Below are 144179 nucleotides of genomic sequence, written 5' to 3' on the forward strand. Positions count from 1 at the left end.
GGGATGGTTTGTATGTGTGTGCGTGTGTATGCTGCTGACCCTGAGGAGAGTTACAGGGCCAGTGTCCAGTGTGCTCTGCTCTGCCATGTGACACCCAGTGTCACCTTGGATGGGACTCTGTAGAAGGTCTCTGTCAGTAAGGGACACATAACCACTGGTCCTCGAATGCCTCAGATTTCAGACCTGAAAGCCAAATAACCCTGTATTTGTGATAGTCAGTCTATGATAATTAGGCATGGGCAATTGAAGGAAGACAGTAAAGCACGTTTTGTTCTTGCTGTGGACATGAGGTGGCTTATAAACTGGCTTAGCATTTGAAGTCCATATCTTCTTCCCCTGTGTGCCATTGTGGGTGGACACTATCCCACAGATGAGTGTCTGAAGGTGACAGAGGAAGCACCATTGTCTTCTTGAGCAAGGCTCACCATATCCTGGTTTGGGAAGGAGACTCGGCAGCAGCACTTGTATCCCTCTGCTTCTCAGGCCTGCAGATTATACCATCGGCTCCCTGCTCCTGCAGCCTCTGGCCTTTATATGAACTGAATTGTACCACAGGTTCCGCAGGTCTCTAATGCCCCAGCAAGACACGGTGGCACTTCTCCATGTCCATAACCTCATGACCTAGTTCTTGAATTGCTGTTTTTATGGACATTAGTTGGTTGCTTCTCTGGAATAATCACATATGCTCTACATTTCACAGTAAGTAGACAGATAACTTTTTATTTCTCTCCACCTAGCTAAATATATTGGATCAGTTAAGGATTTTTTGTTTGTTTTTTGAAACAGTTTCTCTGTCTAACAGACCTGACTGTCCTGGAACTCCCTTTGTAGACCAGGCTGGCCTTGAACTCACTGAGATCTGCCTGCTTCTGCTTCCCAAGTTCTGGGATTAAAGTCGTGCACCATCACCACCTGGCTCAGTTATGTTTTTTTAGAGAACCCTAATAAGGTAGTTTTGTGGGTTTCCAGGAGTTTAAAGATCTCTATGGAAAAGAAAGGATCAGAATATATTTTGTGAGTAATAAACATAATAAATTACTTACTATTATACTGAAGTTTAAAAAAGATTTTTATCTTTTGTGTTTTGCATGCATATATATATATATATATATATATATATATATATATATATGTACCATATGTGTGCATTTCCTCCAGAGACCAGAAGAACATGTGGGAACCTCTGGAGCTAGAGTGAGCCACCATGTAGATGTCAGGAACTGAGCCTGGGTCCTCTGTGTGAGGCAAGAACTCCTAACCAATGAACCATCTCTGTATACTGAGCTAAAGGTTTTTGAAGGTAGGATCTATTTATCTGTTCCTACATCCTTTAGTATTTTTAAGCTAAAGTGCCCATGTTTTACACACACAGTTTCGACTTGATATTATGGTAACTTTAGGCATTCATCATTCCTGCTATGTAGCCCAAGCCAACTGTCGTTTTTCACTAAGTTGTCTTTGCATCACATGCTCAGAGGGTCCAAGGTGTAGCCCTGTGGTAGGTGGCCCTCATGTGAGGCTGCTGCTGCTGCTGGACTATGGCCTACAGTAAGGAGACTGCAAGATCATTTTATCCAAGACTCAGACCATTCACTTCCTGTTTGGAATTGAGATAAGCATTTGGCCTTGTTCATATATTCATCCACTGGGTATTTGGGGGAAGGGAGAAATATATGAAGTGGCATTAAAAATAACTTGAAAATTTTCTTGTTCATCCAAAGCTCTGTAAATAAGAGGTTACTCATGGGTGGCCATCAGTCAGAACTTCAGCTTAAAAAAAGGACAGTCCATCAGAGCCAAAGGTCTTGTCAATATTTTATTGAAAGGTCTTTTCCCTTAAATAATGGACATTTTTTTTTTTTACATTCAAACTGTATACAATCAAAATCTCAAAATAATAAAATCACACTAAGGAATTTTTATTAAGTAGCTACTTAATTTTATTGTTGGTAAAAATATTGCAAGACACTTGTAGCTAATGTTGCTGCTTTAAAATAAGCAAACTAAACATCACAAGAGACAGTGGATACAATACACACTATACATTTGTAGATAACCAGCTAAAATGAGAATTTAATGGTAATCAACCATTTTTTTTATAAGAAACAATTGCACTTGAAACATATTTTAAAGTAAACCAAAAAACTCTACTTTCTTATGTAAATCTATGAACAGAGGTTAATCACCTATATAGCCTTGCCAGAAGAAATGTGTTTAAATTTAAAAAAAAAGAGCTTGAATATTTAATATAGCAGTCATTCATTAAAAAAAAAAAAAGTCTTGAACTTTCTGTTTCCATAGAACTTCCCCATAGTCCGTTGCTCAGAAAAGTGCAACACAACTCAAGCAGAGTAACACTTCATTGGTATTTAGTGCAGGTTTGGGCTGACTTTTAATGAAATGCTAGATGTATACTCTTTAGCAAGTATGGTGACTGCCCCTTCCTCAGTAGCTTCTCCTTTTAAAGGTATCAGTGGGGCATCTTTAACTAAGCTGTGTCTTGTATTGTGTGTGGGCTCGTGGTGTTGAGTCAGTATGAACCTATCTACTACTCTTTTTGTTTTGAGACAGGGCCGCCACTGTGTAGCCTTGGCTAGAACTCACGCTGTATAGGCCAGGCTGGCCTTGAACACACAGATCCACCTGCCTCTGCCTCCCAAATGCTAGAGTAAAAGGCGTGCACCACCATGCTCAGCCCTATTCTTCCTTAGCCATCTTATTTCTGTACCTGTTTGCTGCCATGAGAGGATGGAAGAAGTCAGTTTGCAAGGATCACTGTGGCACTATAATTCTAGGGCTTTGGGTGGAAAGATTCCCATTCTGTAATTCTAGGGCTTTGGATGTGATGATTCCCATTCAAAAGTGTTATACCAGTGAGGAAATCATTGAACTAACAATTGTCTACACATAAGATTTAGAAATGAATACCAGTGTGGGATACGTGCAGTGGAATATTAGTTGCTTACAATAGTAGTAACAAGAACAACATAAGTTACATTAATTCTTAACAGCCTGAAGGTCCAGGATATATACTAAATCCGACTTGCAGTAGTACAGCTATCCACTTGACCACACATGCCAGCTGCTTCATGAAGCTGTGCCACTGTTTCTAGAGAGAAAATGGATTCTGTATGGTAAACGGCATCCCTGTCATCCTGTAGGGTTGACAGAATAACAGCACATTGCATATTGAGTAAGCACAGAGGAAGTTGTGATAGATGCTATAAAATGTGTTAGTGTGGGAGAAAGGGGGATGCAGATCCCCCTGCACTGGACAAAGAATCTGCACCTATAAAAGGAAAATATGCCAACACCAGGAAATACAAAGTGAGTGCCAGCAGTGTGTAGGCATTTGCTGGTATGTCTAGTGTCATGTAAAGCAAATCTAGAGAAATAAACATACATGTGGCTTTGAAACTGCCAGGTCCCTTCTTTGTGTGCACATGTGTATGATACAAGGCCACGTAAAACTCTTGAGATGCATCTTTTTTTAAAGGTATCAAGGTGAATGCTCTAAATTGTAAATGCTTTGGAACATTCGACTCTGAATTAATTATTCAAGTACAACAAAGGAAAAGAAATTCTCCGCAGCAAGTCCTTCGTAGAAATAGGTTACACATCTTGGCTTGTTAATTTTCCCCAAAGACGGAGGGGAAATTTCAGAGGCATGTAATAATGCCAGCAACCTAAACTATCATACATAAATGTCTGGTTTGGGTGATGGTTTTATTGTCTTGTCTCACTTTTTGCTTCTTTGGGTGGACAGGCCTTCTCTTCCTGGTGTGAAAAGCTAGATTTTATCAGAGTTGTCATGCCCCAAGGTTCTTAAAACTTGGGTTATACCAGAATTCATCTGGAGAGTTTCCCAGGATCTGGGCTGCTGGAGAGCACAACACTACATGGGATTCTCAGACAACTCTGGTACAGCATCTCCTTTTCTTCACCAGACTAAGACAAATGTTCCTTAGGAGCCAGCAAGGCCAAATAGTCCATGTGTCTTTCAAAAGGGTACTGATATGACAGGGCACACCATGTGTGTGAATGGATTTGCTATGTTGTGGTTTTTAGGGTGGGGAAAAATTCATGAAAACCAGACACAGGCACAGAGTTGGAAGCCAGCTTTTCTTATTCTCCAGTCACTGCATTCAGGAGAGTGAGACCATGTTTTATGTACATGTGAACTTGTCACTGTTATGTATGCAAACACACAGTAGGGTAAATGCTCTGAACGGAAAATTAGAGAATCAAAAAGGGAGAAAAACCTTACAAAGATTGGCAAACGGGTATGTTCTGAAATGGTGCATGGGCGTGCATGTGTACGTGAAGGCCATGGGTGGGCATGGCAGGCTCTCCTGAGCTCTCGTTTTGCTTCATGTGGTCCTTCAGACAAAACTGTCTCCTGAGAACTAGGGGGAGCTCAAGGCACCAGGACCCAGGATTGTGCAAATACACTCTTTACAATGAACACCACCAGTTCAGTTTCTAAAACATTATTTTAGAGCCTATAAAACATGCTTTTCCCTAGCTTGGTTTCTTTACCTCATATAAAAAAATAAATAAATAAAAAGGGCAAGAGAAAAGCCAGCAAATGGCCACAGAAATGGGTGAGAGTCACTGTTTACTTAATGATTTGTGGGCAGTCGCTCCAGGCCTTTGCTTTTCTTTTGGCCAAAGCCAGCCAGGCAGGTTCTGTGGACACTGGGGCAGCATCCGGGGTGGAGAACCTCTTGGGGGCCTCTTTTACCAGCGGTGCTGCGGGCGCAGAGTCTGAGATCTCCACTGCATTGGTTTCCAAGGAAAAGAGAAGTAAGTAACCACATAAAAACAATTTTAATTAATAGAATTATATATACTTACTGTACATGAAATGCTGCTCACACACACACACACCAGCTAAATCTAGCTCATTGTTCACAAAATTATGAACATTTAAAATCCACTTTAAGAATTCAGTAGACTGTTAGCTCTGGTCACTGCCAGATTTCTTTCCTTTTTTTGGGGGGGGGGCTTTTTGAGACAGGGTTTCTCTGTGTAGCCCTGACTGTTCTAGAACTCTGTAGACCAGGCTGGCCTTGTACTCAATAGAGATTTGCCTGATTCTACCTCCCGAATGCTGGGATTAAAGGTGTATATACCACAGAACTTCTCTGAATTGTACCCATTAGCAAACATTCCCACGTGGTCCCCTCCCCAGAACAAGATGTTGACATATTTGAGGGGGGGAAGGGGAAATTGGGGAAAAGGGAAGAGATAATAGAAATGAATGATAGTTAGGTACTGGTGATGACTCACCTTGACCTGTTAAATGAGCAGAAACCAGGTTAGCCCATATGTGTCACATTAGCAGCTTCTAATAAATTAGCCACAGTTGACATATTTACATCAGGGAAGTTAGTAAAGGCTATAACGCCCCTAGGGAGATGACTGTAAAGGCATTTTACTGTCTTCACTGAGAGCTGGGGAATTCCTGCAGCCTGCATCAGAGTTTAACAGTTGGGTCTTGAGAACCTGTGTTCTGTGATGTCTAAGATGCTAAGTCACCCCAAGGTGGGACTAAAGACCTCTCAGGGAAAATGGTAACTCCAGGCAGACTGGGCCAGACCAGCTCTTACCCGTCACGGATGTGGGAAGAGTGTTGGCCTTTTTCAGCTGTTCTCTGCGCTGGAGCCTGGACACTGCAGTTTCGGGCTTCTTCTCTTCTGGGGTGGCAGACTTGTGCAGGGAACCAGCTCTGCTTCCTCGACTGCTTCCAGGGTGTGGGCTGACACTGGCCTGTGTTGGGAATGACAGGGAAAGGTGTTCTCAGTGTATGGCCTCTCAATGCTCCATCAAGGGAGCCTGTGAGCAGTGCGTTCAAGACGCCTCCAGTGAGGGCTCAGTGTCACATTCCAAGGATGGAAAGTCACTTACCAGGAAGAGCCCCATCAAGATGACCCTAAAGTTAGGTCATAGAACAAGGCCCCTGATACACAAAACTCACTTCCATGTCTCCCACACACACCAATTTCCCTTTTCTAAGACTGATGTGGTCTAAGATCCTCATGGGACGTCTAAAACCAGAGACAGAGCTAAAACTGACTTCATTCCATCTCATTCTTAGATTTCAATCGCTTCAGTTTGTGGTTGTTTTTCTGTCCTTACTAAGTTAAGACCTTTCACCTCAGGAAGCACTTCACAGCTCCTTATCCTTTGTTAATCTTCAGGATCATGACATCGCTAACAGCCAAGATGGCCATCAGGTGATTGACTGCTGGTTGGCATATACTGTGTACAACCACTGGACAAAGCGCATTCATGCCTCATGAAGTAGAACAAGAGGTTTCATCACACAGAATGGCACTTTAAATCCATGATTTGCTATTCCTTCAACTTTCCACTTAAATTATTTCTAGATCGTGACTGTCCTCAAGCCATTCAAGCCATGGAACGTGTAACCTCAGATATGTGCGCAAGGGCACTACTGTAACCATTGTGAGTGAGATGCTGTTGTAAATATAGACATCTTAGATTCTGCCAAGTAAGGTTCCCCTAAAAGCATAGTAAAACCAAATTAAATTTTCATGCTGGAAAATGCTTCCCTGGTTCAAAGGCGGTTACTTTATTTACTTCCCTGCCCTTTATAAACAGCACCTCCACTTAGCATCTTACAAACTATATCCCATGTCTTAGAAGAGAGTTAAGCTCAGGGTAGCAACCCCGAGAACAGAGCGAGCGACTCACAGTTTCTTTGGAGAGCTTCTCTGCTTGTTTGGCCTCCCGGGCTTGTTTCCTCTCCTCTCGAGTTGCCTGCTGCTCACGGAACCCCTTTTGTTTCTGCAGCGCCAACGTTATCCACAGTGGCTGAGCAGTTTCAACTTTCTCTGTTAATTTGGAGCCATCTAAAGAATGCCTGCTCTGCAACATGGGCTTCTCTGTGGATGAAAAAAAAAAAAAAGATGGTGTTTGCCGTAGTTAGCAGTTGACTTAGCTTCTCATCCTGTAAGGGTGTGACATAATTACTGATAGGCTTATGACATCTATGCTGATGCTCAAGAGGTTGATTCCATTGGGTAGAAAGGTAACAGCTTTTGCTAACAGGAAAATGGGGATTTTTCTTCCTTAGAAGTGAAACAAGAAAGTAAAATTTCCAATGTAATTAAAAAAAAAAAAATACATGTTTGCAGGAGACCGAGGTAGTACATGGTTCACTGTCTCAGTGAGATTTGTTTGTAGCAATGGAGGCATTCTTCTCAAACAGTATCCTACATAGAACCCTAGTGTTTGAAGAACAGAACAGCAGTGGTGCTCTATACTTGAGGCAGCTGCTGAGGGCAGGGCTTCCAGGAGTATAGTGAGAATCCCATGACTGTGAACCAATACCTATATTTGAATGTTGGTCGACAATAAATATCATGCCAACAAACATGAGTTCAAGGCCAGCCTGGGCTATAAGGCAAAACCTTGTCTCAACAAACAAAATTTTAAATTCAGAGGGATCCTGTATTTAGAATATTTAGAATAGTACTTGGCCTACACTAAACATTTAGAGAAAACTACAATTATTTTTGCCTATGAGGCAAAGCCCCCATTTCTCTAAGATCACTTAAGTTATCAGAGTTAAGAGAACTGTCTTGAATTATTATCTCAAAAGAGCTTGCTATATAGCCCTGCTCCTCAGAAATCTAATAGAAGTTTACACTTTGATAGAATCTTAGCACCGGGGCACCCAGTCAGATGGACTTTATATTACACTCCAGGATAAAGAGAAAGCCCAAAAAGGAGAAAACAACTTGAAAGCAAGAATTTAAACTGAAATGGGGCGCATTCTTTTTCTTTTGCAGCGATGGAGAACTGTAGATACCAGCATGTCAAACACAGTCAAAGTAACACAGTAAAGAGAAGATTGGGCTGGTGACAAAACTAAGGTGACGAATGTTCATTGACCAGGCTTTGGCACTACTGGAATACAGTAAAGGGGGAGGCAAATTGGGAGAGAGTTTCTCTTAGAAGCAGGATACAGGGGTCCACTCCCAGGAGAGGCCAGTGTCTGAAACATACCATGTCTTTAGAATCACTTTAGGTACATTGCCATCATAAAATTAATGGACAGAGTCCTGCCATTTCTATGCAAGGTATCTAAGATGGCAAAGCCACCCATGCCAAAGACCTGACCAGTGTTCATACTCTATGCTGGGGAAATCAAACTCCACAATGTGTCTTGTCTTTTATTTCCTCAGAACTGCAGTCTGCATAGCATAGTTAGGGTAACAGATCCTGTTTTTTAAGACTGATGTACTACCCACTGCACTAATGAGGTGCCTTGGACCAGATTCTAAAAGACTAAGTTTAAAGGCTTATTAGGTCTGGCTCACAGGACCATAAACAGGACATTAAAATTGGATTCCCATTTGAGCCTCAGCCAAGGGTTTTCCCAAAGCATGTGACAAAATAATCATTGTCAGAGAGTCGAATATTCCAAATTATAGGATGGCTGATGAAACTGCCAAACAGCCACCACCAGGTAGTGGAAAAACTGCCCTGAAGACTACAGTTTCTTTTGGATATCCCTCTGTCCTTGCATAGCCTCTAGAAGACAGACTCCTTTGTTAGACAGTAGTATTCAAAATTGGTTGAATGTCCTAGAGAATGTAAGACATTTCATAGGGTTGAAGAAACTATGAAAATTTCAATTAGTCACTTTTAAAGATTTATTTTGAAGTGTGTTTTGAAGTGTGTATTCATGTGCATGCCCACAGAGGCCAGAGGCACTGGATCCCCCTGGAGCCAGAATTGTAAATAGTTGTGAACTGCCCAACATAGGTGCTTACAACCAACCACTCTGATCCTTAGGAGCAGTATCAGCTGAGCCATTTGTCCAGCCCCTATTTATCTACTCTAAAATCTAAGGATAATGATGATACAGATACCTTCTCTCAGTTGTGTATAACTCACAATATCAGTTAAAAATATTTGTTAGTTTTTGTTTTTGTTTTTTTTTTTTTGAGACAGAGTCTCATTATATAGCTCTGGCTGTCCTGAAACTCACTATGTAGACACAGTTGGCCTTGAACTAACAGGGATTCACCTGCTTCTACCTCCTGAGTGCCAGTATTCAAGGCATATACCTCTAAACCTACCTTGGGTTAAGAATCTTGAGGGAGACTGGAAAGATTATGCACAGGAGGATCCTATGGAAGGCTGGAAGGAATGGTGGTTTTATTCTCTTTTAACATATTAAAAAGTCTACAATCAGGTAAGTATTTGGCATAGCCTGTTTCCTTTAAACTACATGATTCTTTACACAACAGGTAGGTAAATGGTGTAAAAAGACTTTAGCAACATCCATGCCTGCCACTTTATAAAGAAGTCAGATCTGAGAAGTGGACCAAAGAAAATAAAGTGTGGCACCTTGACACTGTGATTTGCAAAGCTGATGTACACCACCTACGTGGACCTTGCTTGTGATGAGGATGATATCCTGAAAGCTTTAGCTGATGATGGTTCTATCTGTACACAACAAATAAATAAAGTGGAAGTCTATATGCTTAATTGTTTTATCTGATAAGGTGTTCAAATAAATTTGGTCAGCCCTGGCCTGGGGTAGATGCCTTATTTTATTCTTTTTGTTTGTTTGAGCCAGGGTCTCCATAGCTGGGTGCTAGTAGCTAAACTCTGATCCTTGTAACAGTGGTATGAAATCTTAATCACTGAGCCTGGAACTGACTATGTAGTTCAAGCTAGTCTCTAACTCACAGAGATGTCTTTGCCTCCAGTTCCCCAGTCCTGGGATCAAAAGCGTGTGCCACCAAGCCCAGCCTGTATAATATGAAGTCTGACGATTTGGGGAAGAAACAGGTGGTAATAGTTTTAGAGAGAAAATGACAATAATCAGAAGTCTAAGAGAAATGAGATTTTCTTCCTGGGGGGAGGAGGGATGCGGATGGAGCAACAAGGCTGAAAGGGACAGCAGATACCACAGAAGCTAATGACACAAAAGCTAAAGCCAAAATGAGAAACCAGCTCACCCATCAAAGAGCAGTCATTACAGGAGAGAATCTGTGGGTTGCTTGTGAGATTTCAGGCATCTATACTGGCCTGTCCTTGGCGTTCTGACAGGATACACCCTCCCTCAGCTGTAGTCACTAAGAGCACCACCTGTGCACATTCACTGTTTCCTTTTAAAAGGCCCTGCCCACCTCCCATCTTCTCTTTGTGCCCCCTCCACCCCTCTTTCCTCTCTCCTGCTGCTCCTGTCCCCAAAGACTGGTCTCCTCCCACCCTTTCCCCTTCTTATGATCCCTTTCCCCTAATAAAAACCCTTCTGCTTGACTCCTGTTGCATGGAGCATTTCTCTCATGCACTGCTTGCCTTAAATTACAACACTACTACTCTCAATCCTGCCCATCTAGGAAAACTTGTCTTTTGGGGCTGAACCACCATCTTCCAGTAATTCACCAAATTGGCAAACAAGGGTGAAGACAAGAAGCACCCTATATATATTCTCTGGGCCTTTTAGAAAACAGAGTTGTTTCTTTGGCCACATCTATAAAGCTGGGTGATACAGTAGACAAGGAATGCACTATTAGTCTGCATGCTGTTGGCGATGTTGTAAACAAGAAAATTAAGGGTAAGATTATTGTTTTCACCTAGAAACAGAGTTTTTGGTTTTTTTTTTTTTTTGTAGACTTGGCTGTCTTGGAACTTGTTCTATATACCAGGCTGGCCTTGAACTCACAGAGATCGGCCTGCCTCTGCCTCCCGAGTGCTGGGATTAAAGGTGTGTGTCATCACTGCCTGGCAAGATTCTTATCGGGATAACTAACCTGCATATTGAGTATGTTATTAAGCATTGTAACCTGCATATTAAGCATTGTAAGACTAGAGATGGTTTCCTGAAATGGGCTAGAGAAAACAATGTGAAGAAGAAAAGTGCTAGAGAGAAAGGTACTGGATTCACCTGGAGTGCCAGCCTGCCCCAGCCAGAGAGGAGAAATCCATTCTGTTGGAACTAAAGGACATGACCTTGAGGCTGCTCTATCTAGCCCATCCTTATGAATGCATGGCTGAACAGATGACAGCAACAACAAACCTCTAAAGTTGCTTGTCCATGTGGCAGACTGATACACTTATTCCTAAAAGAAGAAAGAACCACCTGGTAACTTACGCAGTTGGGCTGACTAGTCTTATGTCAGTTCCACACACAAGCTAGTTACCTGAACGGAGGAACCTCAATGGAGAAAATGCCTCCATAAGATCCAGCTGTAGGGCATTTTCTTAATTAGTGATTGATGGGGTAGTACCATCCCTGGGCAGGTGGTCCTGGGTTCTATAAGAGAGCAGCCTGAGCAAGCCATGAGGAGGCCTGTAAGCAGCATCTCTCCATGGCCTCTGCATCAGCTCCTGCCTCCAGGATCTTGCCCTGCTTGAGTTCCTGTCCTGACTTCCTTCAGTGGTGAACAGCAATGCTGAAGTGTGAGCCAAATAAATGCTTTCCTCCCCCAACTTGCTGTTTGGTCATGGTGTTTCCTCACAGCAATAGAAACACTAAGACAGAAGCAGACTGGGGACATAAGTGCACATAGGCATATTACAATTATTTCCCAGAGACTAAGCCTGAGGATTTAAACACACATCTAGGAAGGGTGCAGCCCACTCACCTGTACGTCACTTCCAGCTGTTTCTGCAGCTGGACTCAACCCTAAGGCCTGAGGCCAGGTTCAACACCCAAATCCTGCTTCCCTAGCAACATGGCCCTGTGACTTCAGTGACCAATGGTCCACCGCCCCTCTCCCCCCCCTCCCCCCCGTGTGTGTGTATGTGTGTGTGTATGTGTGTGTGTGTGTGTGTGCGCGCGCGCCCGCAAGACTTCAGTTTATGTGTACGGGTGTTTTGCCTGCACATATGCAAGTGCACTACATTCCTGCATGGTGCCCGGTAAGGACAGAGGAGGGTGCTGGATCCCCTGGAACTGGAGTTATGGAGAAGTGTGAAGTGTCATTCTGGGACCCAAACCATGGTCCTCTGTAAGAGCAACAGTGCTCTTAACTGCTGAGTCATCCTCCAGTCCCTCCTACTGGGTTTATTATTGTTTCCCTCTCTGGTTACTAAGTGGTGGTGTAGCTCTATCAGCTCCCTGCCTCCAATAAGGCCTCTTTGGATTTCTTGAACCTTGAACTTTGCAGGCATTCCATAACATGCTTGTGGGCATGAGCACATTTGTATTTACTGTATGAGGTGTGGTATGTGATATGAGATTTAATATTAGTAACTAACATTGGACTAAGAGAACTTGGTTTGCCAATGGCCAAGGAAAATAGAGACTACTTGGCAAATGGCTAACAATAAAACTATTATTGTGAATTTACTGTTATTTGATCAATTCTGACATTGGGGAAATACATAACCATGTCCATCTATGGTTTCTTGGCATGTCACACTCACAGTTGTACTCTAGGGGCTTCCATAAAGGAAGACAAGTAACCAAACCAATGCTTCTCAAGGAAGCAAAACCCACCCCAAATCTGAACACTTAAAAAGAGAACCTTCCTAGCCATGACTCAGACGTTGTCTCTAGGAAGATTAGGTGAACATATGAAGTACAAAAGCCACTTCAGCTCTGCATCCAGCCACCTCAGATGTTTAATATGAAGAGGCAGTCAGAGCCAAGGGTTACTCTGACCTTCCTTCTCCCTTTCCCTTCCCTTTCCTACCTCTGTTCTCCTTTCCTTATTTTCAAGACAGGGTTTCTCTGTGTAGCCCTGGCTGTCCTGCAACTCAGGCTATAGACCAGGCTGGCCTAGAACTCATAACCTCGGCACCACCATGGGAAGTCTGCAGAACTGGGAGGATGTTAAGCACATTTTACACAACACAGCTAAGCTCCACAGTTCCAAGGATAATGCTGGGATCTTCCTCTGTCCTGCAGCTGCCACCCAGAGGGAAGGCAGTTTCTAGTCTAGAAAACTCTACTTTTGATCACCTCTACAGACTTGCTCAAAATGGTTAAGGATATCTTTCAATACATTTCAATCCAATGGTTGTTAAAAAGTGTAAGAACTGATTTGGGGCAAACTGTTTCTAATTAAGGTATCCCCTGAGCCAGTTCCCCTGGCTCCCTCAGTTCCCTCTCCACCGAATGAAGCTGGGTACCCATTTCGATCTGCAGCCACACACCTTTTCTACCTGTTTCAGGAGTTAGGGAAGGTCTCTCTTGCTGGCTGGCTGACAGAGGCGGGGAAGCAGGTTTCTTTTCTGGCACCTCTTCCTCATTCTTCTTCGGCCCCTTTGGCTCCTGTGGCAGTGATGGTGAGGGCAGCTGGTTATCACTGCTTTCTTTGCGAGTCTCGCCCAGCTCGGAATCCACCTTCCCAGCCCGCCTAGCGAGCAGCTCCACTAAATGGGGTTTGCTCAGTTTGGAGAGTGGGGATGACGGTGGAGTCTGGCTCGTAGGCTTGGGAGCCAGGGCTGGCTTCTGCATTGGTGGTGTTTTGCTTGCTGCCTTGTCCTGCTCTGGAACTGGGGTCTGGCTACCGGCTGGTGGTAGCCCCGGCTGGGCTACAGCAACAGAGTCCCCGCTAGGAGGGCGTTCGGCAGAGTCCCTCCGAGGGGCTAGGACGGGCTTTTTCTCCTGGGGAAGGGATGTGCCAGGCTTGAGGGCCACCACTTCCGGCTCTTTCTCTGCAGGGCCACTCCCGGCTGCGGGAGTGCCACCATCCACGGTGTCTCCGGTGCTGCTGTGCCTCTTTTTCTTCTTCTGCTCTGCCTGCTGGTCACAGTGGAAGCGCAAGGAGTAGTTGGTCCTTCTCAGTTTTATTCCGAAGGGCGAGGCCTTTTCCTCACTTCCTGGCACCACGAGGTCTGACTTTCCTATGTCACTCGTGCTCTCGCTGTCCAAAGAGGCCGTGGATCCTGTGCGGGGGGCAGCTTTCTGCGGAGAAGGCAGGCCCGGGACGAGGAAAGATGGAAGGTCTTTGGCAAATTTGCATCCGTCGGTGGTGTCTGGTGGCTCCGGAGCCGCTGCAGGTGAAGGCTGGGGTGCTGTCTCTTCACCCGGTGCTGGCCCAGGCCTTTTCCTCCCGCTCTCACCGTCCAGGCTCTGTCTGAAGGTCTCCACGCCGCCGCCGTCTGAGAATTTCTGCCAGGCCGGCATGATGGAGAACTTGGCGTTGGCTGGCGGCGTCCTGCGCACGTTGCCTCGGGAATCGCACCGCGCTCGGGGTGCGGGCTCATCCCCGACTCTGGCCGGCTCTCTGTCACCACGCTGGTCACCCTCTGCGTTCTTCAGGATCCTGGATCGAATGCAAGCCCACTCGGCTAGCGCGGCGGCATTGCTCGGAGACTCCGGCGGAGGTCTGACCTTGCTGCCGCTGGACCTGGCCTCCACCGCGGGGACGTCCGCCGGCCGCTTTTCTTCTGACAGGCCCAGCAGGGACTTGCACGCCGTGTCCTTGATCTGGCTCAGGTTCACCGCCGGGCCGCAGAGCTGCGCTCCGGTGACCAGAATGGCTGTGTGTGGGATGCTCAGCGCTGAGGGCAGGGCGTGTGGGGCCGCACCGCGGGGCACCGGCGGTTCCTGGGCCACCGGGGCCAGGCTCGAGTCCTTGGCGGGTGTCACTGGACTCAGGTTGACTTTGGGGAAGAGAATCTGCTTACCCCCAGAGGTCACCTGGAACGTGTAGGGCCGGGGCATGGTCTGCCGCTCGTCCACCTCCTGCCACCGGAGCTCCTCCACCTTTCGGTCGTTATCTGCAGCGACAGCTTCGTTCTTGTCCTCCGAGGCCGGCTTTCCGCCCGTCTGCTCCTCTTGCGGCAGGAGGATGTCCATCTGAGTGGCTTCTCTCCCTTCCACATCTACACCACCGCACTCTGTGCTCAAGTCTCCCCTCTGCTCTGCCGGCTCGCTGGGCGTCCTGGCTTCTTCCTTCTGCTCTGGGGCCATCTCCTTCTGTCCCGCGGACTCCAGGTTTTCTTGTTCCTCTGGATTCTCAAGGTCCCGTTGCAGTGGGCCTTGATCAGTGTGGTCGGATAGCCGAGGCTGGCTCTCTTCTTCTGGACCCTGGGGGTCTTCGTCCACCTGCGGCCCCGGTGCCTGCATTGCCCGCCATTTCATCTCTTCTCCGAGCTTGACCTCCTCCTCTTCCTCCTGCCTCAGCTCCTGCAGCATCCTCCTGGTCTCCTCCTCCTCTTCCTGAGCATGCTGCCTCTCCGCCTCGAGCTGCCTCAGTCTCTCCTCCTGCTTCTGGGCCTCCAGCTTCCTCAGTTCTTCTTCCTGCCTCTCCGCCTCGAGCTGCCTCAGTTTCTCCTCCTGTTTCTGGGCCTCAAGCTGCCTTAGCTCCTCTTCCCGCCTCTCGGCCTCGAGCTGCCTCAGTTTCTCCTCCTGCTTCTGGGCCTCAAGCTGCCTCAGCTCCTCTTCCTGACTCTCGACCTCCAGCTGCCTCAGTTTCTCCTCCTGCTTCTGGGCCTCAAGCTGCTTCAGTTCCTCTTCCTGCCTTAATTTCTCCACCTGCCTTTCGGCCTCGCGTTGCATCAGTTCCTCTTCCTGCCTCTGGGCATCCCGATGCCTCAGTTTCTCCTCCTTTGTCTCGGCCTCTTCCTGCTCACACCTACTCTCTTCTGACTCCAGGCTTGCTGGGGCGTCAGCTTCCCGCAGCTCTTGCTCTGCACATCCCTGCTTCTCCGGGCCCGATCGCAGCCTTGGAGGTGCCTTCCCCGCCTCTAGCTGGAGGTCCTCCTCCTCGCCTTCCTCCTCCTCCAGCAGCTTCTGTCGGAGGTTCTCCTCCCAAAGCCTCCTCTCCAGCGCCTGCCGCTTCTGCTCTTCCAGGCGCCTCTTCTCAGCTGCTTCGGCTTTTTGCCGCTTGCACTTGGCTTCCAGTTCCTGCCAGTACTCTTCCTGGAGTCTTTTGTCTTCGTGGGAATCCAGAGGTTCTGGTTCCTCTTCATGACAAATGTGCTTGTCTTCTCCGGGTTGTCCGTTCAGGTCCAGGGAGGACTGACTCTCGAAACTGCCTGGCACATTCTGACGATCCTGGAGGAAAGGAACGCAGAATTATTAGCCTTTTCCCACACAGGGCCAACTCCTCCCAGCCACAGTGCAGGTGGTCCTCTTTAATCACAGGTGTCCTGAGTACAGACTTAGTGGCCCCTACAGCTGCCCATGATGGTTAGGCCTCCTTTGTAGGAATTAAGATCTTGGCTAAGAATGCCTGTAATCTCAGGAAAAGAAAAACAGGCTTACTGAAGGAAGGTGTGCCTTTGTTCTCTGCAACCTTGGGTCTGGCCCCCTGCAAGAGCCCTAACCGGTCCTTGGAACCTGAGATGACTAACTGCTCCCCTCCCCCATCCTGTGCTGCGGTATATAAGCTAGCCCCCCTGGAGTAAAATAAAAAATAAGAGCCTTCTTAACATCAAGCAAGAGTCCTATGTAATTAATCTCGACACCCTCCGCAGTAGCTCTGCCCCCTGCTACTCCTTCTCAACCTAACTGGATTTAAGAGTTACCCTGGAAACATACTTTTGGGTGTTTCCAGAACTGCCTGAGTTGGGAAGGCCCAGCCTGCATGTGGTGATGGTAGGGGGTGGGCACCATTCAGAGGGCTGAGGTCTTGGTAGGTATAAGATGGAGAAAGAGGAGGAATCGAGCAGATCGCTAATGTTTATCTATGCTTTCTGTGTTTGCAAAGTGACTGCGACTGCCATAGTTTATGGGGCATGAGCGACTATACTCAAACTTTCAGGCCAGGTATGTAGACCTCTTGACCCTGTACACTGCTGGACATTCAAGGTCCTGACAGGGAGAGACCTACAATTTACTGGACAGCCGGCAAGCAGGGGCACCTGCCTCACCAGCTTGGGCAGACTCTACACACCTGGGTAAGCCACCTGTGCTTCCGTGACACCCTCTGGTTTTTTGGCTTAACCGAGAGTTTGTGCTTGGCAGCACTGTTGTCCAGACGAGCAATGGCCAGGGGGATGGCGTCGAGGTTGACACTTTCAATGGTACCAGAAGAGAATTGCCTTTTTGGCCGAGAGGGTTTAACTGGAGCAACCTGGAGCATAGATTAAAATAGAAAGGTCAGCATGGATCAGAACACACCATTCAGAGAGTTCTATCATGGCAGTGTTCACTGGGGTTCTATTTGTGCAGCTAAGCCCAAGGAATGTTGTTTTAACAAGAATCAAAGTCAGTGCACAACACAAAATTCTCAAAATCACAGCCATTTCCCACCTAGCTTCTGAAGTGGGGAGAAGTCAGGGAATGAAGCAAGGAAGTGAGGCATAGGGGCAGGCCAGAGGAAACAGGAGAGGGGAACCATCTGAGTGTGTGTGTGTGTGTGTGTGTGTGTGTGTGTGTGTGTGTGAGAGAGAGAGAGAGAGAGAGAGAGAGAGAGAGAGAGAGAGTGCTGTTAGCCTCTCCTCTGTCCTGCAGCTGCTTGATATCCTGCAAGTGTCCTTCATGTCCACAGCTGGTCCGTTCTGTACCTAGTCTGGGCTCTAAGCCATCAGACAGCAGTGCATCAATTTCTCCTTCTCTAGCTTCTTCATGCAGATGCCTGCTGTCTCCTCTGAACTACCACAGGACCTTGCCCCTTAGGATGCGACTGCCAGGATGGTTCCAATGAGAATGTCCCCCATAGGGTCAGGGGTTTGAATAGTTAGTCCTGAGATGGTGGAGGTGCTTAGATAGGGTTGGGAGGCGGGGCCTCGCTGGGAGAAGTGTGTTTCAAAGCCTCAGGGCCATCCCCAGCAATGCTCTGTTTCTGTACTTGTGCTTCAAGATGTGAGCCCTCAGCTTCCTGCCCTAGACACTGCTTCCTCTCCTGCATCACAGAACCCGGAATCTTCGGCTTTGGTCATGGTGTTTTATCACACAGTGAAATAATATCAGCTCATAAATGGACATCTCGGCCACTTCTTCCTTGATCAGAGTCTCCAGGACGAGGAAGCAAAGCATACAGGCACCAGGTGCAGGAGGGCCAGCTGGGCATGCCGGAGGAAGCCAATGCTTCTTCAGCCGGCAATGGTGCCGAGGATGCTGTGGGGGCGCAGGTACACCAGGCCCTGAGTGTCAAGTCCCAGCTTGACAGTCTCTGGGCAGAGAGGCTGGTAAGTCCCCTCCCTAAGGTGGAACTAACTGTTCTTTCCACCTGCCAGCTCCATGATGGAGGAGGGATGGCTGTGGCCCATAAGCTTAGGGGTCTAGCTCTGGATGCCCTCATAGGCAGGTATACTGTGAAGGGGAGCATTCTCTGGAACTACCCTAACCACAGTAATTTTCTAGAGAAGCTGACTGAATATGTGCAGGTTCAGTGGTGGGTAGTCCTTGGTATTGTGGAAACATAGCCTTTACCACCTGTTTCTGGGTGACCCCAGTAGTCAAGAGTTTGTTTCTTCATTTGTAAAAGTGTCAACAGCACCCTTCTCATAGGGCTGTGGTAGGGGGGTAAGAGAGGCAGCTCTGAAAAGGCCCTCAGCGTGGTGCCTGGAACACCAGCACCTACCATGTAAGGTAGTAAGGCCCTAGTTCATTATGGACTCAAGGGGGTTGCTGGAAGGTAAGAGATGGAGCATTGGAGGAAAGGCAAGAGGGAGTGGAGTCTCTAAGGTTCCCCTTGTGAGGAACCCTGTGGTGGAAACCATTCTCAGCACTTCCAGACATCATAATAAGGAAGCCCAGGGAGGCCGTGAAGGCTGCGGTGGGCCACAGAACGCAGCAGCTTCCTTTAGATTCTAGAGTGAGCAGATTGCTGCTTGTGCCTCCACTACTGTTTTCTCCTGTAGTTATAACATCCTGACCCCCTATAAAGGTACCTGTTGAACTGATCCACTGTACCCAACCAGCTATTGCCTGCCTGCACAATGGCTCATGGAGAAGTAAATGCACACACACACTCGAGCACGAGCACATCTATGCTTAGCCCAAGTGCATCCCTTCCAAGGCTCACTTATGTCTTCCTGTACCAGAGGAGCCCATCTTTTAAAGAATACACGTATCCATGCTGATTCCCTGGTTGACATTTTTAATGTCTTCTGCTGCCTTCCGCAGGACTCACACACAGAGCACACTCTTTTCCTTCAGCTATGACGGCCATCATGGGACCTACGGTGGTAGGGGACGTTAAACCAGGACACACCATACTGCACCTCTGTACAAAAATTTGATAGGTGGTTTCTTTATCAACTCACTGGTGTGGTTGGATAAAAGGGTAATGATGAAGTAATCTTAATTTTGAATAAAAGGCCCCTTTGTCTGTCTAAAAAAAATTAGATATTATCCATTTGCTGTAAGGATTTCCTCAGGTTCATGGCAGAATCTTTCTTAGGTATGATATTAGGACATGTAATTTTGTAATTATAAAAAAAAACGTTTTGGGATGGGCACAGTGGGACTCGTCTGTATTCCTGGGAGACAGGCTAGGAGACTGTGAGTTTGAGGTCATCTTGAACTATAGAGAGAGCTCGAGGTCATCCCAGAGTATGAGGTGAAATCCCGTCTCTCATATGTGGATCGTAGCTTTGAATCTTTACATTTGTGTGTTTGACTTGGAACAAGTGCAGAGGTCAGAGGCCCTGACGATGGGGAGGGTAGTCAAACACGTGACATTAAGGTGGAGGGGAGCGTACTGGGTTAGAGGTTTAATAGGTTTAATTAGAATGGGGGCAGGGTATGGGGGAGAGGAAGGAGGAAGGGAGTGGGTTCACCCAAAGGAAGGTTGTATGAAAAGTAAAACCTCATTATTTTGTAAGATAATTAAAAATTCAGATTTAAAAGAAAAGAAGTTTGAGTTTTCTGCTCCCAGAAAACATGGATTATTAAACAAATAAACAAAAATCTCAGTGCTAGGCATAGGCTATCTCCTTATAAGTTATTGGCCAAATGGAAGCCCTGGAGGTCCCTAAATCAACACAGCCTATTTATTTCATGGCTCTTGGTTGCACCCACCATAACTAGATGTCGAGACCCTATTGCTGAAGTGAATTTGGAACTTTCTGGGAAACTGCCTTCCTGCCAGTTAGCTTTCATAGTTACAGAAGATGCTGCTCAGGCCACTGGGGAGAAAGGACATCAGTGCTGGATTTACACACCTGACCTGCCAGGCAAGGCATGCCCACCGTAACATGGCTGTTATGGGAGTAGCCAAATGCTCTCCCTCTGGATTTGAGGCCTGCTCCTCAGGGAAGAATTCATGACTAGGACCATAAGCCTGGTCAAAAGCCCATGGCTAGGGAGGCCAAAGGTCATAGGGGAAACCCACTATAATTGTGACTACTTTGCCAAATTTCCTGTAACATTTATGTTTATACCCATAGATTAGTGCCACTATCAACCTCGGTCACAGGCAAATTCTTTTTGTAGCAGGCAGTGGTTCCTGCAGAGACTCATAACTGGGCAAAGAGTTGAGAATAAGTGGCTGTTGCACCCTAGCTCTAGACAGGACCTGTGTCTTCTCTCCTTTGTAAGGGTCAAGAGCCACTGTAGAAGAGCGGAAAGAAGGAAGAGCTGCAGGGGAAGGAGGAGGACTGAAAAATGTCTTCTTGACATAACATCCATCTTTCACTCATGAACTCATAGCATCTGTGGTTGCCTGGGCAAGATCAAGCCAGTCAGTATGGCTGGAGACAGGCCTAAAGCTCCGGAGGTGGGTGTGGTCCCTGGTAGACTGTCCATGCACTTGTGGATGGCACCACACCCATGAACATGCAGGTGGTTCTAGTAAGACTCAGTGAGTTGTTTTTAAACGAGGGCATAAAGTAGAAGGGGGTGTGATGAGAGAGGGCCTGGGAGGAGAGAAGGAAAGAGAGGGGATGGATGTAATCAAAATATGCAATCAAGTATGTCATTGTCAAAGAATACAAATAAAATATTGTTAAAATTTTTTAAACATTTTGACACGATCACTCAAAAATCATAGAATGCTTAGTACATTGAAAAGCTACCAAAGTGCTCTGGTAAAAAAAATAAATAGCCAGGTGGCATAAGTGTCCTTCCCCAAAGGAAACTGGAATAGGCTGTAGCTCTGGAATAAAGACACATTCACTAAGAGACCACCTCCCACCCCAGCATGGGACACACACTTGTAATCTTAGTACTTGGGGGCTAGAGACAGGAGAAACAGGAAGATCATCCTTGGCCACACAGTGCATTTGAGGCTTCCCTGGACTACATGAGACTCTTGTCTCAAAAAGTAATTTAAGAGGCTAGAGAGGTGGCTCATCAGTAAAGAACAGGTGTTGCTCATACACAGGATCCGGGTTTACTTCCCGGCACCCACATGGTGGCTCAAAACTATCTATAATCCAGTTCCAGGGGATCCGGTAGTCTCTCTTGACCTCCACGGGCACCAGGCATACTTGTGGTGTGAATACATACATGCAGGCAAAACACTCATAAACAAAAATAAAAAATAAAAAAATAAATCTTTTTTTTTAAAAGACCAAAACTTTAGACAAATTGCACACGTTCAGAGAAGCCTCTGTCAGAGGACACACTGAATGATGGTGGGAAGCCACCTGTGACTTAGAGAGTTTAGACAGCAAAGTGCACCCATGCCAATGTGCAGCAGGGGGCGCTCACAACCCACTCAGTGTCAAGGTTGCATTGTGCACAAAGGCCGGCGCTGGACGGCGCTGGACAGGGCTGGACTTCTGGACTGTTTGCACTGTGCCTGTAAAGTCTGTGGGGCTTGCACGCAAAGGGCTTGCATTTTTGCAATTACCTTCCATATTTATCCACAAAAGATAAAAGACCAAAGCAGTACACAATTATAATCAACAAAAACTACTTAGTACACATGAATGTGTGAATTAAGAAGTAGAGAACAAATATTTCCAGCCTTTGGCCTTGTAGCTTTTAATTGCTTATGGTCATTCTTATAACAGATATAGAATTATGAGGAGAATTAAGCATTTATTTCCATTCCCTAAGATACCTGGGGGAATAACAGAGCCCATGTGATGAACTGAAGACAGGGAGGGGGAGGGGCACTCAAAGCTCAGATTTCAGCCCCAGGCTTTGTTTGTAGCTATCCCCACCCAGCCTCATTTCTGTCTGGATAGTGGTACTGTCCAGAGCCACCCCTCACGGGTACAAGCTGGTCACTGTCACATCCTTCAGTTTCTTCAGAGAAGGCCTGCCCCATGTAGAGACGAGAATTCTCATCAGAGAAACTTAGTCCCTACAGGACACATACATACTTGAGGCAAAGGATCTAGACTCTTTATTGAAGGTAAAATCCCAGGGGCATGGGGGATGAAAATGATTTGTAAGTAAGGGCAAGCATGAAGCTCTGAGTTCAGGTCCCACCCACCATATAAAAGGCAGAGCATGACCATTCATGTACCCGTTACCCCAACACTGTGGAGGGCAGAGACAGAAAGATTCCTGTTTCAGTGAGAAGACCCTACTGCCTCCAGAGAACACCAACAGCGATGGAATAGGACTCTGAGAGACAGAGAGAGAGAGAGAGAGAGAGAGAGAGAGAGAGAGAGAGAGAGAGAGTAAAAGTACAGAAAGTAAGATTGGGCTTGGGTTTGTCCCTTACATTTGTACCTCATAGTCTTGAGAGCCTGCAGACATTCCAGAATGTCTTTCTCAACAGATGAACAATGCCTTGAAGTGCACGATCCATTTGTATTTAGGGAAGCTATCACTGTCTAAAACTCCCTAGGCATTATGGGAGCATGGCTATTCTTCAGAGCAGGGCTCGAGTCTAGCGGTTGTGTTGCCATGGAAATGGATGCTTTAACCTCTACCCCTGGTTGCTCTGGTTTATGAACAGATGAAGCAGCGGTTTGTAACAAAAAAGGAAAGAGGCCAAATGAAAAGATCCCTATTACCTTCTCTTCCATCTCACTCCCGGCTTCAGGTAGATTCAGAGGGCTGGAGGAACTTGGCGTATCACTGGACTGGGACAGAAAAGAGAGCATTTGGGTTAAACGTGGGGACAGGAAGCGCAAGCAAATAACCAGCACCGTCTATGCCTGATCAGGGTGGCCCCTTGCTCCAGAGGGGGGCATCTGCTCTCCTGTAACCACGAAGGTTCACCTGCACACACATGCACACATGGATAAATTTAAAAGAACACAAGTCAGCTCCAGACCCTTCCTTACTCACTATTACTCAGAATTCAAAACTGGAGTTTCCCTTTCATGGTTTCCAGCATCTGGCCTTGGCATCTGCCTCCCCCAGTGCCCATCCGGCCACACCTGACCAGCTTCCTCCCGGGGCTTCTTTTAAAGATCAGCATGCTCTCTTTGATCTTTGTTCTGGCTCATTCCTGTGCCTAGAACATTCTTCCATCTTATCACCCCTTGGTCTGTTCCCAAGCCCACCTCTGAGGATGCAGCCTCTCTCCCACAGTTATTTACTGTCTTATTCTTGGCAGGCAGCATTTTGCCTGATGGGAATCGGTTATCTTTACCTGCGTGCTGACTTGTGTGCTCGGTGACACCCTCTCATTAGGATATAAACTACCAGAGGCCCTCCCGTGATAAATCTTGCTCATCTCTGTAACACCCACAGCTAAGACAAGGTCTGCTGAACAAAGAGCCTCCCTCTTCCCTGAGGCCACAGCACTTCTGCGCCAAAAAATTATCAGGGCCATCCCTCAGGCCTCATGAATTCCCTGTGTTAGAGCGATGGCTGCTGCCTGATACTGGACAGATGGGGGAGAGCATTTTAAAATCCAAGAGCAAGGACCACTGTTTCCTGCTTCATCCACCATCCATGTGTCAACATGTGGGTGCCAGAAGTCATAATGGCCAGGCCCCAGCGGAGGTGACAGCAAGATGGACTGTCCCTTTTCACTGCTACCAGCTTGCCTTGATGTCCACTCTTCTGACATAATTAGCCGATAACAGCTATGCCCGTTTGAATAGCAAACACCCAGATTCTGGAATTGTGGTAGGCAAAGTGTGGAAAAAGCTCTAAGAAAGATTCAACATCCACTTGTCACTAGGGAACCCCAGACTATTCAGAGGGCTTTTGAGCCTTTTCCCCTATACAAAGGCTTCTGCTGTGCTGCTGGAAGACCTCAGAATTCTGGATCTATTCAAGTGTTTCCTGGAAAGTGTCAATACGCCACATTTGGAGAGTCAGCTGCTGGATGGAATGTGACTTTCTTTCCAGCTGAGGGGCATTAAGCTGGCCTATGTGAGGCACTCTCACTGGACACCCCACCCCCACCCCTGCTTTCTCTGCCATCTCTCTTAAATGAGTCCAATTTGACAAATAATTAGCCAGTGCTACTCAGCTGGCAGCCTCCAAGTCCCGAGGAGACAAGAGATGTGTAAGACGCAGTTTCAGCTTTAAGAAAGCTAACATTTAGAGATGGGGAGGAAACAACTTTATGCAAACAGATGCAGATGGGGGATATGAACTTGAAATTACGGAGGAGACAATGCAGCTTTGGGGTGGGGCCAGGCAAGATCTCCCAGAGTCACCTTGGCCACCCAAGCCTGGAAGGATGTGCACAAGGTGTTGGGCAAGGGCATCTACAGAGGGCCTGTGCCTTTCTCCTCTCCATCTTTCCCACTGGTCCTCGGTACCCTCGGGTCATAGGTTAAACACAAGAAAAGCTTCTCCTCAACTTAACCCCCACACACACTCCCCCACTATAGGCCACTGTCCCCTGGTCCTCACCCTGATCTCTGGCTTATCAGAATCCAGTTGCCCCCTGGAGGAGACTTACTTTGTTCTCTGTGTCTGAGAGGACAATGTCCTGCTGAGTCACAATTTCCATGGGACTGGTCAGGAAGAAGTCCTCATCGGAGCTAGCGTCAACACTGCCTGCCTTCTTCATGGGAATGGCATTAGACGGCCGCTGCCCAAACTTGATATTCTTGCCCAACTGTCGCTGGGGAGAAACAAGGGGAAGACATTCTGAAACAGCCAAGCAGTCTCCACAGCTGTGACCAGGTTCCCCGGGGAGAGTCATGCCCAGCCGCCTTCCAGAGACCCTGTCATGCCAAGGGACCTTGATGCAACCCTTCAGCAAGTCCACTTTATTAGCATCTTCTGAGCCATAAGCCTTTAAAACTCCAGCCACCTCTTGGATGGAAATGATGACAGCTTTGGGTAGGTTCAGGGACCGTGTTTCTGAATCAAGGTTGAAGATACGTGTTTTTAATTTTTTTGATCCATCTATGTAAGGTTTTTAACGCATGAAGAAATTATACAGAAATGTAGGAACCATGGGGAGAAATGAAGACTCTTGGGGTGGGTGCAACATTGAACTCACTAGTCCCTTCTGACTTATGTTCTCTGTGAATCTTTATATATCTTCGCCTAGCTTGTGATTCCCCATGTCAAAACCACCTGCTCTGGACACAGTGGGTCACAGGTGAAGAAGGTGTGAAGAGGTGAAGAAGGTCCCAGGGTCAGCAAGACTTTCCTTGATGAATGTTGAAATCAAACCAGGGATGGGAATGATCCAACTTTCTTTCTTTGCTACAATTACTTTTCATGAAAGAGGGGCCACAAGGAGCCTGGGGTGGGGGCAGGGAGGAGAAAGGGTTAAACAAGGACCGATGACTGGCAGGTGGCAGCTAGAAGGGCACCTGAAGGAAGGGGAGAAGTGGGCTGTAAACAATAATTAGCAGGAAAGATTGGGTAAGGATCCAGATTACAAAAGGGAAACTGACTACAGATGTTGCCCAGTTACTCCTGGGGGTAATCTGCCCCCAGCTGAGAACTGCTGTTCTAGAGCTATATGGTTTCAACATAGTACAGTTTGATATTTATCTACCTTGAATCTGGTAATAGTTAATCCAATGGAGCTTCCAATAAGAGGTTTAGCAATCAACTGCTCCAGCCCTGTGCTGAACTTGACATAAACTAGAGGCACCAGGAAGAGAGAACTTCAACTGAAAAACTCTCTCCATCAGAAGGGCCCGTGGACCTATCTGTGGAGCGTTTTTTCTTAATTGTTAATGGATGGAGGAGTGTCCGGGCCACTGTGGGTGGAGCCACCCCTGGGCAGGTGGTTCTGGGTTGTATGGGAAGGGTAGGTGAATGTGAGCCACTAATCTGCCTTCCTCCATGGTCTCCAGTTTCTGCTTTGCGTTGCTACCGGGGGCTTCCTTCAATGATGGACTGTATCCTGTTTTGATGGAACAAACCCTTTTCTCCCAAGTTGCCTTTGGTCAGGGCTTTAATTACAGGAACAGGAAACCAAACTAAGACAAACCCAGTCACTCTGCAAAACAAAGTCCAGGCTCCTGTGGGGAGAGGTGACTGGCCCAAGCTCATGGGAAGGCTGAGTGGCCCCAAAGGAATCTGAGCCAGGGTCTTTTAAAATGACATCCAGAGTTATGATCATTGTACTTTACACCAGTGCTCATAAATTTGATGGTATACTCCCTTCTCGCAGGGACAGTTACATAAAGAGATTTACTATTTCTCTAAAGATCCTCGGCAAAAGAATCCCTTGAGGGAACTGTCTCCTCTTCCCTTAGAACTCAATGGGACCAAGTCCACCCACCTTCACCCAGCTTGTTCCCCACCCCAGCCTTGCCCAGAAGCAGTAAGGCTGCAGATGCATGACAGAGATGAGCCCCCAAGTCTCCCCTCTTTGTGCAGCGCACCCCACCCTCAGCCACCCAGCATGCCAAGTCGGGTGCAAGGGCTTTGCGCTTGGTCTGCTGTGATTTCAGCCTGCATGGGGCTCTTGGCCTCACAGGAAGAATGCACACCCAAAGCCCCCGTTCAGCCAGGGAAGGAGACCTTCAGCAGCCCGAGAGGTTTGCAGGTTGCTGGAAAAGGGTGTCCTCTGAAAACAAGTCGAGCAGGAAGCGGCAGTTAGTATGTACTCTAAGCAGGTCAAGAAGCAACACACTGACAACAGCCAATGGAGTTAGACAGGAGGACACCAAGTCACAGCCACAGGCCTGGGAGCAGAGGGTGGGGATCTGGGTAGAGGGGGTGGGGTGCTTCCCGTGGCCTCCCACTCCAACGTTCCTTAGGAGTGTTGGCCATGAGCTGAGACTGCCTTAAATCTCAGTGGACTGGGGAGACTCCCACTGGCAGGGTTTTTTGTTGCCTGTGCTCTGGGATGGGAGGCAGGTAAGGGGAATCTTCCTTTCCCTTCTGAGACAGCATCTTGCTACATAGCTGGCCTCGGACTCTCGATCCTCCTGCCTGCATCCCCCCCCCCCAGAATGGAAATTATGGGCATTTGCCACGTCAATTGATGAATAGTAGCTGTCCATATTTGTGGATTATTGTGAGGTTTTGATAGATGTGTATCATACATAATAATCATCCCAGGGTGATCGGCATATCCATCACCTCACACATTTTTCACTTCTTTGTGTTCGGAATGTTCAAAGTTCTCTACTCTAGCCTGAAATGTACTATAAATTATTAACCATAGCTACCCTACTGTGCTATAGAACACTGTAGTCCTCCTAACTGTAATGTGTCCATTGACCAATGGAGATGAAAGCCATTTCTTATACCTGCAAGGCAAAGGACACCCATAATTGCACTTCCTGGCACAACACTGTGTTGCCACTTAATTACGAGTTTTGCCACCATCACAAAAGGCACAAGCAGGGTCACTTTATTTGACCAGAGTACTGTTGTTGGCTCATCCTGATACTTAAGGGACAAGAAAGACTGCGGCCAACATCACAGCCGAGACGGAAAGAAACGAAGTCCATCGATGGGATGATTGTTGTGTCTACAGACGGAAAGGAAGGGGAACGCAAAGGAAGCGGTTGATGGCTAAGGACAGGGTCAGTGTGTAGAATCAATTTGGGAAAGGGGCAGAGGAGCACTGAGACATGAAGTGGGAAGCGAGGGACAGGGAGGAAAGAAGGGGGAGAAAGGCCCAGGACAGTGGATGCACCAGCTGGGGACCTGCAGGACACAGCAGGGGAAGAGGGCAGAGGGAGGGGGAGTGTGTGATCATGCCAAAGGGTTGATTTATGTCACAGACATGTGCATCCTGACAACACAAACAATGCAGTTGCTACTGACAACAAAAGAGTGCTCATTAGGATATAAGCCAATTTGAAATGCCCTAGAGAAAACTAGCTAGTGGCTGGGGAGCTGAGGGGGAGGAACTTAGGGGCAGAAGGGGAATATTGAGACTGGGAATAGGGCTGGTCTCTGTGTCCAGATAAAGGAGTGTCCTGTGGCTTTCAGACAAGAGCCTGTGGGCCAAAGCTGTGGCAGGACTTGAAGCCCAATGCTCTACGTGGTCGAGCCACTGGTGTTTAAGGACCCATCTTCTCACACCCTGACTCACTCCCTTCTCCACAGGTCCCTTCTCCAAACCTTTATGTGACTCAAAGGAGACTGGACTGCTGTGACATTTTGTTAGATGTACTGACAACTAAAAGATTACTGCTAAAAATCTGTCTGGCGATGTGAGGTGTGGCCTGAGCTCTATGTGAATAAATTCTTTTTATTATTGATTTCATTTGCTCACTGGTCAGGCATTGTCGTGAGAGGACCCACAATAGAAGCGAGCAATTACTGAAAATTAGGCTGTTATAAGCTGGCCCCAAAGTCTGCCTCCCCCACAAGCTCTGCCTTTGCACGCGTCAGTTATAACTGGAGAGGAACGTGGAAATCAGTCCATATACCGATGGCGTGTGTTGCTGGCAGCTATGAATGGAGCTACTGTTGTGGCTGGAATGTGAGCTAAGAGGAACTATATTTTACTCATCCAGTTTGGGCCATTTTGTTGTAATATGGGATGCTTGGGAAGGATGTGACAGGAATTCACATCCATATTTATGAGGCTGGATGCTGTGCTATGGAAATGCCAAGCACACTGTATTCTGCAGCTTTTTGCACTGCCTGTATCTAGAATTCCTAGATTTTTTTTCCTCCAGCCATTTTTTTTTTCAAACCATGTCTGTAAGAGCAAACTGCAGAGACAGGAAAAGGTGCTGTCTTCTTTAGCAAACTGCAGATACTCCCATCACAAAAAGTGAATTTGAAAAAAAAAATAAAGCATAGGGATTTAGACACCTGCTCTAGGAAGAGCTGGTTAAGAGCAGGTACTTCTCTTTCTGCCCTCAGTGGCTGTCAAAATCCTCAAATGTAGGATTTTGGAATTCTCAAGTGAAGACCAGCTCAGTAGGAGATATTAGCGACTATGGGTCGAGGCTGGCACCTACACCTATGGCCAAATAATCTGTGGCACAAATAACCTTGACATTTCCTAACAAAAGGGTGGTACAATTATAGAAATCACCTGCAGGTATAGATGGGCTCCTTCCTAGTTTTGTCAGCAGTGGGTACATACTTCACAGCTGCATCTGACCTTAAGTAGAGAGGTGCTCTCCTGATCTGAGCTTCCAGGGTAAGCTATGGGTAATGTCAAGGTCATTTTAGCACAAATATAACCAAGTGCAAAGTTTTTACAGCCACCATGTGCAGCAATGAACAGTGTCTTCATACAGACTCCGGACTTTAAGCCCTGGAGGACCCTTCAGGCTGGCCCAGCACTGTGGCCCCTTATTGTTCAGATGGGGGAAGTGAGAGTCACAGAGATTAAATAACTACTCGGCCAAGGCCACACGAACATATGGTGGCATTCATTGCTCTGTGTTCTGTCACTCAAGTGGTATTCATCCTACTGGCTTATGTACGGAGCCTTCAAAAGGGACACTATTGTTTTAATCTCTAGAACTGTTTATTAAAATTTGCTGTCGCAGTGCACATTTTTATAGTCGGAAAGAATGTGTTCTTGTTCTTTTAAAAAGCTCACTAGTTTGCTACGGAGATTTTGCCATGATATAATGACATTATTTAAGACAGGGAAGGGCAACTGTGCTGTGTTCCTGTGTTAAGTCCTGTGGGTGCACCATGGCAGTTCTAGGTGCTATGACACAAGTGGCCACTAGGGGACAACCTTTCCAAATACAAACACCTTTCCACCCGTGTTCATGAGCTTTAAGTAAATGCTGGATGGCTTCTTAAACCATTTTCTTTTTCTCTCTTGGTTAAATGATAGTCCAGAGAAATTTCATTACAAAGGAATATTTAAATAATTGTGGCTAATCGTCTATCCAGGACATTCACTGTCAAATAGGTGTTATCCATTCCCTTTCTCAAAACCAAAACAAACAAACAAACAAATAAAAGAACATAGACGTGTACGCAATGACAATTCAAGACATAAAAACACACATGCCTCGGACACAGCTGAACCCTCTCATTCCATGCTGGAGTCTACGCGGAGGCGGGCGGTCTTGTTTGCTTCTTACTGAGAATGAGCAGCCACACAACGTTGTGGTGGGAAAATGCAAAGCACCCATGCAAGTGTATGAAGTCACTAGATTTGGGGGACTTACCAGGAACATACTGCTTAGTCGACTGAAAAATAAAGCATAGTCTTTTGGGAGTGATTCAGTTAAACCTTTGGTCACTTAAAAATAAAAATCCCCTTTGCTCTGGCCATGGTCCCCATTTTCCACCTTGAAGAGCAAAGCCTCTGAAAGCCCCAAAGTAATCACTATAGGGATCAAAGGAAGATTCCAAGTCCAATAGCAGGAGCACAATTCAGCAGACAGAAGGAGACCGCTCACACTCAATATTCATTTTGCTCTGCCCCCCTCTCCCGCTGCATAAATCATACTGTCACTTCAGGGAAGTGGACGGTTTCACGTTTTATTATTACATCAGATTAAGTTTTTATTTTTTCTCATTACTGCACAATTACATGCACTCTTAAGCCCGCTTTTAAGGTGAGAGTGGTGTGCTTCGAATGTGGCAGAACAGATACTGTTGAAGGCCGCAGGCCATTACCTGCCTTTCAAAGAATCTCTATGCTCCTGTAAAATGCAGCTGTTTCATGGAGTGATTTCTGCATACCATTCCTTTTAGAAAAAGAGATATGCTAAGCCAGGGGCTCAGAATTGGCAGAGGGAAGTAGGTTGAAGTACTCCCTGGCTATTCCTGTGCTCCCTCTTCAACTTGTGAAAAGTGACAGCTTGCTTCTTCAGGGTCTACAAATGTAAGAGCACAGCCTGCAGGAACAGAGAGGAGGAGTCTGGCTAGGAAGTGCTGGGATTTGCAAGTCAGGCTGGGCAGGCTGTCTGGGAGGAATGTGGCCTTAGCCAGTGGTGGCTGTAGGCATCAGGATCTAGGCAAGCATGGGTGTGGTTCCAGGGTATTGATTACTTCCTGGTTTATCCTATATCACTTTCCATTGCCTGTATGAACACAGGTCATAAAATATACAGCCTGTGCTCAGTAGAAACAAGACCGTGTGAAAAGAGTAGGAAAGTTACCTTAGAGTATAAGGCTTCTTTGTACCAATCATTTCTCAGGTCACAATTGCTTTTTTCCTTGCTTTTTTCTTCTTGGTTTTTGAGACAGGTTTTTCTGTGTTGCCCTGGTTGTCCTGAAACTAGCTCCTTAGACCAGGCTAGCCTTGAACCACAGAGTTCTTTGGGATCAAAGGCGTGCACCACCACGCCCAGCTCTGGTCGCTCATTTTCTTATCATCCATTCACTGTTGTAGATTTACAGTCAGATGGGACTCAGCAGCTCGGAGCCCTCTGTTCAAAGTCTACAAAGTCCCCAAACACTCCCATCTCAGAGAAATGCTTGCCTTGGCATTGCTTCCTGGTGAGGGAAATGCTTCCAGGCAAAGGGACAACCCTATATAATGAGACTCCTTAGTCATTGTTCCTTTTACTTTTCCTGGGCCCACTGCTTTAACCACATTTAATACAGTACTTACTGTTTTACTACATTTTCATTGTTAGGGAGCTGAGTCAACATTTGGTAAGAAAACTGCCCCCACAGCAGGTTGAAAGGGAGTTGGCAAGGTTCTTCCTAAGACAGGGTGACTGGAAGCTTCATTTATAGGCACAATAGTCTTGAGACTCACACGATAGAAGGTGCACATTGACGGCAGCTCGGGTAACTTAATGGTTAGGAGCTCTTTCCCCCACTTGCGAGCCCAATAGCTTGTCTTAGGAACTTGTTCTCATGTTCAGTCACACAGGAAATCAACAACTGGAGCGGGGAGGTGAGAAGGCAAGCAGGGTGGGTGGGCATAGCAGTGTTGAGTGTGCCTCTCACAGGAAACTGAGTGATCCCAGGACTCAAGCTTCTCCCCTGCACCCCGCACCCCACGGACCAACCCTCCCGAGGGTGGGGTGGGGCTCCTCTGGCACTGAGCTTCCAGTTGTCTCAAGCTGTCTTACCTGAAGAGTTTTGACTTTGCCCAGGATGTTGTCCTGTGACATTGCTTGAACTGTCTGCTCATTTTCTGCTCCCCCATCAGGGATAAAAATACTGTCATGGGAGAACGCCCGCACTCCCATAGAAAAGTTGAAGGACCTGGAATGCAAACCACGGGCTTCATTTTATTAGGATGATAGATGTCTTCTCCAGATTCAGTTTTCTGTTTTTCCTGACTCAAAGGATTTCTGCCCACATCTCTTATCTTATTCAGAAAGTCCTTCAACATCATGCCTTCCTGCAGAGGGTCAGACAGGGAGCAGAGGAGATGACAGGGAATGTGGCTCTCTCACAATCTCTCTCAGAACTTTGAGGGAGGTATTTATTTGTAGAGCCAATGGCCCTGCCCAGTTATTAACAGGAGGACCTGCGTGGGTGGATGAATTGTCCCTATCAAGTTTGTTCTGGAAAATCTTGCCAACCAGTATTGATGAAGTGACACACAGCTCTACAAGAGGTAAGGGTTTCTTTCCCATCCAATCAGACTGCAGTGCTGACGCAGAGCAAGGCTATGGAAGAAGGGACTATCAATACTTGAGGAATACAACCAAGGGCAATATGTTGAGAAATCCATGTTGGAGCCATTTTGATGCATTTTGAGAATACGGAACATGATATAGATTCATAGTTCATAGGAAACTGCTATGGTTTAATTGTGGCTTGAATTCAAGGCTCCAAGTGTTGGAAGCTTGGTCCTCAGTAGTAATGTTAGGGAGTAATAAAACCTTCAAGGGGGGGTGGTCACTGTAGGCACTGTCCTCAGAAGGAATTGTTGCAATTCTCATTAGACCACAGTTCTCCTGAATGAGTAAGAAGAGTAGACCCAGCCATTCTCCGTACCCTGGTGACTCTGCCCAGGTGACATATAATGTAAGAAGCAGCCTCTTTATCTATCCTGCTGTGATGCTATCCACATTGACATAATGTAACCAGGAGACCATGACCAGAGCCTGTACCATGCTGTTTGGATTTTCAGCCTCCCCAACTGAGCCAAACAAACTTTTCTGTATGTACTCAGGTATTTTGTTACAGTAATGGACCACGGGGCCGGATGTAGTTCAGTCAGTAGAGGCTCAAGTAGAGTCAGCACGAAGCCCATGCTTACTCTTTAGCATCAAAAAATCAGAAAGTAGACACCGTGCAGCTGTAGGGCTGCACCTGAAAGATGTCTGAGCATCTACCTGATGAGAGGAACAAACAGTGGGAAACTCAGGAGAAGGAAGCCCCAGTAGATAGCCATTCCTTACTCGGCCTGATATAGCAGCTTGCCCTTCCTATGGCAAGGTGACACAAGCAGGTCTCAAGGCCAAGGGAGCATCACTGTTCCTCCCTCCCAAGAGGAGAGCCTTGATGGGAGGCTTCCCCGAGGCCAAGCACAGAAAAGCACAGGGCAAAGGCACCCTCTACTGGCTCCTCCACATTGCACCCCAGCTGGACTGTCTAGATGGAGTTGGGAAGACTGATTCAATTATGGCATTTACGTACAAAACTGCAATTAGTATGTTAAGGAAGACCTGAGGTTTGGGGACAAAAGACTTGGGTGAGAGCCTGCGTGACCTTAGGTGTGAACAAGCAGCTGTGCAACCTCTAGTGTAATGAAGCCTGACCAGAGAGTGTTAATTTCATCATCTTGTTTAGTCCTTGATACTCTCATCTTATTAGATGGGGCAGGGGCGGTGAGGGGGCAGATAAGTACCACATCTAAAGTCATCCAAGTTGAAGCAGTAGAGTAACTGATTGAATGCAACCCTATGCCAGCCAGTTGACATATCTTAGAGGCAGTTTTAGCGTATGGTCACCCAAGAAAGACAGAGAGTGTGGAAGAGGAAGAAAGAAGGCACATGCCAGGAAGGCTGGTGTGTCAAAAGGCTGAAGATACAAAGTAGCTGCAATAACAGTTCTGAGTTTGGGAGAATTACAGGCCTCTGTAGGGCAGCATCTTGATTTGTGAATGAGGATGCATTCTTGTTTTTGCAAGCATGAAGGGAAATGAAGTCTATCACCATCTCCAATCCTAAGAAATACTGATGCTATTCACACAGGTTAAAAAATAAACTTCTAGTCTCATCCAATGACATCATGAAAAATGTTTTCATACCATGGGGTTTAACCTTTCCATGTTTCTGTCTTAAATTCATACTTCTAGCTACAATTCAGATACAAGAACACTAATTCGTTTCTATATAGCCTACAAAAATCTTTGTTTAAATCACTCTTTAGTGTGCATTTGTGCAGGCGCATGAGTGTACACATGCATGCAGAGGGTGGAAATCAGCCTTCATTGTTCCCCAGAAGTCATTTACCTTGTTTTTAGGGACAGGGTCTCTCACTGGGACCCACAGCTTGTCCATTAGGTGAGGCTGGTTGGATAACACACTTAGGGATCCCCCTGTCTCCCCACTGATGTCATCACAAGTGTTTACCTCTAAGCATGGCTTTGCACATGACTGCTGAGTCCCAAACGCAAGTCTTCATGCACGCATGGCAGGCACTTTACTGACTGAGCCATCTCCCTAGCCTGTCTACATGGTGCTTTTGCAAACAGTTGCGTATTTACACAGGCTCTCAAATATTCAACAGATATGTATGTGCCCACACACAATTCCATGTTTGATGCTTAGTAAATGTTAACTAATTTCTTACAGTTGTATGTGCAGAGCATAACAAGGCCAAGCTAAATTCCATTCCGTATGCCATGTTCATCTTAACCAAGTCATAAGTACTTAGCATGTGTGTTCATGTTATTTTGGGTGTGTAGGTTAAGAACTGGCACTTGCTTGCCCTACCGTGTTGGCCCCAGGTTTGATGTCCAAACATCCCTGCCTTTAGATGATTATATTAAACAGATAAAAAGAATAAAAATACTAGTTGTAAAAATTATAACAATTATAAGAAGTACAGTGTTATTAGTGATTCTAGCTAAATACATTAAGACACGTGTGTGTGCGCGTGCGTGCACATGTGTAGCTAAATACAGTAAGACACAATGTGTGTATATGTGTTTGTGTGTGTGTATGTGAGTACATGCGTGCACCTCTTTACTATAACATCTAAATCCTCCTGCTGTAATATTTAAAATTTATGTGTAGGAACTGGTATAATGCCGGCTTTTCAGATGGGAAACTGGGTATGATGGCACATGTCGGTAAGCCCAGAACTAAGAAGACAGGGGCAGAAGGACTGCCATAGTTATGAGTTGGGGCTACACACTGCAACTCTGCCTCAAAAACACAGCAACAAGAAACATAAAACTCCACAACAATTAAACAAAACCACAAAACAGAAATAAGCCCATGCCTATTCTGGCTTATGATTTTTAAGTTTTAATATCTAATTTGTTTTTCAGCTGTTTTTCCCCCAAGATGGCTTTTCTTTGCGTTTCTACATAAATTCAATCCTATCCTCCCATATTCTCTTCCTCCCCCTTCTCTCATCTCTGTCTGTCTGCTATGTTCCTGCAATTACTTTCACAATTTGGTTAGATCTACAGACATGTCTAGGGCTGATGTCTTTATAATACTTTATCTGCTAATCTAGAACATGTTAAGATAATCTTTTGCTTGTTTTAGTACTTTTTTGAGTGTAGGTCCTGAACATATTCTGATAGATTTATTTCTAAATATCTGGTGGGTTTGACTTTTTCATAAAAAATCTTTATTTACTGTTTTCTCACTGGTGGGATATAAGATAAGATTGTTTTTTAAAATACTGGCCTTATAAACAGAGACTTCATTTTGGTTGTTTAATAACTATAATAATATGATCCCTGAGTCGCAGAATTTCCTATCCAAAATGCAATTAGGTTCTCTACCACAAAACATCATTTTTACCTCAAACTTTTCTTCTATACTTGATTTTCCCTTTCCATACTGAGTTGGCTAAATTCTATCGTTGACTAAAGTCGGTCAACTAAAGTCAGTGGTGATGGTGGGTGTTGTGATGCTCCAAACCCAAGGAGAAAACACTATTTTAAAAGGTCTGCTATTGACCAGAATTTTGATGATATGCTTATATGGCTGTTTCTTTGAAAACAAAAATCACCTGATTTTTCCTTTCAGAAGATTAAAATATTGCATGTCATTTTCTTTTTTGGCAGTTTTACTTTGGCAGGGGCAGGTATGAACTTTCTCGGGTTTGGAGGATCGACTGAAGTGCTTCATGTCTTTCATGGGCTCAGCCCCTATTTTTTCACATTGTCTCCAGACATTTGCCCTCTCATATCTCTTCAAAGGGCCAGCATGAGCCACTTGGCTTTTGTTCTCTTTTCTGTATCTATCATCTTTTCATACTAAGCTATGTCTGCTGGGACTTGACCCAGACCTTCCTGATGAGCTCAATTAGAGCCCACTTTCCCTGACATTGTCTAATGTGCTAGTAAAGCAGTTTGTTGAAGTTCTTAACTTTGGGATTATTTTTAATCTCAAATCACTTATTTTTAATAGATCCCAATTTCCCAACAAGATTCTCTGCCATGTCAACTATTTTCTTGAATGGGCCAACGGCAGCAATTTAAACACATCTGAGACTCCAGGATCTTAGCCCCTTCGGCTCTCCTGCTTTCTTGTTTCCCCTGTAGTCTGTTTCTGAGATGCCTGGGAACATTTATTGAATTCTTCACACTACGAATGGAAACGTTAATAGTATGAGTTCCCTCCTTCTAGAAAGGACTCAGTGGTTCCCCTGCAGGCAGCAAACAGCAAGTGAGGAGGATTCCTCAAGCCAACCACACAGTGGTCCATGCTGACCGGCAACCTCTACAAGGCTCGGACTTACTCATCTTCGATTTGTCCTCACTACAAGTTATAGTCTCTGGGAAGGGTTATCAATAATACTTCAAAAGGAAACCCGGTGCTTAGACTCGGCTTCATTCTTCTGAGTTTCTTTTCTCTTACAGATCTTTTTCTTTCTTTCTGTTGTAACTTCTACATTCTTCTAAAAAATCGGTTTATTTAAAATTTTCATGTTTTGATAATAATCTTTCTCTCCCGAGTCATCCCAGATCTTCCCCACTGGACCAACTCCGTCTGTCTTCTCCACCCACTGTCAACCACAACTGCCCACCCAGGAAAACAAAACCAAAAGTAACAAAACAAAAACCCCTAAGACAAAAATTATGAAACCGTACCACAGGAAACATGGAATCCATTTTGTGTTAGCCAACTGCTCCTGAGCATGAGGCCTTCCATAGAGTATGGTAGACAGATTCAGTGGCACTCCATTGGAGAAAATGCATTTCCCCTCTCACAGCAGGCACCAATTGCAAATAGCGTATTGGGGGGGGGGGGATTGTGTCTACTTCCCTGTCTCCATGCAGGGATTTTGTCTGTCTGAGTTCATGTGCACATCCGGCCTGTTGGGTTTGGAAGACAGTGTCTACTTGGAGTTATCTACCAGCATGAGGTTCTTACTGTCCTCGTCTATCCTCTTCTTCATAGATTCCCATCTTTGAGAGAAGGTGTTTGATACAGATTCCCATTTAGAGGTCTTAATTCCAAAGTTAGAGGTCTTAATCTCTCAAATTCTGGCTACGATCCCAGCCTCAAACTCCAATTTTTGTGTTTCCAGCCCCGGGACTTTTCCAAGAGCTCTGCTGATTTCTGTCAGCCACCTGCATTTTTTGGCCTCTTGCCCTAAACCAAAAGGCCACTAATGACCACAGGACAGAAAAATTATGTACAGAAGATTGGGCTCAGCTCTGGGTTTCTTTCTATCTAGAAGATAAGTGCTCAAGACTGTCTCTCTGTAAGGAGATTCTTTAAGCAGATCTGATTTCATTACCCTATCTGTATTTCTAGGTGTTCCTCCCAAAGGCACCAATGGTGATATCACAATATACTTTATCACAGAAGTAAATGAAGGAAAAAAAATATATATATATATATATATATGTATACACACACACACACATATATAATATATATATAGTCTTGCATCAGAACTTTGTGTTGATATAGCCATTGCTCTGTAGTCCTGGCCCTTGGAAAGATCAGGAGTTCGAGGTCATCCTTGGCTATAGAGCAAGTTCAAGCACAGCCTGTTATATATGGCCATTACCCTTAAGGAGATCAAACACATTTATGCCCCTTTTCTTGTTAAATTTAGTTTTTGTTTTGTTTTTAGAACCCTGAGATGAAATAGTAGAGGAGGATGGTGATTGATTGATTGGTTTCATGAATGAATACTCTCTTGTAAGTCACTTCCTCTAAATACTCAGCTGTTTGCATAATAATATTCAGTCTTTACTAATATCAAGTCAACTTGGGCTCCAAACACCTCTGCCAGGTAGATGGCTTCCTTTTCTCTAAAGATGAGGCTGAGACAAAGGCTACAAAAATATTACCCAAAGTTTCAGCATTTGAGGCAGGCTGGAGTGGTAACCAAAGAGCCTGCACAGGGGAAGAGCTCAGCTTGAATTGTGTTCTAGGACAGAGAGCTTGGTGGAGCCATTGTCCTTAACCAGCTGGAGACTTCAAATTACATGATTAGGAGTGGAGGGGAAATTTGCCACAAATTGTACCTTAGCAGAGTTCATCTGGACCTCTTTATTCTTGACATTTAAAGGTCTTTCACGATTGATTGCGAAGTAGGCCAGCTTGTTTCTTCTGTTTTCTTTGCTGTGGAGGAGGGAGGCAGGAGGGCTTCTGTGGCTTTGCTACAGCTTTCTTTTAGATGCCCCCTGTTTTGGAGGGCCACACCTCTGCTCAGACAGGAGGAAGAGCTTGGTGTGTGAAGCCTTTTTACTGATGCTGGAGAACCAGAGCATCGTCTGAACAACAAGAGATGTATAATAAACCACACCCATGCCCTGCAGCACTGTGCATAAAATCACTGCCATTTTAATTTCAACAAGATCTGAAGTTGAGTCCAAGCACATGTGGGAAAAGCAAAAAGTTCTCGAAAGAGAAGAGGGACCACTTGGGAAGCTCAGACATTCTTGGTCTGTGAGGGAGTTTTCATTAAGACCAGTGAGAATCATGGCCATGGCTTTTAAAGGCCAAAGAGATGGCTACTTTAAGCCTAGTAGGACCATGCAACAGGAGTTTCTGGGGTTCTAGCTAGCAGTCAGCACTCTAAAATGACAAAAGGAGGGTGTCCAGGACATCAGAATATCATGTCTCTATTTCTGTCCTGGCTGTATGTTGTTGTTGTTGTTACTATTACCGGCAGAGAGGCTGAACCTCCAAACGTTGTGGCTTCCTAAGCACCAGGACCAGCTTTTGGTCTTAGCTTCCACCTTTTGCTGACCCCATACTTACCTTCTCAAAAGCACTGACAGCAAGAACACGAGGCTCCCCTGGCTCTACACATTGCCTTTCTTTCCCTCTTATGTAACTGTTATCCAATAACTTTGCCATAAAGAAAAGAAACATCTTTAATAACTGTCTAACCCTCTCTTCAAGCCATGCAATGGATCCAGCTATTTGCTTATCTCTGCAAACTCAGTAGTAATGAAGTCAAGCTTGACGTTTTTATAAAACTCTGTTCTCCCCACTTTTTCCGGGACCGGCACTGTTTTTTTCCAAGGGAGGTCAGATCCAGGCTAAGATTGTCATGACTGACATGTCCAAAGACCCCTCAAAAGTCACTACAGAGCTCAAGAGTATGACTGGAAATCTAGAGTTCCCAGGCCTATTCCAAGCCTCCCACATTTCTCTACAGAGACAATGCAGAAAGGGAGGTTGATAACCCAGGCCCCTGATCAGCTCTAACAAGTTACTGACCTCATAGAACCACCAGACAATATCACAGTCCCATTCTTCTTCCATTATTGGTTCACTATATATCATTTATATTTTTTTTAGCTATTCACCCATCCATGGAGATTTGGGCTGCTTCTACTTGTTGGCTGTTTTGAATAATACTGCATTGAAAAGCAATATTCTAAGGATCAGTGTAGACAGGTGAGGTGGTACACATCGTTGAGCCCAGTATTTGGAAAGCAGAAGCAGGTGGATCTCTGAGAGTTCAAGGCCAGCCTGGTCTACAAAGTGAGCTCCAGGCCAACCAGAATTGTACAGTGAGATCCTGTCTCAAACAAAACAAAACAAAACAAATGTAGCATCATGACTCAAACTATGGGCAGACCCAAAACAGGAACATGTAGACCAAAAGCTCCTTCTTCACCCTAAAGACTTGATGTCACCTCCATGTACACTCCTAAATCAAAGTCACCATCTGGAAGGTTAGAAGTTCTATGGAGGAGGGAGAGGAGGAGAAAGTGGGTGAAGAGGGAGGAAGAAACTGAAGAGAAGATGGCCTTAACATTGGCCTAACATCATTTAAGATTTGGAGCAGATCTGCTCCAAGGGTTCCAGCTCTGTCATCCCATCTGGGAGGTTCAAACCCTATGAGAGCACCCCAGGACCCATTAACTACCAGCCAGCAGCTTTGGATGGGCAGAGTCAATTCTGAGGTAAGGTGTATTGTATTGGCAGAGTTAATTCTGGAGTGGGGTTGGGGGTCCTATTTCTCTACATCCTAGAACATTGAAACCTCTGGCCTGTGATGGTTATGGATTTGTAAGGACAGGAGGAAGGAGACACTGGCATTTCTCCTCTCACACTTCATGTGCTCATTTGAAGGAATTAACTCCAGGAGGAGGCTACTTCAGAGCAAATTATCAGTTTGGCCCCCTTCTGTCAGAACACAGAACAAAGTACACAGCTGCTCTGACAGTCTCACCTCTGTGCTCAGAGATCTCAGGCAGCATGGCTGATGCCTGGCTCAATTGCTGTACTCTGCTCTAATGCATAGATTAGATTATTACGCTAAGAATCTCATAATCAACTGTATAAGGATCAAACATTTTAACCTCTGTCCAGGTGAAGGGTGTGCTGTCACTGTTACAGTTGATTTTGAAGCCATTTCCAATTACTTCCCTGGACCGCTTCAGAGGATGGTGCTGGCATGATGCTATGTTGCTGCTGCCAGGGTAGCCAGTGGGGTCACAGAGTACGTGTTCTTGGTCACAGGAGAAGATATGTAGATGTGGGGCTCACAAAATGAAAAGGAGGAATCATTGAAGGCGGCTGTTGGGCTAAGAGGTGTATGATGTCCCTGTGCCTGGGTTTTACCTCCAATCTATTGTGATGTGATTGACATCTGTAAAGACCTTCAACCCAAGCCAACTGTGCTTTCTTCTAAACTCTGCATTAATTGTGAACAGTCTATTTGCCAGCTCAGAAAACAGCAGTGCTTCCCTTTTGCCAAAATTCTACTGAACAAAGATGCATGTTTCCCCAGCATGCCAGGATGGGATGGGGCAATTACTCTAGCTCTGGAAAGTAGAACATAGTAGCGTAGGACTCAGTGCTTTGGACCAGTGTGCTGTATGCATGTCTGTGCAATACACGAATGCATTGTGCCCAAGGAGGCCACAAGAGGGTGTTGGATACCTTGGAGTTATGGATGCCTGTGGATGCTAGGAACTGAATCTGGGTCCTCTGGAAGAGCAACCAATCCTCCTAACTGCTGGGTGGTCATCTTTAGCCTCTGTCTAGACCTCAAGGACATTGCTGAACTCACCATGTCTTCCATACTTTCCATGACATCTCGTGATATACATTTAGTGACAGCTGACACTGTAGCTATGCCTTCTTAGAACTAAAATCACCCTACCTGACAGCTTTCCAGCTATTGCTCGAAACACTGGGGACATTCCAAGACCCACTGACAACACCCTGGAGTTGCTGTTTACAGAGGGAAATTCTCCCATCTGAAAAATGACGGTTCTCTGCAGCTGCACAATGAGTGATGCTCCAGGCCAGCACACTTCCCACCCCCTGCTTCTTATCCTTTGTCCTTTTCTTTCTTCTTTTTATTTTTATTTTTTGTTTTGGACAAGCATCATGTAATTTGGGACCATAGATATTGGGTAATTACTATAGCAATGACTTCAGGCATAAGGAAATATAATTACAGTCCAATTTCAGCTTGTTTCCATGACAACAGGGCAATTGCAATTGATCAGCAGTTTTCTTTCTAAACAGATCCATGACTCTCATTTAAATGAAATGCTAATGAGCAATTAAATATCCTCATCAAACAAACTACTACAGTTGTTGGAAAAGACTGGAACCAGACTCTATAAGGTATGGATGGCATCTTTGACATGCATCCTGGATTCTGAGATCCTGTAAAAATATATGGTGCTCAACAGACCATAGAGGACCAATTGCCTGTCAGTTACAACAGAGACAGGGAATGTCACACATATTCCAGGGAACAGAAGACATCCTGAAATCTTAAAACAAACAGTCTAAAGGTGGGAGCTAGAGGGTTGTCTAACTGTCCCTGTAACACACAAGGAATCCTCCAGCATGCCTCTCAAGCTCTGGACTCCTCAGGCATCCCCGCTGCCTATCTTACTTCTTAGTTGCCCCAGTGGAAATCCCTTTTTCCCTATCATGTGAATCAATTTCCTCTGGGTTTGTGCTCTGGAAATACAACACCAGTCATCAGCACCATCATCTCTATCTCTTGTGGCATTACTGTGTGTTTATAAAGCGCCTTACAATAGATAGTGCCGTATCGTGTGTGCATTTGACCTTATGGTAATACTGGGAGACAACATGTTACTTTAGCAGATCCAGGTCACCCAGCTCAGGAGTGACAACCCCTGCACTCACAAGACGACCCCACCTCCTCACCTTCCCTCAGAACTCTACACTGATTCACCAACACACTTTTCCCTAGACTTATGCAACCCAGGTCAACTTCTAGCCAGTTTTGAATTTCCATTCAATGGGTTTCTTGTTTTGTTTTTTAAACTTCTCTATTCCCTGATTGATTTAGCCACAAATCCCTATGGGTAGAGGATAAATGGTCAAGTATAATTGATCTTCCTTCCTTCCTTCCTTCCTTCCAAGAAGTATCCTAATTCTTCACCTATTTTTTTTTAAAAGCTTTTTTGACCTTTTACCGAATTATAAAAGATCTTTGCCTGCCTCCAATAGGAGGATCTTATCAGAGCTATTGTTTGCATGTGTTTTCCTTCATTCTGTGAAATTTTTGCATTTCTTGAATGGATACACAGAAGCCCTAACCCTGTGTCTTATAACATGGATCAACTTTTCTCACAAGTCTAATAGATTTTAATGAGTATTAGGACTTTTTTTTTTTTTTTTTGGATAGGATCTTTCTTTGTGGCTCAGGTTGGCCTGCTTCAATCTTTTAAACAAGCAAGATATTTAAGATATTTGTCTGTGGTTTTGTTGGCTTGCTTGTGACATCTTTACCTGTTTGTGGTGTAAAGTTATTTTTTCCCCTTTTTGCCATCTTTCTGATAGAATCTCACTGTGTAACCTAAGCTGCTCTTGCTCTCACAGTCCTCTCCCCCAGGTCCCTTGGATGCTGGGATTTTAGGTGTGCCCCACCATACCCAGCTTGCCACATTCATTCTGGCATCAAAGTTTCTGCTTCTGCAGCTACCTTGGCTGGTTCACACCCCTCAGCCATTCCAAGTCCTGCCTGGTGTTAGGGGTCATCTCAGGCCTCTCATTCCTGGACTCTTTCTTGACCATTCAGATTCTGACCTGAGTTCACTGTGTCTGGAGAACCTTTAGATTATAACTGACACTTAGGAGTGCTGCAGTTGGCTATGTTAGCACAGGCATCAATGATCCAGGAAGAAATACCTGTAGCAGAGCAAGTGGAGAGGCAGAGTCTCCTTCAGCAGCAGGAAGCAGGCTGACAACTGAGCCCAGAGACCCAAGACCAGCAGGACACCATGGCCCTGTAATACTGCAGTCTCCTGAAAGGTGGGGTAGTGGGCATTTAAGAATTCACTGCCTACTGCTTGCAGTTGCTCCAGAATTTACCAGTGCTGTGACCGTGGGAATACCACTCAAGCCTTAGCTTTTTCACCTGTAAACTGCAGATGATAATAAGAATCTTAGGGAGTTGTGTGACATGAGTTCATCTGTGCAAAACACATGAATGCTATTGTTGAGTAGTCACTTTAATTAATGCCACTGGATATTCTCTATGAGAAAAGAGTCTGTGACCAAAGGAAATCCTGCTACATGGCATTCCCTTTTCTTAGAAACTCACTTGGTGCATAACACATTAAAAACCCTATAAAGTCCTAAGTAAAATTCTAAATATATGTGTATACCAAACACATTCATCAGGATGGTTCTTCCCCTCTTTTTACCTGTAACACTCATCCCTTCCACTTTTGGAGACAGGGTATTACTCTGTAGCCCTGGTTGGTCTGGTACTCACAAAGTAGCTTAGGCTAGCCTTGAATTCACAGCATTCCCGCTGCCTCAGCCTTTCAAATGCTGATGTGGAAGATTTATTTAACCGACTTTGGGAAATGTATTATCAGTTGTATTTAATTAACAAAGAAAATGCTATTAAATTGTTAAAAAAAAAAAAAATCACAGTTTCACTTTCCCAGAGGCATGTATAATGTAAAAACCCCAGCCAAGGAGCCATGAAACCCTGAGCTACAGAAACTGCAGAGTGTCCTGAAAGCCCCAAGGAACGGTCGACTTCAGGTGGAGGTGAAGATCAATGAGCTAGTCTTAGCCACTGAGACATTTCTAGAAGTACAGATTCTTGGGAGTCTCATTTGTTAAAAATTTGACAATTTTAGTGACTAAATTCCACCCTCCTGGGCAATGCCTGGGGACACAGATTCAGCCTTCCAGGATTTTAGGGTAAGGCTAGTATTAAGGAAACTCCCTCAACACTGGACTGATTTCACTGGACTGAACTTAGCCCCTTTAAACCTATAACCAGATCATGTCCACTGAAGTGTGTCTGTGAGGACTTTCTATTAACTATTTCTGAAGTTTTTTTTTTTTTTTTTTTTTTTTTTCTTTTCTATCCTATTCTTTTCCCAAGGCATAGCCTTGGCTGTCCTGGACTGGCTGTGTAGGAATAGGCTGGCCTTGAACACACAGAGATTCACCTGCCTCTGTCTCCTGAGTGGTGGGATTAAAGGTGTTCACTACCACGCCCAGCTTCATTTCTAACTCTTCTTTCTCTTGTCTTTCATTTCTTTGTTTTATTTTTTTGTTTTTGTTTTTTGAGATAGGGTTTTTCTATGTAACAACCCTAGCTGTCCTGGAACTAGCTCTGTAGCCCAGGCTGGCCCCAAACTCACAGAGATCCACCTGCCTCTGCCTCCTGAGTGCTGGAATTAAAGGTGTGCACCACCACCACCCAGTTCATTTCTAAATCTTTATGAAGGGTGCAGCAGTAAACTGAAAACAATTTTAGGAAGCCATCTTTTTCAATTTTTTCCCCATTTGTAAATAGGGCAAAGGAGCAGAACTTGAACTACACTGCAAGGCTTTCATGTAATATATCCAGGAAGAAAAGGGAAATTTTTTGTTGTTTTGAGACAGGTCTCACTGTGAGTGCTCTGTTTGCATGTACACCTTTATGCCAGAAGAGGGCATCCGGTCCCACTACAGATGGTTGTGAGCCATCATGTGGTTGCTGGGAATTGAACTCAGGACCTCTGGAGGAGCAGCCAGCGCTCTTAACTCCTGAGCCATCTACACAGCTCCCTTATATTACAATTTTAAAGACAGACACTAAAAATCCTTAGTCCAAACATACTTTTAGCTTCTTTAATTAAAAGGCAAGTATTTTTTATTTACATAAACAAACATGTAATTAAAATATGTCCCATACTGTTGGATGGTGGTGGCTCACTCTTTTAATCCCAGCATTGGGAGGCAGAGGCAGGCAGATCTCTGTGAGTTTGAAGCCAGCCTGGTCTACAGAGTGAATTCTAGGACAGCCAGGGCTACACAGAGAAACCTTGTCTTGAAAAACAAAACAAAACTAAACAAAAAAATATGATGATGGGGGATGTCATTCTGTATATATGTTTATCTTATTGGTTGTTGAATAAAACACTGTGGCCAATAGAGGCAGGGAGAAAGGAGGAACTAGGAGACAAGGAGAATTCTGGGAAAGGCATGTAGAGAAAGCCCTCCAGAAAGAGTCGACTGTAGACCACAAAGGAGTAGCAGGTCTGGACCCTTCTCCAGTAAGATAAGACCACGCGGAAATACACAGATTTATAGAAATGGGTTAATAATTAAGACAGAGCTAGCCAATAAGAAGCCCTAGTCATCGGCCAACAGTTTTATAATTAATGTAGCATCTGTGTGTTCATTTGGGGCTGAGAAGAGTGGCGGGACCTGGAGGGACAAAAAGAGAACCTCCAGCAACAAAAGAGTGGGGGGGCCTCTGAACAAAAGTCAAAAATAAGAACGGATGACATTACCTAAACAGTAATGGAGCTCATTTGCCTAATGTACAATTTCCCAAGATTTCTTAAAGCCTTCAGGGAAACCCTCAAGAGGTAAATGGAATACAGAGGTTAAATAATCAGAAGAGAACATGTGAGAGTCCAGAGCAATCCAACAGGACATAGGGGACCAGCAAAGCCACAACCTACTGCAAACATTATGTGTGTTTTCAGAGGACCCTCTGTCTGAATAGGGAGTCTGTGGACCTCAGTGAGTCTTGGTCCCACTTCAGTAGTTTTGTGCTTCATTCTGCTGTGAGGTGAAAAAGATCCACATTCATGTCTCACATGAGAAACTGAAGTGAAATCAGGATTGACCCCCACCGGACAACAGTTAACTTTATGGCAGTGCCCACAGGACACTTACTGCTACTTACTGCTTTCTATCTATGCTTGCCTTCTAGCTAAGGCCTTCCCTTCCTCAGAGTTTTGTTACTCTCAAGAGCTACAATTAGAGTTGACCATTTTCTTATGTGGTTAAAAACAGTGCAAAACATAGGCTTGTCGAGGCAGAGTCAGTACTGGTTAGAACTGCCTTATCATCACACACTCGAGAGAGCATTTTCGTCTTTGGCACGTGTTAGGTAAGTTGGGTGCCAGCACTCAATAGGAGGCTGAAGAAAACCTGGTGTCTGAGTTCATGAGCCAGCCGGTCGTAAGAAACAAGCAAACCCACCATTTCCACAGAAAGTAGTGGGTCCTCTGTAGAGTCAGGCTAGAGATGGTAAAGAGAGCACAGCGAGGCTGAAGAAATCAGACTGCACGGTTGGGGTGGCTTCTCAAAGGGATGATTTCCAAGAGTAGTCCCAGAGTTTAGTCATCTCTAACTCCCGCCTCTAACTCCCAGCACTCAGGTGACAAAGGCGCCACCCCCAACCCTCCATGCTCTGATTTTGAGGTCCTTGATCAGATTTAGTGCCTAGAAGGGGGAGGATGAAGTGGGGAGAAAGGGAGGGAGGAGGATGGGGGGGCTGAGAGAAAAGAGATTCAGGAGGGAGAAAGGGAGGAGAGGAAAAGTAAAGAGTTTTGTGAAGAATACATTCCCAAAGCAGCTAGTGGTTTCCTGGGGGTACATCCACCAAGGGTGGCCTCCCTGAGCCTGGGGACTCTATCCTTGCCTCATGTGTAAGGTCTTTGCCAAATAATGGTTCCTAGGCACTTGGTCTTTAGGCTGAGGGCCTTTGTCGAGCCAAGTCAGTGAAGTGCTGCCTTCCACCACCCATGAGGGCAGAGATGAGGGCAGACGGGTGCAGGCTCAATTCCTGTCACGGTGACTTCTCCGCCCAGCACACCAGGTGCCACCCTCATGCCCAGGTGGGACACCTTTATGATGCTGCCCCTGCTCTCCAAATCCCAAACCCACACCGACCCTCCAGGGAGCTCTTTCCTCACCCCGGGACTCTGCCAGAGACAAACAAGGAAAGGGCAAGTTATTACCTCAGACTGTTCTCCAGGGTCTCCTCATCCGAAGACAAGGTCCCATCACTAGCACTCCAGGGAGCGTGACTCTGCCTCTGCCTCCCAGCTGACTCCTCAGACAGCAGGGTGTTCTTCTTTTTCTTTTTGCCAAACAACTTCTTAAAAGGCTGGAATTTGCCTCCCTTCTTCTTGTCTGTGAATTACAAGATAAACACACAGCTGCAGTTTGATAGGGCTGTGCCTCTGAACCGAGGAACAAATTACCACTCAGCCACCTCTGGCCAAGAGAGCCAGGGCAAAGGGCAGTCATAGACAAAGCCTGTTGCTGAGAACATCAGGGCCGCCCAGGCGCCAAGCTGCACAGTGAGGCAGGGCATAAGCCGCAGGCATGATGTACCTTTTGACCCTCAGATCAAGAAGAGGCTCCGTGCTACAAGGCCATTGGGGCATCCCATGCATATGCCACCTGAGGGTGGTGCCTCCTTTCTTTAACAAAGCTGATGGTCGGGGTCATTCCCCCGGGAGAAGATGAGAAGAACATCCAAACCATACAGGGATTTTAAAAGCATATAAAGCCTCAATCATTGTTTTAGCCTTGTCACAAACAGAGGATAATGGTTAACTCTGGGCACAAACTTTGCCCCAATGCCACCCATGATCATATAGTCCCAGTTTAATCCCTCATGCCTCCTTTAAAATTCTATGACGAGACTACAAGCAGTGCTATAAACCTCGCCCCACATATACTACATCTGCTAGGGACTGAGGCTTGCTGCCAAACTTTGCTGAAGATATTTTCCGCAGTACCTTCCACTCTGTTCCTTTGGACACAAGCTCCTTCGCCTCACTCCAGTTCTGCCACGGAACAGAAAAGCCCCGCGTATTTAATCTTTCCTTCAGAACCTTAGAGTCATTCACGGGGTAGTCTGGTGAACCCACCCCTCCCACCCCCACCCCACCCCACCTTCTCAGTCACTGCTTTGAGGACCTGCTAGAAAGGTCCGTCTCCACAATGGCTCTGTGACATTACTGGACATTATTAGTGTCCCTGTCTGTATATGGGCGAACAGAAAAGCAGATATGAGCTAACGTGCTTGTGATCCAGGGAATATGTGCTTGAAGTGAGAGTGGGGTGGGTGGTTCTTAGGAGAAGGGACCATAGGAGATCACGATGTGGACTGAAAATACCCACGGGAAACAGAGTGCCCGGCGCACTGTGGCCACAGCCCCCTACAGGGGGGTCTGGGTATGACAGGCAGGTCAGTGATGTAACCAGCCGGCCCTGCTTCAGTAAGCCTCAGCCTTACTGGGACATCATAAAAGCGGTGCAGCTGCTGAGTGTTCCTCGGAGTTCAAGATTAGCCTGGACTGTGTAGTGAGTTCCTAGATTGCCTGGGGGAAAAAATGAAACTGAAGTGATACGCCATGATTTGAAGCATTTCACTCCAAACTGTGGGGCCAAGGAAACCAACGGAAATGCTGTTAGAGGCACAAACAGCCCTCAACTTAGGTGGGACCTGAATGAGACCACACTTTAAAGGTCTCGGTCCATAGTATACAGTGTGCTAGGCATTTTGTCCTTAAAAAGGGGTATACATGCCGGGCAGTGGTGGCTCACGCCTTTAATCCCAGGACTTGGGAGGCAGAGGCCAGCAGATCTTTGTGAGTTCGAGGCCAGCCTGGTCTACCGAGCTAGTTCCAGGACAACTAGGGCTACACTGAGAAATCCTGTCTTGAAAAAAACAAAAGAAAAGAAAAGGCTATATGTGATTTGTAAGATGAAGGAAATGTACAACACAGATAAGATCATATTTTAAAATGGTAAAAACAGTAGGTGTGACTGCACATTCCTTTACTCTCTGCATTTTGGAAGCAGCTGGAGGAAGGTTTGTGTGAATTTGAAGCCAGACTGATGATGTACAGTGAGCTCCAGAGCAGCCAGGGATTCACAGTAAGACTCTGCCTCAAAACAAAACAAAACAAAAAAACCCACAAGATTAAGAAGAAGTTATGGGGATCTGACTTCAGGCTTTTATGTACGTTTTAGATGTATACAGGAGTGGATATGATAGTGATAATATTGACACCTACTTTAAAATCCCCACCCCTACCTCCTCCTACCCAGAATTTAAAGCTTCAGATAGAATAGAATCTGACGACGCTACTGGATGACAAGGCTAAGACAGGTAAGTGACAGCTGGTTTCTAGGTTGGGCAGCATAACAGTAAATGATCAATAACTTACAGTATATTCCATTTACCCTCAAGGCATAATTCTTCCCTTTTCCTTTTATAAAACTACCTGCGTCTTGCTAACACACACACACAATCTCTAAGCTCAGATTTTTCTGAGATATATTTCTTTTGTTTATATTTTACATTCCAATCACAGTTCTCCCTCCCGCCCCTCCTCCCAGGCCCCCTCACTTCCCCCCCTAGCCCACCCCCATTCCACTCCTCCTCATGGGTTAGGGCTCCCATGAGGAGTCAACATAGTCCTATCTGATAATTCTATCAGACATACTCTTAAGAGATAACATCTCAAATTAAAAGTGCCAGTTAGGACATCCTGTCCTCAGCGGTCTAGTTCTCCGAGTAGAGCAGAGAAGTGTAGATTATGCTTAGAATTTATAAATAAGAAACAACATGTCACAATGTAGTGTTAAGGTGGGATCTGGTAATGTTCAGGGGAGCTAAAACCAAGGGAGTTAGTTCATTACAATGAGAAGCTAGCCAAAACACAGTCTTTAGACACACGACTCAAATATGAAACCAACAGGTTAACTTAATCTGTGTGTCAGCCAGAGGTCCTCGACATCATCTTATTGTTCTGAAAGCCACCAGGGAAAGTATTTGCCGTGCTGGTCACACTGTTGAAGAAGTGATCAGAGCACAGAACACAAATGCAAAGCCTGGAGAGGACACTGGGACACAGGAATGGTGACCTGGAGCCCCGTGTGGGCTTCCTGTGGGAAGTTCCTGCAGGAGAGCCTGCTGAGGCAGAGCTGTGAGGCAGGTGCTATGTGGCCCTGTGCTCCACCTTAAAGGACAAACCACAATTTACCAAGAGTACACATGCAGATGTCATGGCGGAAGACCTGTCAAAGTCCAAGCATCAGTCAGAGCACTTCTTGAGGGCCCTGCAATGCTGTTTGCTGTTTTAGCAATGACTTGGGTAGTTGTCACGGAGGGAAAGGAATAGTAAAATGTAGCCCCATTCTCCACTGGGCTGATTGTTAGTCCTTCTGGGAAGGAGAAAGAAATCCTAATAACACCAACTTCTCTTTAGAGGATGAAGAACACGCAAGCTCCTGCCTGATCCTCGTCTAAGGACATCTCAGTTGGGAAAAGTAATGCCCTATCCTCATTTCCAAAATTTACGCTATGCTTCCTATCAGAAATCTCTTCATATATTAAGCTTGGGAGTTCATTTTATGGTTATTTCACTATTAAATTTGTTGATCTAAGATTAATTTTTGAAAAGATTCAGTAATAGTACTTAGGTCACACCTACATTTAGGCTGTAAAACAAAGTGACATTAATAGAGTATGAATTCTTTTTAAAATTATTTCTTTTACTTTTGAGATTAAAATATAATTTGCATCATGTTCCCTTATTCTTTCCTCCCTACAAGCCCTCCCATATATCCATCCCTCCCTGCTCTCTTTCAAATTCAGTCTCTTTTTCATTAATTCTTGTTAGATACATATAGGTATATACATATGTGAATACATAAGTATAACATGTTTAGTCTGTATAATAATGTTAATGGCATGTATATTTTCAGGGTGAACCATCTAGTATTGGATAACTCTTTCCTGGGGAAGACTATTTCTCCCACTCAGCTTTCTTTAGTTGCCTATAGTTTTCTGTGTAGAGTCAAGGCCTTGTGCTTTCTCTAACTACATCACCATGCCTATTGTTGTCTACTGTAAATGTCTATTGCTGTTTTCCTTGTTCAGCTAATGTTTAGGCAGTTATGATGGTGACACTTTATGAAATCTGGACATATGTCTATAAACATCCACTAAATAAACCTAGTACTTCAGAGGAACATTAGAAGCTGACTCCATAGTCTCAACTGATTTCAGGGCACAGCCTCTGGCAGCCACTGTTTTCTTGGCAAACAGCAATTGCTATTGTTAATATTTTTCATGGTACAGATGGGACATGAAAGAACGGAGTAGTTAAACCGATGCAGCAGAACACAGCACATCCCTGCAAAGCTAACACGAAACATCCCTAGTACTCACTCTGCCACCAGAGCAGAGCTCAGCAGCCATTCTCCAATGCCAGTGATTGAGATGACATCTGAGGATTTTACAACACAAACCTTACCATTCTTGGGTAGATGGACAACTGGGGCAAGGGGAAGGAGAACTGCAAATACTAGTAACTTTGTATTCACTGGATACAGACACAGCTAGGCATTAATGTGTGGCCCCAAAGACCAGAGTATTTGGCCCAATTCTCAGTCCCATATTTTACTAGCATCTACTTCGAGCCTCTCTGTATCTCACCATCTTTAGCTTTAAGGTTGAATTCATGGGCGAACAATGGGGTGCCACATTTTCTTAATATACCTGCAATTTTCTATAATTGTCTGCACGAAAGAACCTATAGATGCAGAATGCTGATTTAGGATCATAGTGGTTTTCTTTCGCCAGGTACTGAGTTAAATTAATTCATTTTCATTGTTCAATAATTACTTTAGGGTTTTTTCATTTAAAGAAGTACTCATTATTCATTATTTCATGGACATAATCATAAACCATCAGAGGCCTGCATCTCATAAGCACTAGTTTGCATAGACAATCCTAAGGAATAAAAATCACCAGGAAAGTCAAGCAAATAAGAATCTGTCTCATATGGATAAAATTCTTATATGTTCATTTCTAACCCTAAAATTATTTCAAGCATCTAACTCTTTTGCACTGAGTTCTAGGGTATGCCTCCAAATGAGAAATGGATGCCATAATTCAATTTAAGCATCGTCATAAATGTGTCAATCTCAGGTTCTCAGAAGTCGACACTGGGTTTGTAAGGACAGACATCTGAGAGTCCAGGTAAAAAGAGATGAAGCTCAAGTCTCTGTGAAGTGAATGTACAGAAGCCAATTGTGCTATCCCCATAATTCTCCCAGAGCTGAGACTATAGTGCTTACTAGGAAGCTTGTCTTGAAGTCTGGTTTGGTTAAAGAAACTTGACTCTCTCTCCTCCTGCTCCTCCTCTTCCTTCTCGTCCTCCTGCTCCTCGTCCTCATACTCTCTCATTTTTCCAACAGAGTTTTATTGTGTAACCCAGGCTGGCCTCAAACTTTTGATGATCCTACTGCCTCTGCCTCCCCAGAGCTAGGATTACAGGCACTGCTTCCAGTGGGTTTCTCTGAACTCACTTTGATAGAGTCTTCATTAATCTTCCTTTCTTCCCTCCTCTCCTTTTCCTACTTCTACCTCCCATATTCCTCTCTCAACCATCTCCAGCCACTGAGCCATGTGTAGACTTCATTATGTCTTTTTAGTTTCTTTAAATACTCTTATATTACACACACACCCCCACAGACACCATGTACACACACACACACACACCACATACTTATACTCTTCTTTCTTCTAAATCCCAATGCACACTCCTTTGTAAACATGAGAGTTAATGGAGATATTTTGGACTCCCCTGGTTAAATAAACTTAATGTTTTATGTAAGCTCCTGGACATATTCACATGCAAATAGATACCTTAGGATTTAGTACACAAGCTGGGCACTGGTGGCACACACCTTTAATCCTAGCACTTGGGAGGTGGAGGCAGGAGGATCTCTGTGAGTTCAAGGCCAGACTGGTCTACCGAGTTAGTTCCAGGGCTCCAAAGCAATACGGAGAAACCCTGTCTTGAAAAACAAAACAAAAACAAAAAAAATTATAGTACACAGCAACTGTCTGAAACCTATGATTCAACTTTTTGAGGGGATTTTTCCTACCCTGGGGCCATTTGAACACTTTTTTAAGATGGAACTTGCAAGTTTAAAAAGATAACTGAACACACCCTGTGATGCACAGGCACTCCATGACCATCACATTTGTACCAGACCTCACAGTCTTGAGATATTTTAGGCACAACTAAGGAGCTGGTAGCATGTCTCCTGGACTGTGCATCACAGGGGCCATGAAATGGCAAAGCAGGGATTGAGTTCTACTCCCAGAGAGTGGTAGGCTTGTTAGGTCATCACAAGAAGAAAGACAGGCATCTTCTCTTTTTCTAGGGGAAGCAGGGAAGGAAGAAGATACTTGCTGCCATGTTAAGAAGATGAAAGGACAGTATCGGGACCCTTCAGGACAAGGCAAGGGTCCCCAGAACAAACAAAAGACCAGGGATAACAGGGAATGTTGCTGCTTCTCTCTGCATCCTCAGAATTCAGCAGAGTGCCCGCTCCTCAGTAATATGGCTCATCTGTTCCCATCCCTTTAGGACCATGTGTTTAGAGGTCAGAGTCTCCTCCAGTTATGCAGGGGTATATTTAGATGCTTGCGGGGCTCGAGATAGCACTGTATAACCGAACACAATAGTTTTGGAAGACATCCATATTCACAAACTTGCACCAGCCTTACAAAAGCCTCTGGCACGCTGGAAGCTTGGATAAAGAATAGGGGTTCCTCAATGCTGTTAAGTAGCCCTGCAATTTCACTTGCTTCGAATGTAAATTTGTTTCACCTTCATTGATGGATGTAATCTCACCCACAAGACACACTACGTGAATGCAGAAAACTCTACCCAGCTCAACTTAGGTGTGGAGGAATAAGACAAAACTCACAAAAGAATAAGAAACTCACACCCCAAACATCCAGTCACTCCAGGTCACTGCTTTTGTAGGGAGATACATATGAGTTGTTGCAGGTTTCCATCTAATTTCCTTCCACTACCTCGTTGAAGCCTTCCCAAAGCCCTAGGCCTCAAGCAAATGTCAGTATTTTCATCAATACAAATGTTACATGTTTAAATGTATGCATGTATGTATGTATGTATGTATGTATGTATGTATGTATGTATGTATGACTCTAGAGGGTCTTACTATGTAGCCCTGGCTGTCCTGGAACTCATTAGTTATATAGACCATGCTGGCCTTGAACTCACAAAGATCTGCCTGCCTCTGATCCTCAAGTGCCAAGATCAAAGGTTTGTGCCACCACACGTGGCTTTGTATTTAGATATTTCTTAATCATTTTTTTTACTTCTATACAATTGTGCTACACTTTCAAATTAGGTTCCTATTAAAATTAACTCTTAGCACTGAGTCTGGGGTAGTATTTTATAACTTGACACAATATTTTGGGAAAACACCAGATTTCACTTACACAGAACCAGGAAGTTGTCATTGCCATTGATCAGTGTGTGTGTGTGTGTGTGTGTGTGTGTGTGTGTGTGTGTGTGTGTTGTGGAATATTTGTGTACACTGTAAAGATGTGTCTCCGCCTAAGGTGTCTTCTGATTGGTTTAATAAAGATCTGAATAGCCAACAGTTAGGCAGCAGAAGATACGAGGGATTTCTGGAGAGAGAGAGGAGGAGGAAGCTGGGTTCATGGATTTCACTAGAGATTTCTGAAGAAGTCAGACATACAGTGCAGAACAGAGGCAACTGTGCCACATGGCAGAATGTAGATTAAAAGAAACAGGCTAAATTTAAGTTATAAGAGCTAATTGAAAAATAAAACCCACTAAGCTTATTAAGTCTCCCTGCCATTTGGGGAGCTGGGAGTCCCACAAAAGATAGTTTGGAAAGAAAGTTTGCTATGCGTGTGCGAGTTATTTTCAAGATAGGGCCTCATACTGTAACTTCCTTCTGCCTCATGAGCGCTGAGACGAGAGGTGCAAACCCTGGGATTCAGGGGCCGGCTTTTGCTTACTACCTTGAGTTTGTTTTAGCAACACATATTGCCACAGTCACATGAAATGACTTGTGTTTACCCAGGCCTAGGAAAGAGCCTCCTGACCTAGTAACGGCGGCTGTTTCTGTTTTTTTGCCTTGCTCATCGCTCAAAACTGCATCAAGTTTTAGTATTTCTAGTGTTTTTTGTTGGTTTCTCAGAATGCCCTTTTACATATGTTTTGCTATTCCCAAGGGAAATCAAATATTTAGAAATAGTAACAGAGGCAGAAATGGTTTCTAATATGAAGCCTCGGTGTTTGGATACATCTCTCCCACACGGTAGAAGGTGTGTGGGTGGTGGTTTTCTCGCTGCCAGTTTCTGCTATTTGAGTTTTGGAGGGTGTTGTGAGTCAGCGATCAACTGTGAACTGAGATTAATGGCTGAGTAGCTGACTGCCATCTATGTACCGAGGGCAGCACATGAAAGCCATGGCAGCTCTAAACACTTATAGGATATGCCATGGGCTCAGAGGGCCAAATTGATGGATAAGACAAATCTGCAAAGAGGGGCTTCAGAGAATAAAACCGATAGGAAGATAGAGAGGCCCATGCATATCTCTGGATATGGTGTGTTAAGAGAACTGGCTCAACCTTGACTAAGCAGGTCTGAAATCACCAGAGAGGACAAGGTGCAATTCACAGACACAGGCTGAAGCTGCTGTTCACAGCTCAGTTAAGCAACATTAAATAACTAGGGACAAAAGATTGGCCTAGTTGACACATCAAAATGATCATCAGGCTCCATCCCATTTCAATTTGACATCCATATTCATGTCCTAAAATAAAGGCAATATATGCCTTTACCTACCCACATCTGAAAACATTTTATGCCCCCACCCCGCCCCCAGGATGCCAAACTCTTGGGTGCTTCTAATGCCTTCTTTGATAACCTTGTAACTTAAATTCCAACTTCATCATCATCATCATCATTATCAACAACATCATCTTCAAGGATGAGACAAGGCCAACTGGTGAAGACCTGAAATACAAGCTATTCAGGGGACAAGGCAAAAGTGTCACAAGTTTAAGGCCAGTCTGAGCAATTTAGTAAGACCTTGTCTCCAGGTGAAAAGTTAAAAGGCTAGGAATGGGTCAACAAGATGGCTCCATAGGTAAAGGTTCTGTCACCGAGACCTGAGTTTGATCCATGGGACCCATGTGTTGAAAGGAGAGAACTGAATCCTGTAAATTGTCCTCTGATCTCCACAAGCATGCACCCACCCTAATGAAAAAAAGGTTTTTTGCTTTTTTTGGTTTTGTTTTGTTTTTTGTTTTTTAAGGGCTGTATCTAAGTGGTAGAACATTTTCCTAACATGCATAAGGCTCAAAGTCCACAGTACTGCAAAAAAGGAGAGAGAGGCTGGGGGAATGACTCAGTTGCTAAAGTGCTTGCTGTACAAGCACGATGATCTGAGTTCAATTCCTGGCACTTACAGAAGATGCTGGGTATTAGTGGCCCAAGCTTGTAATCAATCCCAGAGCTTGGTAGGTGGAGACAGGAAGATCCATAAAGCTCAATAGCCAGCCAAACCTAGCTTAATTAACAAGGCTCAGACCCCGGTGAGAGATCTGGTGGACGGTTCCTAAGTGAAAACATCTGGGGTTAACGTGGAGTTGACATCTGGCTTCCGCATGCATGCATACACAGGAACACACTCCCTGTAGTGGTATGAATAGGAATGGCCCCCATAGACTCATATATTTGCATGCTTAGTCACCAAGGAGTGGCATTTTTAGGAGGTATAGGCTTGTTAGAGAAAGAGTGTTACTGGAGGAGCTCTTTGAGGTTTAAAATGCTCAAGCCAGGTCCAGTGTCTCTCACTTCCTGCAGCCTTCTGATCCAGATGTAGAACCCTTGGCTCCTTCTCCAGCACCGAGTCTTCCTGCCTTCTACCATGTCCTGCCATGATGATAATGGACTAAACCCCTGAAACTGTAAGCCAGCCCCAATTTTCCTTTATAAGAGCTGCCTTGGTCATGGTGTCTCTTCTAGCAATAGAAGTCCTAACTAAGACATTCCTCAGCAGCCATATACTCACTCTCACATTCTTCTTCTTGTACACTCCCTTTGCCTTTGGCTGGGACCTCAGCTGGTTTTGGTCCATACCTGTATTCCTGACAAATCACTGGTTACCTTGACCTGGATTGTCTTGGTCTACTGCCTTTCATCACAAGACTGGGAGAATGAATGAGGTTGTCCTAAAGGAGCCTCTGTCCTAGATGAAGTCTTCCTCCTCCCACCATTTAGGGGCATCTCAGCATCATCATTATAGCAACCTCTTCTCCACCGAGAGGCATGAGGAGCCCAAAGTGGCTGGATGACAGTCTCAACTTCAGTAGAGGAATTCTATGTTCCAAGTTCCTAGTGGAGGCATTTATCCCTTCAGAACTGAGACCTCTAGGAAAGCCGGTTCTAAAGACTGGGAATGAGACTCTCTATCAGACAGTAGTAACCTATCATAACAGCCTTTCTGGTAAAAGATTTTCTCTAGCACTGACTTGCCCTGAGGACATAAAGAACATCTCAGCATGGATTGTTCTGTAGACTTTTTCAATTGATCTGAGCATCAGAAACTGCTGGAGTCTGAGATTTGGGAGGTTGATGACCTTCATTTCCATCCATTTCCTACATGGAAAGAGACTTCACTGAGTAGTAACCACTGGTGCACATGAGGCAAAGGAGGAAAACCCCAGGCTGCCCATTGTCCTGTTGGGAATCACTTCTGAAATGGCATCTTGATCTATGCTGACTGCGATTTTACACTACCCAAGACCCCATGGAGGGAGGACCACAGGAATTCCAAATGGACACCAATGGCCCTCACTAAGGTCTCTCCTGGGCTTCATATGTTCCAATATTTGTTACCTAAATCTGGCTAGGAATTTGGGGTTAGTTTTGTGCTTTCTGTTATATTTGGTGTTCACATCACTAAGTCCAAGAGTAAAGCATAAACTACATTTTGTTTGCTTTTTCTTAACAACAACAAGAAGTTTTTATTTCTCAATTCTAGGACCTATTTCTTTCTTTTTTAAAAAAATATTTATTTTATGTGCATTGGTGTTTTGCCTGCATGTATGTATGTCTGTGTGAGGGAGTTGGATCTCCTGGAACTGGAGTTACAGACAGTTCTGAGTTGTCATGTGGGTGCTGGGAATTGAACCCCAATCCTCTGACAGAACAGACCATGTTCTTAATCACTGAGCCATCTCTCCAGCCTCTAGGATCTGTTTCTTTAGAAAACTAAGCAAGTTTAGATTATGTTTGTCTCTGCTATCGCAACTTGTAACTTCATACAATATCTATTATATTCAATATGTGTTCTCCACCCTGGGTTAGTCTCTAGATGATGTTGGCTTTGTAACCAATCTGCTTCTTCAGCAAAATAAGTGACCGTTGGCACCAAGGAAAGGCAATAACATAATCTGCAAACTGGCAAAGAGGCTATGTCATATAATATCACTTCTTCCTGTCAGGACCCAGGTCCTTGTTCTAGAAAAGAAAATGCTGATTTTCAAGAAGAGAGTCATAGTCTTAGAACTCAAATGTTTGTCCTCTGTCATCTCATCCTTACACTTGGGCCTGATGCAGTGAGGCTAACGGTAGCTAATACTTGACCCTTAAAACCTGGGCAAACATGTGGCCCCGCTGTGATGGTTAATCGTCAATGTCAACTTGACTGGATTTAGAGTTGCCTAGGAAGCACACCTCTGGGTGCACCTAGGGGAGTATTACTCAAAGTGCTGGAAGGAGACCCATCCTGAATGTGGGCACCCCCCCCCCCACACACACAGGGAGGGGTTCTATACTAAGAATAAGAAAACAAAGTGAGCTAGTACTAGTATTCATTTCTGTCTGCTGCCTGCCTGGAGATGCAGTGTGAGCAGCCATGATGGTCTGTACCCTCTGACAAGAACACAAACGAAACCTTTTGTCAACTGCGATGGTAAAAGAGACCTTCTACCTTTAAACATCCACTAAGACAGCAAAGTTTGTAGTAACCACCCAGAGCTCCCTTTAGCCTTTAGGGGCAAAGTCTGATGGGTCATAATCACACTTGGGCTGTGAGCCAGTGACACAGAGGCAGCTTTAGTCACCCACTGCCATCCCAACTCTGCTTCAGGCAATATAAGCTGGGAAAGCCCCACCTTTGCTCATAAGCTTTGCTTGCTGTCTTGCATATTCAGGAATATGCACTCTGCCTGGGCTTCTGCTCTACCTCCGAATCCTATAATCTCCAGCCTTGTACAGAGCCCACCGATGGGAGCACACTGGTCAGAACTACTCCCGCAAGAGCCCAATGTCCAGCTTATGCAAGGTGCATCTGTATGAGGGCCTGTTCGTGTATATTGCATGAAGGTTACTGCACTAACCCCTGAGCCAGCAGTAGCACACCCCAGGGATTCCAGAACTCCAGATGCCAGCTAGCACTCCACACCTTAGGAGTCTACTACACTTGCTTTTCACAAGTCACAAAGCACTCATTATTCTGGTCTTTCATGAGATGTTTCATGGACCTTGTTGGGGCAGGGGGTAAATTCCCACCAGCAGCTGATGAGCTTGTCTCTACTCAGTCTAGAGTTTGGTGGCAGTGATGATGATCAAGGTGGTGGTATTGTATGTGGGTTACAGTGAGCTGAGAGCATGGGAGGCCCAGGGAGGAGAGATGGGTTTTTAGACTAAGGAGAACTGAGTGGACTTGGCAATCTGTCTAATGGGTTTTGACAAATGTTCTCCTTAAAAGAAGCCAAAGAGATTAAAGTGGAATACAAAGCAGGGAGAGAATTATTTCACGGTGTTTTGGTTTCCAGTTTATGTCTCTCTGTTTGTGTGTGTGTGTGTGTGCACGCACACGCATGCACATGTGTGTACAAAGCATCACACACACATACATGTTGATAGAGATGTATTTCCTGCTAGGATAAAGCAGAACATATTTCAAAAACATTAAGAAAAATGGCCACACATCTCATTAATATACAAAAATTAGAAACTATCCACACAAATCCTTGTCTATGTGACAGCTGCTCTTGCTAAATAAAGATGCGAACAAAAATGGGCCAAGAGCCACCAAAGTGATTAAATGGGGTTTCTGGCGCCACCGAAATCAGAGCTGATGTTCCACCCAGGCTTAGAGCATCTTGTTTAATTAAGGACCAACATTTCCCATTTCTTAATTACAGAAAGAAGGAAGTTTTATTAAACTTGGATCTTAGTATATGCTTAGGTTGGTTGGGGCTTTACTCTAAAACTTTCAATTAGGAGTATTTAGGAAAGTATTATATTTACACTTTTGGTACCTGTTTTACTGTCGATATAAACTTCCTGCCTGGGTTAGAAGAAATCCAGTTTGTTTGTTTGCTTGTGAAATGATGGCTGTGGAGCCTAGAGCCTCATACATACAGGGCAAGCACTGGACCCCTGAGCTGTATTCGTAGCCCTCCTGGAATTTTTTGCACTTCTCAAATGATGATGTCAGCGAAGCTGGTAGTAATTTCTACTCTATATTTGAGGAAAGATGCCAGGTGGAAGAACGCAGATTTCCTTGTCCTATGCCTTAGATCCAGCCACCTGGTCACACAGACAACTCATCCTGGAAGACTCAGACTACACAGGCATCCTCTACTTCCCTCCATCAGCTCTTCAGAAGCCTTTTCTCTAGACCAATATTCAAAGTATTTATGTAGCATTCTGGTATTAGGAGGGAGATAGAAGGAGACCATTCTAGACCTGTCCAATAGGAAGCCTGTTTTATGTTCCTGCACACACCAAGTGGGACTCTTTAGGACTTGTTGCTGATCTCCAGCTGTTAGTATTCAGGCATTTGTACTGGTCTGCCCTTGGGATCCTGACAGGATACGTCCTCAGCTGCAACCACTAAGAGCACTTCCTGTCTACATTCACTATGTTCCTTTTAAAAAGGGGCCTATCTCATCTCTCTCTGCCTGTTTCTCTCTCTATCTCTCTCTCTCTGCCTGTCTCTCTGCCTCTCCCCACCCCTTTGTCTTTTCTTTTCTGCTGCTCCTGTCCCCAGAGACCAGTTTCATCTCTCTCCTTCCCCCCTTTACTATCCACTTTCCAGAATAAGAAAAACCCTCCACCCAAGCTCTGTCACATGGCATCTTTGTCTCCAGTGCTGTGCTTTTAAGTTACAACACCAGCTACATGGCATGAAACAAGAATGGTAAATTCTCAAGGGTTGTTCAAAATATGTCTGCATGAAATCGAGATGGTTGTAGAGATGGTGAGTGCTATTTTCTTCTTAAATAACACCACCAGTAAACTACCAACTGCTGTCTACATGCTATGTTTAAAGGTTTACACTATCCCTGCTTACAGAGTTCAGGGGGATTTTTCATGTCACAAGCTGGAAACACAGGCTAAGGGGGTGAGCTGGTTTGTTTGGCATTGCAGTTAGTGGCAAGACAGGATTCAAACCAGGCTTCTTCCTTATTTCCAGAAACTATGTTCCACAAGCCTTCTGCATGGCCATAGGTGTGTCTCAGACAGGCCATCAGCTTCAAAGCTCCATCTACCAAACACAGATGAGCCCCAGGGTTCGAAACTACACTGGAGTCTCAGGTCTCTCGCTTACCAGCTATAAGACTTTGGACGAGTTCCATAATATCTCTAGTTTCTGTCTTCTAAAAAAAAAAAAGGAATATTCACACTAATGTCATTTAAGGATTAGGTTAGACGGCATGTTTCAATTACTTATCATAATGCCTAATCTAAAGAAAGTCTTTCCAAACTATCTACCATTTAAGTGTTAGCTAGGACTAAGACACAATTAATTGGTTTTGTCTTGCCCTGGGCATGACATTTCTTAATTATTATAAAGAGAGAGAATTAAGATGAGGAAGCAGAGATGAAGTGGGCAAAATATATGGGAGTGATGTGGAGACAGAATAAGGAGGGAAACATTAGGAAGTACATAGTTCAGACAGATGTTAGGAAGCTTCAAGCTTTTTTTTTTTTTAAAGAGCAATGCAGACATAAATTGTTTTCTCTTTAAAGATTTATTATTTATTATGTATACAGTGTTCTGCCTGCATGTATTCCTGCATACCAGAAGAGGGTACCAGATTACATTACAGATGGTTGTGAGCAACCATGTGGTTGCTGGGACTTGAACTCAGGACCTCTGGAAGAATTGCCAGTGCTCTTAACCTCTTAGCCATCTCTACAGCCCATAAATTGTTTTCTTAATCCCCTTTTATTTTTTTAAACCACAGTTCTAGGACATATCAGAATATCAGATCTCACTGGCATGTGAAAGTGTTCTGGGTTAAGAAGAATAATGTTCACTCTTCTAGACATTGCTGTCTACAATTCTGGACAAGCACACAACAAAGTGACACTTGTAGCTCATCATATGCAGAGGTGACAATAATTTGCACAGAATAAAAGAAGGGTTTCAGGAACTGCAAGATAAGAAATTTCCATTTTCTCCCAGATATCTAGGGACCTACTCTACCCTAGTAGACACTGAATTCAGAAGTTGTGCTACAAGGCTCTAGAGTGAAGGACAGATATATGTTCAGAAGTATTCTCCTGCCTCTACTGATTCAGGAGGCCTCTGTGAGGATCAGGAACCACCAGCTCTAGAAGGTAACAGCCAATGTTAGGTTCCTTGTTTTAGAGAAGTTTAACTTGTCTTATGTTTCACAACTTGATTGCATTGTGCATTTAAAAAGACTCATTTCTTTTTATTTTATGTGTATGGGAATTTTACCTGCATCATATATCTGTGTATTATGTGCACATAGTACCCCCAGAGGCCAGAAGATGACATCAGACCCCTTGAACTGGACTTATAGAGGGCTGCTAATTGCCATGTGAGTGCTAAGAACCAAACCTGGGTCCTTTCCAAGAGCAACAAGTGCTCTTAAACACAGAGCCATCTTTCCAGTCTGTATCTTAAAATTAAATGACAGGCCAGCCAGAGCTACACAGAGAAACCATATCTGAAAAACAAACAAACACACAAACAGAAAACCAAACCAAAACAGAAGTAAATTATGAAATAATGGCTAGGGTAACATGCTCTCCTTTGTCTCTCTGTACCCATCATATACCCTACCAAAGTGTGATGTGAGTCAGATAGGCAGTTAGCTACTTCTGGCTGAATTGTAGCTCTACCTCACCAGAGTAAACAGCTTTGAGACTATTGCCTATTAACTTGAAAAAGAAAATTCTCTGAAAACAAATTGCACTGGCTGTCTTCAAGGCTCCTAACTGTTCAGTTGGCAGCAGATACTGCTCTTGCTTGTGTGCAAGAAGAGCCTGTGTCGGGCTGATAAGACAAGGGTTCTCCAGTGTGATCCCATAGCCCCATCACTGGAAAGATTAAAGGCACACTCTGGTGCTGCTGTGATGTTTCATCCATTTCCTTGAGTGTACTACACAAGATCCTCAACCACACTTAACCTGTCAGGGAAAACACCCTGATCAGATTCCTCAGCCTCCCAGGATACAGTCTGACCCAGATAAACAATGGGACATTTGGGGTATGGCCTGTTCTCCTGGTTAAGAGACAGATTCCAACCATAGGTTGTAACTCTGAAAGCCCCAAATGGCTTTTCTTTAGCAGTTGCTCAACAACTGCCCAATCACAGAAAGCAGCTAAACAAAGACTCTGAACATAGTTGAAAAAGCCAGAATGAGAACTATTGGGAGAGAAGGACCTCATCACACAGGACTGATCCAACAAGACTTAGGAGCTTTAAAAGAGACTATCTACCATACTGAAATCAAGCTGGAACTGACCCAAAAATGCCTGCTGGCTAGCTTTCATAGTTCCAGAAGGTGCTACACAAAGTGCTGGAGAAAAGCCATCAATGATGTCACACAGTATCAAGCCTGACCTGCCTGGGAAGAAGAACCCATTGGTACAATAGTGGCATGAAGGTTTTGGGGTTACCAACTGCTTCTGAATTGGATTTGGGGCCCCCTACACAGGAGGAAACTCATGCCTAGTACTACAAACCTTGTCAAAAGCTCATGGTGGGGAAGTCACAGGGGGAATCTATTACCATTCTCTTGTTAAATTGACACATGCTTAAACTGTCTTCTATATACTTATGTTTGAGTCATACCTTTAATCCCAGCACTCAGGAGGCAGAGGCAGGTGGATATCTGTGAGTTCATGACTAGTCCAGTCTGCATAGTAAGTTCCAGGTCACATAATAAGAGCCTGTCTTGGGGGCTGGAGAGATGGCTCAGTGGCTAAGAGAACTGGCTCCTCTTCCAGAAGACCCGAGTTCAATTCCCAACACTCACATGGCAGCTCACAATTGTCTGTAACTCCAGTTCCAGGGGATCCAGCATCCTCACACAGACATGCATGCAGGCAAAACACCAATGCACATAAAATAAAAATAAATTATTAAAAAAATAAGACCCTGTCTCAAAATATATACTTATGTTTATACACATAGATTATTTCTGCCCTCAATCAGAGAAACTTCTCTCTGCAGTGGTGAGCAGTTAAGGCAGAAATTCCTAACTGGACAAAGTGCTATACTGAATCCTCAGCTTCCCCCCAACCCCAGGGTTGAGGAAACCCTGAGGAAGAAGAGACAAAAGGCATGTAAGAAGGAGGGAGGAATGTTGATAGATGAGGCCATGACGCTCACCAACTCACTACAGGTATGGTTACCCACGGAAGATCAAGTCAACAAGATCAGCTAACATTCCAGCCGGCAGCACTAACTGAACTCAGTGAGTTATTAAAAAAAAAAAAAAAAAGGGAGAAGGAGGATACGAGGAAGGAGGAAGATGTTTTGAGGATGCCTGGGAAAGTGGGAGGGAAGGTGTGGGGGTCAAGATACATTGCTTATGTGAAACTGTCAAAGAATAAATAGAAGATAGTTTACAAAAAAATACTGTCCACATCTGACTGTTAACTTACAAGACAGAGAGCAGGCCCTGAGCAGAAAGGTCTTGGGCCATACAGCTTGTACAACTCCCATGGAGGACAATGGCTACATAGCACAAAGCCTGGATTTTATGAATGCCCGTGTCCTAGTCATAATGCAACCTTTTCCTCTCAGTCTACCAAGTTTCTTAAAACACAGATGTATGAACAGGACATCAGAGGGTTTCTGTTGCTTTCAACACAAAACTTCACAAACAACCACAGAGTAGAAGATACACCCTTGTAGAAACCCTTACAGAGGGAAGAAGCTAGAAGCAAAATCACAAGATGGCATCTTTGTCTTCCCCCAGCTTCCCAATTTCAGAGAGCAAGTGTAGAGGCTTTCTTTCACATTCTGCACATTTACCTTCCGTGCTGATCAAAGCCTAACATTTCCTGGTCAAGATGCAAAATTCTTTGGTGTGATCAGCTATCCCAGTCAGGGGCACTGAGTACTGGTGCTGGAGGTTTGCATGGCTCATGTGATGAGCCCAGGAGGTGTTTTATGCTATGACCAAACTACAGGAGCCAAGTTAGGCACAGGCACCGTTGGGCCTACTTTTGACATGGTTCCAATTCCAGTAAGGAGAAAACAGCCCCCTGGAATATCCAACCCAGGATTCTGCCCCTGACAGTTGCTCTGAGGGGTGCTGTAGAGTCAGTGTAACTGACTCCATGCTATTGTGGGGGCCTGCCTTCCAGGAGCTGTCTACTGCCTGACCACATTTATACCCACCTCCAGGTATAGAGACCACGTCCCTTTCTTACAAGAGATCCGTGAAAGAAGGAAGAATAACAGGGAAGGGATTAGACACTTGCACACCTGCATGGTTAGCTTTAGAGCTGAGAGTGTGGCATCACAAGGAAGTTTCCTTTCTCCTCTGGGGAGCTGCACTGCAGAACACCAGGTCCAGCCATGCTACGCTGGGGCAGGCAGGCAATCTTAGCTCTAAGAAGACTGCAGACAATGGTTTCTGTCTCTCCCTCTCCATCTGTAGCCACCTAGGTCAAAGGCCAAATGGTGCTTCTTGGGATAACCGATTAAGGCACAGAACACCTCAGAGTCTATGTCTTGCCTGAATTTTCTTGAAAAGAGGAGAGCGAATAAAGCAGTTGGATATAAGCTAGAAAAATAAAATTGCCTATGTCCCCTAGTGTAAATCACTTGCAAAATCCACGGATTCATTAGAAGCCTCTATATAAAGCAGCAAGGGGCTGCGTGTTGGGGAGATTATAGGGCCTGGGGTAGCATTAGGCATTCTGCTCCTAAGTCTGACTTCAGTAAACAGCCCTGGCCAAGACAGTGACTCATCCTGGATGTCAAGAGTTAAACAGGAGCTTGATTTGCAGTGGCAGAGTAAGCAGAACAGTGCTCCTCAAAACTGCTCTGCCCTTATAATACTGAAGGATTAATTGAAGTCAGTGCAGAAGACAGAAAACTACTATTACCATATTACACTAAAGAGAGGTGAACAACGTATAATGGGAAGCCCCACTGCTCTGGTTCAGAAAAATCAGCAAACACAATTTAGTGGTGGGTGGGTGCAGGGGTTTGTGTAATGAAATTTACTTTATTTATTTTTATTTTTTTGGAAGCACGGATTTTCTGTGTGTATGCCATCTGTTATAAACATAAGACTCATGGTGATTTTTCACAGACATAGAAATTACTCTGCACAGACAATTCTAAAGAAGCCATAACATTCCCAGCAAATAAAAATTCAGCAATAAAGGTAGATAGACCTTTCACTGAGATTCAGTTTCACTCACTCAGGAATTATTTATTGCCTCCACTGTGAGAAAAACATTCCAGAGAGGATTAAGGTGGGCCTAGGACAAGAAAGGTAGGGGCTGCTTTGTGAGTGGGTGTTTCTTCAAGAGGGGACTATTATTCCCACATAAAGAAAGCTGTCTAGTTGAAAGGAAATGAATTAATTGGTCTTGAAGAATGGATTAAAACATAGGATGTTCAGAAGCCAGGGCGAAGACTCTGGGTGCTGAATACAGGAAAACAGAGGTGAGGAAGGGCAGGGAGGGAGTCGGGAAGGCTGACTGGTGGACTGGAGGGATGTGGAAGTAGCGGCCATGTTTGAAGTTTACCAATCAGGACAACAGCACAGTTACAGCTGTCTACAGTTAAAGTGCATAAGAGTCTTTCTTTATGATGGCTTCAGGACACAGCATCAGAAGTCACCCAGACTCTCCAGCAATCTGGGAATCATTGCTGGCTGGCCAGTGTGTGAACATTAGATAGTGGTCAATTCTGGAGAACCATCATTGTGTGGTACTGAAAGAAGCAAGGGCTACCTCCTCTGTCATACTCCATCCTTCGGCTTCCAGGACTTATCAACTCCGACCAAATACAAAGTGATCCTGAATCTCTAGCATGCTCCAATCTTCCCAGAAAAACATCTTAGCTATAGTCCAGAAAAAAAAAAAAAAAGCTTTTGAAAGATTTATGATCAGCTTATATATACCTTAAGAAGAAAGGTAAAAGTCAAATGCGTCCTCAGCATACTATAATTATTCCTATACACTTAATAAAAATATTATAAACTAATATCAGAAATACTGGTATTTGTCAACTTTTACATTTTATAAATCCATACTATACAAGTTATTTATGTTCTTGTAACTTCCCTTCACTGTTTCTAATCTTTCTAAATGTTAAGATTATAGTAATATTCATTTTATTTTTTTCCCTCACTGTTACCCAGCCCCTCTTTTTTTATTTTACTTTCTGCAACTTTATTTCCCAACCCTCCTATCAAATTATCTGCTCCTTAAATGATTAATTTCTGGGAGCCCTTCTTTATTCTCTACATGAATAGCAAGCACCCTATTCTTTATTCATGTATTCAGTATATTCTTCCTGTGTCTTGGCAGATTCAGCTCCATGTTCTTTGAAGTTTTCTTTTGCCCCATGCATCCCGATTCCTTTGAGCTCCCTTTTCTGTTTCTCTTCAGCCAGCCTCTCATGCTGGATGCTTTCATTAAAAGTCTCACGATGTTTGGTTGGTTATTCATATTTAATAATGGGCCACTAAGAATTTGGTTTTAAGCTAGCACACGGTATGAATTAGCAGATTTCATGAGAGTATTTGGGCAAAAAGCCAAGGATTGTTTTAATTTTTTTCCATTAATAAGAAGAGTCTTTGTTTTTTGTTGAGAGAGGGTCACTATGTAGCTCATGCAGGCTCTGAATATGCAATCTTTCTCAGCCTCCCAAGGGCTAGGCTTCCAGGCATGCACCATCAAACCGTACCCGCCTCTGCCTCGCACTTTTCATTAGTTAGTTTACAAGCTTAGTTGCTATAACAAACAGGCCCAGGAGCACAATGACTCAAACCAGGTAGTCATTTCTAGTTAAACATCACGTACGTTGGTGCAGGAAAGTAGACCCTGCCATTCCTTCATCTAAGGGATGCTTAAGCTAATGCTTCCTTCTCCCTCCCTTTTCCCTTCCACCATCCTTCCCTCCCTCTCTACATTCATTGTGTACGACAGTGTTCATATGTGTGAGTGAGTGTGTATGCATGTCTGTGTGTACAAGTGCACATATGAAGTCTATTGGCCCACAGCTTACTGAGCCCACCATCTGTGAGTCTCCAGGGAACCACCTGTCTCTGTCTCAACGTTAGGACTACAACCATGCACACCTATCAGGCTTCTTTGTGTGCGTGTGTCTTCTTATCCTTGGCCCCCCATTCCAAGTCTTAGTCTGCTTGCTCTCTGATTTGTTTCTCCGGAGAATAGGCTTCATATTTCACATGGTACAGAGATCTGGTTAGCCATCTGGATAGAACGGCTGAGAGAACTGGCCCCAACTGTGCTTGGGACAGAACTCCCCAGATCCCCATTCTCAGACTCCCACCCATCCTGGGCTCTTGTGTTCTTTGAGCCCTCTCATCCCTGGACCTTTCAGGGCTTCTTGGGGTGATGCTGAAACTTGGCCACCTCTCTTGTGCTTGGGCACAGTTCATCTGCCACTTTTTAACCCATAGATTATAGTCCAGGCTTGCACACATCTCCTGGCCTCATTAAAGACAGAGCTTATGCTTCTGTTCTTTGCTCTCTTTATTATTTAGAAGAGTCTGAAGAAGAGAAGGAAGTGAAAACAGCTTTGTTCCATTACCTCCAGGACTGGAAGTTTAAAATCTGCATGAGATGCTCTCGTGGGAAATTTTATCTCAAGCCACAAATATCCATTTGCTTAAAATAAAGACAGTTTTATTTCTAATTCATCCTGTGGGTGTATACTCATGATCTCCACAAAGTAACCACTAATTGTATTTCATCTGAAGTGATCCTTAAAAAGCTTATTGGCAATGCTATCCAAGCTCACAATTGTGAAGCCAACCCCCCTGCAATCACTTACTAAATCTATATTGAATTTCTTTACTTCCTTTCAAATGACCTTCACAAGTGTTCTAATCATGACACAGACAGTTTCAGGGTATTGCATCTTTATTTGTAGGTAAAAATAAAGTAATTTAGAGAGAGCCTTCTCATATAAAAATGGTAAGGGACTTAGTAAAAGACACCTCTTTAGTCCAAAAAGGCACTTTAGGAATAAAATATGCCTTATATATTGACATGGAAACTGCTGGGCCCTTCCCCATTTCCTACTTTCAGCTCATGTGACATCATGTACACCATCATTTTTTGGATCTGAAATGTTTCCCATATGTTGATGGATCCAACCAAAACTGGGCACTGTTGGTAGGCCATGCTTTATGGGAAGTCTTCAGGCTGCTGGAGACATGCCCTTGATGGGGACTGAGAGGCCCAGTCTCTCTCTGTCACTTCCTGTCTATGTTAAGAAGAGTTTTGCTCCCTAACATACTTTAGCCATGTTTTGCTCAGTAGGCTCAAACAAGGCGGACAGAACACTCTAAAACTGTGGCCCAAACACACCTTTGCTCTTTTAAAGTCAGTTATCACAGGTGTTTCTATAGCAGTGGAAACTCACTAATACATGTACACAACACTCTTTAGCTTCTTCTGTATCCAGCTCCTACTTATCGGTCTTTAAACCATCTCAGCTGTTGCCTCATACAAGAAACCTTTCTTGACTGTCCCTCAGCACACTTCCAAAGGCTGATCTGCTGCTGGACTGTGTGTTTCCATACACCCAGGACTACCCTAACAGCATTTACCATGCATAATCATTGGTTATTTGTCAATCTCCATCACTATACCATGTGATCCTGTGGGGCAAGAGCCGTATCTTTTTTATCTTGGCATACCCAACATGACAAGTCACAAAAGCCCTATCACTAGCAGCCATACTGGACAGAAGGGCTAAGGAGGGCTCTATGAACACTTTGGACTGTCGTTTACTGTCCCCTGAATAAGTCAGCCAGACACATGGGGAACATGGCCAGCACTGGAAAGACGGCTTTGACTTAGGCTGAACCACTGCCTGAGAATGAACTCCTTAATTGCTTCCAGTACTGAAAATGGTTCCTCCATTGCTTCACAGCAGCTGCCAGGGTGCTGGCCACCTGCTAGAATGTGAGACACCCTTGCCTACAGTCATAGTGACTGTGCAGATAGACTGAACCATAGCTGTACTAACCTAGACTCAGGAAGAAGAGAAACAGCCTGAGCAGTAGAAGACACCCAAGAACCGTCTGTTACCTTTAACTTTAAGGATTGGGCATGTAGTTGCACAAGGAGAAGAACACTAATGACTCAGCCTTGTTTAAAACTCCTACTGGATTCCTAGGACAAAGAGGGGTGCAAAACAAGACTGAGATGAAGATGTTGAGAAGCTGATTCCTTCAAGTTATCTATCTTGGGGTACCTGCCTCCCCCAGCCGCAATCTGTGTCAGATGCCACCCTTCCTCTATCAGCCACCACGTGCATCAGTGATTCTCTGGCATGTCTCATTCAGAGTACTTTCTGTGGCCTGATCAGATGTCATTTTCAAGCTATTTACTATAACCATTTCTTACACCTTTTGGGATAAGGAAGCATCTACATATTTAGTACATGAATATTTTACCTCTAACTCTGTTCTCAGGGCCTAATACATGTCTGGATCATAACAGATAAACAATTATAAAAAAATAATGAAATTAGATGTTCTGAAATCTAATTGCATTTCAGAAGACCTGCAGCAAGGTCCTAAGTTTAATAATTCATGATTTCATCTGCTTTGTTTCACACACAAACATGTAGGCAAAACACATGCTGATGGGAGATGTCATTCTGTAAATATGTTTCTCTTAATTCCAGCACTCAGGAGGCAGAGGCTAAAGGATCTCTGTGATTTCAAACTAAACCTGATGTACAGAGTCAATTCCAGGGCAGCCAAAGTTACACAGAGAAACCCTGTCTCAAAATGTGAAAAAATAGAAGTAAAACAAATAAAATAATAATAAAAAATGAAGCCACGTAAAGATGGAAAGCACAAAAAGATTCTGGATACTATATATGTGGTATTGTGTTCTCTTTGTATTGTTTGACTGCTAAGGAAATAACAACAATTGTTAAAAGAAATGCTACTAGATTATTCCAACTTATATATTTTAAAAATGCTTTGACTCCAAAATTTAAGTCTAAGGATAGGTTACTGGGGAAAACGATTTCTATTTTTGTTTTCACAGAAAATGAAAAGCTGTGGATTCCTTCCAGACGAACATGGTTTGATCAAGCAAAGCCCCCTAAAGCTGTCCCTGAGATAAGGGAGCCTTGCAGACCACTACAGCCAGGATTTCTGCGTCTTCTTAGGATCTCCATGACAGCGCCCCATCAACAGAAAGTAGTTTGGAAAAAAGACGCCCAAATTCCCAAATATCATTTATAAATGTTTGTTTTTATTTAAATGGGGTTGGTTATAAATGGTTAATGATCACAAAGGTAAAAATGGGATTATGGTATAGAAATGAATACTTTGTTTTGGAATGGCTTTTCATTTATTGATACAAATTTAAAGTCAATTTTGTGATATGTATATTTCTCCTCTTGTTTAGGTATTGTTTATATAGCTCATTTAGAAATGTAATGTATAATTTAGTACAGATTTGAGATAGTTACCTATGATAGTCAAAACTTAGAGTTAATTTAGGTTTTCAAGATGTATTTGAAATGAATAGGCATTCTTCAAACCTTTCAAAGGCCTATAGAATATGGCATTTAAAATGGTTTAGGGTTTTTCTTGATAGTGAGGCATAACTGCTCCTGGCAACACCACCTGAATCAGAAAGAAAGATGGACATCAAAGAAACTCATTATGGAGTTTACTTCCAATATGGCAAGAATAGCCATCTGGGCAAGATACTGCTCTTGTCTGAACTATTTGACTTCATGCTGTATAAACTGGACATGCAGGACCCACAGGAAAGTGACTTCTGATACAAGATGGACATTGCTACAGGGTTCCTGCTTCATGGAAGAGTCTGCCAGACAGTCTATAGGACACAGAGAAAGGTGACTGACAAACAGCCAATACAGGTGGACAGTTTAAAGTTTCCTGCTTTGCTGAGGAGTCTGCCAGACATACTATGGCCTATAGGCTGAAGATGGAACATCACAGAAGAACTTCACGTGACTGACCAGGCAATGAGTTGTTTCTAGACAACTCTAGAATTTATATATTATCCTTCTATGGTCTTTGATGGAGTTGAAGACAGTTAGTTATGGTTACAGTTTTCCTTAGGATTAAAGATAAGTTACATATAGGGTTTTAGACTTACAAAGACAGGATAGATGATAGAATATTTTATTTAAATCTTGCCAAATGTTAATGAACTAAACATTGTTAATTGTGGTTTTATTTGATACCTGTTTTGTTATATATTTTACTATGTTAAAAGCCTTCTTTTTATTGTAGACAGAAAAGAGGAGATGATAGGAGATGTCATTCTGTATATGTTTCTCTTATTGGTTAATGAATAAAGCCCTGTTGGCCAATAGGAGAGCAAGATAGGCGGTACTAGGAGACAAGGAAGCTTTGGTGATAGGTAATAGGAGATTCACCACGTAGAGACTTGAGGGAGAACAACTCCGGACCTTTTCTCTGGTAAGATAAGGCCACATGGAAATACTTAGACTAATAGAAATTGGTTAATATTTAAGACAGAGCTAGCCAATAGAAACACTAGTACCAGTGCCAGGCCAACACCTTTATATCTAATACAGCATCTCTGTGTGCTATTTGGGGGCTATTTGGGGCTGGAGCAGCTGTGGGACCTGGCCTGTGGGAAAACATGCTCGCAACACATCTATGTGTAAAGTTTTGCTTTGGGCCAGAGGCTAATTAGGTAATTCTGACTCATCTGGAATTCAATATGTAGACCAGGCTGGCTTCAAACTCATAATGATCTGCCTGCCTCTGTCTCCTGCTTGGTGGAATTAAAGGTGTGCTGCCACACTGGCTCCATATGTACATTTTTAGAGTTACACTTCAAGACTGTAAGTTTTGAGGTATTTGTAACTTTAGGCTGGTGTTCTGAATGCACAGGTGACTGGGGTCCGTAGTGGGAGGTCCCAGGCTGTCCTGAAGCTGAGTGCTAATTGACTCCCATGGTGGTAGATTTGTGCTTCAGAAAGGTTGATTTTTACTTAGCAGCATTGCTGTCATTTCTAATTTAGATACTTTTTTGGGTGCAAACATGACCCCAGTTTCCTCCAGGCCTAGTACTGCTTAAATGCATTTCAAAAAGCATTAAGTCATTGCTTATCTCAGTTAAAGTTGGGAGGAGGGGAGGTTTGGATGTTTCTTCCTGATCATTCTTGGATGAAAATGGAGCAGGTGGTAGCATTTTACATGAGAGGTTGGTTTGCACATCTGTAAGTCGAGCTTGATGACATTCATATCACAAGGACGCACAGGATGATGCCCGTTCACCACATTGCCCGTACACCATGGGTTCTGGCATATCCTCACAGAACTTGCATTCATTTAGTAAAATATGGATTTAGGCTGAAGATGTTTCCGTCTTTTTTTTTTTTTTTTTTTTTTTTTTAAAGTTCATACAAGGCAACTTTTCTTATAAAGAATTTCTCCAGAGATCACAGCTTAGAAAATGTGAAGTTTTGGAAACCAGTAGGAAATATAAGGTCTCTCTGCACAGCAGAAGACTGTAGGCATCTTTCTGGTTTCTCTCTAACCTGCCCCAACCTCACTCAACTATGTGTTGTTAAGGAGCCCTGCCCCTTCACTGTGCCATCCCTGCTCTGCCTCAGGAAAGAATAAGAAACCAAAATAAGTAGGGCTGCAAGTCCAAAGGCAACTCTTCCTTTACCTACTAGTCTGTAGTGTTTCTCAACCTATGGGTCATGACCCCTTTGGGGTTGGTCCATTGGCCCTTTCACAGTAGTTGCATATCAGACATCCTGCACACCAGATGATATGATTCATAACAGTAGCAAAATTACGGTTATAAAGTAGAAACGAAAATAATTTTATGGTTGGGGGGGTCACCACAACATGAGGAACTGTATTAAAGGGTCGCAGCACTGGGAAGGTTGAGAACTTCTGGGCTAGAGAACCAGGTTAGAAACTTGACTGCATGAACAGAAACCTCTGCCTAGACACCCACAGTGAAGTCACCTTACCAAGGAGGAGTCAACTTGGGGGATTCATGATGTGCAACCCCAAAATATGGCATCTTGGTATGCAAGAAAACAGCAGAAGATGTACAGTCATGCTCACCTGCCCCTCGACCATGTCCCCTAAAGCAAGACCCTCCTTTGAGAGGTGCAGAGGAGGACCCTCCTTTGGCCAGAGATGACCATCCTTGGCCCTGAAGGTCCAGGGACAGAGATAAGCACCCAGTTCTTCCTGTTTACTATCAAGAGGTCACACTTTCTCCAATCATGTACCTCAGGCCTGTCCTCCTTAGCAGCTTACACAGAAACACACTTCCTGTGCCCTTGGGTCTTCTCTCCCTTATGAAGGTTCTCATCCCATGGAAGCCTTATGTATCAATTTGTATGCAAATCTGTGTGTTGTTGCAGGTTCCTCAGCTGTTAGACACCTGTCTTCCCCTCCAACACAAAAAAAGGTTCACGTCTCTCTCATCTTGTAGCCTAGGGTGTAGTACAAAATGAGTCAGAGTATTGTAGAGTGAAACCTAAGCCATAGACTCTTACCGTAAAATACATTTTTAGTCATCTGTGTGCACCCATCAGCACCCTGTCTCATCTTTAACTTTGGAATCCACTTTATAATCACTCACCTCCAGTCCTTTCTCCCCAAGGGGACTTTCACCAAGGGAGGTCAGATAAGGCCCTTGGCAGCCTTGTAGCCTCATCTGGCAATGAGCCACAGTGGTTTCCTTTCAGTTTTTCAAACATGCCTTTCTTTGGGCCTTTGCTTCCTCATTGTAACTCTTTCCTCTGATTCCTGCCTGGATGCCTTCCATTCACACGTTCCGTGACATTTAAACAGACGTTTTGTAGTTAGTGTTTTCATTTACCCTGAACTTGTCTTTTACAATACCACTACTGTATTTATTTCAGTGGCTCTGTTTAATATCCACCTCTATTAGCAAAAGAAATGCTTTATAAGGGCAGAGCTCATTTTAGGTACCACTGTTGTTTTCTGGATAGGACTCCACCTATCCCCCAAAAGACTCATGTGTTGAAGGCTTGGTCTTCAGATGGTGGCGCTGTTAAGGAGTGGTAGGGTCATGAGGGCACTGACCTCAGCTTATTCCAGTGAAGTCCTTACAGAATGGGCTATTAGGAGGTGAGACCTGGTAAGAGTTAAATGGGGGTGCCACCTTTAGAGTGTCCTTGGGACTTCCTATCTCTCTGCTTCCTGATTACTATAAGATAACCAGCTTTACCCACAAGGATCACAGCAATTCATATTCCAAACTTTGTGATTTCCCCAAATCCTCAAGTCCCCAAGTGCCCATCCTCTCTGATGGATATAGTCTGTGTGTTACATACTTTTTTTTTTTATATATTCAGGACAGAAATACCTGTCATATGAAGTCCATTCCTTTTCTGCTTACCTTCAAACTTTTCTTTTGCCAAATTTTAAATTCTGTCTGGTCAATTCTATTTTTTTTTTTTTTTTTGCAGTTGTTTAGACCTTTGCTTTAAAAGTTGGACATGCTGCCAACAATTAGCATTTGTGGGTGTGTTTGGAATCTGAGCACAGGACTTGTGACCTTCAATCAGGACTTTGTAGTCAGTGTCCAAGGAGACTGTACACTTGTGTGATCTGGAGAGGTGATTTATCTGATGCCGCCATTCAGAGGGAGCAATTCCATTTCATTGTGAGCTCAACCCCACTGAGGGAGATGTGAGCTGGAATTTAATGAGACCGTAGCATTGCAGAGTATGATAATCTGGCTCTTGGCTCTTGGCTCTTGGTCCTAGGAACTGAGTAACCCTGATAGTAATCTTTCCATGGACATCTCACAAAATTAAAGTTTCAGAGTTCTATAGTATCTCACTATTTCTAAACAGAATCCATAAGTGGTTTATGCAAACTCAGGCACCTCCAGCTTAAACATCTTATCTTTTTCTGATGAAAGCCCTGACTTGATAAATGCCCCTCGATTTATTGCTTTATGACACTTGGTCAGATATGAGGGAACAGATGCTTTCGTGGTCTCCCCTCCCCCACTTTATCTCTTGTAGGACTATCCATTTTTATCTATATGAAAATAGGGTAAGGCATTTCATTTCTTTCAAGTCTGTGGCTTGCAGTCCATCATGTCATAACACACGAATACTAATGACTTCCTGAAATTCTGCCCTGGAACGAAACAGCACTCTGCTCTATGAGTCAGAGTGGAAGGCAAAGCAAAGGCACATCACGCCCGGGAGAAGATCAGGGAGCTCCCCTGGCTTCAACAGGGCCAAGATTCTAACTAAGTGAGCATTTTCAGCGATCTTCCGTCGACATTCTAGCCATCTACTGAAACCCTTCCACTTGAACTCAGCATGCATAATTATGTTACACGAGTGAAAATGGATCAGCATCTCCACAAACCCCAATTTCTGGTGTGATTGTGGCTTTAGATGCAGTCAGCTATGGTTCCTACACAGTCTGGAGTCCTGTCCACACTCGGTTATTCCTCTCTATGCACCTTCGTTTTTTCTTTTCTCCCTCTTCCCCCTCCCGCCCCCCCTCTCCATCCCCCTCTCTCCCTCAGAACCATGGTCTCACTTAAGCAGCTCTGGTTGGCCTGGAACACTCTATGTAGACCAGGCTGACTCATAAAGATCCACCCACTCCTGCCTCCTGAGTTCTGAGATTATATGTGCCCTCCTTTTGGAACATAATTTTGTACCAGAGTTGAAGAATTGATGGATTCGATTCATGATACAGTGTATATGCATGTTGATGGTAGCATTATTGATAACAGTAACAACAATCTAAATGTCTACCAACTGATGAGTGAATAAAAGAAACATGGTGTAGAGCCACAGTGTGGACTATTGTTCAGTCATAAACAGAACTGAAAAGAAACACTTATTCATCAAGGGTCACACACTAGGCTCAGCAGCAGAGAATGTGGCTATTATGCATGAGCACTTGGGGTTGTTCCCCAGAATGTCAAAATAATAATAATAAAACCAAAAAAGCATATGAAAAAAAAGCTAGTCTTAAAGGGTCACATGCACTAGGATTTGCTTTATGAAAAGGCAAAACTAGAAGGACAGCAAATGTGATTGCCAGAGGCTAAGAGGAAAAGAGATGGGGAAGCTCTCTAGAGGGTAAACAGAATTCTAAAATTGGTACATGATACATACTGAAAAAAGAAATGAGTTGTGTACTCTAAAATTGCACATTTTGATAAGTACAGCTCTCCACTCTCATCGAAGAAATTGTTTTGGTTTTTTTTGTTTTTGTTTTTGTTTTTTGTTTTCAGACAGGCTACTACTGAGAGCTGTGACTGGTCAAAATGAAGAGAGCAGGTGTGCATGATATCTACATAGTACATCTACAACACATGGCCCACGCCTAAGGGAGCATCACAGAAGAGGGGCCGGGATATGCAAGGGCCAGAGGAGGACACCTGCTGTGAGAGTGTCTTCTAGCTACCACAGGATTTCCCCAACCCTGAAATTTCAATATAGGGTTGCCACAACAAGACCTGCATAGCGACAACACCAGTCAACATGCCAACACTGACTGGGCCCCACCCCTAGATGAAGAGCTAGACAACTGGGGACTTCTGAGGGAGGGAGAATGAGTTTTCTCCAGGGCCAAACACCCCCTGCAGAATTCCAACTAAATGAGTTCAGAAGATATATATATATATATATATATATATGTGTGTGTGTGTGTGTGTGTGTATATACATATCATAAATATATACACACATACACATATATAAGTAATAATTATAGGAGAAGAGGTTATGAACTTGAGGAGTAGAGGAAGGCACATGAGGTGGGTGGGAGTGGTGAAAATAATGTAATATTAATGTGAAATTTATGAGGACTTAGACACTATATGAAAAGTATGGCATTTAAAGAACAAATTAATAGACTGGACTCAATCAAAAATGAATACCTGTACTCAAAAGGCAATGGTAACAGGAGCTTAGGAGATGGCTCAGTCAGTAGGATACTTGTCGTACAAGTATGAGGAACCCACATAATCGCCCAGAACCCACATAAAAGAATGGCAGCACAACCCATAATACCAGCGCACTGAAGCTAAAACAGGAGGATCTTTGGGGCTCCCTAGCTAGCTGGCCTAGACAAATTGTTGAGCTCCAGGGTCAGTGAAAGATCCTGCCTCAGAAAAATACATAAGTGAAGAATAATTGAGGGAGACACTTGTTGATCACAGACTTCAACACATGTTCACACATCTGCACACATACCTGTGACATACATGTGCCCACACATGAACATGTATATCCATACACATACACACAGAGAGACAATAGTAATAGAATGAAATGATGAACCACAAATTAGGGGAATATATTCCATTCATAAATTGATTTGTAGCCAACATATATTTCAAAGTTCCAAATTAAGAAAAATAAATACCTCAACTAAAAATGGGAAAAGGTTTGAGCAAACACATTATTAAAATGTATCACAAATAAAGACTCCGCATACAAGGTGATGACAAAGATGAGGAGGAGGAGGAAGAGGAGAAGGAATCCATATACTGCTTTGAGAATGCAACTTTGGAAAACACTGTGGTAGTTACTTTAAAAAGTTAAACATACATCTGCCCTACCATATGATCCAGCCATTTCATTCCTAAGTATTCACTCTAGAGAAATGAAAACACATCCAAGAGGAATTATTTGTACAAGAATGTAACACCTTCAAAAGGAAAACAAGCCAAAGTCCATCAGTAACGTCATAGACAACCTAGTATGTCCACACTAATGGAACACTACACGACAATAGAAAGGACTGAACTGATGCATACACAAAAGCATTGGTCGCTCTGAGGTATTCAAAATAACTGCATGAGTTAAAGAAGATACATACAACAGAGAACAGCTGACTTTTAAGACATATTGTTTCAACATATATAATTCTAGAAACTATAAGCCCATCTTTAGTGATAGGTGTAGTGATATAGTCCTTCTGTGGCACTGACCACGCCCATTGGGGGGGGTGGAGCCATGGGCAGAAGTGACCTGTGGAAGGAGGTCGGAGGAAGAGTGGGGAAAAGCTCTCGCTGGTGGGACTCGGACAGGAGAGCATCGGGTGGAATTTCCTGGTGTTCATCTGTCTAGGTTGTAAGTTATTTCTCCCTGAATAAACATCTATTCGGCCTATTTGTTTATCCTTATCCTTATTTAACCTCAATATCTGGTGTCAGAAGTGGGATATGAACCCATGCCTCCATTCGGAGACTGGTGACCAGGCAGTGAGTTGTCTCTGTCATTTCTAGAATTTATATGTTATCCTTCTATGGCATTTGAAGGAGTTGAAGACAGATAGTTATGATTATAGTTTTCCTTAGTTAAGCTTAGAGATAAGTTACATATAGGACTTTAGACTCACAAATATAGGATAGATGATAGAATAGTTTCTTTTAGTCTTGCTAAATGTTAATGAACTAAATATTGTTAACTGTGATTCTTACTTGATAACTGTTGTGAAATATATTTTGTTATTTTAAGGTTAAAACCCTTCTTTTTATTTTAGACAGAAAAAAGGAGATGATGGGAGATGCCATTCTGTAAATGTTTCTCATACTGGTTAATGAATAAAGCACTGTTGGCCAATAGGAAAGGAAGATAGGAGGGACTAGGAGAGAAGGAGGAAGAGGAAGTAGTGGGGAGGAGTGAAGATGGAGAGTCTGGAGAAAGCAGAATGCCGGCCGGCTCCCCGGTAAGAGAAATACATAGATCAGCAGAAATGGGCTAATACTTAAGACAGAGCTAGCCGATAAGAAACTAGTACCTGGCCAACAGAATTATATCTAATACAGAGTCTCTGTGTGTTAATTGGGGCTGGAGCAGGGGCGGGACCAGACTGGCAGCGGGAGGAAAAACCATACCCTTACAGATAGGTGGAGCATTAGAGGTTGCATTATGAAAGGTGGAAAATGGTTACAGGAATAAAGGAATGAATGAGGAGGAGGTTCACATATTCCTACTGTTAGACAGTGGGTTTGGTTTTCATTTTTCTCCCTGTTTTTAATCATTATAACTTTTTATTTAACTTGGCAGTGTGAATATTTTCTACAAGAACCATTCTTCATTCGCTCAGTATGTGAAACAGAACTTTTACTATTTGCATTCGTTTTACAAACAAGTAATTTGATTCATAAATATTTGTTGAACACCTGCTATTGGCCAGATGATATGCTACCTGCTGGTCATGTATTACTGGGTGATATCTACTGCCATGGCCCTGTAGCACTCAGGAAAATATTCACGTTGCCAAGTTAAATAAAAAGCCAAAATATCGATCAACCAATCTCTCTGTGTAGCTGTTGTCTGTGTGTTTATACACATATAAAAGGTATTCCTTAACTGATTTTCTAAAGCACATTTGATAGCAAAATACCATAGCTGAGCCTGGCCCCACTTGAAAGTGTTCAGATTGCTCACATTAGCCTATGGATTTATAATAAAGTACTGGATGCCTCACATGATTAGATAAGTTCTGTACTGAGAAAAGGAAGCAAGCTGTGCAAGGGCACTCTACGAGTAATATGAAACAGAAAAATAAGTAATTTTCTTCCCCTTTCTACTTTTCTCTATTTTTTCTAAGACTATTGACTAAATTTCTCATATATTATTATACGAATGCACAAGACACAGAGATGTTGGTAACTCAAGGTGTTCACATACTAAGACAGTCTTTAGTCTGCCAAGAATTTGGTGGATGCTCACCAGCTCATGCACAATGCTCACACTCACACAAAGCTGCCAATGCTCTCTAGTTTTCTTATGTTCATATACCACCCATCTTACAATCTCTATTTGAAAGTGTACTTGGAAACTTAATGTGTACAAGAGGCTGTGCTCAGTTTAATTTTTTCCCAACATTCCACAGCCTTTCAAACAAACTTTCCAAATAGCTCTCCCATTAAACAAGCAATCTTTTGTGCCACTGTGTTCCCTGCACAGGCCAGCAGTGCTCAGTCTATCTTGTCAACTGAGTATTTATACCCATAATTCACCTGGAAAAGGCCAGATTCTTACCCAATTACATACAGAAAAAGTCACAAATGTTTTTTTATTGGGAAACTAAGGGCCACTTGTGTCTCCATATTTGAGCCTCCTGAGCTGGAGCTAGACAACAGAAAGAAGACGAAGGTGTGAAAACCAAAGCTACTGGGTCACATAATGAATGTCAAACAGGAAGAAAACCTACATTTAAAGTTCATACCCAGAGCATTCAATGTGGTGGGCAGATGGGGGGCAGGGAGATGGGGAGGTGAACAATTTAACCTTTAGAGGGAGGATAAAAGACACGAAGAAATAGTAAGCAGTAGGTCTGAGGTTCACAAACACAAAGGAAGTATTGTTATTGCTAGGTAGTCATGTATTAGTTGTTTCCCATCATGGTAAAGGCACTTAAGGCTGAGAGATGGAGTGAGGCATTCAAAGGGAGCCAGAGCCATCCAGAGGTGTCCATGGAGGCAATGAAAATGAGGCAAGCCCCATGGGCTGTGGCACATATTTTATCCCCAGCTGAGTCTTTAAAAAGGTCATCTTCTTTATATTCACAGAGGTCTCTGTAGCACTTACTGATGCTCATAATGGATCATGCAATGGCATTTGTGTCAGTAAGTGTATACCTTGACGTACATTCAATGTAGCCTGACTGTAGGTTTTCATTATGTTTGAGGAATTCTCGATTGGCAGTCTGCATATGGCACATGGCTGGCATTCTCCCATTCATTCACACAGTACTTAGTTCATTCAGACTACAACAACAAAATACTCTGGGCTGGGTAATGTCTGGACAGTGTCAACATGGTCCTGACAGGGTCAGAGACTGTGTCACACATCTCAACATGTAATTGTGTGTAGTGAAGTCTGTACTTCCCAGTTCAAGGTTGAGGTGCCAGAAAACCTGTGAGAACAGTGTCAGTATTTTGCTGACTCAAAGTCATCAAAATAAAATGTAGTGTACCATAGCCTTCAGAGGCCATTAAGGGACAACGCCTAATTGAACAAACACAAAAGAGCCAGGAGGACAGCTGCTTGTATCTGTGTTTTTCTCTCTCCTTCTCTGGAGCCATTATGCAGTGGGATACCAGGAGGGAAAAGGTCTAAATCAACCAAGCTCACATCCAAACCCCTACATTCCCATCAAATGTGCATCTAATGGGATACCCACAATATGCCTCTGTAGGGCCAGTTACAGTGTTAGTTTCAATCAATCAACGATCACCATCATTAACAATGGCTTCCACCTTTTCATTTTTATTTTATGTATTTGTGTGTGCATGCAGGATCTGGCCATTAGCACCTCTTGCAGATGTAGCTTCAGAAAGTGAATTTCATCTAAAACTGGAGATGTCCTTATATTACACAGTGCATTTTATGGAAACATTTCATAACTACCAATGCTCTGATCATGACACACTCCCTGCAACAGGTACCTGATGTCAGGCTAACTTGACATGTCCCTCCAACTTCACTACCTGGTCATTCCTGGCTCAATATCCTAATGATGAACTAAAGAAAGTCCAGGATGTTTTCACCTAACCAAATATAAGATGTATTTTTTGTAAGAAGAATTGTCTCGAGACTCAAAACTAAATATAAATGCACAGTAAAAGGGGGACTTGAAGATGAAATAGAAGAGGGAATCAAATCAAAGGCAGATGCTATTGGACCATGGAGGCCAGAACCCAGGAGTCTGAGATGAGAGAATAACTTGAAACCAGGAGCTGAAGACCAGCCTAGACAATAGAGCAAGACCCTGTTTCCACAATTGGGGGCAGGGGGAGAGGAAGAGGGAGAGGTTCAAAATGAAGAAACAATAGAAGAAAAATATTAAACTAAGATGCCTGTATTCCAGACATTACTCATGCCGAGAGGCCATCACAAATGAAGAGCTGGAATAAGAACATGAACCAGGTAGGTGGCTCATGGTAGTAATCCCAGCACATGGAAGACTGGGGCAGAAAGCTTGCCCTGAGTTCAAGGGTGATCTGGGTTCCAGAGTAAGATCCCGATTCCAGGAATAATATAACAATGACAACATGAAGAATCTTAGGAAAGGACAGAGGGGATGGCCTGAGACTTGAGAGCCCTTGATCCACATGAACTGATGCCAACTGAGGACAGCTGGTCCCATCCCACAGCAAAATAGAAGCAAAGTGTTGGATGACACCTGAGTTTAAGCTCAACTGCTACTGGCAACTGAAAAAAAAAAATCTACATTTGAATCAGGATTAGTAAAAGGCTTAGTTAATACAACCAAAATAAATTAGATGTGTAAAAGGCTGAATTACACTGGACTAAGCTATCAGTCATGCTGACAATACGTAGAAAACTCAAAAGGGTCAACAAAAAAACTACCACAATAGAGAAGTTAGTGAGTCTGACGGAATATGAATTGATGGCTTCCATAAACAACACACAGATTATCATGGAAGAAAAAACCCTCAAGTACTATGATGCCCAACACAATAAAATAGTTTAACAGAAATATGAAGAAAACTTCAAGACAGACAGACAGTGATGGGATATGCCTATAATCTCAACACAGAAGTCTGAGGTGGGACGGCTGCTTGAATCCAGGAGTTCAAAACCAACATAGGCAAATCAGCACACAAACCAACTATCAAATGCCTCATCTTTGATAAAAAAAATTTGAGATCCATAAACATTTTATTCATCTTAAGAGAGAAGCAAAATCTAATTCCAATAAAAAATAATAAGGAATGCTCTTGAAAGAAAGAGTAGGTGAAACGACCCTATCAGACATTAGGATGCTTAATAGACGCTGATAATTAAAACAATATGAAAAGTTATGCTAACAGGCAGATCAACGGAACAGAACAGAAAGGCCAGAATACAGACTGAATACATTAGTAATTAAGTATGTGATAAAAGTGGCATCTTCTAGCATCAGAGAAAATTAGACTCGTCAACAAATGTGGTTGGGACAACTGAAAGACACAGATACACATGCACACCCACACACATGCAAGTGCACATACACACATGTGCACACAAGGCAATCTACCTGGTGTTACTTATCTCTGATGGAAGAACACATTACCAATGAACCAGTCTTTAAAAACATCTAGATCTAAGAGCACCACAAGAATTACCAATTTACAGGAAGTACAGAGGAAGGAAGAACAAATAAGCCACCACACAGGGGACAAACAGCAAAATCCAGGCTGTAGGTGGCCCAACAGATCAAACTCATTCAGAAAAATGGGAAAGGAAAAACAGAAAATAGCTGTGTGGACTTCGGGGTGCTCACTGAAAGGTACCCACCTTGTGCCAATTTCCCTCCCTGCTATGGTAACCCTGTTTTTAGCTTTATGTAAAAATTTCTAGAGATTTTTGAATTAATATACAGGAAAATAGCAATCTACATTCTTTTGTCTCATAAAAATATGTATTCAGGACATGCTGTTCTTGCTATCTTTCTCTGGAGTTCTACAGCTTGTCCCCCCAACTGTATATTCCTGATAACATCCTTGCACCCTCCTCCCAGCCATACCCCATGTGGCTGCAGATGGGGGTTGGCCTGCAATTAAAAAGAAGGTCTGCTCATGTCAAAAGTCATTCAGTGTCTGCTCTTACCTACAGGTTCAAGTTCAGTTTATTTCATAAACTAGCTCTAATCTGCAGTCTTCCTGAGTCTGGTGTACTGCTGTCAATACAAATCCCACACTCAGGCATGCTCGATTTTTGAAGATTGTCCAAGGTTATGCCTTCTTCTACCTGTAATTTCTTTTCAGCCTTTCGTTTACTGTTTTTGTTTTCTATCTCTCCTTCAAGGAGCAGTTGAAATGTTATACATCCTTTTAGTAGCCTGCCTGCACCTCCCACAGGCCATCTACCAAGGATCATTCTTCCTAGCAGAGCCCATTCCTCCTTCAGTGATGCCCACAGGGCTTCCTTTCCTTCAAAACTTTGATATAGACATGGCACAGCACCACACTCCTATTTGATTGTCACTGTGTAATAAATGAATAATCATGCCTTACAACCAACACAGTTCCTTCCCTAAGGGTTGTGTTCAAAGAATGGAATTTCAAAAAGAATAGCAAAAACCAAGATTGGGATGGGGGTGTTCAGAGAAACAGATTTATTGGTTTTTCTTCATCTCTGATGGTCCTTGAAATTAGCATCTTGTATTATTTACACTCCATACCAAAAGCTGCATGAGGCTTGTCTCCTTCTCCCAACAGGAATCAGCAGGCTTTCTGATCCCTTCAAGTAAGAATGAGTTGCCCTCTGCAGTGTGTACCATCAAAACCCTACTGCCTGTTCCACCGTGAAGCTAGGCTTTGGAGAACCAGGAACTGGCCACAATAGTAAAGACTTGAAATTATGTCTTCCTGGCTAAACTGTTATGTTCACTTCACAGGAGGCAAGGGACATCAGTCTTTTCAGTTGTTCTTGGTATGGGAACAAGGAAGTATCTAAACTTATGAGAACCTATCCTTCTGTAAAAATACACATACCAAGTGACAGTGACACAGGTGTGGCTGATGATAACTGTGTGGACAATCAAGAGCTGTGTAATTAGCCTCTAGCCCAGCATCTTGCCTGGAAGCCTAGAAGTAGGCTGCAGGGTGCCTTTCCTGCTCACCCCTTTTTTATCTCTTTCAATCACATATAATCCCCTTCTGTCTTTTCTTGTATTTCTTTCAACACAGATCCTCAATCAGTTCCCCAGATTACTTTCCCAAAGCAGTACCATCGCTGTGCCGGGGGTCATTCACGCTTACTCCATGCTTTTCACAACTGTTTACACTTGAACACTGGTCTACCACCAAACTACTACCTGCCTCCTTCTTGCCAATGAGCAACCCTGACAATGCAGGACTTCAGGCTGAATGTATCTGCACTCAATCCCCACAGAGCACAGTAAATAAAAAAGATGAATACATTGTCCACTATCACAGTAGTTGACCGCAGAGCCTTGGTCACAATGCCTCCTCTATCCTGCTGTTTGCTGCCCCCTTAATCTTGAACACTGTGTTCAAATCTGTTTCAAAACAATCAATGGTCTGGTCCCCAGAGCCCTCAAACACAGGAGTTTCTGCATCCAGGAGGACTTCTTGATTCATCTTCAACTCCCCTCTTGCAACAGGTAGCAGAGATGTCAGGAAACTCAACCTCAGATGAATCCCTCCAATTCACCTGCCACTCCAAAGGTTCTGACGTGACCCACCATTGATCTTATATTGCCTCATGTTCAGGACACTGCATTCAGGGCAAGCAAGGTTAAAACGTAGGCCAGGCTCCACTGCAACTACCTGGCCAAATATCAGCAATGATGGCAGATATATTATATTGTTCTGTGTTTAGCCCAAAATAAAATGAAAGGGACAATACCATTATAAAATGTTCTTGTGAGAGTCTGCTTGCATTTTTATCCAAAAGCTTTGTAAGGACACAGATTATTTTGGGCTATTATAAGAAAAAAATCCTGCATATTCAAATACACATCAGTCATGGCCTGACTTGAGTCTCCCTTGACCCCAGCAAAAAGATGTGTTGGACTCTGTACACTTAGATCCTTTGACTGGGACTTTATATGGAGACAGGGTCATTACAACAGCTATCAAGTTAGAATGTGGTTATTCCGATAGGCTGTAACCCAATATAACTGATGTCCTTGTAAAGACGAGGTATTTTGGACTCAGACACAAATAGAGGAAGAGAAGGTGAGTGTCTAATGAAAGCATCGTGTACAAGCCAAGAAGCACCTGCTGCTGCCAGGCGCCAGGGAGGAGGAGGCTGAAGTGGGCGTCCCTCGCAGAAGTCAGAAGGAATCGATGCTGCAGACAGCTTCATTTCCAACCTCTGGCCTCCAGAAGAGGGAGACAACCGAGTTCTGCTGCCCAGAACATGGAACTTGTTATAGAACCCCTAGGGAATTAATACAATGTCCAACGACTACTGAGTCTCCCGCAGCCTCCAGCCAGTACTGCTAGGGAGGGACCCACTCCTGGCTAAGAGGGCCGGCAGGCACCTCTGCTAAAAGAAAACGGTCTTATTGTAGAAAGCGCATCTAAAGAGCTCACTCATTTCAGGTTACTTTCTTATGCATATAAAAACTAATTCAGATGACAATTCTCCCCAAGTGCTCTTCTGCCAGTCTAGAGTACAGAAAGTTGACACACATGGGTGTGTACATCACACACACACACACACACACACACACACACACACACACACACACAGAGCGAGAGCGAGAGAGAGAGAGAGAGAGAGAGAGAGAGAGAGAGAGAGAGAGAGAGAGAGAGAGAGAGAGAGAGAGAGAGAGAGAATAGCCCTCTGTCAGGTCTTGAATGGGTCGGAAGTTCCCATAGCTGTTGGGGCTGCGTCCAACTCCTTCTTGTCAGCTTAGCAGATGAGATTGGAACAGCTGCTTCCTCGTACACAGCATTGTCTTTAAAAGACACTCAGAGTGAATTACAATTAGATTACAGAGCTGTCAAAGAGGGCTATAATTATAGCTTGTATTCACCACATTTACAAGCCAGATGAGTACAAAAGGAAGTGGAAGCTGAAGAAAAAGCATGAAAACCCCCTCCACATTACTTACCTCAGCAGGAAATCTGACAGAGGGGCGAGGGGGAGCTAGCTAGTCAGCAGGCAAGGAGCCCCTTGCCACCAACAGCTCTAGAAATGGCTTTGTGTTTCCAGAGCTAGAGGGCACAATCTGGTGGCAACCTCTCTCCTTCGCAGTTGGAAGAGGAGGGCCAGCAAGGCAGCCATGACTCACCGATGGCTACAGACAAGCAAGGGAGGAGCTGAGGCCAAACCATGAGCAAGGTGGCTCTTGCCAGGAGGGTGAGCAAAGAGAAGCAAAATCAGGATGGCCAAGCCTGGCCCCTTGCTTTGGTCTCATCTATAAGAGCATATTAATTTATCCAGAAGCTATTTATCATGCAGCTCTGAGGAAACTTGGGCACTGTCTCACTTCTGCTAATGTGACACAAAGAATAAGAGGAAGAGCGTTCCTGCAGCCACTCATGCTAGTCAATTCCCTTACTAATCAATAATGCATTTAGCACCACAGGAAGAGCGATAGAACCCACTCAGTCGCCTGCAACCTCGGTATCCCAGAGATAGAGTGAAGATAGCAATGTTTATGCAGTGAGTAAATGCCTCGAAGAAGAATTTCAACAGCTAACTAGGCTCCCATCCACAGAGTCAACCTACAGATATGTACCATGTTCCTTGTTTATGTAAGATGCTATGCTGGAGACTAAAACAGGGATGGTCTGATGTAGATTTGTTTCTCAAGAGCTCAAGTTCTTTTGAAAAGGTAGGACACACACACAGAGAACGTAAAATTAGAATCCCCCCCAGTGTGTGTGTGTGTGTGTGTGTGTATATATACACAATGATAATTACTAATTCAACTATATGTGTAAGTGCAGTAGACTTAATGTTTGTGTGTCTCCCAAATTCATGTGTTAAAATCCCAACCCAAGTCCAGTCTAGATAATGGTACTAAAAGATGGGACTCTGTGTAGGTGATTATGTGGAGGGGACCTTTATGAATGGGATTAGTGCCCTTACAAAAGGTTCAGAGACAGATCCCTCAACTACCCTACCATGTGAGGTTGCAATAAGGAGGCATCTCTATGAGGCAGGGGGTTCTTTTCAAACTCTGAATATATCAGCACCCTGATCTACAGCTCCTCAGATTCCAGAACCTGGAGAAATAAACAAGCCCCCAGCCTATGCTGCCTTCATATGGTCGTCCAAATGGACAAACAGGAAGTTAGGAGGGGAGGAAATGGCCTGGGTCTGTCCAGCTCTTTTCTTCTTCTTTTCTAAATGGGACTAGGTAGAGTGGGTTGGTTTTTTTTGTTTTTTTTTTTAGAAACCATCTTCAGGTTTACCTATTTTCTTTCTCCTAAAAATATGCTCTACTTCACCATTCAATTATATTTCCTTACTCTCAGACTGGCATTTCCATTACAAAAACAAACAAACAAACAAAAAACTTCTCCCAGAACACTATGAAAAGCTCCAACTATACCCCCTAACTTAAACCACTGCTTAGTTTTAGTGGAACAAATCTCTGGGGGTAAAAATAATGTCTACATTTTCCCTGAGCCACCTATTCCTGAGCTATTATAAGAGACAGAGATTTCTATGCTTTTATATTAGAGTTATTTTTTTTTTTGAGATTGGGGTCCCCTGCTCTCTATGGCTGGGCTTATTAACTAATAGATAAAGTTGGATTGTATTTGTGATCCAATGACATTTCCAAATAAAAACTAAAGAAAAGGTTCTTATGTTTTTGGTTGTGAGCCTAGCTTGTAATGACTGAGCCATCTCTCCAGCCTGAGAAAAGGTTCTTTTAGACAGCTTTAGATCTCTGTCATGGTGACAATCTCAAGTTTCTATAAGATCTGAAGAAAACTTACATGTCTATCTATTCACATACAAGCTCTAAATTCATGGGAACAAAACTGGGCAGCAAGATTACCAAAGGCTGTCTCGAAAATGTAGTTCCCAGATTTCTACATCAGAAACAGCAGACACATCTAAGGATCTAGACAAGTAGATACATGTGAGCCCTGTTTTATATAACCGGGAAGGGAATTTCTAAGTCCAGTTTTCTCCTCCAACATGATATGTGTTTGCACACATACACACACACACACACACATGCACACACATGTACACACACACACACACACATACACACACACACGGAGTCCTATACTTACAGACAAGATATTTAAACAGCTTATGAAACAATTTAGGACCAGAGAGATGGCTCAGTTGGTAAAATGGCTACTTTACAAACACAAGGACCAAAGTTCAGCTCCCCAGAACCCTTAAAAAAAAAACAGATGAGATGGTGTGTGTGATGGTGTATATCCACAACCCCAACACTAAGGGAAGAGGAGAGGCAAGAATATCTCTGTAGCTCATTGGCCAGCCAGCCTAGCCTAATTGGTGAGCTTCTGGTTCAATGAGAGATGTTGTCTGAAAAAAAAGTAAAAATGGAAAGTGATTGAGGAAAGACATCAAAGTTGACCTGTGGTCTCCATATGCATACCATATTAACAAATATATACAGCATATTAACAAATATATACACACACATAGCATAATACACACACTCACACACACAATATTAACAAATACATGTATACACACATGGCATAATACACACAACTCACACACACATACACAGACACACACCACATTAACAAATATACATATAAATACGTACATGGCATAATACACATATACATAATTCACATAATACACATACCACACATAGTACAATAACAAATATATATACACACAGCATAATACGCACACACACCACATTAACAAATATACACACAGAGCATAACACACATACCATACACACACACACCACATTAACAAATATATACATACATACATAGCACAATACACACATTAACAAATATATACACACATAGCACAATTCACACACACACCACATTAGCAAATATACACATACATATAGCTATAGCATAATAAACATACCACACACATACATCACACACACACACAAACACACACAAATACACACATACCACATTAATAAATATATAAATACACATGGCATAACACACATACCACATACACGAAAATAAAATCATAAAATTGAATTTCATGGGGATTTTAGCACAGTCTGTTTTAGGTGACTGCCGCTCTGCTGAACCATATCCCCAGGGGCCCCTGCTATACTGTCTGTCCATACTTTCTTTGACTTCTGCTACTCTTAGGTGACTCACAGAAACACAAGTAGGGCTTAAAGGGCCAATGTGAACAGGATTTTATCTCCCACAGCTTTCTAGGTAGGAAATCATTTCTTTTTGGTGCATGTGAGCAACAAACTGAGCCTGAGGTTGCTTTACTTTGGAAAGTCAGATCTGCCATCACTCCTGTTCTTCCTCCACTTTGCCTAGTCTTCTTCTTCCCCAGCCTCCTAATAAGCAGAGATCACGAGGAAGGGTCAAAGACTACGAAGATTAGAATGGTCCACTTCGCTTTTTAAACAGTCATGAAATTCACTTCTTTGAGCTGGGCAGTGGTGGTGCACGGCTTTTATCTCGGCTCCTGGGGGTGTTGAAGACGTCAGTGGATCTCTGAGTCTGAAGCTAGCCTGTCTACAGAGTGAGTTCCAGGATAGCCAGGGCAACAGAGAGAAACCCTGTCTCAAAAAACTGTCCCCCAAAAGAAAAAAAAATGCCTTTCTTTGTTGATACAGGAATCATCTCGGAGTGAGATTTCAAAACCCTGCCAATCTAGAACAGATGCAGAAAATTGCAAACGGGGAACCTCTTCAGGAAAGGCAGATCACAGATCTAACTAATATAGTCCATTTTTTAATAATAGAAAAGTGACCTTTCAAAATAAACAAGTATGCAAAAAAAAAAAAAAAAGTTCAGAAGGCGAAGGAGACAGAGACTAGGCTGCAGATTATGACAGCCCAGGTACTTCAAGGGTTCTTGGGTAGATCAAAGGATTTAGACAGTCACTTGGGAACTATTAAGGAAAAAGAACATTGTGGCCCAGCTCTTTAGGGACCACACAGGTGGTCCCTCATCATGGTACTGTGTGAGTGATGCAGGCTGTTTCCTGCACAAGGATGCCAGGCCAACAATGCTCAAGACCGGTAAAGTCCAGCTTGCCTACTTACTATTCACATCAAGGGCCAGACAGTATCCACATGCAGGAAGGGCAGTCTTTTTTGACTACACCAAGGCTTCAGGTGATGGGCCACAGAGCTGCATCTGCCATGGCAGAACATCTTTCTCTCATTGCCAAAGAACACTTTGAAGGCCCCTGGCCCCAGAGCAAGGTGAGTGCTAGATAAATTCAATAAAAGAAGAAGAGCTCGGATCCTCTGGTGCTAACCAGGAGAGCTGAGAGTGAGGTGAGAAGACATTACCTCATAGGTATGCAAGGCATCTTGGGGATACAGATCACTAAGGAATCCTGAGTTGTAGGGAAAAGAAGGCTGGGACCTTGTCACCCAGGGTCCATCTCGGAAAGAAGAGGTTTAAGTTGTACCACTGGGGTACAGGAGTTGAGACGCAGAAGGTGAGTAACTTTGCAATGCAAAATTCTCCCCCCTGTGAGTGTGGTACTTAGAGAATGACTCTCCTGGTATCAAATCTTGTTGTCCAAGAATTAGAGTGGTTATTATTATGGCGACAATGAATGATAGGATTAAATAAATGTTAGGGCTAAGACATCGAGGCTGGAACCACCGAGGAAGTTAAATAAAGAGAGCCTGCTGCTGGGTATAGGATACACTGGGTAAGAGAGACAGGATTCTGGGAACAAAGCTGGTCTTAAGAGGCTGCACCTCCCAGAAACATCAAACACGAGGGAGAGCACGCATGGCACACGTGTACACACACACACACACACACACACACACACACACACACACACACACACCATGTAAGGTGTTAATGACCTTTTCCTAGTATTTTTGGGTAGTTACATCTTTATACCTATTCTTATATCCAAAGCATCTAATTGTAATTGAATTATGGGTAAAGATGACATCTAAGAAAGCCTCTGCCTATTAGAGGAAGAATGCCATCTGGCCATCCCAAGGGAGGACCGGGGGAGGGGTGTTAAAATGGTAGACCAACACTTATAAGGGCAGATGGAGGCTGCCCTTTGTTGCTGCTCTGCTCACCCCCCACCTTCAGAGACCTATTTATTTTCTGCTTTTGCCTCCTTGTCTGCTGAATTCAGCCTGACTACTGCTGGGAATTCTCCTTCAGGAGCATAAGGAGAGGGTCTCTGGGCTGGAGTGGAGGGAATGCTGAGAGAAAGAGGCATCTCTCCTCCTCTACACCAGCTGCCAGCATCAGAAAGAAGGAAGGAAGGAGAAACAAGAAACAATTCCCTGGCTGCCTGGCTGGACCACAGACACCTCTGCTCCCTCTTTCAATAAGAACTTGCAGGGTTTGATTGACATGTCCTCCTGTCTCCCTCTTTTCACCCGTTAGCATTTCTGTCTTTTTAATTAAATGTTGGAGTTGTGTCGAGTACAGTCACAGCTGTAAGGCTTTTTACTCAAGTCTGAATAATTTATTTATTGTTCTATAAGTTGTTGGCTTCAATCTTTGACAGTGTGATACATCCACCTTGCATTTTAGCCTCTACAGAAATGGATTAGTTATGTTCTTGGGTATGGCTGGCTGTTGAACTTGTAGTTTTATTCTTTATCATCATAATCCAGAAATGATGTCCACTTTGGACTCTACATTTCTCACTTCAACTCATATTTAACAACAGAATGGTGTGCAAGCATTTTCCTGCCTATTCATCAAGTTTGCCAAGTACTTACTTTCTCTTCAAATTGGCAAAATTTCCCACTGCATCACTGAGATAATTGGCTTGTTAGAGATTTTCAGTTAGGGATTTTTAAAATAAAGTAACACTAACAAAGTTCTAAGAAACTGTCAGAAGGTAGGTATTATTATTATTATTAATTTAATCTTGTATTTCATCTTGGTGAATGTTGGTATATATGCATACACACACACACACACACATATATATATAAAGGTTAAGATTTGATCAAACTATATTTTCCCATTCAAGTACAAACAAAATGTTCTCAAGGCTGCAAAAAGTGTACAGTTGTTAAACAAGTTGTGAATGAAGACTTGAATGCCCATGAAAACGGTTCTTAAGGGGCTGTTGAGGTAGCTGAGAGGATAAAGACACTTGCCACAGCTCTGACAACCGATTCCACAGACATACATGGTAAAAGGAGAAAACAAGCATCCAGAAGCTATTCTGTGACTTCCACCCACGTACAGTGGCATACGATACACCCCCAGAAGTGTGAAAAGGGTTTTTGGTAACTAAAAGTTCATAAGGGCTGCATATTTAGTTTTACTGGCAGAGGTCTTGCCTAGCACACCCAAGGCCCTGGGTTCAATACACAGCACTGCAAAAACAAATAAGTTATAATTATAATATAAAGTAGCAGCAAAGCTAATTTTGCACAGAAACACTCAGGAGACTCTTTACCCTATCGCACAACTAATCAGAAATTAGATAAGCGAGGAGGGTGGAGCATACTCTTCTTGAAGATGAGATCAACATTTCAAATCAATATCCTAAGTGAAACTTCAAGGTTCATGACTGAACCCTCTATGTGACTGAGTTATAGATAATTTTCACTATCATGCTTGTGTTCATATTTATTTTCAAATGTTTTTTATAAGAACAGGTGTGGTTAGCTGGTCGTTGGTGGCACACACCTTTAATCACAGCACTCCGGAGGCAGAAGCAGGAGGATCTCTGTGAGTCTGAGACCAGCTTGGCCTACAGAGCTAGTTTCATGACAGGCTCCAAAGCCACAGAGAAACCCTGTCTGAAATAACCAAAACCAAAAAAAATAAATAAAAGTGTGGTGGTACGATGGTGCATGCCCACCACCCCAATACTGAGGAGGCTCAAGCAGGGTGAATCTGAGGCCAGGCTACACAGGGTCTCAAAGGGGGGGGGGAAAGGTTTATAATGGTACCTCATTACTTTTATAATTAGAAAAATAAAAATTATGTCAAAATATTTCACATTAATTTTTGAATATATTTTGGAACTATTCCTTCCCACATAAATGGCTTATTAAATAGACAAACTGATAAATTAAACAGAAATCATTTTTACTTAATCATTACACAGGTTCCTTAAGGATTTCTATTTGTAATCATTTTGACAGCTTGCTCAAATTGTTGTAACCTTTCTCTTTGAAGGCCTTGAGTTATGTCACTTGATTTTAAAAGTTGTAGCTTAAAGAAAACAAGCAAGAAAAATCACAATTCAATTAAAAAACTTACCAAGAAGTAAAATATCCTCCAATACCAGATCATATACCCCCCAAAACTGTAAGTATTCTTTCTATAAATAGGATGTGAATTGCTGTCTCTTTGTTTTTGTATAATAATTACCATATAATACACTACGGCTCTGGGCAGCACACATACACATCCTTCTGTCTGTCTACATTATAACGTAATTAGCCAACCTTCCCATCACTGGAAAAAATTCTCAGTTTCTTGCTATTGCCAATATGGAATCAGTGACTATCCTTACATGAATAGAAACCAGTTAAATTAAGTTAAAAGAGCTAGCGGGACAATCCTAAACTAAGGCCAAGCATTTATGATTAATAATAAATCTCTGTGTCTTTATTTGGGAGCTGATTGGTGTCAACCATGGCCTCCACACAACTAGAACTTCAGGTATGCATGCCAGTGTTCAGATGCACACATATTTTTTTTACAAGTTACTACTTTTATAAATTTCTTAATGTATTTATCAAAGAGGATAGAAGTGTTAAATACTACCCAGTTAGCCTCTTGAAAGGTTCATCAATTATAATGTGTGGGTTTCCACTTTTCCAAATTCTTAATGACATTTAATCACTGTCAATTTTAAAACTGTTCCTTATGAAACTCTTGGGGGGAAAAATGTTTTCATTGGTATCTCCAGAGACTGCCCCCTTTCTCTCTCGTGTACATATCTGGTTGTTCTGTAAGGTGTCCATATTCACTGTTTACCCATCAACTCCCTCTGTCTGGCTGTCCACTGTTACACACTCACTACTCCATGTCTCTGTATGTTCAAGTGAAATTACAATGTAGCCCCTGAGGGCCTGGCACCATTTCAGGTCATAGCAATTTTGTTAGTTCTTGCTCTGTATTCACCCCATTGCATACAGGCATCTACCAGCCATGTCGTTCACCAGATTCAAGATTCTGAGGACCCTGGGAAGTTCTACGGCAAAGAGATGGCTCACTGGGAAACAGCAGCCATGAAGTTATTTTCTTTACTTCAATAATTTCATGTGTTCACACAGCAGCAAGAACCACAGCACACCTCAGCACACTGTGAGCAGCCTTAAAGAGACAGAGCCATCTGCACTTGCGAGAAATGAGAAGGATAAATGCACACAAGACATTCATTAGTTCACACAAAAATACCTGGATTTTTTTTTTTTTAAGAGCTAAAATGAAATGCATTAAAACCAGCAAGAGTTTAGTTTGAATGGTGCATTGTGGACCTTTTCCTTCAAACTAAAGCTATTTTAATTTCATTATTTAGAAACAAAAAATAAAAATTTAAACGGCAGTTCAACTTTGAGTAAACTCAAGTATACAGTTTTAAAAGCTAATTTTATGGTACACATGTGTGTTATGTCTCAACAAAGCTATCTTTTCCCCCTTTCTTCCCTTCTTTAATTAAAAAAAACTCTTTCCACCATTTCATTTTGCTTTAAGAGGTCTCATTATATTGCCCAGGAGGACCCCAAACTCCCAGGCTCAAGTGTTCCTCATGCCTGAGCTTCCCAAATAGCTTGGGTTACAATTGTGCATTTTTAATCTGCTTGACTCATGAATACTTTTTAAAGTAAAATGTAATAATTAGACCACTACTTTGGATACATATGCTATGTGTAGAGACTTTTACCCTTTCTGGTTAGTATTTTGAGGATTAAAGCCATTTTAAAAGATAAAATCTACTCAAAAATGTTGCACTCACCATTAATGTCTCACTGATCTTATGTAAGAAACTGCACAAAAAAGTTAGTAAACTGCACAAAAGCTGTGACATGGCAACACTATTCCCACCCCTTCTTTTGGGCAGTAATGGTCCATGAACACAGTTAACGCAGCTCCTAAATACTGGCATTGAAGTGAGGTGTCAGGACACTTGAAAATGGCTGGGTGACTTTCATACTGGGGCAACTTACATATCCTTGTGTAGATAAGGCCAAGCTCCCAGTGTGCCCATCAGAAGTGACTATAATGTGGGGCAGAGAATAATAAGACAGACACCCATCCCATTCTACTTTGCCCCAGATGCTAGGTTCTCAGTTGACAATTAATGAAGGTTTCATTGTATCATTTTTATGTAAAAACAAAGTAAGCTGTGGGTTACTTAAAGAGCCACAGAGAATAAATGACTTCCATTTATTGATAGCATAATATGGATGATGGCTCTTGGGCTGACTCTCCCATTGGAATTCCCTGTTTGAGGAGCTGGGAGTGCAGTTGGGTTGGTGGAGTGCTTGCCAGGCTGAGCTGCACAAAGTCCTGGGTCTGATGCTCAGCACCACATAAAATCGGGTGTGGGGGCACACGCCTGTAAACTCAGCTCTCCCAGGTGGCTTCAGTTCAAAGTTCTCCTCGGCTATGTAAGTATTCTGTGTGATGCTAAGCCACAAACAAAGCCCTCTCTTCTTTGTTTCTGAAGTTCATGGGTGTTGGCTGCACAGTTTCTTGTGTCTAAAAGAAACCACAGCATAAGTGTGTTGCTCTAAGCAACACATTACTTTTTATTTTAGAGGAGGCCTCACCCACTCTCTTTCCTAGGCTGGCCTCCAGGCTCAAGGGATTCTCCAGCCTCTGCTGTGATTTTAACTGTGTAGCACCACACATGGCTTCTGTACAGATAGTTTAACCCCTACCTAAAATCCAGATTCTTAGGGATTTACATGAGAGCTGCTGGAGAAAGCAAACTCTTTTATACCTCCAGATAAGATGCAATTATAGTGTTGTGGAGACAAATCCCACAGCATGGTAGATCTTGTAATTTCTAATGAGAAATGATAAGAAACGTGTAGGAGAGTCACATAATCAAGAAAAACAAAATCCATTAAAAAAATCATCCTACACATGGAGGAAATGAGGTACGCTAACAAGCTTTGTAACCTCTCAAAGGGATGGGGTAAATTGCATCACCTAAGCCACAGAAATTATGGTGAGGCATGACTTTTCCAAACACACTGAAATCACCCCTAGAGATGGTATGCCTCCTCAGCTGGGGGAAGAGAGGGTAGGAAGAAACGTTCAGTCTTAGCATAATGCAGACTGTCTTCCCTGGCTGTCCTTATCCCAATTCTGACTTCTGTCTCCCTGAAGGGAAGTGTGTGTGTGGTGCCTAAGTAAGCCATTTCTTACTTTTAAAAAAGACAAACTGAGCTGTAGAAAGTTAAAGCGAGACCATGCTGTACCACCCAGGGGGAATCAAGCAACAAGAACACTGTTACCCTCACCTCCTTTCAATCCCAAGAAAGGCCAAGTCAGCCCTGGCGAGGATTATCACAGGGAAAAAGAAGAATTGAAATCAGTTTAAAGTCAAACTGCTCTGAGCACTACAAATAAAAACAGACACAGGGTCTGCTCATTGCAAGCTACTGGGGTGATTTCAGCTTATCTGGTATTGATGCAAGAAAGAGGCTAACTAGATGTTAGGCTTATCTCCATCAAAACATTTGCTTGGCATGGTAGCCCATGCTCATGTTCCTGCCACTTGGGAGACTGAAGCAGGCAGGCAACAAGTTGTAGTCTGGGTGACACAGTACCACCCTGTCTTAAAAACAAAGACAAAACCAAAGCGTGGCATTTGGAGTGGAGATTTCTCCATATTAGATTATACCTTAAGCTTCATGACTCAGAGCTAGCTAATCCTACTGAACTTAGATACAGGAAAGAGATGTCTCCAAGAGAAACTGAAATAAACACACAGTGGTCCTGGTGACCCTTGTGCTATACACTGAAAAACACGTTTTCTGTCCTTCCTATTTCAGCTATCATTTCTTATTAGGCTTGTGAGTCCGACCCTCGGAATTGCTTCGACTTTCTAATTTCACTGCCTCTTGTACCTGTGAGATGGGAAATGAGACAATCCAGCAAGACAGGTTTAAATGCAAGGAGAGGCACTAAGTGCCAAGCGGAGACCAAAGGGCTCTCTCTGCCAGGAGTTCAGTGCAGACGGTGCCTGGCATCTACTGAGCTGTTTATGTGTGGGTGCTCTGCCGAAAGACCAGAGAAGTTCTTATGCAGGCGATTCAGAAGCAAATCCAGGCATTTTTGTACACAAAGAACAGCAGAAGGAAGATAGCTACTGTCTCTTTAATTGTCAACTCATAGCAGCCACTTTGTACTGTACCTGAGACTTGAGCGCTCAGAGCCTCGCTGTGGACATTCTTTGTTAGTTTAATTTCCTCGGAGGCCATGGCTTTTAAATGTTACTGAAATAAAAGAGTACAGCATGCAAACATGTGAGCACAATGCTTATGGAAATGAGGGGTGGGCTGGCCCCACTCACAGCATCGATTCTGCTGGTCAGGGACGCCAGCACACTGATGCATATAAACACAACAGAATGGGAGGGGACAGTGACTCTCATGATCAAATACTGACGCTCGCTCTTATCGCTTGGCACAGTCAGCACACACAGCACATCCAGTGAATTACAGCCTCTGTCACAGTGTTGACCCTTGTCCCAGGGAATAAATTTACTGCGTTCCTCAGATCTTAAAAGGATAGACAGGATTTATGCAGGGACCCTTTTCTTTTTATTAGTAGCTGAGTCAATGTTTATGCTGAGTCAAACCACTTAACTCTTAAACCAGGAGAAAACTATAGCTTTTTTTCTTTTTTTCTTTTTGTGAATTTTTCCCTCATTTTTTCCTCCCATTTTTCATTCCAACCACAGGAGAAAACTATATCTTACCGAATGTCTAAGCTTCTAGCATTTGACTATTTCAAAATGATCTCTATGTTTGCAGGAAGAATTATGTATCTAGAAGTCATTACATTAAGCAAAATAAGCCAGACTCAGACAAATACTGCATGGTTTCTCAAAGACAGAATCTAGATGTGAAATTACATATGTAGTTTGTGTGTATATACGTATGCACACCTAGACATGTGTCTACATGTGTATATTTATAGGTCACAAAAGTCAAAGGGGGACAATGAGACAGGAGAAAGAAATGGAAATGAAAAAGCAATGGAAAGCAGAAGCAGGGTCTGAAAGGGGCAAGCAAGAAAGGGAGGCAGCTGGAAGGAGGCAGGGATGTGGGGGGGTGGGAGGCAGCTGGAAGGAGGCAGGGATGTGGAGGATGGGAACAAAGGAAATGACAGTGGAATGACATACTGGCATTAAGATGCCACGGGGAAATCCATTACTTTGCATGCTAATCTGAAAATTTAATTTCAAATAAAGAGCGTTAAAAAGATCTCTAATACCCAAACATGAACCTTTTTTTTTTTTAATTATTATAGTATTTCTTCGGGTAAATAAACAGGGTTATAAAATAGGGTAATATATAATGGCATTGTCAATTTTTCCTACATTATTTTTCTCAGGAACTCAAAAATTATTTGTAGATAATCATTTTTACAGATATTGTTTATGAAGAAAAAATTCCCCGATAGACAAATATAACTTTTGGAACACAAATCTCTATAAAGTCAAAACTGTGGTTTGAATGCAAATTAGTTACTTTTCTTGTTGCTATGACAAAATCTGACTGAAGCCACATAAGGAAAAAAGATTTATTTTGGCCCATGCTTTAAAGGAGTCCTGTCCACCATGTTGGGGAAGGCAGGGCAATCTGAGTAGCTTGGTCTGAGATGGCCTGAGCTGGCAATGAGGCATCACCTCTCTGCGGATTAGGAAACAAAGAACAGTAATGCTGGCAAGAATCTGACTCCCTTCTCTTCCCCATTTTATCTGCTTGGGCCCCAGCTCGTGGGATGGAATAACCCTTATTCAGGGTGGGTCTACCTCCTCAGTTAATTCTCCCTGGAAATGGACACACACACACACACACACACACAAACACACACGCACATGCACACACACGCACACACACAGTGCCTTCAGTCTGTATTTTCTAGCAATAGTTGTTCTAAGCAGGCTGTATGTATGCATGTCCTTTCTATTTGAATATCAAAGTGTGAAATGGTTTCTTTAAGCTCAAAATACTCTTTTCTTGACTTGTCCCATACCAAGGTCTTATTTCTTTTAAGAGATTTTGTGCTGGTTTGCTTTGATTTGGTTTTTATAAGACAGGGTTTCTGTGTGTAACAGTTCCAGCAGTCCTGGAACTTGGGAGGCAGAGGCAGGTGGATCTCTATGAGTTTGAGGCCATCCTGCTACAAAGTGAGTTCCAGGACTGCCAGAGGAAGCCTGTCTTGCTATGGCTGGCACAATATTGCTTTTGTATGTAATTTACTAAGGACTTCTGTTGGATTGGTCTGAAATCGGTTACATATTTTCTTTTGTAGAGTCTATTACCACTATATCCCTCAAACACAGCAGATGGGTTCTAATGTAGCTCACTGTACATGAAAATGTATTTCTAATTGTTTTATGCCAACTCCCACTGAATCCTGCAATTCTTACATTGATAGACTTTTTTTCTCATTCGATTTAAGCTATCTACTACTTCCTGAGTGTCCACGAAGTGCACTATGGGAAAGGAGGGCATGGAAGGGGCACCAGCTAGGCATAGAGGTTCATATAAGAAATCCTAGCACTTGGGAGCCAGAAGGCAGGAGGATTTGCCCTGAATTCCAGGCTGGCCTAGACTACAAGTGTAGTCAGTCTGCAGGTAAGACCCCATTTCAAAGAAAGGAAGGAAGCAGGGAGAGAAAAGGACAGAGAAGCAGAGTCAGAGGGGGAGAAAGAAGGGGGAGAGGAAGGGAAGAGAAAATAAAGAAGGAAGAAAAAAGGAGGCATAAGTCATGTCTTTCTCTTACCAGATTTATATTCTCAACAGAAGCAGGATAGAAGACACTCCCATGCTGCAAGATTAGAAAAAAATAGAAACTCCTTTCCCTAATTATCTAAATAAAACAAAGCGACCTATGAGCATCATTTGTTAATACATACAAACGTGACTATATATAATATCTAAGATAATATTATTATATATCTGGCACTGGACATTCAAGCAGAGACCTATAATTATGTTCAGGAATGATTTCATAACTTAATATCTGAATCTTAATACCCACGTGTTCTTTACCTATTCTGTACATTTTTTGAGATTTTTTCATATTATAGTGAATTTATATTGCAAATGAATACTTATATTACATTTACAGTACATAAATTTATATTATAAATGAACAATATGAAGTGAAGAGAATCTCTAGATGTCCCATTGAAAACCTCTGCTTTCTACTTCATCCTCGACTTTTTCAGTCTTCTTCCCTTCTACGCTCTTTCTTTGGGCAGATATCTTCAGATAAATCCTTACTGTGACATGCAGAGCAGGCTCTGCAGTGCCCTTACTGGGTGCTGAGCAAACACTGTGGCAGTATGTTCAACTGCATGCTAAGGGGGGTCCCCAATATTAACCTCACCCTGTCCCCTCCCTGGTAGACTCACTTCCATTTAATGCCGGATGACAATGTCCCCCACAGACCCAGGTGTTTGGATACATGGTCCCCAGTTGATGGCACTGTTTGTGTAGGTTTAGGAGGTGTGACCTTGCTGGAGGAAGAAGTATGCTACTGGGTGTGCACTTCAGGATTTTAGAGGACACACACTATCCCGAGTTTGTTCTTTCTGCTTCCTGCTTGTAGCGGAACACATGAGATCTCAGCTTGCTGCTTCAGTCATCATGCCCGCCTGCAAATCCGGCCATGATGGTGATGGACATCCTATCCCCCTGGAACTGTAAGCCCAAATAAACCTTCCCTTTCATGAACTGACTTGACAATGGTGTCTTAGTGCAGCTATAAGGAAGTCTTTTCCTTCTCCTCATATGGAATCAGCCACTTTCCCTTAGGTTATTGAGTTTACTCTTCATAGAGCAATGGCTACATTTTCCATCCTAAACCTTGTCAATCAAAGTTTCCAGGACACGTTTGCGAGACGTTCATCATCTTTCCCTTCCTCCATCTACTTTCTTTCCATCTCTCATCTCTCCACTTCATGCTCACTTTCCCATGAGTCTTCAAATGGTCAACTTCTCCATTTACTTTCTTTAAAAAGTCATTTACTGCATGTGTGTGTGCACATGCCTTGCACATGCCATGGGCTGTGTGTGTATGCCGGTGAACAACTCGTGTGACTCGGTTCTCTCCTTTCACCATGTGACTTCTGGTGGCTCAAGTATTGAGGCTTGGCGTCAAGCACCTCTTCCCTCCTTACAGGCCCTATAGCTACCTAGTTAACCTTATGCTTAGTGACTGGATAGTCACTTAGTACTGGATAGATGTTTCTGGAATCTTCTGGGCAGTGGCCAGAGTTAAAGTTCCCAGTAAGTAGACTTTTTTGATGAACATATAAGCATATCCCAAAATACTTTGCCTTTATTTTAGTGTACAATAGGCTCGTGGTTATGTAGTTTAGAAGTCTTGAAAAACCTTTGATAAAGGAGACCTTCAGTAGTCTTTATTTTAGAGAATTAAAAATATTTTTTATGTATACATGTGTGCTTGCACGTCTATGTACTATGTGCATGCAGTGCCCACGGGCGCCAGAAGAGGGCGGCAGATCCCCTAGGACTGGAGTTAACAGGTGGTTGTGAGCTGACTGAAAAGGATGCTTGAAACAGAACCTTTATGCTCTCTGCCACTGAGCACTTAACCACTGAGACATCTCTCTAGTCCCTTTTAGGGATCTTTATTGCCACCCTCATCGCCGTTACTAGGTAAAGCTTTGACTGTTTATCCCGTGGTGCAGTGCAGGTGTGAATCTGTTTTGTTTCCCAGCTGAGGTGCCCATTTCCCCCAGGAATGCCATCATAAATGGTGGTTGCTATGCTCCCTTAAGAAATTACCCTATGGGATGGCAGTGGTGTTGAACAACACCTGTCATGGGGCAGGTGCAGTCCTTAGAACCAGTGACTGTGTTGTTTTACAAGGCAAGGGAGGTTCAGTGGATAGGACATTGTGAGGGATGTTTATGCTGGAAGATTAGCCTTAATTATCTGGATGAACCCAATAAAAATCACAGGGTCTTTTAAAGAGGGAGTCAAGGGTGTGAAAACCACAGGAGGAGCTGTCATGAGAGCTATCCAGGTCTGCAGAGGGACATCCTCAGTGGAAGATGTAACATTGCTGGTTTTGAAGAAAATTGCTGGTTTTGAAGAAAGAGGAAGCTGCCACAAGCCTGCAGATGCTACAAGCTATACAAGAGCAAGGGATTCTCTCCAGAAGCATCCAGAAGGACTAGGCTTCTAATTAGCCATTGTACCATAAATGATTAGACATCATTGTCTAGAGCTACAATGTGTCCCAAGCAGCCCTGCTGACTTGTGGCTTTAGAGCTACAGTTTATTCTCAGCTTCTGTGTTTGTAAGACTGTTACAACAAGAAACTAATGCATGTTCCCAGCAAAACAACTGACATTTCTATGGATAAGTCCTTTTGGGAACCTCTGATTTATATTATTTCCAGAATATCTGTATTTGAGGAGTGTTAAAAGATCCCTGCTGCATTCTGCTTAAATCAGAATTCCCCAAAGGTACTTCTCCAGACACTTTTTAAAAAATCTTTCAAATCTTTCTTCACCTGACAGAATCAGGGAGGGCATCGTGCAGTGGGGCAGTCATGTGGGTGAGGAGGGAGATGCCAACACTAAATGTCCTTCCTCCTCCCCTCTTTTATTTCATCCAGGTACCCAACCCACCAGATGATGCCACGGGAATTCACGGGTGTCTTCCCACGAAGTCAGCACTCTCTAAAAACACCCTCACAGACACCACCAGAGGTGTGTGCTCAGTCTCAGGGGTCCTAAATCCAGTCAAGCTGACTATAAGATCAACCATCACAGCCATGGAACCTACTTGAGGGTGGGGACAATGGTAGAACAGGATGTGATAAAGACCTCCAGGAAAGTACCACAGGCTCAAGGAAATTAGCCTCCACTAGAAGAAAGAACTTTTTGTTGTTGTTTGTTTTTTGCTTTTGGGTTTTTCGAGACAGGGTTTCTCTGTGTAGCTTTGGAGCCTGTCCTGGAACTATCTCTTTAGTCCAAGGATCTGCCTGCCTCTGCCTCCAGAGAGTGCCGGGATCAAAGGCCACCATGTGGGCCAGTGTGTTGGGTTCTCATAAAACCCTGTCTGTATTTGTCAGATAATCCAAATTATAAATTGGGGTTCTAGTAGAATGTTGACATTTGTTACAAATCAGAAGAGCATATATGATCAAAGCCTGAATGTGAACCACAGTTCTGCCCCCACTGTTCCTGCGGGGCTGGTTTTCAGCACGGGAAGGACTTGGTGAGGCTTGCGCCCAGCACTGTCTGTGCTTTTGTCTTTCCAGAGTGATACAGCCTTCGTCTTTGTTCCATGGACCTCTGAACTCAGAATTAAAGTCACTTATTTCAAAGAACACCAGTTCCGTGGCTGTGCATATAAATGAGGTCTCTGCTTGGACAGGAAATGGTAGTGGAGGTCCCTCTCCCTGCTGACTTTAGCTTTCTGTGTGCAGTGTCCATTTTGGTCTCCTAAGGAGCAAAACTCCATTACTATTTGTCCTCTGTAAGCCTGGAGCTTACAGAGCGCTGCCTTTTCTGTGGGAGGCATTTGGCATGTTTGCCCAAATGCTGAAAGGGACCCTGGGATGGGAAGGCTTGCCAATTCGGGCCAGTGTAGAGGAAAAATGAACTTTTACTTATTTTAGTAGGAAAAGATTAGAGTGGGTGGCATTTTAGGCGTGAGGAGCCCAGCATATTTTTCTCCCCTGGTTTTAACCTCTTCAAGAACTGACACTGTGCCAGGCCTACGGTGATGCTATAGGCCAATCAAGCAGTTGGTTTCTCACATTACAACAGGGGAGCAAGGAAGGGACTGAGGGTGTCAGGAGGTCCCCTCTCAAGGCCAGTGTTCAGATGGTATGACCTCTGGTGACTGTGGGTCCCCCTTGTTTGTCTGGAAACACCTTCTCCTCTTTCCAGAGGGCTCAGGTGGCACCCCTTGGGAGGCCCCCTTCACCCCAAGGGCGTTTACTATGCCTTTTGTGCTCCAGGCATTCTGTGAAAAAAAAATGCTCTCAAATATCACTAACCACACTTTATCCTGTTATCTGTTTACATATCTGAATTTAGTTCAGTGGAGTTTGGTTGACACGACATGGTGGTGCCCGTGGTATTTGCTGAAGCTAAATTCAAAGGCTCCAAGGCTTTGGGCTTTCGAGCTGCCTCCTGTTGTAAGGGACAGACATGGACAGGAACCCGTCCAAGTCTCTCGGTAGAAGCAGAAGCAGCAGCTGACAGATGGGTTTGGGGGGGGCATGATGCACGAACCCCTAGACAGCAGGGTCTCATTTCATATCCTTAGCCCGGAGTGCCATATCTGGTGCATAAGCGGTGCCACACATGCCAATGGAAGGAGGGAGCGAGGAAGAGAAGCAAGAAAGAGGAGAGGACACAAAACTGTGCCCCCTGCAAAGCCATCACTCAGTTCTGTGGTCACAACATCCTGGTACTTTGCAGGTGGTGTCACGAGGCTCTTACCCCCGAAGTACCTTTTTTGGACTTGAGCTGAAAGCTGATGATTTCAGTCCTGTCTCGTTCACATTATGGTATATAATGTTCACCTCTTGTGGAGATAAGCCAACAGAAGCCTGTGGTCCTTGTTAATGACTCCAGCCTGCCAGCATGCCTCAGAAGACAGACGTACAGGTGGCCTTCAGTGACTAAGCCACTAGCTCAGTTCAAATCTTCAGCTCCGCAGTCTTAGAACATGGGCTCTTTTGCTACCACAAAAGGATTTCATGAGAATTTCAGTCCCTGGGAACCCTGCTTGCCACACAGTTTCCCACTTCTCCACCTGTGCTCCTTCCTGTCTTAGGTTTCCCGGGGCAGATGGAGCGGGGATTCACATTTCAAGCCTTCAGAGCCTGCACCCCAGATCCCTTCCTCAGCAGGGACTGTTTTCCTAAGGAGGTCCCCAGGAGGTGACAGTGTAAAGTATGCCTCAAATTTTCATTCCCAGCAGCTGGTATCATCTAACACCCTCGGGAGGGACACGGCTTTGTTGAGGAGGCTAGCAATCTAATCTCTAGCTCCTCAGCCAAAATATCAATTACAGGTTCAGCCACATGGTGGAATATATTGGAGTTCAAACAATGAGTCAATGGCCTAAGTCAGGGGTTAGGGGGCAGGTGGCTGAAGGGATTGGGCCATATGGCAGAGGAGAAACAAGGTAAAGCTGACTCCTCACGTCTTCGCAGATTAAGTAATTTCATCCCAAAGTGCGGTTTGTCTCATGAAGCATCAGCAGGGATGCTGGCGTCCCTGAGCTGGTTTTCTCGGAGAATTTAGTCAGAAACTACCCATACTCTAACAGCATGTTAGCACTCAGGATGAGATTATTGAAAAATGATTTGTAATTACAAGGTTTTTATTTTTTTTTTTTCATGACACAACAGGTTACATGTTGTACAACTCCATTTATGTTAAAAATGCAGACTAGGTGGATGAATAGGGATGCCAAGGAGATTGATGGTTGCTAGGAGGCAGGGGACAGGGTGAGACTGTTTAATGGGTACAGAGTTTCATTTGAGGAAATAAAGATGTTTTGGAATGGGTTAGAGGCAATAAATTCATGACCTGTGAATGTACTAAATATATCCTTGAATTAATTCATTTTGAAACACTTTTGAACAGGTAATTTTATTCCATGGCGCTGTGTTACTGGGGGCTGGTACTGGAGCCTCACACAGGTTAGGCAGGCAGCTACCATCCCCACCCACGCACCACCTCTCTGCTTTTTTCCTTCTATTTCTTTCTTTTTGAAAGGCCACCAAGGTTGGCCTTGAATTTGTGATTCTCCTGCCTCAGCTTCCCAACTAGCTGGTATTACAGACTTGGACCGTTACATCCAGCCTAAAATGGCTAATCTTGGAAAAGTTTTAAACAAGTTGAATAGACAGTTAATTTTATGTTACGTGAATCTTATCTGGATATTTAAAACTGTGCTGAAGTATTCATAGTTTCCCAACAATTTGAAATTACTGGGAAATAAAGGTAAGACTTTATTCCCTTTCCAGGGATAGAAGGATTGAATCAGCACAGTACTTGCCAGAAGTTTATAGAAAACAATTTAAACAAATGGCTCCTGGTTTATATGGCCACATACTAAGTAACTCTGTGTGTGTGTGTGTGTGTGTGTGTGTGTGTGTGTGTGTGTGTGTGTGTGTGTGTGTCTGTGTGTCTGTGTGTCTGTGTTTGAGAATGTGTGTATGTATGTCTCTGTGCCTGTATGTGTATATATCTGTCTGTGTGTGGAGTGGGGCAGAGGTCAAACTCATATGTCTTCCTCTTCAGGTTCCACCTTATTCTTTGAAAGGGGGACACTCACTGAGCCTGGCATTCATTAGGAAGCCCCTGGGAACCTCTTGCCTCTGTGTCCAGCCTGCAGCCCGGCTGATATCACAGGTAGCCCGCCATTTTGCCCCTTTGATCCATCTCCCCAGCCCTAACTCTTATTCTTAATCAGCAGGGACAGCCTCATGAGCCATGGCTATCTATCAGCAGTTCCTGCGTGCCAGCTTCATCATCAAAGTCAGCTCAGGGGCTGGCAGTGCGGTTCAGTGGTGGGAACAGGGCTTGCCTGGTATGCACTAGGTCCTGGGTTTGAACCCCAGCACTGTCCCAAACTGCAAAACAACAATACAATCCTATTGTATCAAGTAAATAGGCCTGTGGTTACTAGACTTTGAACACCAGCCAGTCTGGCTGTAGGGGGCAGGGCCCGGTGGTGGTGATGACATCAGACAGCAATGACAGCCCATTTTAACTCAACAGAAGATTTGAAAGACCTTGTAATTTCCATGTGCTTTCGGGGTCAGAGCGAATGCATGCTGCCAGAAAGCAGAAGGATCTCTGGAAGGAAGGCACTATTTTTCTTTTTAACTCTGGTACTGGGGAAAACATATGCTTCAGCACACCTCCAAAGCAGTCAGCTAAGTGGAAAGCAAAGCGCCAAAGCTTAAGGGGATTAAAGCACATCTCAAATGAAGGTGAGAAAGATGGGATCTTGAGAGGAAACTGCTAGGCAGTCACTGGAAACAGCAGACTTGAGGAAGGCAGGTGGGGCTGTCAATCTTCCCTTTCTCCCCATACCATTTAGTCTGAGCCATGAACAATTGAGTCTCCCCATCTTCTCCAGTCATCCCCGTGCAGCCTCCTCCCTCACCAGTCATCCCTGTACAGCCTCCGTGCCATTATCATCTTGGTAAACTCCTAATTTCTGGTTTGTTCTCATGAGGTTTTCTTCCTCCTGTGGCTTTGTTTTCCTCCATGATTGAAAACTGTCGATCATGGGCAACCTGACTGAGATTCAGACAGTCCTCTGATGTGACCATCTTTGGCTGGGACACCATCCTTCACCATGTATCGTCACAGGCATGGAAAGGGCTCTATTCCATGTTGGTGTAGCTCTCCACTCTTGTCTCTTAAGACTGTGCCTAACATACAATTCCTAGTACGGCCTCACACTCACACATGTCTAGATAAGCTTCTTATTTAAAAGACACTTAAATACAATGAAAGACAAAATGTATGGAATCCTTCAGAAGCCCCTGATTCTACGTGACTCAGAGAGTATGGTGTGTGTATGCAGGTAATTTTTACCTATGTTACATGAGAAAAAAAAATGTGTCCCTGTCACCAAATATTCTATACATCCCAGGAATTGTAGTATTATTTTTCCTGGAGAAAGTCCTAAAAGCATCTGCCCTCTGTATTTGTCACCTTGTCCCCTGTATATGTCATGCAACGAGGTGAAATGCAAAATAGGGAGTGTGATCTGGGTGAGGAGGATCTTCCCTTTAACAGAAAGAGGAGAGCCAATTTGAGACATCACAGAGCAGAACAATACAGATGACTGCAATGCTGTGCTTGTGTAACTCCTGTTCTGGGCACGGCAAGTCCTCTCAGCTCTGACCTGTTACCACAGGCACATGCGTGGTAAGGTAGAATCCATACTGGCCTGGCTCTGTTGATTACAGACTCTGACCTTTGGTGAACCATTTGGGTCTCCTAAGACCACACCTCTGCTTGGGCAGTGGGGATGGTGGCTGTGATGGGTTGAACTGTACCCCTCTCTCAAGAAGATAGGCTGATGGCTTGACTCCCTACCCATACCTCAGAAAACAGCCTTATTTGAAAACAGGGTTGCTGTGTGGGTAATCAGTTAAGAAAACACTGCAGCTCAGAAGGGTAAGCTGTTCTTGCATTATCTGATGTCCTTGTAAGATGGCCTTCGGAGACATGTACAGTGACAGGGATGCTATGTGAAGACATGCACAAAAACTGGAATGATTCAGCTGCAAGCTGAGGACTGCCAAAGATTGCCAAGAACCACCACAAGCTAAGAAGGGAGACTCCCACTAGGAGTCTGGTAAAAGCAGGCCCTAACTAGAGGTTGGCTTGATAAGGCTACAGAACTGTGAAATGGTAAATTTCTGTTGTTTTCAGGCACCTAGTATTAGTACTTGGTTACAACAGCCCCAGAAAACTAGTATAGTGATGGAGGTCTTGTTTATTTGCTCTCTCTCTCTCTCTCTCTCTCTCTCTCTCTCTCTCTCTCTCTCTCTCTCTCTCTGTGTGTGTGTGTGTGTGTGTGTGTGTGCACCTGTATTTTAACTGTAAAGGAAACAGACTTAGAACAGGTCATATTGACAAGAAAGCAAAGAAACCCTTACTATTTGGCCATGTCTGAACTATGCCCTACAGTTCATGACTTAGATGCTTTGCTTTGAATGGAATAGTACTGGGATGTGGGGAGCTCCCTGGTCATGAGGGCTGTGCCTTCAAGGATGCAAGGATGGACAGATGCCATTGCAGTATTGGCATGTCTCGAGTGGGCTTGAGTTTGGCCCTCTCTTGCTCCTTAGTCTTGCCCTTCTCCTTCTTCCTTGGCTTGGCACAACCCAAAGGCTCTTGCCAATTGCCAGCGGCATGTGTCTGGACTTTGTAGCATCCAGAGCCATGAACCAAATAAGTCTGCTCTTCATAAATTATCCAGTCTTAGATATCTTGTTGCAGAGATAGAAAATGAACCCATGCAACATCTAAATGATGGAAATGTGTTTATTTTATTTGGACCCAACATTGCATCTCCACATTTACCTCCCATTACCTTCCACCCATTCACCCCCTGTCAGCACACTGGCTCCTGGCTATGCCTGCAGCATGTGAGCTGTTCTTTCCTTCTGGCCTAGGTATTACTGCTTCCTCTGCTCAGAACATGCCTAGGGCAAACCCACGACTTCCAGACTTGCCTCACAAGGTGACATTGCAATTTGGATAGCTCACCTAACACTGACCGGCCCTCACTCTCCTCTACCTTCCCCAAGTCCTCACTAGAGCCTAACATCCTGTACCACATCCATTCTTGCATCATCTGTGATGTCTCCCTCATCCCAGGACATGAAATCCATGAGGGCAGGGCCCTGTACCTGTTTTGTTCACTGACATGAACAAGCATCTAAACAGGGTCTAGTTCACTGGAGGTGCTTAACAAAGAGCTTTATAAAGTCCCTCATTCATTTTAGAACAGTCCCATCCACCTGATCAGGAAGAAACTGTTCACATGTGCTGCAAAAGTAATTAAAAACTTCAAATTCCCTCCATCCACTAACGCTCAATGTAGAATAGACACAATGGACAGTGCTTTTGTCTTCTTTTAAGGGACTCCTTCAACGGTCCCGTCACATGAGAAATGCCATGACAGATGTAAGAACTTCTGACAAGGCTCCATGTGTGGGCTAAGTATAATCATAATACTGCTGGCTATCCCCTTTGGCCTTTAACCTCCATCTCTTCCTTCAGCTTATCTAAGCTCAAGAGAGTGGAATGACACTATTCTTGGGAGGGAGGTGGGTGGAGAATGTCCCCCAGTCTCAGCACTCGGAAGATGAGCACTGAGTACTGAACCAAGGTGCCATGCTCTGTGATCCCAAATCACCATGAGACAAAAGGCTTCTTACTACACCATAGGGTGATATAACAGCAGAAAAACAATAAAATGTAATAGTGACATGCTTATATTTTATTTCCCCCTCCTATTTACAAAGTATTTTCCTATGTTTGTTTGTTTAGTCAAACATAGCAGTTCAGGGAATATAAGTGTCTTGTTCAAGTTTACTTTTGATCCATACTAGGATCAGAAGGTCATGGGTGACAAAGATCACCAAACTCCATATTTAGTGAATGCCCCCTGACCATTCTACAGCCCGGCTAGCAGAAAAAAAAATGACACATTCTTGAGTTGCTTCTCCACAAGGGACTTCCCGGACAGTGCTCTACACAAGTGACTTACCGTTAGGAAAGGACACAAGTCCTATTGTTGCTGGATAATTCTCCACCAAACTTGTCTTCTTGTAAAAAAGCAGACCCACCCTCTTGGGTATTCGTATCAGGAACTGGGGTCCAACACCAAGACAGCCTGGGAATCACAGCTCTTGGGAACTATTGGGAAACAAAACAAAACAACAAGCACATTTTTGTCTTTCATCTCGACTCAGAAGATCTCAAGCAGGGTTCTCTTTCCCCTTTCTCAACCCAAACCAGCAGAAAATGGCGGGCTTTGCTTGCTTGCTTTGTGAGACTTTTAATAGGTCTAGGTGATATTGCATTTCATTGCTTATCCTATATTTTATTGCAAGGCTTTTTACCATATTTATTAAAAACTTCCTGCTGTTGAGAGGACCAACGGAATCCCATCCATGAATATTGGCATTTCCATATTCCTATACACAGCGTTTTCACATTTACTCTTCACGGACGGGAAGAGTCAGAGACACAAATACAGGGTAGCAGAGTGAAGGCAAGAGTCACTGGTTATCTCTTTCCCCAGAGGCAGGACACCTTTTCACTCCAATTCCAACCCAATTTAACTAGGTTAACATTTCCTGTGGGCAGGACACACACAGTCCCTTCTAGCTCTGCCTGGATAAAAATCATGATAATTTAACTGGGAACTGAGAGGGCCATGTCCAAAGGAGACCCTCAGTTTTGATGGTGTCCTTTATAAATCCAGCAAAACAGGACAGGGACAACAAAAAGTCACTCCAAATGAGTTGAAACAACTGTGTAGAAGAGTTGTGTAGAGGAGCTCCTCTGCTCCTGGCTATGAAGGACTAACATATCAGACTAGCTTCCCACCAATGCAATTAGACAGGCAGAAATCATCTCAAAATGTATTTAAAGGCATGGGGAGAGCTGGGCATGGTGGTACATGTCTGTAATCCCCCAAAAGACAAAGCAAACAGAGTAAGAAACTGAGTAAGGATAAAGACAAAGCATACAACTAGACTAAACTTTAGTCATCCAACAGTAACATTGTACCTGAAGATTGTGACCACATCCTCTTTCAAGGCACAAATCAAGCCTTTACAGAAATTAACACAAACAGGTTAACATAAAGCACATCTAAAGAACTTTTAACCAATTAACAAGAAGTTATAAAAACATAGCTGTTTTTCAGACTTGAGGTAAGATTTACTTACAGTGAAATGTACTGCTGTAGAGGGGCACATTTTGATAGATCATTGTTTTGGAGACAGGGTCTCATCATGTGACACTGGCTGGCCTGGAACTAGCCATGTGGGCTTGTATGGACTGAACTCACAGAGATCTGCCTGCCTCCATTTCCAGAGCTCCTGGGTTAAAAATGTGTGCCATCATACTTGGCTCATTTTGGTACATTTTTAATAATGGACCCAACTCTAGAATCATAAGACATCTCCATACTTCCAGAAGGTTCCCTTACAACCCTGTCAGTTAAGTCTATGTCTAAGTCTATGTCCCTTGGGAATACTGTCATTTCCATGACCACAGTCAGTTCTTCATAAGCTTCATACAGTGGGCATGCAGTGTGTGTCTTTGTGTATGGCCAAATGCACCCAGGACAGTGTCCCGACAGTCATCGGTACTGTTAAGTCTACAGCAGTTTGTTATTTTTGTTGCTGATAAATAATCTGTTGTATAAAAAACACCACAGTTGCAATACCATCTCCTCTGGATGGATATTTGTTTCCATTTGGGGATATTTTGGACAAAACTGTCCACTCCTCTACCTGCTTTTTGTAAACATTATTTTGATTTCTTTTGGGGAAAATGCCTTACCCTAGCCAAGGGACCACCAGGTTACAGGTTGAGGGGTGCTTAACTCTAAGAAACCGCCAGACATTTTTGCAACATGTTTGCCTAGGTTTACATTCCCATCAATAATAAATTCCAGTTTGTTCAGCCTCAGGAATATTTCGGTGTCGCCAACTTCCATTCTGAGACATCGCTTTGACACCTCTAACTGTGTCACAAAAAGACAACTGATTCGGTTTTTTAAATGGGCAGAGGAATTCAGCAGATAGCTTTCCAAAGAAGACACACAAACCAGCGTGCACAGGGAAGATGCAGCACTGTTAGCATGGGAAATGCAACCATATGGTGATGAGATGCCATCTCACACCCCTGAGAATGCCCACCATGAAAAGACAGGAGTCAGTGCTGCCAGTGATGTGGTCAGACCTCTTGGGCACGGCTTACGGGATTGTAAAATAGTATGCCAAATGCAGAAAATAGACAGCCGTTTCTCAAAACAATAAAGATAAAATTACCATGTGACATTGCAATATTGGGTAATACTAAAGAATTGGAATGAGTTTCAAATTCAGTATTTCAAATTTCAACTATTAAATTAGATACTTTCTTGAGACAGGGTCGGTCTCATTTTGTAGCCTTGGCTGACCTGGAATTCTATATGTAGACCAGGTTGGCCTTGAACTCAGAGAGATCCACTTCCCTCTGCCTCCAGAGTGCTGGGATTAAAGGTATTGCCTGACTGTAAATAAATTTTTTAAGTAAATTATTACAAATAAACTTTAACATATCAGCAAATCTACAAATGAGATTTGACTATACTGCTAATGTATGTTTTTAAAAGTTTTAAGTCTAATTTTTTCTTAAATATCTTGCCATCTAGACAAAATAGTACATATAAAGTCTAAGATAAGTTTCCAATCTTGCATCAAGATGTTAGCTGAACAGAGCTGGTCCCATGGGTGCCACTAACTGTCAAGGTGGCAGTTACAAGTGACCTGTCCCATGGTGGAAACTTCCTTCTGGAAGTCCATGTCTATTCATGCCCCTTCTTATATCCACAGAGGGATCTTGGAAGAATGTTTAGACAGTTGTGATTCAAGAATTGAAGCAGGCATGGTGGAACTTTGCTAGGTGTGGTGGCTCTAGCACACGCCTGTAATACCAGCTACAAAGGATGCCACAACGGGGTGATCCAGATGCCAGAAGGAACACGGAAACCCTGTTTCTCCATCCCCAGCCTTCCCCAGCAGAACATCTGGGAGATGGCATATGTCTTACATCTCTTGAGAGCTATGTTCATGGAGGCTTGGTTGGACTCCAGATAGCTTAGTGAGATCCTGTTTCAAAATGAATAATAATTAAAATAAAGTTGAAATACATATCTTTCTCTCTCTCTCTCTCTCTCTCTCTCTCTCTCTCTCTCTCTCTCACACACACACACACACACATACACAGAGAGAGAAAGAGAGAGAGAGAGGAGAGAGAGAGAGAGAAGAGAGAGAGAGCTGGGGGTATAGTTCAGTGGTAAGGCACTTGCTTAGCGCATATGAGGTCCTGAGTTCAGTCCTCAGCACCTAACAACCAAACCTAACCAAAGACCCCTATATGTAATGAAGAAGGTGGATGTGTATGCGTGAATCACAGCAATAATGCCATAATGAAGTTCATATAACCAAATAATTAGTAAAAAAGAAATAATAGATACATCTGGGTAGTTTCTCCCCCAAATATGCACAAAGTCAGTAAGAAAGAAACAAACTAGCTGACACCTTGGAGGCATGGGGACAAGCAGCACAAGGAGGAAAATCTGAATTGAGAGCATGGACAGCTGAAGGGGGGCTCCCTGGAATATGGTGGAAAGCACGTTGCACAGGCTGCTATCGCAGGACCACCCCATGGGGAATGGGGACGGTCAGGAAGGCCACGTGAAGCCATGGTTGACTTACTCCCACAAGCCAAGATGCCAGTGACCTGGAGCCGAGAACAGGGTGTAACAGATACAGGGACAATGCTTGGAGCCTCCTGCCCAGCTCTGGAGACTGCTGTCTGTTGTTTCCAGCCAGGCTGAATGAGGTTTCTGTCCGCAGGGCCTCAGATAAGCATGGCCACTTTAAACAGTCTTCTTGGCCCATACTCAGTGTTCAGCCTTTAATGGTATCTCCCCAGCCCTCACCCCATTCTCATTAGCAACTGGCAGAAGCAGCAGTGACAGTAGTTTTGGTGGCTTTCAGTGGACATCGTGACCTGAAAAGAGATACTTTCCTCCCTTACAGACAGCAGGGAGCAGCAGGAACGATCTGGATTTCAAGTTAGGTAACCCTTATTTTAGTCTTGCCTAGACATGAAACAACATTGTGAAGCTGGAAATAAACAGGGTATTGTAGATAGAGTTTTTGTCTCACCTGGTCCCACCACCCTTAGTCCAAAATAAACATACAGAGACTTATATTTATCACAAACTGTTTGGTCGATGACTCAGGCTTCTTATTAGCTAGCTCTCTAATTATTAACCCATAACTGTTTAATCTATGTATTTTTACATGGCCTTATCTTACTGGAGAATGCAGGAACCTGTTACTCCTTCGGTGGCTACATGGTATCTCTCTCTGGTGGCTCCTCTGTGCATCCTCTCCCCAGATTCTCCTTATCTGGTAGTCCCGTCTATACTTTCTGCCTAGCTACTGGCCAATCAGTGTCTTATTCATCAACCAATAAGAGAAACATACATACAGAAGGACATCTCCCATCAGGGTATAATGATTTCCTTCCCCCTCTACCTCCAGTCACTATTTCAAATACAGAAATTATGGTCTGCCATCTCCTGCCTTCCTCTGGAGAGATTCTGGAAAGACGTAGATGTGGCTGCTCTCCTGAGAGCTGTGTGGGTACTATATGCTGAAAAGTATAATAAAAGCATCGTCGTGGGTAAACCTCCCAGACATCTTACAGGGGAGACAGGCAGGCTCCAGGGGGGACTTCAGAGTTCCTGCACAGGTCTTATGATTCCCTCTCTTTCTCTTGTACAGAAACATGTCTTAATCCATTGGTTGAGATAATCTTTCAGACTCCTGGTATTATTAATTTTATTTTGATTTCTCTTTTCACTGTCCATCGGCTCCTGCTAGCTCCATCATCAATGCTTGGCCCCCATCCCTGCCGGTCCCTCACCTTTGTCTGCTACCCCACCATCTCATCACTGATCTTTTCTCCCCAAATCACTGCTCCTCTCACTAGTCTGCCCACGTTCCACTTTCACGAGTCACCCCAAACTTCTGAGTCCCAAGTGAAGCTCTTGCTCAGTTTCCATTTCATACTCACCACCACCCCGCCTATAGCTCTGTAACACAGGGTGCTGCTAATTGAGGTCACTATACACTTTCCTTCCTTTCCTGGGCTCTGTGTATTCCCAGCTGAAGCCAGTCCTCTATACACTCTCCTCCACTGACAAATCTACAAAGTGAACTTATCCATTCCTTACCAGTTATAATGACAATGCAGTTAGTTGTTCAAACACTAATGTCGGCCATTAGTTATTTTTATTCTCTCTGATTCTCCATGTCTGGTGGTTTTGTTTAAATCTTAGTTGTTTCTTTGACTATCTCTCTGACTTGCTATCTCTGTCGCCACCCTAATCCAGGCTCTTATCTAAGCATGCCTGACTAGGCTGCAGTATCCTGTAATTCAGCAAATTAATTCAGCACATCCTGTTTGCATTAAGTTACTCTGTTTCTACAAAACATGCAATTACTTCTGGTTATTCACACAGTAAGTTTCTGAGCGTGGCATCCCAGACTCCACAGACTGGCTGACTTTACCTCTTTAAGCTTTTCCTCATGCCTAACACTTAGCAGCCCCCTATACATAGTACCTATGCTAGACTCATCAATGTCCTTGCTGTCCCAGAGAATACCCAGGGTGAGTCTCTACCCTACCCTCTCCATTACCCCCTCTTGCTCTTCTCTCCCTGTTCTCCCTCCAGCGTTCTGTACCTCTTGTGGGTGCAGAAAGGGTAGAACTCATGGCCAAGCCTTCATGTAAGCTACACAAGCACTCTTCTTCTGAAACAATTCGCAGTCCCAGCTCCCATTATTTCCCATACAGTAGAGAAAAGGCCTGGGTTTTCCTGAGACCTTCCACTTCCCACCTCACCGCCACTGCGATTCATGATCCCACTCCCACAGGGTAACAGAGCGAGTGAAATGCCAACAAAGCACCCAAACTGGTCAGGACTACCGCTGTCACTCCAACCAAACCAGAAGGCATGTGATGCAGGGGAACAGAGGGACAGAAAAGAAACTGTCCTCTGTGCTTGTGACAGTGGCATCAAGATGCTACTCCATTTCAGAGGGTGGAGGGGTAGGGGGAGGAAGGACAAAGGAAGGGTTTTGTTCTGTGGCTCAGTGAAAAGTACAGACAGAACCTGACCATCGGCCACAGCTCCCTCCATTGTTGGTGACAAAGTAGCTCACCAGATAACACCTTTGTGGGATGCTTGGATTGTAGATGAGTTACTCATCTGCCTGATTTCCAGCTTCTCAAAGGCCACTGTTCACAAGCACATCTTATGGGTAACTGCATCTCCCTTGGCTCTTGACTGGAGAATACGCAGCTATTAATTTACTGTGTTCGTGAGGTCACATCTAGGGTTCAGACGAGAAGGCGGAGGCTTGGTCAAGAATCTAGAACCTGTTCACCAGGCAGAGGAGGCAACCTTTGAGTGTACCTATGGTGACTTTTTTTTTTTTTTTTAGAGTAATATTCCATGGCCCAAGGCTTCCAATCAGACGATAACAATTACTGATGCTTCAGACATAGAGCACAGACAGCCGCCATCCAACCCTGCAACCCAATGTTACTTTCATTCTTTTCCCTCTCTCTACTTTATTTCAGGGCTGCTCCGTGATTTACCTCAGCTGTACTCTGTTTGCTGGACTTTCTATTTCACAATATTGTGGAGAATCTTTCCTGGTTCAGCTACAAAAAGCAACCCTGCTCCCAAACGGTAGAAATACATTCCCACAATCCACCCATACCTAGCCCCTGATAGCTCATGCCCGATTCAGGAACTGCAGAAGAATAAACTGGTTGGGGGAGGTGAGCCCACATGAGAAACGGGGTCTCAAGAGCCAGCCAAAGCATTAGGGACAGCCCCTGCTCCTCCCATCAGGAGTCCCACAAGTAGATCAAGCTACACAACTGTCACATGTGTGTAGAGGGAGGAGGAGCTTAGTTCTGCCCCGACTTGATATGCCATGCTTTGCTGATACCCACAGGAGGCCTGCTCCTTCCTGACCAGAAACAGAGGAGGGGTGGACTGGGAAAGGGGCAGAGGGGAGGTGGAGGGAGAGAATGGAAAGAGAGGAGGGAAGCAGAACTGTGGTTAGGATGTAAAAATAAATAAATAAATTTAATTAAAGAAGAAGAAGAAGCTGACTGGCTTATCTCCAATTTCACCAAGGCAGCTGTACACAGGCATTGCGGGCACTAACCGCATCTACCTGACACTTCACTGTAGAATAATCTATTCATCAACCAAGGAAGCCTGCAGCCCAAATGATCCGATTTGTTTTTATGTGTAGGTTTGTGGTCAGTTACTGATGTGCTACCAGCAGGCACAGTAAAAACCGTGCCACTCCCAGTAGCAAAGCAATCTGACCCTTTCTGTATCCTCAGACCCTGTGATCTAAAAGCTACCCTGGGATCGAATGGCTCTGGATTCCCTAGTACCTTTCCAGGAATCCTTCGTGTACACAACTACACAGAGCTATAAGTGGTGCTCTCAACTCTCGCTCTCCTTCTTGACATAACAGTCCTAGTTAGATCCAGTAGTCTCACTTTTGGGTAGACATCCAAAGTTTAAAATCAGCAGACAGAGGCATCTGCATTTGCATATACAGTGCAGTTTATTTCCACTAGCCAAGTACAAGGGAATCTAAGTGCCATCAACAAATTGGGAAGCTATGCACTGGAATACCATTTGGCCTCAAAAAAGAAAGATATTCTATTATTCATTACAATAGGGCTGAACTTTAGGACATTGTGTCAAGTCAGTTAAGCCCAGACAGGGAAAGCTAAAAAGCTAAACTCCACATGCTCTCTCTCATCGTGAGTAGAATCAAAAATGACTAAATAGATGCAGGGAGTAGAACAGGGGATACTATGGAAGCTGGGGAATGGGGTGTGGATACTCTGGTGTGGGGGATGGGGATATGCTGGCTGGTGGGCTGGTGTGCTGCTTTTTTTCTTTTTCAACTTGACACAACCTAGCACCTAGAAGAGGGAGACTCAGTTGAGAAAGTGTCCCCATCAGACTGGCCTATAGACAAATCTGGTGGGGTCATTTATCTTTATTAATGATTGACGTGGTGGGGGTAGGGCAGCCCCAAACGCACACTTCTACATAGAAGAAAAATTCTATGGGAAAAATGGGTGGATTTTTGTATCTGACTTCCACACTTTTAAAACCTCTTATCTATTTACAGGGCATCAGGTTGATTTATTTACTCATCTCAGTTGGGACTGCTAAAGAGAAAGTATCAATTTAATATTAAAAACGATATTCAGCTGAGTAAATAAAAATGTTTCGCATGAACTTGTTCATTAATCTTCCATGGTATAGAAGGGAACAACATTATATGTCAACATTTATAGCCTGAAAATGGCATCATTGTCCAAGGTTAAATGTCTTATTTACAGTCACACAGATACTTCGTCACCCTGGAGTGACGTCACTCACTCCTGCTGCACAGCAGCAAAGCCCAAGCCATCAGCCCCAAAGACTAAAGCACATATCATTTGTCCCTTTACAGGACGGTAGCAATTCACATCTATGTCAGAGAGACCCCAACCCACACCAACAGATTAAACAGCACTTGTGCTGGTTACTTCTAAATTGTCAACTGCTACTACATCTAACGCTGTCTTTATTACATTTATCTATTTGTATCTGCCACATCGGCCAGGACATCTGTCCTTTGACTTTGAGGGTCAGGGGACAACTTGGAGTGTCTGGTTCTTGACAGATCCTTTAGGTTTCCAGGCAAGCCCTCTAACCCACTGTGCCATCTCTCCAGCCACTAGATGTTTGGATTCTTTAGTAAGGAGGTTCTTTCTTTCCTACGTCTCACCCCCTGCCATTGTAAAAGCATGGTTCCTCGACATAGGCGGGCTTCAACAAACACGTCATTTTTGGAAAGTAAAGCTGTGTTAACTGGCTTCTAAGAAAATCCTTCATCTGTGTTAGCCCTCCCTCTTCACTACCTACTTATTTCAAAGGAAACTGTAAAAGAACAAGGATGAGGAAGGCGATACTCAAATGATGTGACTTAAAAAGTCTAAGTTTAAGAATAAGTCTACCTAATCTTTGATCCCAAATCCTCCTCTTCAACAAAGTGCTATTTGTATTGTTACCTCCCTAGCTGGTTGTGGCATGCTTCAAAGGGCATGCAATACTCACTCAGAAGCCAAAAGTCCAAAACAGGCATCTCCAGTTTAAAAAGGGGCAAACTTCATTTCACTGAGACATGATTCCTCTCTTGGGCACATGTAACAAGACTACTTTTGGCTCCCAAATCTGTGTTTCTCCTGCCCAAATACACAGAAGACACCCCTCACCGTGGTCCCTCCTAATTTTACCAATGCCTAAAACATGCAAATTTATGCAAGAGCAAGGTGCTATTTCAGTTCTTCCTGACAGAATCACTTTCATTAAATGATCTTGGTATAAAAACAAACCTCTCACGGTGAGCTACCCACGCATACTGGAGACTCAGAACCAGTCTTAAAATTACCAGGGATAATAAACACATTTCAGTTCAGGTAATTATTTTCTTCGATGACATTAGTGGCATTTTTAAAAGCTACAGATGTTATTTAGGATGCATGACATTTCTGTAATTTTCATATTATATTAAGGACCGTGGACAAAGCCCTTATCTCCTGTGTTTTTTGTTCTCTACATCTTTGTCTTGCATAGATAAGCAGGTATAAGAAAAGGAATGAGGGGGTGGGGAATGTAGTTTAGTGGGAGAGAATGTGCCTTATACCTACAAGTGTCTGGATTCGACCCCTAGAAAGGGAATGAGGAAATATACTGGAGGGAGCTAAGGTCTATTCATACTAACATGCTTTAAAAATTAGGGAGAAACAGCATATACCGTTTCTCAAAAGAAAGAATGTTAAAATATAGGCTACAGGAATGATTTAGGTGGGATTCTCCATTACATACGGTTTTATTATACACTACTTATACACTACTTTTTGCTATAGAAAAAACTCAAAAGAAAGCCATCAGAAATATATTGCTGTTCTTTAAAGTCAAGGAGCGGACTCTAGGTCCTATCAAATGTCAGGACTAGAAAGTTGTATGTGGTCTGAAGATGACACCCATGTTAGAGTCAATAACTACTCTACGGTTATTGGTTGGCTCACTCACATGCAGAAAGATTTTGTGTAGTTTCTCCATACGACCCTGTCTTTGACAGTGTTCTATTGCTGTGAAGGGACACCGTGATCACAGCAATTCTTATAAAGGAAAGCATTTGATTGGGGCTGGCTTACTGAACTGGCTTACAGCATGGTGGGAAACATGGCAGCATGAGGCAGATGTGGTGCTGCAGAAGGAGCTGAGAGTTCTACATCTGGGTGCAAAGGCAGCAGGAAAAGAGAAGCACTGGGTCTGGCCTGACCACTGAAACCTTAAAGCCCGCCCTGAGAGACACACTTCCTCCAACGAGGCCACACCTCCTAACAGTGCCACTCCCTGGTGACCAAGCATTCAAACCTATGAGCCTATGGGGACCGTTCTTATTCAGACCACCACAGAGCCCTTCCGAAGCGGCAGGTGAACGTACAGGAGTGCAGTAGAATGCTCAGCACTAGAGACCCAACGCATGCCAACAGCCACCTTTGCTCATGCTGGCTTTATTAACAGGACTTGAAGAGTGTTCCTTTATCCAACATCACCCAACGCTGTAATGCCAAAGTGGTGCCCACAGCTTACAATATGAACAACAAAATTCGGCATCAGAGAGCTGACTAGTGTTCACATGGAACAGTGGCTTTGAGCTGCTTATGAAGAAGAGTTTTTTTTTTTTTTTTTTTTTTTTTTTGCTATACAGGGAAGTAAGTTCCCTTAAAGGCTGAAGGGACAAAGAGGGATGCTCACAGTCTTCTGGAGTGCACACAGTGATGCTGACAAAAAGACAAAGAGGAGCTATGCTTTAAGACTGGATCTGAAAGAGTCTCTACCTGGCCAAGTCCTTCTGAGCTCACTGAATGTAGGGACAGACAGGTGACATCACTCTGATGGATGTGATTGTTGCTTGGCACCAACTGAGAGACATTCCCCTCTCTTCCTACAGACATATCAATACACAGGTGACAGCCATCCATAAAGATAAAGCATATTTCCTCCTATAACAAATATCAAGTGGACAATTTGTGGGTCTGGGATTTAGCATCTCTCATAAAATAGCTGCCAATTGTGTCCACAAAAGGATTGTGAACTCCTTAGCAGCACCACCTCCCTATTTTGAGATTAACATACAGAGTACACCCTGGGCCTGCCTTTCTTCTAGAAGGCAAAGGCCTGTTGGGTAATCTTTATTTTTCCCTTTGGGGGCAATTATAAACATACTGTTTATGGTAAGATAAAGGAGGCACCATTTCAGCAAACTCCTCAGCTCCCTTTTAAAAAGGCAACCCAAAGGATCCAGACTCCCCCCCCTTCTCTCCCTCCCTCCCTCTTTTTGCAATGTCACACTTGTGTAGAGTGTGTTTTCCCTTCCCTTCCTTCTTATGATAACCTTTCCCCCAACCAGCCCCCTCCCCACCCCGTGTGTGTGTGTGTGTGTGTGTGTGTGTGTGTACACATGTGTATATGTGTGTTCAATAGGCTTGCACTGCTGGCTATTCTCTGGATTGCTACATCACCAACCCCCCCACACCCCCTTTTCCAGTAAACCATTAACAATAGCTCCTCAGAGGAGTGGGACCTCTTCCATCCATTATAGAAGGTTGATTGGCTGAATCTAGAGCTCATCTTGTACAGGTAACCACAGCTGCTGTGGGTTCAAGGCTACACTGGCTATGCCATTGGATCCAGATATATTAGAGAGCATTTTTACACAGTAGGAGGAGAGATACAATGCAGAGAAATGTGGTAATTGGCATTCCTACTTGATCTGTGCAAATAGGTTCTTCTCACTAAATGTCAGCAACCACATCTGTAGGCTTCTTATGAGCAGCTGTTGCAGGGCTGTGAGATCACACACATGTGCATGTCCAGCTGTTGCAGGGCTGTGAGATCACATACATGTGCATGTCCAGCTGGTGCAGGGCTGTGAGATCACATGCATGGGCATGTCTTCCTTTAGAATTTGCCTCATCCACTAGGGGTTTGGTATTGTCTACAAGTATACATGTAGCTAAAGAGCAGGCTATTATTAGAAATTGAAAACTCCAAGGGATGATTATAAATACTACTCCAATAGAAGGACTCACTCAGTAACTATTAGTACAGGTTAACAGTAGTCATTACATAGCACTGCTTGCCAAAGGTACACACAAAAATATTTCAACAGTACATTGAGCTCACTCCTGCATTTCCTTGAGTGACAGCCCTGAGACAACTGTGAAATCTTAATGTGCCATTTACTACCGTGTGAACTTGGGCCTCTGTATGGAAGTGAGGGTGATAAAATTACCTACCTGACAGGATAATTGTGGGGTTTCAACGACCAATAAGTATAAAGCACTCAAGACAGCTGGCAATAGTAAATGCTTACTAATGAGGTATTACTGTCCCCAAAAGTCTCCTTCCTTGTTCCTGGGGTACCTCAAGGTATCCCTGAGTCTTCCCATTGCCTCCGTTGTCTATGGAGTCTTAGGGATTATTACTCTTCAGTCTGGTGCAGTGGGCTGGGCTATATGACCTGGCTTTGCCAGCAGCATGTGAACCAGCACGTTTCCACTGGCTCTTTGTCTTCCCTTTGAGACACATGTCTCAAATAGGGGCTGTGCCTGTGGCCTAGATCATAGAACACAAAGATACAGAGCTTGGGAGCAGATCTCAGGCCAGCTGGCCCCAGATATAGAATGCAGGCAAGAAATAAACTGTTCTTGCAAGTCACGGAGACTTGGGGGATGCTGACCACATCACAGCTGACTAAAAACGTGCATTGTTGATTTGGTTTATTGGATCAAACTGTGGCTTCAACCAAAAAAAGCCTGGGAAAACTTTCTTTAAAAAAAAAAATCACTAGATAAGGATGGCAAATCTCCACAATATATTTCTCACAATAGATTAGAGCTAGCCTAATAATGACAAAGACTTCTTGGAGAAGTGAGTGCATGTAAGCGAGGAAGCAATTTTCCCCCTTCATCTGCTGACTGTGTCCCTTGAGTAAACATCCCAGATAGCAATGAGCACCTCTGCTTGTTCCCACCCCTACCAAGCCCCTCCTGAGCAGCCATGATTTATTTCATCCAAGCCCAACAGTCCTATAAACAAGCAGGTTCCCATTTTAGAGGAAATTCCTTAATGCAGATTTCTTCATAGTTTATTACCAGGCATGTTGCTTCTTTTTTCCTTCCTGCCCTTTGGCAGGGGTGAGGGGCACAAGGGGAGGCAGCTTTTATGATATTAGCTTATGAAAACCATCAACTGTCATGTTTAACTCTTTCTGACTACTTCAAAGGGGATGTGTTTCCTCTCTGGGGCCAAAGTGTTATGTTGTTAAATTCCTGGTGGTGGTAAATACTGGCCAGCATCATTAACCTCTGACAGCCTTTGGTTGTCATTAGCTGGTCCAGACTGCTAGTAGGATTTCAGTTACAAACACTGTAACTTCAGAGTTAGGGTTCTTCCTGGAAAGCCTCTACATTTCATTTTCTCCAAGTATTATTTCACCCATTTTCCATTTTTTTGTGGTCTTTTACTTGCAAAGAGACAAATGAAGAACATTTAAGAGCAACTTTATATGACTGTGCTAAAAAGGAATTGATTTTTCACCCCTATCTTGTATGTTTACTAATCTCCAACTGTGAGTTTTGAGGAGTTTGGGGATTTTCTCTTTTCCTTGGAAACCTAAAGCTATGTACTGAGTTATGGGTACCACTCAGCGTTAGGCTTCTCCTCTTTAATAAAATCGGGTTTGTGATGCATCAAAAGTAGAGCTGAAGTCAATTAGCACGACTGAGCAGAGGGCTGCAGCAGAGCATTGACAGGGAAGAAGAAAGATGGTAAAGGGTCTCCATGCTTCTTTCTTGCTAGGGACAGAAAATACACATTAAAATGCAGTTAGTAAGATCTGAAGCTGGGTTGCAGCATAGCTTGGTGCTACAGCATTTGCTAGCAAAGCACTGGGTTTGATCACCAGCACTACAAAAGGAAAAAAAGTCTAAAGATGAACATTCCTACAATTGAAACTGTATGTAAGAACCTGCTCAGTCAGCAAGATGGAAAAGAAAATAAAAATAACATGAAGCCACATTTTTTAAAAAAATGAAAAGACAATGTAATAGTAACAGATGTTCAACATGATTACCTATTAGGAAAATGCAAACCAAAAGCATGGAATACCACTTCACATCAGGCAGGACGGCATACTGAGGCTGCCCATATAAAAATTTCATAGGCTGGGTTGTGGTAGAATATTATTTTAAGGTGTGTGACTTTTGTTTATGCTGCATTTGTTTAACTCTGTGAAGATGTGATTCTTTGCCTGTCTAAAACACCTGATTGTCTAATAAAGAGCTGAATGGCCAATAGTGAGGTAGGAGCAAGGATAGGCAGGGTTGGCAGGCAGAGAATATGAATAGAAGGAGAAATGAGGACAAGGAGCTATGAGACAAAAAGGAGAAGAGGATGTCAGGCGCCAGCCACCGAGCCACTCAGCTACCCAGCCATTTATGGAGTAAGAGTAGGATTTATAGAAGTAAGAGAACAGGAAAAGCCCAGAGGCAGAGGGTAGATGGGATAATTTCAAGATAATAAAAGCTGGCTAGGAACAAGCCAAGCTAAGGCTGGATGTTCATAACTAATAATAAGCCTCCATGTGTGATTCATTTGGGAGCTGGGTGGCAGACCACACTGTGTGGCTTAAATGGGAGTCACAGTTGTGGAGGTTGGAAGTGCAAGGTCAACTCATGTAATTGTCCTAAGCTTCTCTTGTTGACTTGTGGATGACCCCCATCTTGGCACATCCTCTCATGGCCTTATTGCTATGCCTGTATACCCCTGTCTCTTCATTTAAGGACACCAGTCACACTGGATTATAAACCCATCCTTATGATACTGTCTACTCCTAGCTTCTATTAAGATTCAATCTCAAAACACACATGCAGAGTCATAGTCAAGTTCACATTGCTATATATGAGCTTTTAGGGAGTCACAGTTAACTATGCAACAGATGACTACAAGGACAGTTGGTGGAGATGTGGAGAAAGTGTAGGCCTGTTGCACTGCTGGTGGGACATTAAAGCAATGCAAAAAGATGAAAGTGGTCTAAGTGCTTCCTCATCAGCCTTCCTCTGAAAAGTGCTCTGCTATCTACTTGGAAGACGATGACATGGGGAAGTCTTTGATGCTTACGGGCAAGACTCGCATACAAACAGATGAACATGGAGCAATTTGAACAATTCAAACAAGAAATGAGGTCAGACACATGTGGATGAGGTTTAAGAGTGACACATAAAACTTTGAAAGTATATATGGAATAGATCAACTTTCATACAAAAACACAAATAGAAAACAGAATAATTTGATAGCTGGAAAAAAAAAAACTACAAAGTGCTTAAGGATATGATTAAACACTCCAGCTAGATCCCCTGGTGTAAGTCAGTCAAAACCAACCACGTAGGCCTTCCTGGGACACAGAGCTTCCTAATCCTCAGGCATCTACCACGTGCAGCCCATTGTCATCTTCTCCTGTCTCCTACAACTCAACCGGCCTCCTACCTCCAGCCTTGCCTCCCTTCCAGTGAGTGAGATTCTGCTAATAAAGAGACCCAGTCATAGCACCTCTCTGCATAAACACCTACACATGCTCTACCCGACTCTTCAAGTCCTTCTCTGAGAAGCATCAGCCTCATCTCTAGGTGTGTCTCCAGCCCCACCCCACATCTGCTCAGTACTACTGACTACTGAGCATTTTCCATTGTATAGAGACACTGTCTCCTCCTTTGCCCGCTGTCTTCTTGTCCCAGGGGAGTCTTTGGCATGGACCATCCTAATTCAACACCAGTTTGAAGGCCACTCCCTTTGGAAAGCCTTTACTTACGTGTCTGAGAGTGACTTCTCTAATCCTACATGCCACATGCTCCCATTGTAATAGAATTTCAACACTGAGCATAGGGGTTTTAGCATCTTGTCCACCATTGGAGTCCTAGTACCTAACACTATTCCAGACATGTATCAAATATTTAATATAAGCTTAATAAAAAATAAGTGAACTAACATCTAAACCAAAGGTAAAGATGACAACACTCACTGAAATAAACTATGACTAAGTAAAATACTTCACTCTAATAAAATAAAAATACATCATGGTCCAAATGAATTTACCTCAGGACTATAAGGATGATATAACATCAGAAGCCTAAGCAGAAAACACACATACAATTACTGTGGTAGATGACAAAAGACATCTGAAGGACTTCAAAATTCATTATGATAACCACTAATCAACTTGAAAAAGGAAAGGTTTTAACTTTGGGTAAAGCATCACCCTGCTTTGTGATAAATCAACAGGTAGGGAGCCCTTTGGAAACTGCAATGAACGTTTTGTAATGCTGTAGCTGGAACACAGTAAGGAAAAGGAAGAAAAGCCCAGAGGATTGACTGGGTGTATCTCAGTGATGGAGTGCTTGCCTAACAAGCCCAAGAGCCTGCCAGGCTCCATCTCTGGAGAATAAAAAAGGAGACAGGAAAGAAGGTATAAAGGGAGCTGGGGAGGGGAGACCAGGGAAAGGGAGTGGGGACTCCAGGCAGCCCTGAGTGAATGTGTACTATTGACCCAAGGGAAGTCTTCCTGTAGGTGAAGCTCAGAAACATGGTGTAGCCCTGACCAGTGTGTGCAGTAACTTCGACTGCAGCTGCCAGCTCCAGGCTGACCACAGCCTGAGGGTGTTCCTGTAGGGAGACATCCTGTGGACTCCAGCTACCCCTCTTTCTAGTGCTGCAGGCAATGAACTGCTCTACGTAAGAAAAATGTTCCCGGTTGTGCAGCTGGTGCTCTCTATTAGAACATGCAGTCCACCATACCAGCTTTTATGTGTGTGTGTCTCTGTGTCTGTCCTTCCTTCATTCCCTTGTAATCCTGGTCAGGTTTCCAGGATTAAACTGTGCCTAGCAGTGAGGAAGGGAGACAATTATTTCCAATTAAGACTATCTACTCCAATACTGCTAGAAATAACCACAAATCTTACTAAGTTTTATAGAAATGAGCAGAAAGGCTGATTCATGAGAATGGCGCCAACGTTTCCAAGAATAAGCATAAAAAAATAGAACTTATATGAAGCAAAAAAAAAGCTCCACATTAATCTCTAGGTTTAATTTAACTCCAAGTCCAATCATGCCAATGAAATTGCTGCCTGGAATTAGATGCTGCATGTCTAAATCTTTTCTAGCAAAATAAGTCATTGATAATACATTTTTTTAAAGGTAAAGGAGACAAAAATCAGTTAAAATATCCTTCCTTTATCAGATAGTAAAATGGAACATAACAATAAAATTTAAATACTGTAGCACCAAAACAGAAAAGTCCAAGAATGATCATGGGGCGTTCTAGGAAATGCACAAATAAAACTATGACTGGACTTCAGTGCAGGCACATTGGGGTTTCCCAGGCACACAGAGGGACCAGATTATTTTAATAATGTGGTTGTGGCAACTAACTCTAGTTGAGAAAAATTGAGATAACTACTTTTATGCAATTCTTAAATATATTCCATGTAGTTTACAAGAATACACATTTTAGAAGACAGGCCTGGCAATAAAAACCTGTTCCCTCAGCACTCGGGCTCAGGTAGGAAGATCCTGAATTCAAGGCTAGCCTGGGCTACTTAGCGAGACCATGAACCCTACCCCCAATAGCTTGTGATGCTCCGGTCTCTGGACCCCACTGCTGGGATTACAGAAGCATGTCAGCATGCTAGATTTATTGGATTGCTGCTAGAGACCTGAACTTGGGTCCTTATGCTTAGGCAGCAAGCATTTTAATCTCCCCAGTCTGTGTCTAATTAATTAATTTTAGACAGGGTCTCACTATGTAGATCAGGCTGGCCTTGGGCTAACAGAGATCTGCTTGCCCCTGCCTCCAGAGTGCTGAGTGTGTGCCATGATGTCTGGCTTGTAGCTACTCTTTCTCTGTTTTTTATTTTGCTTTCGTTTTTTAACACTACAGAAATGGCCTTGGAGGAAGGGATTGGCATTTGAGTTCTTTGCACTCTTGTACCTTATTGCAGAGTGGAGGTTAAGGCGGTAGGTTCCAAGTCAGACCTCTGAGGTTGTAGTCCTGATCCTAACTCTGTTTTTATACACGATTCCCTAAGCCTTCATTTTCTTCTCTGGAATTTGAGCTAACTTGACACTTTCCCTCATTATGAAGCCTTATGAGGATTAAGTGATACGTCTGTTTGAAGGTTTGAGGACAGTGCCTACAATAGAGTTAAGCACAGTTAACTCTATTATTCTTTTGTAAAAGGCAGATAAAGGACTATATACCCCAAGGCAGAAAGGATGGGGCCCTAAGTGATGATGGGGGAATTACGGCAGAAAGATCTAGTCCCAAGAAGTGCTGAGTCAGCTTTCCGGGCAGGGCCAGCTGTTTACTTACCTTTCCGAGGCTGCAGGTGCATGTGTTTGGAGAACAGTCTGTTTGTGGGCACAAGTACTTATATAATACAAGAACATTTGTCATTCCAGCAGGAATAAGAGAGACACTCAAGAGCACAGGGCGGTTTCATCAATCACACTTATTAAAGAAAGATCTCTCTTGCTGATGAGTGCATGCAAGCTTCAGAGAAGATTACCGAGGCAGCAAAACAAATAGAAGTAGAGGGTAAACAGAGAAGCCATGGAGGATGTTACCGGCCCAGGCACTCTCCTCAAAGCCAGTGAGTAACTTCCAGCCTTGGCCATGATCATAGTGAAGGCAGAGCACAATGACAATCTGAGGCGCAGTGAGGAGACTGAGAGGTGTAAGCAAGCCCAGATGCCAGTGGCCCTGAGGCCTGGGGACTCTGTGAACACAGGAAGAGGACAGAGGCCTGAGATTCAAGAGGTCAAATATGAGTTTCCAAAAGAAAAGGAAAGAAAACCCATGTAGCTGGATGGTGGTGAGATGTGTGTAGATGTTGCTGGCAGCTTCGTCCAGATGGCTTTGCATTATAAATGCAGAGTGAAGCAAAGCCAAACAAGTTTACAGCAACTCAGAAAAATGTGTCAAAAACAGAGAGGGTTTTCATTGTGTACTATGTAAGTCTGACTTTCAAAGCCTGAACAACAAAGTGATAGGCAAGAATGGGGGAAATCAAGATCTAAACATGCAGAGGGGATCCAGGGCATGCACGCGCGCTCGTGCACACACACACACACACACACACACACACACACACACACACACTACATTTACCAAAAAGCCCCACCATTTTTCTCTTATGTTAAGAGTTTTCATATTCACCCCCATTCCAGGGACATAAACCTATTTCTACCAAGAAGGCAGCTGTCAACCATCTCATCACAATGAAACCATTCCCTTCCCCTCGGCTTGTTCATGTTGCAACCCTTTCTCCTGAGGTAGGCTGGAGATTCTGGAGCCATGGCCCAAAAGGGGAGATGGAGTCAGCATTGCCTTGACGTTCCTTTCGAAGCCAACCCTCTCCCTCTTCCATCCCTCCCTCCCTCTTCTTCCTTTGTCCTTCCTTCTGACTCTAAGCCCTGGCTGTAAGGATCAGAGGATATCAGTTTTCTCCCCTCTAACCTTGTCTCTGGGAATGTGGCAAAAATGAAAGGAGACAGACAGATGAATAAGGGTGAGAATGAGACAGAGGAAAAGGGGGACTATTTCCAGATTCAGAAAAGGGGAAAAGGGGTTGGCTGGGTTTTTTGGTTTTGCTTCTGAGAAGGCCCAGCAGCCAGGCAGTGATACGGCATTAATTACCAAATCCTGGAGCAAAGGCGTGAGTCACGTCCCATAAGGAGACAAGTTTTGTCAGTTCATATGTTTGTAATTGAGGACAGAGGACTTTTGATGACAAAACTTTCAATGTGACCTTTCTAGCTTATGACCTTTCTAGCTTACGGTGTACCCTAGAAGGCAACAGGAAGAGCTTCATTAGCCCGTGTCTTCAAGGCCGTCGGTGGGCCTTATGTCAGAAGAGACTTTAGACTCACTGGTCTCGAAATGGAGCCTTCCAGAGCCACACATAGTCTCACACACTCTTAATAAGCAGAGTTGATACTTTAAAAAAAAATTTCCAAGAAAAAAGGGCATTTTTTTCAAGAAATGACAGAACATAGGAATCAACAGAGGTGTTTCTTTCTGGAACAGAAAGAAAATGTTGCAGTTTCTAGGTCAGAGGAGAGCCATTTCTTGCTGTTTTAGGTGGGGTCAAGTCTTCTCACAAATCTCCTGCTCACAGAGTGTGGCAGTCTGTGCTTTCACACGTGGGCAGCACAGGTGCTGACCCATGGTGCAGGATGACACACAGGAGAAGCCTGGATTTCCAGCTAGAACAAAGAAGGGTTAGTGACGTTTCATCCTTCATCATCTGTGAGCTGAGTCCCTGGATCATAATCTCAGGGAAAGTCACAAAGTTGATGCCACAGAGCAGAGGAGGTCACCACTAGCTGCACTGTGCTATATGCCCAGGCCCAGAAGGGAAGTCGAGGCACGAGGTACGCTATGTTAGTTCCACTGAAGGTCAGTGATGACAAGGTGTCTGTTTCAGCCCCTACTCTACAGTCCAGAAGATCAGAATATCTGAACAATGATAGCCTTTACACCCAGATGTGGCTTTTGTTAACCTTTTTTTCATGTTTTAAAAAAGTTACCTGCATTTGGCTATGATGAAATAATGACCAAATTTGTCCAGTCTACTTAAAGGACAAAAAAACTAGACAAAATATATGAAGCAATATTTCTCAGATGTCAGACAACATACAGGGCAGTATTGTCCGGGATAAGGAAATCAGACATGCTCCCAAGAAGACTCCATTTTTACCACATAGAAGGACTTTACTAGCTAGGGAGCTGGGAGGCAGGGGAGCCCTGTGAGCTGAGGAAACAGAGTGAGAAGACCAGGACTACCGAGACTCGGGACTGGGGTCAGTAAAGAGTTGTAAGTCCCAACCTTGACTTCCAGGAAGTTTTCTATCCAGAGGGAATTTCTTTAAAAGACAGGTGTCAATAAAAACTCACCACTAGCAGTCTAGGACAATGAAAAGTGGAGAAAAGGTTCTTCAGGCAGAAGAGAACCTAGAGATCTGATACTATTTACAAGAACAATCTGCTACTGTTATCCCCAACAGTGACTGAACACCCTCAAGTAAGAGCACAGTCAAAGCAAGAATATCTGCTCTCACTAACTCCACTCAACACTACCTGAAACCCAGCCATGGCAATAAAAGAAGAAAAAGAAATGGCCTAGAACTTGAGGGGAAGAAGTAAAACTACTTTTATTTGTGGACAACATAATTACATTAGTAGAAGATCTTATGGGACATATTTTAAAAAGCTATTAAAAGCTAGTCAGTGAGCACACCGACATCATAAGATACATGATCACAAGATGCCTGGGGGAAAGCAAACTGCAATTATGTATACCAGAAACCAAGGGCTTGACATTGAAACTTCAAAAAGTACCATATTTTATCTGTCTTTTATACTTTTCTTTTGTGTGTGGAGGGGCACATGAGCTTGTGGAAGTCAGAGGACAACTTTTGGGTATCTATTCTCTCTACTATTTGGGATCAAGGGATCAAACTCAGGTTTAGTAGCAAGCACTGTCACCCATTGAGCATCAGACCAACTATAATTTAAAGTCTTCAATCCTTAGGAAAAAAGGGCAGAAGAAATAAAATATACGCATATCCTTGCTGCTTGCCCCACAACCTGAGCCAGGCCTTGCCTGGAATTGCTCTGGGGCTCTCAGCATCACTCTGTCTTTCTTAGACAATGTGTAGTCCAAGACCCTTCTTGAGTTACCACAGGCTTTTAGCAAAAACATTTTGTCATCTTGCTTATTCTGCTGGATAGTCTTATGTCAACTTGACACAAGTGAAAGTCATCTGAGAGAAGGGAACCTCAATTAAGAAAATGCCTCCATAAAATGGGGCTGTAGGCAAGCCTGTAGGGCATTTTCTTAATTAGTGATTGATTGGGGGAGGGCCCTGCCCATTGTGGATGCTGCCATCATCACTGGGCTGGTGGCCCTGGGTTCTGTGAGGAAGCCATGAGGAGGAAGCCAGTGAGCAGCACCCCTCCATGACCTCTGCATCAGCACCGGCCTCCAGGTACCTGCCCTGTTTGAGTTCCAGCCTTGACTTCCTTCAGTGATGAGCAGTGATATGGAAGCATAAGCCAAATAAACCCTTTTTTGTTCCACCTTTCTTTTGGTCATGGTGTTTTATCACAGCAATAGTAAACCTAACTAAGACAGAAATTGGCACCAAAGTGGGGTGTTGCTGTGACAGACCTGACCATGTTTTATGGAGGATTGTGGAGGTACTCTGGAACTCCGGGCTAGAAAAGCCATTGAGTGTTGAGAGCTCAGTGAACTATTCTGTAGGAGCTTGGAAGATAAGAAAGTTGAGAAAAGTGCAGACGATGGTGGCCTGGCTTGTGAAGTTCAAAGGGAAACAAAGACTGCTGGGCCATTTGTGTGAAGAATCTTCGGTGTCTGGTCAGCTGCAGCTGAAGAAACAGTTGTGATTAACAAGAGACGAGAACCACAAAAGTAGACCCTTTGCTTTGCTGGGACAGTGGATGCTGATCTACTGGGGCTGAAGAATCAGCTGTGATTAAGAAGAGACCATGATCACTGAGGTGAAATCTGGGAAGTGTTTCCTCAGAGTCAGCACACAGCAGCTGTGTTCCAGAGGCCGCCAAGGTTGTACTGCATGCTGGCAGCTGAACTTGGTAGTGTAAGAGTCACCCAGGCAGTACTGGTTTGGAGAGCAGCTGAGGCTTGGCACTGTGAGAGGTCAGGAGAGGCCATTGGTGAAGGTGCAGCCTCAGTAGCTGTTGGTAGGCTAGGACTGAAGGGGTCAAGCAGAGAAGAGGCTTGACACCATGAAGATAGCCTAGGAGATGCTATTAGGGAAAGTGCAGGCCCAAATGCAGGAGAAGACCCCAGCATCTTGGAGATACCAGTCTATGGACTGAACACCAAGCACAGCAGCAGCCTTGGAGCCTGTCCAACCTTAGAATACAGGCAGTCTGTGCTACAGAAGGTAGAACCAGAGGGGTGAACAAAGCACTTTTCCAAAGTGCTTTAAAAAATTGTGTGTGTGTCTGATTGTCTATACATGAATTATAGTTTGTGGATCCTGCAGAGCCCAGAGACAGCGCCAGGTCTTTTGGAACAGTTAGTTGTAAGCTGCCCAGTGTGGGTGCTGGGAACTGAACCTCGGTCCTCTGAACGAGCACTGTGTGCTCTTATTCCCCAGTGCCTCTGGCCCAAGCACTACTCTGTTCTGTTGTTTGTTTGTTTTGACAGGGTTTCACCATGCAGCCTCTGCCTTCTGAGTACTGGAATTAAAGGTGTGAGCCACCACAGCTGGTGGCAAGTACTATTTTTGTATTCCTTCTTTCATATTATTAATAAATAAATTTCTTTTAATATAAAGTGTAAAATGCTTATGAAAAGAAACTCTGCTATATTTATCTTTGTTTCAACAAATCCAGCTTAATTTCCATATACTTTACAGTTCGGATCACTTTTCTAATTGCTTTTTACATTTAAAAAATCCTTTTATTTATATTTTAGCTTTATTAATTTGTGTGTGTGTGTGTGTGTGTGTGTGTGTGTGTGTGTGCGCGCACGCACGTGCATGCACGTGCACATGCCTGTGAGTGCTCACAGAGGCCAGAAGACAGCACCAAATCCCCTGGCACTGGTGTTACAAGCATTTGTGAACCACCTCACATGGGTGCTGGGAACCAAACTTGGGTCATCTGGAAGATCTGTGAGTGTTCTTAACCACGGAGCCTTCTCTCCAGCCCCTACTTCCTACATTATTTTAACAGTGGGTGCAAGTTGAAGGAGGTCACATCTTGCTAACTGCAAGGCTTTTGACAGAATAAGTGCTCGGCCATTACTGGACTGAATTACAGTTTTCCTTCATTCATGTTTATTACATATATATATATATATATATATATATATATATATATATATGTTGACTGATGGTTGACTGACTGACTGGAAAGCAAATCTAAGATCAAAGCACTATTTTATCACAGAAAAAATAACATTAACAACAGCAAATATGCAATTCCTTTGATGATAATATCAAAAGTGTACCCATAGGAACGTTGTCCTTTGGTTCTTTCATGACCTCTAAATTGATAGCTAGTATACTCAGTACAAATGGGAAAGTATCATTCACATAATCACTAACTGTTCATGTTTCTAAATAAACCATTTATGATGGGGGAAATGGGGATTTCACATTGCAGATACAAGGAAGTCTTGGATAGAGGGTCTGACCAATAGTGGAGTTCTGAAGTGAGGACTCAGAGTGGGGGAAGCTTCAAGAATGGCCAGGCCTCCCACAGCTGACCCTCCCTGTTGTTTGAGGTTGCAGATGAAATCATGTTAGCACTGTCTGCTTTCCCAGGCTATGGCGGTGGCTGCCAGATGCTTCCCTGAAGCAAAAGACAGGGCACGTATGGGAGACTGGAGTCCAGAAGGGGAGACTTAACTACCACACTAAACACAACTCAAATTTCCTAAGCCTGTGTGACAGCACATAGAAACAGTGCATACCACACAAGTAATCCTAATAGTCTCATGGTCATGGTAAATAAGAAGGCTACAATTAAAGTGTAAATCTGCTGAATTATTTCAAAATGCAATCAATAGGAAAGTACTGACATCCTGCATCCTTTAAAAACAAGACACCATTGAGATGCAGCCAGTATGGATTTCACATCTACAGTGTTCCTCAGCTCAGGCTGGCCACACTTCCCTCGCTTAGGGTCCGCATGTGTAACAATGACACCATTTTGGACTATACAGATCTAACACGTGACAGGAATTCAGCGTGGTCTAATTTATCCCCACAACTGAGGTACAGCGGCAGACACAGACAGTGCTAAATGCGGGTGAGTTTGAACTCCAAGAGGTTACTCTGGAATTCCAGATTTCCATTGCAGCTGCTGGGGGAAGGGGTGATTGCTACAACAGCTAATATTCAAAATATGGGGAGCACTCTGACAAGGTATGGGAGATTTTATATATATATGTAGTATGTATGTATGTATACATATACATACATACATACATACATACATACATACATACATACTACATACATACATATTATCACTCCCTAGAAAGTTTTGGGGATCATTGGAGAAGAGTGGAAGGAAACAGGGTAAGGCCCAGAGGTAGTGGATAGCTACCAGGAAACATTTGGACACATCAGGACATTTGTGCACATGAACTCACAGCAGCTGTGACAACACAAACAAAACCTGTGCAAGCCCAATCCAGATCAAATCTCGACGCAGAGAGGAGGCTGGGCAGATGATCCCACCCCTGGAGGTGGAGTGATTGCCACTGTCAGCTGCTGGGAAAGGAAGAGTCGGTTTCTCCCAAAGTGTAGCCCTGGTAAGCTAACCACACCAGTGGAAGACCAGACGTCCAAGAATATTTTGGGGCAGCACAAAATGTTCTTGAAGGGTTACGGTGTGAGGTATACAGTTAGGTGGACATGGAAACAAGGGATCGTGAAAGAGTTGGGGGGGTGTGATGCAATCAAAACATGTTGTACAAAACTCTCAAAGGACTAATAAATTTTTAAAAATATATAATACAAACAACCTGTGCACAGTCCTATAGGATTGAGGGAAGCTGGCTTACAAAGGAACAGGAAGGAGGTCAGAGGGAAAGGAGGCCTATTGTGGAGGGGACTTGACACAGCATTTTGATACACACACACAGACACACACACACACTAATGAATCTAGTCATTGTTGCCCTTACTTGCACTTGTTTAGGGTGACCCATTAGATTGGGGCTTGTCATTGAGAAGAAAAGGATAAAAAGGAAAACTCAGCAGCCCTGGATGACCTGTACTGAGCTTTCACCTTAACAAAAACAATTAAGGTGATTCTAAGATTGTTTCAAAGGCAGATTAGAATGGCAATTGTCTGATAACAGTTGGTGATTAATTAGGTATTTAAATATATCAAGGTACTAATATTATTTTAAATCCATATAACCTCTCTAATACATCTGTAGTGGTCTGAATAGGAAAGGGCCCATAGGCTCATGTGTTGAATGCTTGCTCATTAGGGAGTGGCACTACTTGACAGAAATAAGGGGATGTGGCCTTGTTAGGGTAAGTGTGGCCTTGCTGGAGGTAGCGTGTCACTGGGGCTGAGCTTTGGGGTTTCAAAAGCTCAAGCCAGGCCCACTGTCTGTCTCTTCCTGCTGCCTGCTAATCCAGATGTAGAATTCCCAGCTCCTCTCCAGTACCATGTCTGCCTGCACACTGCCGTGTTTCCCACCATGATGACAATGGGACTACACCTCTGAAACTATAAGTAGGCCTCAATTAAATACTTTTCATTGTGGGAGTTGCCGTGGTCATGGTTGTTTCTTCATAGTAACAGACCAATGACTAAGACAATGTCCAAACATGTTACATGGGGATTTTTTGATTTGTTGTTTATGGTTACAGTTTGACAGAAAGATATCATAGAATTGCTGGCCTGCAAATCTACTGTCACTCCATGGAACTCACGGTAACACAAGGCGTGTCCCACACAGCAGCTGCTGGATGGTATCACCCACAAGTCTTCTGTGCTTCTACATCAAAGTGAGTTAAATCCACCACCACTTGGCCTGCGCCTGCCTCCAGCACTCCACTGGAGTGTGGAGCGCGGAATCAGCGTACCTTGTGTTTATAACCCTTGTTTTATAATGTGCCTCACCCACATTAAACTAAAGAAAAAAGCCTGGTAAACTCCAGCATTGCTGTGGTACCTCAGGGTTTGCACCAAGAACTATCCTCCAGGCACAAGCATCCCCATGGTTGCAAAGCTCCAGGGTGCAGCACATGGCAGGAGGGGGATGGGCAGATTAGTTAGTCTTAAAGCTTGAACCTGTGAAGCAGGAGCTAATCTACTCAGATGGCACCTTTAAATCCATACAAGAAACAGGTCAGGCATTGGGTCACGCTGGAACATCTCCTTGGAGGCAGATCCAGGTTGATTTCTGTGAGTTTGAGCCCAGCCTGGTCTAGGCAGTCAGAACTGTGTGGTGAGACCCTGGGGGAAGAACTCAGGGGCTGGAGTGCATCTCCGTGTACAGTGCCTGCCCAGCACACAGTAGGCCCTGGCTATCATGAGGTGGCAGTTCATACAAAGTCCAAATGTATCCATCTTTATTTTCTCAGAGTGAATCTGATAATTACTTGCTTGATGTAAATAAGAAAAAAACTTTACAACTAAGCAAGACCAATGAGCAGCTCTGTTAAGATTTTTTTTTTTTTTTTTTTGGTAACAAATCCCTGTAGCTGTTTGATGTACCTTCTTAGACAATGGAGAATAAATACTAGGTTGATAAATTTTACCTCAGCAATTTTTCTTTTTGACCTACTATTAGTCTGCTATTAGTCAATAAGGCTAACATCATTATTTCATTTTTAAAGTATCTTTAGTGCTTTTTCAGGTGGCATAGAATATAAATAAATATGTACTACTTTTTAAGATTCCCTTTCCACCTTGATCATAACTGAAGATGTCAGCTGACGACGTGATAGGGCCTGTCAAGAAGCATTTGCTGTAGCGGGATGGAAGATGCACCCTGCAGACTAACTGTGAGAGCAGACACCAGGCTGAAACCCTTTAGAACAAATGGTGATGGGGACCCGGAGGCCCAATCTCACTGACACGGCTAGTAACCACCCTCCCACAGGTCTCCAAGCCATGCTCTGCAGCCAACTTCACAATTCAAGATCATCAATAAATTTAAATCAGCTATTATTGTAGATTCTCGGTTTGAGATAAAATCATTCCCTGGCTCATTTATATTTGAATAAGCATTTATGCATGTGTGTGGGTTTTTTAAACCAGCATTTCTTAAATTTCAATCACTTTCATGCCAACACACACATAAACACACACAGGCACACATAAACACACAGGCATACTTACATCCATACACACATGCATAGACACACAGACACACAAATGTATACACACAATCATTCTCTCTCACACACAGGCACACACACACACAGAGGCACACTCATGTTTCACATATACATACAAACATACATGTATATATATTTATATCCATGCACACAGGCTCACACATGCACACCTCTGCATATACAAACACACACACACACACACACACACACACCATAAACGACCGATAAGATGGCACTTGGTGACAAACTCCTCCTTATTCACTTAAATTCTGGACTTCAATCTCTCCCATTAAAAGGAAACAGGAGATAAAAGGTGGTAATATTCCCCTCCTCCACCCATTGTGATACCAGTGACAATGTAACGGGAGTGTCCCTTTGTGCCAACAGCCTGAAGACAACAAGTGCTTCCTTGGAGCTGATTTTGACTCCTGGGAGCACAGCAGAGATTTAATGAGGCCTTCCAGACTGAAGGTCATAGCAGTGTGCTGAGTAACAGATCTTTACAGAGCAGTACACTAATCCCAAAGAGCTACTTATGGCTCAGGGACAGCTGAGACACCTTAGCGGCAGAAATAGGATGCCCTGAGACAGTATTCCACAAAGACAGTCAGCTCCACAGCCCGGCATCTCCCTGAGGATGTTATGAAGGATGCAGAGCCCGTGCAGGAGGCAGGGATTTTTATACCCACAAAGCCCCCGTCCGTTCTCACTTTTCACTCTGCTTGTCTTCACATGAGTACCAGGGCAAAGGATGGGCAAAGGGGAGTGCAGATAAAGTTTCTATATGAAAAATGCTGTTCTTTTAAACTATAAATATTGAGTGCCCCACGTCTAAGGAAGCTTGTCATATGTGTGTGCATGTGCATGTGTGTACATGTGTATGCATGTGTATATAAATGGGTGAGTGCACAACTCCTCTCTTTACTCCACTGACACTCTTTTTCCTTTCTTTGTTTTTTCTATATTCTGGAACTTGCTGTGAGATAAAATGGGGGAAAATCAAGAGAATAAGAAACCAGAAATTACAAAAAGCAAACCCATCCTAGGTCCAATCTTGTTTCTGATACAGTGGGGTCCTAAGAAAGTGACCACGATCGATGCCAAGCTGAAGCCAGCATATATAAATGTCTGTGGGTGGGCATTTCCCAGGCTGAAATCCATTTTCATCAGATATTTTCCTAGTTGCTGAGATTTACCATGCATAGTATCTCACACCTGTAATCCTGTAATCCTGTAATCCTAGCATTTAGGATACAGAGGCAGGGGGATTCAACAAGTCTGATCTACACAGAGTTCTGGGCCAGCCAGGGAATCAAATCTGGGTCTCCTGGAATAGCAGCCAGTGCTCTTAAATGCCAAGCAATCTCTCCAGCCCTAAAAGTGATTTTTTAAATGATGACATATTCTTTACTACCAAATTTTCCAGTTCCCAAGCCCAGATTTTAGAACAAACACAGCATCAGATCCTCTAAATAAAAGGTACCATGGGTAATGGGCATTAATTTAATTATAGCACAGTGGGATTGGGCAGCTGAATGCTGTCCCTGTGGCCACTGGTTCTGCAACTGTTCTACTATCTTCTCCTGGGATTCATGAGAAATGAAAAGGCAGCTCTTCCTCTGCTGGGGGTAGAGAAAGGCAACACAAAAAACTTTAACAAGTAGGGGAGAAAAAGATTCACTATTGTTCAGAAGAAAATGGAGAACTATATCAAGCAAATGCAATGTTAAGATCCCTACCTGGATCCTGATTCAAACTGTGAAGAGACATTTGTGCAGTGAGAGGTGGGAGTGCTGGCGAGTAGTCAGATCGTAACGATCTGTTGTTAACTTTTTTAAGGGTGGTACTGTGATGGGTTCTAGAGGGCACTTTTCTGACAAGATAAACATTGAAGAATCTATAAGTAAAGCAATACAATTCAATAGCTAGATTTTGCCTTAAGACATCCCAGTAGGATGGCAGTGGAGGGCTGCACATCAAACAAGATTGGGTCTATATGGATATTTGTCCATTGTGAGTGACGGGCTTGCTAGGCTCCATCTATCTTCTCTAGTGTTTGTATGTTTAGAAATCCCCATCATGAAGATGCGGTTCTAAAGAAAGAAAGCCATTTTAGCTAGAGGTGTGAAGAACATGTAGTCAGTTGGGATACATGGCTGCTTATGCGGATTCTGGACTTACACAGTTTGTTTCAGTCACTGTGTACTTCTGGAATGCCAGGCAGTTCCAGTGTGAACAGAGTTCAGTGGCATTCATGGTCCTTTTAAGGGACACGGAGAGTGTGGGGGTTACTAGAGTGGCCCATAGGGCAGATGGTTTGGACTGCAATCCTAACTCTGCTGATGACTTCCTGAGGAACATGTGGACACCGTTTGATTTTTGTTTGCCTGTTTCCTCTCCTACACCACAGGAATCAGAGTCCCTACATGCGCTTGACTGAACTGTGTCACCCCATCACAACTGACTTGCTGGAACATCCACCTCCAATGTGACTGCATTTGGAAATGGCAGGCAGCTGGAATAAGGTGGAGTAGGGTCTTCATGATGGAATAGTGGCTTCATGAAAGGAAGCACCCCTAGAAGGCCATCACCAGGAA

The 144179-nt window shown here is 43.7% G+C and overlaps 1 protein-coding gene across 5 annotated transcripts; it reads right to left on the reverse strand.

Moving 5' to 3' along the window:
• Window positions 1–4601: 4601 nt before the first annotated feature.
• Cracd (capping protein inhibiting regulator of actin dynamics) lies at window positions 4602–113479 on the reverse strand. 5 transcript variants are annotated; one of them, XM_051198287.1, is made up of 11 exons: window positions 100278–100359; window positions 47898–48072; window positions 32149–32284; window positions 24666–24830; window positions 22813–22881; window positions 16845–17024; window positions 15404–16003; window positions 13153–15331; window positions 6721–6911; window positions 5613–5772; window positions 4602–4779 (listed from the first exon to the last, which is right to left on the reverse strand). In XM_051198287.1, the coding sequence occupies exons 1-11, from the start codon at window positions 100342–100344 to the stop codon at window positions 4619–4621; spliced, it is 4083 nt and encodes a 1360-aa protein (XP_051054244.1). In that variant the 5' UTR covers window positions 100345–100359; the 3' UTR covers window positions 4602–4618. The 5 variants fall into 5 exon arrangements, with proteins under 5 accessions (XP_051054244.1, XP_051054248.1, XP_051054243.1 ...); XM_051198291.1 differs by lacking the exon at window positions 100278–100359 and adding an exon at window positions 113407–113479 and having other exon boundaries at window positions 13153–16003; XM_051198286.1 differs by having other exon boundaries at window positions 13153–16003.
• Window positions 113480–144179: the final 30700 nt, after the last annotated feature.

Source organism: Phodopus roborovskii, unplaced genomic scaffold (assembly GCF_943737965.1).
Source record: "Phodopus roborovskii unplaced genomic scaffold, PHOROB, whole genome shotgun sequence".
Lineage (NCBI taxonomy): Eukaryota > Metazoa > Chordata > Mammalia > Rodentia > Cricetidae > Phodopus > Phodopus roborovskii.

Coding starts and splice junctions, on each gene's coding strand:
- Cracd (XM_051198286.1), bottom strand. CDS start 100,344: ATGGCCTCCGAGGAAATTAAACTAACAAAGAATGTCCACAGCGAGGCT. Junction 22,882..24,665: donor TCTCAGACACAGAGAACAAA/GTAAGTCTCCTC, acceptor TTTCTGTCCCAG/TCCAGTGATACGCCAAGTTC. Junction 6,912..13,152: donor TCCTGAAACAGGTAGAAAAG/GTGTGTGGCTGC, acceptor TTTCATCCACAG/AGAAGCCCATGTTGCAGAGC.